This window comes from Neolamprologus brichardi, chromosome 3 (genome assembly GCF_056152115.1).
Source record: "Neolamprologus brichardi isolate AB-2024 chromosome 3, ASM5615211v1, whole genome shotgun sequence".
NCBI lineage: Eukaryota > Metazoa > Chordata > Actinopteri > Cichliformes > Cichlidae > Neolamprologus > Neolamprologus brichardi.
In genome coordinates, this window is record NC_142106.1 from 23,446,375 (window position 1) to 23,558,610 (window position 112,236).

General features: G+C 43.6%; 8 protein-coding genes and 1 long non-coding RNA gene across 10 annotated transcripts; 1 reads left to right on the forward strand and 8 right to left on the reverse strand.

The window, feature by feature from the left end:
- Positions 1–8,738: 8,738 nt before the first annotated feature.
- Positions 8,739–12,647, reverse strand: LOC148103942 (uncharacterized). Of its 2 annotated transcripts, XM_087835042.1 has the most exons (3): positions 12,113–12,647; positions 11,438–11,515; positions 8,739–10,564 (listed from the first exon to the last, which is right to left on the reverse strand). In XM_087835042.1, the coding sequence occupies exon 3, from the start codon at positions 10,443–10,445 to the stop codon at positions 9,138–9,140; it is 1,308 nt and encodes a 435-aa protein (XP_087691168.1). In that variant the 5' UTR covers positions 10,446–10,564; positions 11,438–11,515; positions 12,113–12,647; the 3' UTR covers positions 8,739–9,137. The 2 variants fall into 2 exon arrangements, with proteins under 2 accessions (XP_087691168.1, XP_087691174.1); XM_087835048.1 differs by lacking the exon at positions 11,438–11,515.
- Positions 12,648–14,199: 1,552 nt separating this feature from the next.
- LOC148103943 (uncharacterized) lies at positions 14,200–23,112 on the reverse strand. Its single transcript, XR_015717107.1, has 3 exons — positions 22,898–23,112; positions 14,860–15,041; positions 14,200–14,761 (listed from the first exon to the last, which is right to left on the reverse strand). It is a non-coding gene; the product is annotated as an uncharacterized LOC148103943 (long non-coding RNA).
- Positions 20,787–21,568, reverse strand: LOC148103944 (uncharacterized). The gene has a single exon (XM_087835069.1). The coding sequence runs from the start codon at positions 21,566–21,568 to the stop codon at positions 20,840–20,842; it is 729 nt and encodes a 242-aa protein (XP_087691195.1). The 3' UTR covers positions 20,787–20,839.
- A 16,604-nt stretch (positions 23,113–39,716) lies between the features above and the next one.
- On the reverse strand, positions 39,717–43,598 carry LOC102793507 (uncharacterized). Its single transcript, XM_087835008.1, has 2 exons — positions 43,078–43,598; positions 39,717–41,711 (listed from the first exon to the last, which is right to left on the reverse strand). Exon 2 carries the CDS (start codon positions 41,590–41,592, stop codon positions 39,859–39,861), a length of 1,734 nt encoding a protein of 577 aa, XP_087691134.1. The 5' UTR covers positions 41,593–41,711; positions 43,078–43,598; the 3' UTR covers positions 39,717–39,858.
- Positions 43,599–45,971: 2,373 nt separating this feature from the next.
- On the reverse strand, positions 45,972–52,057 carry LOC148103945 (uncharacterized). Its single transcript, XM_087835005.1, has 3 exons — positions 51,774–52,057; positions 51,115–51,190; positions 45,972–48,507 (listed from the first exon to the last, which is right to left on the reverse strand). The coding sequence occupies exon 3, from the start codon at positions 48,443–48,445 to the stop codon at positions 46,577–46,579; it is 1,869 nt and encodes a 622-aa protein (XP_087691131.1). The 5' UTR covers positions 48,446–48,507; positions 51,115–51,190; positions 51,774–52,057; the 3' UTR covers positions 45,972–46,576.
- A 5,840-nt stretch (positions 52,058–57,897) lies between these two features.
- LOC148103946 (uncharacterized) lies at positions 57,898–60,899 on the forward strand. The gene is made up of 5 exons (XM_087838241.1): positions 57,898–58,165; positions 58,403–59,002; positions 59,114–59,220; positions 59,425–60,588; positions 60,888–60,899. Exons 1-5 carry the CDS (start codon positions 57,898–57,900, stop codon positions 60,897–60,899), a joined length of 2,151 nt encoding a protein of 716 aa, XP_087694367.1.
- Positions 60,900–83,077: 22,178 nt separating this feature from the next.
- Positions 83,078–84,046, reverse strand: LOC148103947 (uncharacterized). The gene has a single exon (XM_087835064.1). It carries the CDS (start codon positions 84,044–84,046, stop codon positions 83,078–83,080), a length of 969 nt encoding a protein of 322 aa, XP_087691190.1.
- Positions 84,047–84,958: 912 nt separating this feature from the next.
- Positions 84,959–88,659, reverse strand: LOC148103948 (uncharacterized). The gene is made up of 2 exons (XM_087835029.1): positions 88,643–88,659; positions 84,959–88,563 (listed from the first exon to the last, which is right to left on the reverse strand). The coding sequence occupies exons 1-2, from the start codon at positions 88,656–88,658 to the stop codon at positions 87,305–87,307; spliced, it is 1,275 nt and encodes a 424-aa protein (XP_087691155.1). The 5' UTR covers position 88,659; the 3' UTR covers positions 84,959–87,304.
- Positions 88,660–89,502: 843 nt separating this feature from the next.
- LOC118455164 (uncharacterized) lies at positions 89,503–107,801 on the reverse strand. Its single transcript, XM_087835040.1, has 3 exons — positions 107,425–107,801; positions 106,486–106,563; positions 89,503–93,289 (listed from the first exon to the last, which is right to left on the reverse strand). Exons 2-3 carry the CDS (start codon positions 106,535–106,537, stop codon positions 92,031–92,033), a joined length of 1,311 nt encoding a protein of 436 aa, XP_087691166.1. The 5' UTR covers positions 106,538–106,563; positions 107,425–107,801; the 3' UTR covers positions 89,503–92,030.
- Positions 107,802–112,236: the final 4,435 nt, after the last annotated feature.

Sequence of the window (112,236 nt, forward strand, 5' to 3'; positions counted from 1 at the left end):
CGCCTGACCTGGCATAACTGGTTCCCCCTTGCCGTAGCATTTATGTTGTACCTCATCAGTCTTTAGCTGTGAGAGCAGTCCCTTCTTTCGAATGTTGGAACACTGAGCTACTAGATGTTTCGCCGTCATTGTGGATGATGGGTGTTACGTTCCTTGGCTAGTCTAAGGGGTTTGAAGGAACAAACATAAGGGTAAATAGTGAAGGAGGAGCCAAGATGGTAACTTTAAAAGGTTTATTTAATGCTAGTGATGAAATTTTGGTTCAGACTGAGGTATAACTTCAGGGAGAGCCAAGGCCAACATAACAAACAAAACATCCCTGATGTGAAAATAAAAGAAACTTACCTAACTCCCAAAGAAAAATATAGGTTATAGGTTGTATATTTTGTATACAACCTATAACCTATATAACCATAACCTACCTATAACCATAACCTACCTAACAACACATAAACAGGAGAAAACGGGGTGTCAAAACAAAAGGCAGCTCTCCCCTACAGGCAGTCTGAACATGAAAACAGAAATGCACATACAAGTCACAAAGGCATGCAAGCCTGCACAGGTATGGCAATCAAAATGACCAGAGGGCCCAGAAACACAGCTTCACAGGCCTTAAGTAGTGCTCTGCTGATTAACAATTTGCTGGAGTCTGAGCTGCATCCAATCAGGACAGAGGAGGTGGAGCCTAGACAACTGCAACCCCCTGCAACTACCGGGCCGGGGGTGGTCTGTTTGCCTCTCCCCACCGGCAGTAATACCTGGACTTGAGAGTATAGAGTGTGTCTGGGGAGTGTGAATGGGTGTATAGGGTTCATTTCTGTTTTTTCTCCATGTTGGGCGAGTGCTGAGTATTTGTATTTGTGTGAATAAGGGTGGGAATGTATGCTTGTGTCTGTGTGTGCCAGTTTGTCTATGTCTACGAATCAGGTTGAGTCCCCACCTCCGCCTAACTTGGAATATCTCAGGCCCCGACAGTTGTGGAGGCCCAGCTTTACCCACCTCACTACCTGCCGGTGGCCAATTCCCCTTAGTCGTCGGTGAGTTGGTGGTTTTCTGCGTTCAGGGCTGAGCACTCCGGCATGTACCCAGCTCACTCCTGATGCTGCTTGGTGGGGCCTGGCACCTGTGGCCAGGTCGGGCCCCTTGCGGTGAGGTGGCATTGCCTCTGTGTCTCGGGTCTCTGTGGCTTGGTCCACTCTGGTGTGATTTGCTACCGGCGGGTCCTATGGGCCCTGGGCCTCCTCTGCGCGCACTTTATGCTCTTGGGGGGAGGGCTATGGCTCCCCAAACCCTCAAGCAGATTGTTACATGGGGAAACTCTTTGAACTCAAGCCTGCTCACGCGCACAGGTGTACACAAGGGTGCTCACATACACTACAGTAGGTACCAAAAGTATTCAGACGCCTTTAAAAATTTCACTCTTTGTTATATTGCAGCCATTTACTAAAATCATTTAAGTTCATTTTTTTCCTCAATGTACACACAGCAACCCATAGTGACCAAAAAACACGCAATTGTTGACATTTTTCTAGATTTGTTAAAAAAGAAAAAACTTAAATATCACATGGCCCTTGGTATTCAGACCCTTTGCTGTGACACTCATATCCCAGGTAGCAAGACAACATTGAATTGATGTTGATTTTTCATCCGATCCGTCGTTATGGTCAGGGTTGAAATGCCACTGTTGTAACAACATTGAAATACTGTGGTAAACCGACGGTCTTACTATAGGGACGTTGAAATTATGTTGATTTACCGTTGTTTTTTTTGTCATTGATATTTGATCTATTTGTAGTCAACCAGGTGACAACAACAACGTCGAGAAAACATCTATTTATAGTTGACCATCATTCGGCGCCAGTCACCATCAAAAAGCCATCGATTTGTAGTTGAGCGTTAAATTGCATTGCAACTAAGCGGGCATAAAGCACCGGAGAAAGTAGATTTATTGTTTTTTTGTTATCAATGACTTTGGTCTAGTTCACCAGCTTTAAAAAATTGTGTCGACGTACAATTTATGTTTAGTTGACCGGGAAATTAAAGCAGCAATCACTTGGACTATTCCGCAGCACCCAAATGGTACATCCCTCCAGGTAGCATTGTCTTGTACAGTAGAGCGGCACATTAGATTTACTCTCAGCGGAATTGACCGGAGAAGGCATCAGTTCATGCACTGCACTGGCCTGCACCACGATTAGTATAAGGTAAGAATGAATGAATTTTCTTCTATTCGTTATTTCCACTGTTGCATTTGAATAACAGTTAAAAACTCGTTAATGTACAGTTTCGGACAAAATGGGAGCCCGAAATTGTGTCTACTTTCATCTTACAATCCGGCAACAAATAAATTGCACTGCGAACAAAGTCTATCAACAAAGAAAACATTTTTTGTTTCATACTTTTCCGTTATATTCCCAAAGCTAGCCTAACGCTTCGAGGGTTCCTTTGTTCTTGCCGTCGCCTCGGCGCTTGACCCAGACTTTCGCTCTGTAGTTGCTTTTTAGCATAGTACTACAAAAAATTGTAAATCTGTGATATATATGATTGATAAACGTAAAGGTAACTGTATAAATGTGTTCAATGACTTTGTTACTTTTAATGATTGGAGAGCACCCGCTTCAATTCGCACTCAATTCAAACTTTACGTTGCACGCTCACCTAACTTTACGTTGCACGCTCACCTACCTTGCGTTTGCACCTTTTGTCCACACGTAAACTGCGTTTTTGTTAACTGAAAACTGAGATTTTTAAAGACGCCTGCCAGGGTGGATATTTTCGAAAACTCAGTTTTAGCATTTACGTGTGGACGAGGAAAACGGAGTTGCCTATATACATTTTAAGCTATTATTTATTATTTAGTTCAGTCAATAGATCAAGTTTTGTAGTGACTATGAAATATATAATATTTATATTATATCTCCCTGTCCTCCACTCTCCCCACCTTCACCCAGTATGTCACCTGCTACACCAGAGACAATAAAACATTGGACTTATTGTATGCCAACACCAAGGAGGCATACAGCTCATCACCTCTTCCTCCCCTGGGGGGGCTCAGATCACAATCTGGTTCATCTCCAGCCTGTGTATAAACCTCTAGTACACAGAGAACCAGTTGTGAAACGCACAGTAAGGAAATGGTCGGCAGAGACTGAAGAGGCCCTGAGGGACTGTTTCCGTTCTACTGTGTGGGACAACCTCTGCAGCCCCCTGGAGGATGACCTCAACAGCATCACAGACTGCATTACGGATTACATGAACTTCTGTGTGGACAACACCGTACCCATCAAAAAGGTACGTTGTTTTTCTAACAACAAGCCATGGGTATATCCTGAAATTAAGGCTCTCCTCAAGGAGAAGAAGAGAGTCTTTAGATCTGGAGACAAACAGCAGCTGAGAGTTGTTCAGAAGAAGCTGAAATGGAAGATAAGGCAGGGGAAGGAAAACTACAGGAGGAAGATGGAAGAGCAGCTGCAACAGGACAACATCAGAGGGGTTTGGAACAGCCTGAAGACAATCTCAGGACAAAAGGAGATCCCAGGCTGCAGGAGACTTTGGGTGGGTGAATGACCTAAATAAATATTTTAATAGGTTTGATAAAACACCCACCCCTCCCCTCCATGAACTGTGTGGCATCCTAGGTTATCTGTTCAACCTGAGCCTGTCACTGGGGAAAGTACCACAGCTGTGGAAGACCTCCTGTGTGGTACCGGTACCAAAGACCTCCCATCCCAAGGACCTCAGCAGCTACAGGCCGGTAGCCCTGACATCGCATCTGATGAAGACCCTCGAGAGGTTTTTTCTAAACCATCTGCGCCCCCTGGTGAGGTCTTCATTGGATCCGCTGCAGTTTGCTTACCAGCCTGGCATTGGGGTGGAGGACGCCATCATCTACCTCCTGCACCGAGCTCTGACTCACCTGGAGAAGCCTGGAAGCACTGTGAGGATCATGTTCTTTGATTTCTCCAGTGCGTTTAACACCATCCAGCCACGACTTCTGAGAGACAAGCTGGGGCTATCGGGAGTGGACCACCACATGTCCCAGTGGATACTGGACTACCTCACAGAACGTCCACAGTATGCGAGGTCACAGGGCTGTGTCTCTGACACGCTGGTCTGCAGTACGGGGGCCCCACAGGGAACTGTGCTGGCACCGTTCCTCTTCACCCTCTACACTGCAGACTTCTCCATCAACTCCCCACGCTGCCACCTACAGAAGTTCTCTGACGACTTTGCCATAGTCGGCCTCATCACAGGTGAGGACGACTCAGAGTACAGGCAGTGGACTCTGGACTTTGTTGACTGGTGTCAGCAGAACCACCTGCTGATCAACGCCGGGAAAACGAAGGAGTTGGTGGTGGACTTCCGGAGATGCAGACCCACCACACTGACACTGGTGAACATCCAGGGAGTGGACATTGAGATAGTGGACTCTTATAGGTACCTGGGTGTTCACCTGAATAATAAACTGGACTGGAGCCACAACACTGATGCTCTTTAAGGGAGGGGTCAGAGCAGACTCTACCTGCTGAGGCAGCTGAGGTCATTTGGAGTCCAGGGAGCGTTTTTAAAGACCTTCTATGACTCTGTGGTGGCATCTGTCATTTTTTACAGTGTTGTATGTTGGAGCAGCGGTTTATTGGCAGCTGAGAGGAAGAGGTTGGATAAACTCATCAGGAAGGCCAGCTCTGTTCTGGGATGCACCCTGGACCCAGTGCAGGTGGTGGGAGACAGAAGGACTTCTTTTCTTCGGTTTCCCCAGGCCCCTCGAGTGACAATACCAGGTAATAAAATACTGTCTAGTGCAGCGGTGGGCAACTTCAGGCCTCGAGGGCCGGTGTCCCTGCAGGTTTTAGATGTGTCCTTGATCCAACACAGCTGATTTAAATGGCTAAATTACCTCCTCAACATGTCCTGTAGTTCTCCAGAGGCCTGGTAACGAACAAATCATTTGATTCAGGTGTGTTGACCCAAGGTGAGATTTAAAACCTGCAGGACACCGGTCCTCGAGGCCTGGAATTGCCCACCCCTGGTCTAGTGTCTGTGTACATATCTGTGTGTGACACAAGGAAACTTTTTTGACAAGTTGTCTGTATTTGTAAATACTTAAAAAAATTATCTTTTTCTAAACAGCCCTCACCACTCTGCAGTCTTCCCCCTAGCCCACTGACAGCAGGCATCATAATGCCCCGCCCAGCTTCCGGCACCTTTCGCCACTCCGGCAGAACACACAAACCGACACAGCTTTGCGATCTCCCCAGCATGCAGAGTCTGATGTCGAGGCCTTCCCTATCCGGTCGTTAAGTCTGACGTCACTAGCCGTGTCTGGGCCTAAACTCCGCTGCAGGTCCATATATCAAACGATCACTATGGCATTACTGAGAGTTGAAAAACTGTCTGAAGTCTTTCATCTTTAATAAAATGATCAGCGTTCTGCTCTACCAGGTGTAACAATTGAGTTTAACATCCAGGCATCCATGAAAACGGAATTTATGACATTTCACGGAGTTAGAAGTTAGCAGGAAGTTAGCTCGCTAGCTTCTATCTAAATACAATATAGCATGTCCTGACTGCGGGGTTTTGGAAACAAATTAAAACGTACAGCTCTGTTATCACTTCCAACATAAATGAAGACAGAAAACTAAACAGCAGTGACGTTTGTAGGGTTACTGAAGTTTGGCTAGCTGGTATATAATGATGTGCTACGTGACCGCTAGCGACACAGCTATGTTAGCATAATATAAACAAGCTAACTTTTTCCCACTCGATAAAAGTTAACGTGAGTGTTCTCGGTGGTCAGGAACAAATGTAATCGCATGGCAGGATGCTGTAAAGGGACCAAACTTCAGCCAGGAGAACAACTGAGATAATCCATCCACAATACGAGGTTAGTCATTCACATACTGCTGCATGGGCTGGGCTGTAGTTACATCCTAAGGTTTTAAAAACTGAGCTTAAATAAATGATTAGCGGTAATAAAAGCCAAGGGAAGTCAATAGTGATCACTGACTGTTTTAGGAGCTTTTTGAGATTAAATAGAAGAAAATACATAACATTAAACATGTTAACAACACAAAAGCCATATTAAACGCTGACTACTTTAGGCCCGGAAGTAGGATTCATCACGTTATCACTTAACGACGGGATAGATGGTATGCTTTTAAATTTTTTTAAAGCTGAATCACAATGTCATTGTACTCTTATCTTCAAAACACCAATTTATACTCCTGAATATCATCTTGTTGTGATTTTTTTTTCTGTAGATTCCAGAGACTCTGTGAGGCCACTATTACAAGGCAAGTTCAAAAATCTTGGAATTTCAGATTTTACATGGTATAAATTGTAAATGACCTATATTTGTACAGCGCTTTAACTAGACCCTAAGAACCCCAAAGCGCTTTACACATTCAGTCATCCACCCATTCACACACAATTCACACACTGGTGATGGCAAGCTACATATACAAATATCAAATATATGTGACAGGCAAAAACTAGCAAACACTTTTAGCAGTTAGAACAACTTATACTTGAATGCAGAATGTTACACCATCACTTATGGATATATTAGTTTTTCGCCTCTCACTGCTTAAGCCATTAATCTTTCTAGAATTGTTCTTTGAAACAGATGCGACCTCACAAAAGATGTTAACTATGCTGTCAGACCTGACCAGAGCAGTTAACGAACTCCGTGAGGAGGTCAGTGCCATCCAGTTATTCCAAGAGAAATTCTAAAAATAGCAACAGTGACAGACTAAACTCCAAACAATACATTTTTTAGAGATTTTACACATTTAGGAAATAGCACTAATATATAAAGATCAATCAATTATAAATATCAAGGATTAACAGAAGGGATAATAAATAAATATCAAGAAAATTGACAAGAATATTACAGAGTAGAAAAGAGCTTATGTAAAAAGGGTGTAACTTTTGCAGTGTTTACAGTGTGTTGGATGGAGGAGTTGTACAGGGAGATGGCCACAGGCAGGAATGACTTCCTGTGTCGTTTATTTTTTCTGTTAATCTCAAGCGGTGTCCCAAAACGTTGGCTGAATCCTTCGGAGGACCCGGCCTTCGCGGTCTACGTGGGCTGGGTCCTTCAAAGACAGAGAAGGCCAGAAGTGCGAGGCTGTGAAATGGGACGGTCTAGCCTTCAGATTTGCGTCACCGCTGTCTTGGTGGAGTTTAATAAACTCGGCCGTCTGCTCCTTGCTATCTAAAATATAACAGGACACTGGCGTAAATTCTTGACTGTCTCACACTTGTGTTTAATCAGTTTTTTGTTTAACGTTTATTCAGCTGAGTGAAAATCCCGGAGGAACCCACTCGATGGATTAATAAAGTTTTATTTAATCTAATAATCTAATAACTCTAATCTAATAACAGCCAAACCGATTTACTCCAGAACAAATAAAACACCCAAAAAAGGCAAAAAATTACATTTTTAAGTTATCTGAGTGACTTATATCATGTTTAACCTGAGTAGCGAAAGAGCGGGGGTCTGAAAACGATAAAGCCGGGAGTCCGCTGCTCTCGCCGGCTGGAGTGACCATTCAACCCCCCGGCTTGCTATCGAGCTGGTGGGTAACAGACATCTCCGAAAACGTCGGCACACTTTTGCAAATATGTAATATCTTGATAAACCAAGCATATATTTGTAAATTACACAGCTACTTTCTCGCCTTAAAATATGTTAAAAGTTTATTTTGTGGCCCAGAAAGATTAATAAGAGTAATTTTAAAACTTAGTAGCGGCCGCCATTGTTGTCAGCTGAAATTTGGCTGGGCCACGCTATGAATTCTGGGATATGGTGGGCCACGAAGGACACACCCGACCCATCCTTCAAATTCGGGGAAATGAAAGACGCATTTGTCAGCCGCATTTGAAGGAGTCGACGAATTGGGACAGCCTTCGTCGCCTGGCTGTGACGTAATCAGCCTTCAAATGCGGCCTCCGGAGGATGCAGCTGACGTTTTGGGACACAGCTTGACTCTCTCACTGAAAGTGCTCCTGTGACTAGCTGGTACGTCACGGAGTGGGTGGGAAGTATTATCCATGACTGTCTTTATCTTGAACAACATCTGCCTCTCAGACACCACCCTAACGGAGTCCAACATTACTGGCCTTGTGGATCAGTTTATTTAGTCTGTTGGCATCTGTGACCCTCAACCTGCTGCCCCAGCTTGCAACAGCATAGAGCAGTGGTCCCCAACCTTTTTTGCCCAACGCACCGGTTTATGCCCGACAATATTTTCATAGACCGGCCTTTAAGGTGTCGCGGATAAATACAACAAAATAAAACTAGTACCGGTATCGAAAAAAAGAAGATTTAATCATAACACACGTGGAAAGACCCAGGAAAACAGAGTTAACAATAAAAACGATAACAAAATAACGCTAAAAACCCTGAAAACCATACATTTCACACCTGAGCCTCAACTCTCGCGACCCGGTACCAAACGACTCATGGATCGGTACCGGTCCGAGGCCTGGGGGTTGGGGACCACTGGCATAGAGGATAGCACTGACCTTATGCAATCTTGGACTGTGTTGTCATTGTCGGTTGTTGATTTGTCCTATTCTCATTGTCTGATGGATTATAATGGCTGTTTGTACAAAATTTGAAAACTATGCATACTCTCTCTCTCTTCATAGAAAGAAGAGAGTTTATGTTTATGTGTTTATGTTTATCTGGCTAAATTCGATATGGTTCCAGCAACAGTTTTTACAGTAAGATGTGTTTTATAAGCATGTACAATCTTTAATATACATATATACACATGAAACATACATATATGTTATCTGTGGGTCTGGGGGCAGAGAGGTGTTCGCCCAGGGCACCAAACAGGCTAGGTCTGCCACTGCTGACAAAACACAGAATGTGAAAAAGAGGGGAGGTATGATAACAGAACCTAAAGACTAGAAATGACAAATATTAGATCAAGCAGAAAAACAATTAAAAGAACATAAATAGAAATAAACATCAAATATTACAATATACAATACAATACGAAAGAATTTCCACAAATTTCACAATTACCAATATTCAATACACGCTACAATTGCAGTGTGAACAATCTGATTTTTTAAAATGTTTACATAGAAGTGGCCGCATTTCAGCACTGACCAATAAAAAATTAATTAACTCCAGTGTGAATTAGTTGATGATTTTTTAAAGTATCCATGCGACGAAAACCCTTTCCACACTGACAACAGACAAATGGTTTAATGCCAGTGTGGATGGCCTGATGTTCTTTCAAGGAACTCGTGCAGCTAAAAGACTTTCCACACTGATCACAGGTGAATGGTTTAACTCCAATGTGGAGGAGATGATGTTTTTTTAAGTTTCTATGCCGAGTAAAAGATTTTCCACACTGATCACAGCTGAATGGTTTAATTCCAGTGTGGATGAGCTGATGTTGTTTTAAATTTTTAATCTGAGTAAAAGCCTTTCCACACTGACCACAGACAAATGATTTAATTCCAGTGTGGATGAGAAGATGATCTTTTAAGCTTTTACTATGAGTAAAAGACTTTCCACACAGATCACAGGTGAATGGTTTATCTGTAGTATGGGTGAGCTGATGTTCTTTTAAACAGTTACTATGAGTAAAAGATTTTCCACACTGATTGCAGCTGAATGCTTTTAATCCACTGTGGATGAGCTGATGTTTTTTTAAGCTGCTATTCTGAGTGAAAGTCCTTCCACACTGATCGCAGCTGAATGGTTTAAATCCAGTGTGGATGAGCTGATGTTGTTTTAAGTTGCCATTTTCAGTAAAAGTCCTTCCACACTGATCACAGCTAAATGGTTTTAATCCAGTGTGGATGAGTTGATGTTTTTTTAAGCTGCTATTCTGAGTGAAAGTCCTTCCACACTGATCGCAGCTGAATGGTTTAATGCCAGTGTGGACGAGCTGATGTTGTTTTAACTTGCCATTCTCAGTGAAACACTTTCCACACTGATCACAGCTAAATGGTTTAAATCCAGTGTGGAGAAGCTGGTGTTTTTTTAACTTGCTATTATGTGTGAAAGCCTGTCCACACTGATCACAGCTGAATGATTTAATGCCAGTGTGGACGAGCTGATGTTGTTTTAACTTGCCATTCTCAGTGAAACACTTTCCACACTGATCACAGCTAAATGGTTTAAATCCAGTGTGGAGAAGCTGGTGTTTTTTTAACTTGCAATTATGTGTGAAAGCCTTTCCACACTGATCACAGCTGAATGGTTTAATGCCAGTATGGACGAGCTGATGTCTTTTTAAGTTGCCATTCTCAGTGAAAGTCTTTCCACACTGATCACAGCTAAATGGTTTTAATCCAGTGTGGGTGAGCTTATGTTGTTTTAAGCTGCTATTACGAGTAAAAGCCTTTCCACACTGATCGCACATGAAGCTTCTGTCTCCAATGTCAATGCGCTCGCGTCTTCTGGTCTTCTTCATAGTGATGAAAGTCTTCTCCACAGGGATCACAACTCATTCATCTGTACTTGCTGGCATTGGTTGTTTTTTGTTGAGGTCAATAATTTGGAGAGGTTTCGGCACACTTCCCCTTCTTTTGCCTATGATGACAAAGAACTAAAACAGTGACATGCACTTCACAACACCTATTTAGTGTACATATACATATATCTATACATACATACACAGACACACTCACACACATAGTGTAAATCTAAAATATGAATATGTTTTGTGTTATTTAACATTTTTTTGTCTCCTAATTCCATATGTGTTCATTTGGAGTTTTGATGGTTTCAATTAGAATCTATAATGTAAAAAGTCATTATAAAATAGAAAAATCATGAGAAGGTGTGTCCAAACATTAGACCAGTGGCTTAGTCAGCCTGGCTACAGAGCTGTTCCTGTTTTCCTCATTTACTAAGATTTCATAACTTTACAGAGGGCTTTTTCTTGTTCAAGTCAAAAGAAGAATAAATAAGTCTTCAGTGTAGGTGTACTTATAAGTTCTTCCAGGGAGTCAAACGTCTCTGGTTTGTTGCCCTCTTTTTCAGAGCAGCCAAAGTGTGCAGAGGATGTAATACTATTTACAAAATACGCTATCAGAGATTATCAGAGGGAATAAAGCACAACTGTGTATCAGCTGTAAAAAATGTATCATGTGCAACACTAGAACATATTATTAGATACTTTATTATACAACATGTAGAGTGTGTAAAGGTTACAAAAAATACAGGACCAAAAACTGATCCTTGAGAAGCTTATTTTCGGGAGTGTTAAAAACGGCTAATTTCATCCATCCATTGATTTAATGTAAGCAGGTGAGAACATTATTTTTCTTCAGCAGTGATTTGTCTCTCATTTGGGATAAACAGGCAAAATGTCACTGTGTACAGAATTAGATGTTATTATTATTATTAAAATAATAACCAATTAATGTCTGTAGAATAATGTTGGCGATTTTTCTTTGTCACCTTTGATGAAGAACCAATGTTTCTGACTACAGGTGCTGAGCTGCTCCTCCTGCAGACTCGTCGCCTGCTGCCAGTCGCCTGTGACAGCAAAAAGATTTTTATATTTAATCCAGTTAAATTTATTGTATTATTATAAGGCACTACTCAAGACCATTGTATTGTGTAGCATTATTGTGCCTCGTACTAACACCACCAACATCAGAATCAGAAAAACCTTATTAATCCCAGAGGGAAACTAAGTTGTCATAGCAACAAACAACATGCACTCACTGAGTGTAGAAACAGAGTTATGATGGATAAATACTAGATAGTAGGAACAAAAAGAAGGGGGGGGGGGGGGGGGGCGCTTACGAAGACAGCTGCTACAACAGCCTGCCGCTAGATCAGCGCCATCTTAAAAGACACATTACTGGTGGTGATTCTGTTATTAATTGTGGAATATGTTGTATTCTATCCACCTCATCAAATCACAATACTCAGTACAACATCTTCATTTGAAGGAAAACAAATAGCTGAACACAGATGATTAAAAAAATAAGGTCCTGCTGGAAGCTCCAAGCAGACAAAATGACAGGGGCTGAACAGAACGTACAGCCGAAAACAAAATTAGCTAAGAGAGAGAAACCCTGTAGACAGTTATCGATTTAGGAAGCTATATAATTATAATGTACTCACTCTGGATCTCCTCTCAGAATAACCCGAACTAAAGATCCCCCAGCGGAGAAGGCCGGCTTTGTAGTTAGACTAGGTGAGAGACCAAGCTGTCCGAGCTACGAGAGGGTATATGTTTCTAATCACGCATGAGAAACATAAACGTGATCTGCCGGAGACCAGAAGGGCAGCAGTAAGAAAGCTCAGCACAGTCACACTATATTTGTCACACCACAAAAGTCTCCGTCGTAGATAACAAGTATGATGACTGTGGCTATAATCGTTACTCGGTAAGTCTACTTTCCGCTGTGTGCACGCGCAGTACTTCGTCTTCTTCGTTGTGGTTTGTCGGCGGTTGGCAACAACGACTCATTACCGCCACCAACTGGTAGTGATGTGTCCTGTGTGTCAAAGCTTCGAAGCGTGTGTCGGCTAATCTTGGGGGAGTTTTTGTAAAGCGCGTATCGAGGCTTTCTTTGATTACGTATGCAGTCAATGAAAGAAAAACTCACAATGGTCACAGAAATAACTTTAATCTGACAAAAGTAATAATAAAAAAAAATTCTATAAATTCTTAACCAATGAAAGTCAGTCATCATGCAGTTTTTAACCATGCTTCAACTGAATTATTTTAAAGATAAATGCCTGAAACAGGCCTGTGACCATTGTAAGTTTTTCTTTCATTGACTAAAGGGTACCAACAATTTTGTCCACGTCTGTATGTAAAAATTGTATGTTTTTCTGTTCTGTGTCCTCGTTCTGTTTATATATATTTTTTGTTTTGTTTTGGGGTTGTTTTTTTTTTTGCTGCTGTTACAACCTAATTTCCCCTTGTTAGACAATTAAAGGATTATTCTATTCTATTCTATTCTATTCTTCACTTGTATGTTCTTCCAGTATTACTGCATGGTGGAAATGTTCTCATTGTTGCCCTGCCACCACTAGGTCTGGGGAGCTAGCTGTACTTCTGAGGCATCCCTTTCTTTATTACATCTTTCTTAGCTCTGATTAGGGATGGGAATTGATAAGGATTTTGAAATTCCAATTCCATCATTGATATTACTTATCAATTTGATTCCATATTAATTTTCTTTGGGTTCTTACTAGCTCCATTTTGAGAGTTTCCACCAACACTGAGCACATACAACAACAGAAAGACTTTACATTTGTGCAAATTATTGCATGTGGTCAAATATTTGTCCATGTTGCATGTATTTTATCTCTTTGTTGCGATAAGTGTTGGGTGATAACTCAAAAAGCTGACTTTCAGCTTGTTGTGTTTGTGGATATATGACTGACTTTAATTATCCATAAAATCATCACATTCTCTGTAAGATTAAGGTCAACTATTGAACGGCATATATTTTAAAGGCTTTAAAACAAAGTTAACGCTGAAAGTACTAACATCACTTTTTTTTTTTTTCGACAATTTCTGGACGATTCTAGCACCAGTTTTTACAGAACGTTGTGTGAAATCAAAGAAAAGGGCAGACTTCGATCAAATATGAATTCTGAAAACATTAATCTCCTGCTAAAACCAAGGAAAAACCCTGTATATCCCTCAAGCTATCGTCCAATATCCCTTATAAATGCAGACCTTAAAATAATCTGCAAAGCTCTCTCAAAGAGACTAGAGAAAATAAACCCCCTCTTAATTCATCCTGACCAAACTGGTTTCATAAAAGGTAGGCACTCATCAACAAATACACGTAGATTATTTAATTTGATAGATTACTCACACAGTAAAAACCTTGAAACTACTATATTTTCTTTAGATGCAGAAAAAGCATTTGACAGAGTTAACTGGAAATTTCTATTTGCAACTTTACACAAATTTGGTTTTGGATCCTCTTTCATTAACTGGTTAAAAATATTATATAATTCCCCAACAGCTTGTGTAAAAACAAATGACCAAACATCCTCCAGCTTCTGTCTCCTGAGGGGCACCAGGCAGTGATGCCCACTCTCCCCTTCACTGTTTGCAATTTTTATTGAACCACTAGCAGCAGCAATTAGACAGAATTCAGTAATTAAGGGCATAAAATGCAAGAACGTGGAACATAAAATCAGCCTTTATGCGAATGATGTGTTACTTTTTCTCCAAACCTCACAAACCAATATCTCTGGGGTGATTGAATTGATAAACTCTTTTGCAAGAATATCAGATTACTCAATTAACTGGCCGAAATCTACAGTCCTTCCGATTAATTGCTCCTTCCATAATTCTTCTTCTACACCACTGCAATCGGGAAATATAAAATATTTAGGTATTAATGTTTCTCCCAAGCTTGCAGATCTGACTAAATTAAACCATATCCCACTTTTAAAGTAAGTAGAAGGTGATCTGGCTACATGGAACTGTCTACCCATATCACTCATGGGAAGGGATTCTGCTATAAAAATGATGGTCTTACCAAAATTAAATTATTTATTCTCAATGATCCCAACTAAACCGCCACAAGATTGGTTCAGATCTGTAGATTCATAGATGTCCAAATTCCTTACTCCTTACTCCTTCCTTACACATTACGGTGTATGAATAATAATGAGGAGGCAAACTTTGAAGATGCAGAGGATGATGTCCCATCATCAGACTGTAAACAAACATCCACCAGGCTTCTTTGTTGGCAGAGGTGATGATTCTCCAATCAGTGATCAGTAGAGTGAATTAACCTGTGGTATAAGCAGCTGTCACTGAAATATTATTGTTTCAGATAAGAAATCTAGCACATAAAAGCCAGGGTGGGAGGGATCTCTACAAACTGACTTACCTCTGCAAGTGTGAAGCTCAACAAAAAACTGACTCTCCAGTCACAGACAAACAAAAAACTCCAGCTGGGAGATAGAAAACGCTGTTTGGGTCTTGCTGGATGTTGCTGGGCAGAGTACACACATTAGCAGAGTGCTTCTTGGTCCCACTGACCCATATGGACAGTGACTGTGGAGTACTGTTCTGGCAAACGGAAACGAGAATTAAAATGACAAAAAGCCAAACAGGATTTCCATAAAGACTCTCTTGGAATCAGCAATCAAAAGATAAATTGTTCATATTTCAATTAAATATGAATATGTTGCTTAACTGTAAGCAGTTAAGATCTGATTTGATTTAAATCCCTCACACAGCACATTTGTCCAGGCTGACAGGTAAACATATAATTAATCTCAGGTAACATGACTCATAGTAGAGATTCAGTATAAAAGATTGCTAGCTCTAATATTATTACCACACAATCCAAGGACACACCAACAGCTCAGATTTCTGGAACTATTTAAACAAATGTCAGTCTATCCATTCATTTTCTTCTGAATATTCAATTCAGGTTCACAGTGGGAGGGTGGGGGGCTAGAGCCTGTCCCAGTAGTCATAGGAAAAGTACAACTGGACAGGTCAGCAGTCTGTCAGAGGACTAACAGAGAGACAGACATCGGAGTAATAAAATTAATGTAAGCTTGCTACAGCTGTATGTATGAACATGTGTTTCTGTGCTCACAGTCCACTTCTCAAGAACATGTAGTTCATTTTTAGTCAACTTTAAACAGACCTCACAAAAGGCTGATGTGGCTGGTTCAGTAGTCTGATTTAAATACGATATCTTTGGCCAGAGATTAATCTGGGATGTTGCTTCACTGCACTCATAGGTATTTTCCCCACACCTGAATAAAAAATACTGATAGTTACATATAACAGATTCAGCTGATACAGTATGACTCAATCTGATTCTAAATGTTCAGCACACAGAGAGACACAGAGGTACCGTTTAAAGTTTAGTGTTAACCTGAGTCACTGATCATTTACAGTATTACAGAGTCTGGCAGTCTTTGCATGATGTCCTCGTCACTGTCAGTTTCTAGTTGACTCTCAGGTGTGCCAGCAGGAAAGAGTAATAATAACCTGCATCCAGAGGTGGGTCGAGTATCCAAAAATTGTACTCAAGTAAGAGTAGCATTACTTTAAAAATATTATTACTCAAGTAAAAGTGAAAAGTAGTTTTCAAAAAAGTTACTCGAGTAAGAGTAAAAAAGTACTTGGTGAAAAGACTACTCAAGTAGCGAGTAATTGTTTGAAATGTCCGATTTATTTTATAAATAAATGCTATCAGACAAACAAAAATAAATAAATATACAAATTTTAGTATTTTCAAAAGGAATATATGTAAAAGATCAACAAAGGCACAACAATTCTAATTTCAAGATTTCAGATTTTCACATTTTTCAAATAAGCTTTTTTCATCAATACCAACAGTAAATAATATAAACATATAAACAGTGCAAACAATTTCCAAAGACTGCAAACTGCAGTCTGCAAACTTTATATTCATTTTTGCTCCAAATGGCACAGCAGCCTCAGAGAAAACATTAGAACGAGGCATCTTCATCATATGTACATACAAGGCAGCTCAGTTTACCATAAATTGTATGGGTGTGCATTTATTTCTGCATATTTAGCAAAAATGTGCCATTTCTTAACTTAGTGAGGTGATGTATGGTTTTCAAAAGAATTAGGTCTGGTCATTATAGTGCTGTATACACTGCAAAGCTGTGGATGTTTGGCAAGAAGATTTGATCACACTGGAGATGTTTTTTACTAACTCTTGTAGAAAAACAAAATCTTGTCATTCATATCCCGCACAAACAGTTTGCAATGAATTCCAGATTAAGTTTAAAATAAGAATGCGTGCAAGGCTAAGCAGTGCTAGCCAATAGATCATCCTGTTTGGCTGTTACTCTAGGAAAAGACGAGAAAGGCGGTGATGGAAGCGTGACTGGAGCTGCGATGTAGCCTATATAATATTTATATTGTACGAACGTGATAATTCTGTGTATTGTAATAACGTGATATTATATTGTTCAAACATGAAAGGTATATTGTTAGAACAATATACTTTTCACTTTTCTATTTTTCTTTTGCCTGGGTGGCAGCTCTACGCTTCCGTACTACACTTCCGTATGCGAGGCTTTTCAATGTGGCCTCACAAAATTATCACGACTACTACAACCATGAAAAGAGTTGGATGGACATGGCTGCTCAATCACAGCTGCCTGTCAATGTTTTTCATTAGTAATTTAGCAAAGTTGATGGTGGTGGTGTGTGTGTTTCTGTAAGACAGAGAAAGGGAAAGCGAGGGACAGATTTTGTATGATAAGCTTCATGTTATGAATGCACAGTTTGAGCACTCAGGTCGCATCAGAGCATCAGGCCGTATAGTGTGAGACCCTGCATCGTGGCCTATGAGCTTCTAACCCCTGAGATTCAATTGTACAGTTTGAGCAGGAGCTGAATAACGTGACTGAAAAAAATCGCACAATGTTTGCCCAGCTTAATGCAGACTGTTTAAACTAAACAAGCTGCTGTTTCACATAATAAACCCTGTCAGCCGCAGTATTGCCTTCTGTTTTAACAGTTAAAGCAATAAAGACGAGCTATTTACATGTGCGTGGAACTCTAGCGTCAATAACCATGCTAGCTGTTAGCTTATAGCTCACGCTAGCTAACCAGCGAGCAGTTAAAAGGACAGCCGAAGCTGCACAAAACTTAAGGTTATGTATATAACCCCGGTTCTCTGAGTAGCATGAGTGAGTGTCTCACTATGGGAACGCCTCCTGCGTGACCTCATCAGAAGCTCAAATACCATTACGCCAGCCCTTACAGGCTGGCTAGGTGACGCCCATGTCAGGAGGGGCCAGTCCCTCCCTATATAATAGGCTGACATAGCGTCAGATGTCATTCAAAACAAGCCCACCTCTTCCTCGCTTCCATAGCAAGGAGGGCGGTCTGGTGAGACACTCACTCATGCTACTCAGAGAACCGGGGTTATATACATAACCTTAAGTTCTCTTTCATAGCATTCGTTTCGTGTCTCACTATGGGAGAAATACTGACTCCCGGATTGCCAGACATGCCTGTTAAGAAGACAACTGTCCCCAACAGCACTTCACAGGGGAGAGGCCCCCACCTGGGAAGAACCTGCACTGAGGACTGAATGTGCTAGGTTAGGCGCTGTCACATCTAACCTGTAAAACCTAGCAAATGTATGAGGTGAGGTCCAGCATGCAGCTGCACACACCTCCTGAATAGAAACTCCCCTAAAGAGAGCCCATGAGGTTGCCAGACCTCTAGTGGAATGCGCACGTAAGCCAGCAGGGGGCTGAAGGCCCCTGCTAGTATAGGCCAGGGCAATTGCTCCTACTATCCAATGGGAGAGGCGCTGTTTAGACACAGGCTTTCCCATATGTGGTTTAGCCCAGGACACGAACAGCTGGTCACTTTGTCTGACACTCAGGGTTCGGTCCATGTAAATGCGCAGAGCACGGACTGGACACAAGGTATGCAGCCGCTGTTGCTCCTCTGAGGAGAAAGGCGGTGGGCAAAAGGCCGGCAGTTCTATAGGGGAACATGCGCCGACAACCTTCGGGACAAAGGCAGGGTTGAGCCGCATACTGACCCTCGTATTATCCGAGGAGAACTGAATGCATGACTGATGCACTGAGAGAGCGTGGATCTCTCCCACACGTTTAGCAGAAGCTAAAGCAATTAATAGAGCTGTCTTCAAGGACAGAAATTTTAACTCAACCTGTTCCAGGGGTTCAAATGGGCAACAGGAGAGCGCGGCCAATACTGTGGGAAGGTCCCACGATGGAGCCAACGGCCTAGACGTAGGCAATTTACGCCGTGCACCCTTCATGAAACGGCATATTAAGGGATGCTGGCCAACAGTCTTTCCCTCAAAACCAATATGGCAGGCTGAAATTGCTGCCAAATACACCTTGATGGTGGAGAAGGCTTTACCCTTATCAATCAGGGCCTGAAGAAATGACAGAATCACAGCCACAGAGCACTGAAAAGGGATGGCCTGTGATTCTAAGCACCAGCTTTCAAACACATGCCACTTGTGCTCATATAGCGTCCTAGTAGACGATGCTCTAGAACACTGAATAGTGTCGATAACACTATGAGGGAGCCCCACCGTGTTCAGGTTAAACCACTCACGGGCCAAGCCCATAGAGCTAGCCTCTCTGGGTGGGGGTGGAATATTTCCCCCTGTGCCTGAGACAGGAGGTTTCTGCATAGTGGTAACAGCCAAGGTGGGCCGCACAGCTGATGAAAAATCTCCGCCAGCCAGTGCTTCCCTGGCCAGTGCGGGGCTATCAGAATCATACAGTGACTTCTCTCCCTCACTCTGGCCAGAGTTGGAGAAATGAGGGCCACTGGGGGAAAAGCATAGAGGAGGGTTCTCGGCCACTCGTGAGCTAGAGCATCCACCCCGAGTGGAGCTCTCTGATCGTGCAGCGAGTAAAACAGGGGACACTGAGCATTCTCCCTGGATGCATAAACGTCCACGGTTGCCTGACCGAATCGCAGCCAGATCTGCTTCACCACCTCTGGGTGAAGCTTCCAGTCCCCATACAGCGGGTTGCCCCTGGAGAGAAGATCTGCTCCAAAGTTCAAGATCCCCGGCACGTGAGTTGCTCTCAGTGACAGCAGGTGGACACTGCTCCAGACTATCAGTCTGCGTGCTAGTGTGTGTAACTTGGGGGACCCCAGACCCCCCTGTCTGTTGATGTAGGCCACAACGGTGGAATTGTCCGACCTCACTAAAACATGATGACCTCTCAGCCAAGGGAGAAAGTGTTTTAGCGACAGGTGAACCGCCAGCAGTTCCGGGGACAGAAACCAATCGTCGATGTATGTGGCCACCCGAATGCCCTTTTTCCTGAGCGGGGCCACTGCTGCCTCGGTGCATTTCACAAACACCCTTGGGCTCAGTGAGAGACCAAAAGGCAGGACTACAAACTCGTATGCTATCCCCTGGAAAGCAAATCTCAGATACTTTCGGTGTGGGGGATATATGGGGATGTGGAAATAAGCATCCCTCAGGTCGATTGATGTGAACCAGTCGCCCGCTCGTACAAACCGTAGCAGCGAGGCGTGTGTCAACATCCTGAGCTTGTATGTCCTCAAATGCCGGTTCAGGGCACGGAGATCCAGAATAGCTCTCATCCCCCTCCCCCCTTTCTTTGGCACAAGGAAATACCTTGAATAAAATCCGCTGTGCATTTCCTCGGGAGGGACAACTCTTATTGCTCCTTTGTCTCTCAAGGTGGAAATTTCCTCCAGGAGAAAACTGGCTGACTCGCCCAGAGCACGAGAGTAAACGATTTCTTTGAAATGTGGTGGAGCGACACTGAATTGCAGCCTGTAGCCCTTTTCCAATGTCCTCAGCACCCATGCTGACTGAGTGCAGGTGGCCCAGCTCTTCATGTGGAGAGACAGAGCGCTCACTGGCCACTCCACCGAATATGGCGTTTTGGCGCCCCCTTGTGGTCGCAGCGCGAAACATACGCCATTTCGGTGTCCCGTTACCTCTGTCACAGGCGAGCGAGGTGACGGGCTCATCTGCATCATCACAGCCGTGGAAACGCGAGTCTCCACGGGCTGCGTTATGGCAGACGGTGCTCTGTTTTTCAGCATGCTTGAGTTTTTCATGCGTTTTGCAACGCTCGACAGTGCCCTCGGCAAACTGCCTGGATGCGCGTGTCGGGGCTTTTTTAATACAGAATGCACGAGAGAAGTGCCTGTGAAACAACACAGCGAACTTTGGCTCTCTTTCCCTCTGGCGGGTCCGGTGACAGGAACGCCGGCCCGAGTTAAGCACTCTGTGTGTTGAACTCGCTCCGGAACGGAGCTGGGAGGCGGCAGGGCGGCCCATGAAGGGGGGAAACTGGGTTCGCTCCCGCCTAGAGGAGAGGCTGTCAGGCCGGCCGCTTCTTCCTCCTCACGATCGCGGCAGCGGGGGGAGGAGGAGGGGCCGCTTGAGGTCTGGCCTGGGGAGACTGCTTCCGAGTCCATGGATTCTTAGGGGCCCCGGCAGCCTGGGGGGCTGCCTGTGTCTTAGGCACTTTGGGAATCCTGAAAGCGGGGACCGGGCAAGACGCTGCCTGCGCGAATGACTGGCGCGGTGCTGCTGGGGTGGCGTACCGGGCCCTCCTCGGCAGGCAGAGTTTCAGAGCCTCATCATCTCTCTTTTTCTCCTCACATCTCTTCTGCATGGATGTAACAGCCGCACCGAAGAGACCGTGAGGGACGACAGGGGTGTCGAGGAGTTCCTCTTTTTCCTTGGTCGTCAGGTTGGTGAGCCCGAGCCAGCGTGCTCGCTCCTGAAGAACCATGAGGCCCATGGCTCTTCCAGTAGCCTGTATGGCTACCTTGTGGAGGCGGAGGACGTGGTCAGTTATAACGCAGATTTCTTCCCACACTGTGGTATCTGGGTTAGCTGTCATGCTCTCTTCTAGCTCAGCTTGGTAAGCCATTAGCATAGAAGAGGCGTTGTGGGCTCTTACTGACAGCGCCGCTGCCTTGTAGCACTTGTCTGTAAGGCTAGACTGGAAGCGGTCTGTTTTGGAGGGGAGAGATGGAGCCGATGTGGACAGAGACGTCTTCGGGTGAAGATGGCTCGCCACCAACGGCTCCACTTGTGGCATCTGGCGGAGGCCGATAGACTCCATCCCCTCACAATCCAGCAGAGAGCTCCCCACGATGGGGTGTTTCTCGCTGTAAGGTTTTGCTTTCCACGTCACCGCTATCTCATCGAGTAGCTCAGGGAAAACAGGCAACACATGCTTCCCCGTCTTTTTCGCCTTCGGCAATTTCTTACCGTCAAAACGAGACTTTACAACCTCTGTTTGTATGGCGGGCCACGGGATGTTGAGCCTAGCGGCTGCGCGCTTGCACATGTCCTGCATGTCGAGATCCAGGGGAGACGGCGGTGTCGGTTTTTCAACCTCGCCGGTAGTCGAGGGCTTTTCAGCCCAGCTGATGCTAGCCAAGGAGGCGAAATCTTCCTCCTCGCCGTCGTCAGACAGCAGGAGCTCCGAGTCAGCAGACTCATCTCCGTCCTTGTTAGCATCTCCTCCCCAGGTGACTCCAGCATCGGGGAAAAACACACGATCTCCGTGTGCCTCCAGCGACGGGAAAGCGGTCGCGATGGGCTGAGGGTCTGCCTCTGCCCAGCTCGGCCCTGGCGTTGCGGCCAAATCATCGGGCATCTCAGCCATGGTTAGCCAGAGGGTTGCGCACGTTAGCGAGACTGACACTGAGTGCGGAGAATATTGCTATTCCTCGCTAACGTGGGGTGAAAAGTGTTGCTACTTTTCTACAGGTATTGCTACCTAATGTGTAAAAACCGCTAGCGTCAAAGGGTATTGCTACCTGATGGTGAAGCTAGGGGTACCTTTATTAGCAAAGTATTGCTACTTCCCTGGGTGAAAGTATTGCTACTTCCCTGGGTGAAAGTATTGCTACTTCCCAGGGTGAAAGTATTGCTACTTGGCACCCGCACTAGCTACAGAACAGTATTGCTACTGCTTGTATGCTAGTGGACAACTGAAAAGCTGGGAACAAAGCGCCCGGCGACCGAGTTGTTCACTCAAATCTGTGGACAGTTTAGCTTTAGCACCCAATAGCACAGTTGTCTACAGGCTTCTGCAAGAAGCGAGAAGAGGTTTTTGAATGACATCTGACGCTATGTCAGCCTATTATATAGGGAGGGACTGGCCCCTCCTGACATGGGCGTCACCTAGCCAGCCTGTAAGGGCTGGCGTAATGGTATTTGAGCTTCTGATGAGGTCACGCAGGAGGCGTTCCCATAGTGAGACACGAAACGAATGCTATGAAAGAGAACACCCACAAACTTATCTCACTACAACGTAGCGCCGAAAATATGACTCGCAGCTCGAGCTGGACACGGCTGCTGTAACATAAGACTGACATCCAGCTAACCACAGCTAAAAAGATATTTAGAGAAAACTTACCATTTCCTCAGGTTACACGAGCTGAGTTTTTTCACGCTGAAAAGTTCTTGTTTTGGCTCTCACTGAAGACACCGACGCTGAAGACATAGCTGTTCTTTTGTACTGCTTTTAAGCGAAACATTCTTTGTATGTGAGGCCAAGGGTGTTCCTCCTCTTCAGCTCTAGCGTAGACAACTGGCTCTGCCATGTTTTCATGGGTTTCTTCTTTCCAGGTGTCCGCTACTTTGAAACGCTTGGGCTGCTCTGCCCGCGACAGTTTCAAACTGGTCATGTGACTGCATGGCCACAACTGATTTGTAAAAAAGTTACCGGAAACTCCACTGGCGGCATGTTATCTAATGTGTTAAACTAATTATTTTTTAAAAAGTAGCAAGTCAAATTTTGCAAATGTAGCGGAGTAAAAGTACCGTTTCTTCTTCACAAATGTACTCAAGTAAAAGTAAAAAGTATCGTGCAAAAAAGGTACTTTAAAAGTACTTTTGTTTTTCAAAAACTTACTCAAGTAAATGTAACAGAGTAAATGTAACTCGTTACTACCCACCTCTGCCTGCATCCTGAGGTTTGTCATGCAGGATTAAAGAAGCCAGGCTTTGTTCACACAGCTAGGATTGTATTTTACACTGACCCTGGGTCAGTATAAGTATCATACAGTTTAAACGAAGCACTGAAACTTGCATATATTTATTAGATGCATTGAAGCTAATCGAGATATTTACTGTCAATCTGTGGCTGCGATTAATCACTTCACTGGAAACTTTATTAACTAGTAACTTCATCAGTCATGACAGAAGCTAATATTTCTGTCCTAACATTGTTTAAATAGTAACAGCTTTACTACTTTACTACTATGTGTAACAGAGTTAGAAAATAGCTTAATGAATTTCCTCAAAATTGATGTGAATAGTTGGAGCCACCTGGTGGACAAATACCGCAACTGCAACTGTTAAAGTTCCAAATTGCTGCACAGCGCATGCCTCAGCAAAGGAAAAAAACTCCCAAGCTGGTGGTAGGTGCTTGTGAGCGATACTGTTGTCAATTTTGGATGTGTATTAATGAAAACATTCTTATAGTGGTAATTGTCAACATATATTTTGATTGTAAGCAGTACTAGCATGTATCCTGAAAGTTACAGGCATTTTGATGCATGGGTAGTAACTTTATTCACGAGTAGCATTTTTAGTTAGCATGCTAAGCTAATACTCGTTAGCTAGTCGGGTGCTTTTTGACTTGCACTCAGCTCTAATGTTTCTCTATGAGATTGTAATTGTTCTAATTCTTTTTAACAGAACTGAAGGTTGCAGTTGCTTTACACACTGTTAATGAAGACTGTGTGCTGTTCTCTTTGTACCAGGTAGGCGCTGTTAAGTATAAGTTTTAATTGATGCTGTTGTATAGGAAAAAAAAAAGATGAACAATGATGATTGTTTTATAATAGAAAAGCTGTTTTTATATGTTATTGTTGTTGTTGTTTAGGGAAAATGAGAAAAATAAATAGATAATACTGCTACTATACGATCACAGGTTTGGTTTCAGCTAGAACTTTTAAAAGAAAGACTTTGTTGATGTTGTGTTGTATAAATATATCTTATGCATTTGTTAAGTGTTATGTTTGGAAAGAAAAAGGAAAAAAACTCCCAAGCTGGTGAACTGAAGGTTGCAGTTGCTTTACACACTGTTAATGAAGACTGTGTGCTGTTTTCTTTGTACCAGTTGCCAGAATAAAGAGGGAGCCCAGAGTAAGGGCAAGTCCAGCGTTGCAGTGCCGTCCTTTCTACATGGGCATATCACACCACTTGCACAATAGACTCACAGAACAGCAACAGCTACATTGGTGCCGTGACTCTGTGATTTGAGATCAACTTGATGCAGATCTCCAACCCAGGTTGCAGTGTATTGTGCTTAAAGATTCATCCTTTGCCCGTTTTGGACTGTGAATTACGTTGAGGTACTGGACTGTTTGTTCTTTGGTTTGATGGGACTCTCTCCAGACTGCTTGTGCTGACACCTGCAACTCTGAATATTTGTTATTGTCTACGTTTTGTTTTGTTTTTTTTTCTTGCTTTTCCTTTTCTCTGTTTATATGCTAATATGGCAAGCAAATTCCAGCTGAGTGATATATGTGACAATGTTCGCTCCTCTGTTGGGCGGGGTAGAGGTGCAGAACGTGCTCACTTACTGTCACATGGGTCAGTTGGGAGGGATGAGGGAGCTTCACCTGTGTTGCCTGGCAGGGTTGGAGCCTTTGGGTCGGGTGTAGATCCAGATGAGTCTCCCGTGGGGCAATTTTTGCGGGGCGAAGCACATCACTCCACTCCCAGTGATGGGAAGGACACATTAAACCAGTTTAGTGACATGATCTTTCAACTTGGTTCACAGATAGGTGAATCTATTGCGGCCAGACTTATGTCTAGTGGAGCTGTTGGTGATGTTGGTGACCGAAATAATGCTCACTCACATAACCAGACTTTCCATTCGAGTGACGATACAAATACACCTAGTGAAAACACTCAATTCAGTGTTATTGTAAAATCCGACAGGGAGCCTGTCATTTTCAGGGGTGATGGTACAGACAAGTACACAGTGACTGAATGGGTTGAGCTGATGAAATCATACATCAGGAAGCAGAGTCTTGATGTGTTGTTGCAGACAGAGGAGGTGATGGGGAGGCTAATGGGGAAGGCCAGGGATGTAGTTAAGATAGGCTTGAGAAGTGATCCTGCGCTTACTACTTCCTGCGCCCCTGATGTCATATTCAACATGCTGATAAGGTACTTCAGCAGCGCTTCCTCTTGCCTACCCCTGCAGGACTTCTACTCAACTCTGCCTTCTCACAGGGAGAATCCTGTTGATTACTGGATACGCCTCAACAAGGCTGCTGATATGGCTGAGGAAGGTTTGAAGCGTCAAGGCAGGCGAATGGAGGACATTGGTGGTGAGATCGCTAAAATGTTTGTGAAACACTGCCCAGATCCTGAGCTCGCATCTGTGTTTAAGTACAAGCAGATACATGAGTGGACGTGCAAGGAGATTCAAGAGAGGATAGATGAGTATCGGTGCGAGAGGGTGTCTTCTGTGAGAGTGCGCGTGGTTGAGGCCCATGCAGCAGCGCTAATTCGTGATGACACGCGTGTTGAGCTCTTGAATAACAATGACAGGAAGTCTTCTGGTGTTGACGTGCTTCCTACCTCACCCCCGTCTCCTGGGGTAGGACCTTTTGTCTCACCCTCTCCTCTCTTGTCCCAGACGCAGCAGATGTTTCTTGCTCCAAGCTGTCCCACAGTTCCTCCTCTATTGTCACAGGATGGGGAACGGAATCCGACGACCTCATCTCAGAATAGATGTCAGACTATTCCCCTGCATTACCAGAAGCAGTCTGCTCTCCCTGCTCCTGAGCAGCAGTTCCCCCACAGTCAGCAGCCCAGCGATAATGCTGTGCTCGGCGAGATGATGTCGATGCTCAGGGAGCTGTTGAATAAAGTGAAGGCTGGGGATGGACATTCCCCCTCACGGTGGGGTAGCAGACGAGTACAGAATCGGGCCCCTTCGTTCAATGGCAGGAGCTGTCAGGTCTGTAATAAGGAGGACCACACTACACAGTCCCATTGCCGCTTTGCCCGACTCTGTTTCATATGCTTTCGACCTGTGCTTTGAGGGAGGCTGTACGGGTCATGAAGAACACTCCCACATACATGATGCAGCAGAGCTGTATGACAATGTAAAGGACTTAGACAAGTCTGAGAGAGTTATTTTTCAGGACACACAGAGAATCAGCAGCAGTGACAGCCTGTTCTACACGTACGAGTGAAGCCTAAATCAGTGGTGGAGCTTGACATGGAAGTGTATGGGTGTCATATCTTGGTTCCAACCTTTGTTGTTGAGAATCAACAAGATGACTTAATTGTTGGCTCGAATGTCATCAGACATTTAATCCGTCAGTTCAAGAAAGATGCAAGCTACTGGGAGGCAGTTTCGACGTCGGGTTCAGGGCATCAGGAACTTGAACAGTTCCTCTCTCTGCTTGCTGGCCTGGAACGCTGGTCTGGTACTGAGATATCAGACAAAGTGGGCACAGTCAGGTGCAACAGGGCTGTCACCCTGCCAGGTAACAGTGAGTTTCTTGTATGGGGGAAACTTCCTAAAGATGTTAAGATATCTCCAGGCTCTACTGTAGTTACTGAGCCAACCACCTCTCGCTCTGCACCCAGGGGCATCATGGTCGCTAGAGTGGTGACTCCTCTCTGGGGAGACAGGTGGGTCCCACTCAAGCTCCTTAACGTCACAGACAACCCTGTTATTCTGCGGAGGAATGCCAAACTTGCTGATGTCTACACCTGCCTTGCATTGGAGGATATGGAGGTTCCAGAGCTCAGTCAACAGTCTACTCGTACAGAGCCCACTGGGACATCTGTACCCACAGTGGATGTTGGTACTGTACAGGAGAGGCTGGACCGTGTTGGCCTGGGTGACCTGGACCTGAAATCCTGTGATGTGTCATCGGACTGGCAAGAAAAGTTGGCTGACCTTGTGGTCAATTATCAAGATGTCTTTTCTTGCCATCATCTGGACTGTGGTGAGGCTAAGGGCTTTGTGCACAGGATTCGACTGACAGATGACAGGCCATTTCGTCTCCCCTACAGGCGTGTGCCTCCTGCCAAATACCACAAGCTCCGCCAGGTTCTTAACGAGATGGAGGAGAGAGACATAATCAGGAAGTCTACTAGCGAGTTTGCCTCACCTCTTGTCCTTGTGTGGAAGAGAAATGGTGACTTGCGAGTGTGCACCGATTTTCGATGGCTCAACAGGCGGACGCTAAAGGACGCTCATCCCCTGCCACATCATGCTGATTGCTTGGCAGCCCTTGGTGGCAATGTGTTTTTTTAGCATGATGGACTTAACTTCTGGCTTCTATAACATGCCGCTACATGAGGAGGATCGCAAATACTCTGCATTCACAACACCCATGGGTTTGTACGAGTATAACCGCCTCCCTCAGGGTTTGTGCAACAGCCCAGCCAGCTTCATGAGAATGATGACCTGCATTTTTGGCGATCAAAATTTCCTCAGCCTGCTGTGCTACCTTGATGACCTGTTGGTCTTTGCACCATCTGAGCAGTTGGCTTTGGAGAGATTGGAAATGGTTTTCAGCCGACTTCGCCAACACAACCTGAAATTGGCCCCAAAGAAGTGCTGGCTTCTCAGGAAGTCGGTGAAATTCCTCGGGCACATCATTAATGAGTCTGGTGTGTCTACAGATCCTGCTAAGGTCGAGGCTGTCAGCAATATGACCATTGCGGACCTAATGGAGCCTGATGGGATCACCCCGTCACAGTCCCGTGTCAGATCATTTCTGGGGATGGTGAACTATTACCAGCATTTTGTGCCCGATTACTCTGCCTTGGCAAGGCCCCTCTTTGACCTTCTGTCTGGCCAGAAGCAGAAGCGCAAGGGGCGGGCACGTGTGGGCCGTGCTATGCAATCTCGGAAGCTGACACCTACTGACTGGACACATGATCATCAACAGTCATTTGAGGATCTGAAGGCTGCTTTGGTGTCCTCGGTAGTTTTGGCCCATCCTGACTTTGCTCGCCCTTTTGTCTTGTCCACCGACGCCTCCTTGGATGGGCTGGGAGCAGTTCTTTCACAAGTTCAGGAAGGTGATTTTGTGGCTAGACCAGTTGCATTTGCCAGTAAATCCCTTTCCGGTGCCCAGCGGAAGTACCCTGCTCATCGCCTTGAATTCCTTGCGTTGAAATGGTCTGTGTGTGACAAGTTTAGCCACTGGCTCAAGGGACATGCCTTCACGGTGTGGACTGATAATAATCCGCTTACACACATTATGACTAAACCTCGTCTGGACACCTGTGAGCAGCGGTGGGTGGCGAAGCTGGCATCTTACGAGTTTGATATCAAATATGTCCCTGGTTCTAAGAACATTGTCGCAGATGCACTAAGCCGTCGACCGTTTGTGAAGTTGGCTGTCGGAGAGAGGTTGCTTTGCTGCCCTTATAGCAACCTAGTTGGAGAAGCTCTTCCCATCTCTGTTGGCTCAGTACAGGAGGCATTTCGACAGTCAAACTCCAGTCGACATCTCTTCGATGTCCAGGTCGAGGAGGAGCCTAATGTGTCGGTGCATGCTAACTTAATGAAAACATTCTTATAGTGGTAATTGTCAACATGTATTTTGATTGTAAGCAGTACTAGCATGTATCCTGAAAGTTACAGGCATTTTGATGCATGGGTAGTAACTTTATTCACGAGTAGCATTTTTAGTTAGCATGCTAAGCTAATACTCGTTAGCTAGTCAGGTGCTTTTTGACTTGCACTCAGCTCTAATGTTTCTCTATGAGATTGTAATTGTTCTAATTCTTTTTAACAGAACTGAAGGTTGCAGTTGCTTTACACACTGTTAATGAAGACTGTGTGCTGTTTTCTTTGTACCAGGTAGGCGCTGTTAAGTATAAGTTTTAATTGATGCTGTTGTATAGGAAAAAAAAAAGATGAACAATGATGATTGTTTTATAATAGAAAAGCTGTTTTTATATGTTATTGTTGTTGTTGTTTAGGGAAAATGAGAAAAATAAATAGATAATACTGCTACTATACGATCACAGGTTGGTTTCAGCTAGAACTTTTAAAAGAAAGACTTTGTTGATGTTGTGTTGTATAAATATATCTTATTCATTTGTTAAGTGTTATGTTTGGAAAGAAAAAGGAAAAAAAACTCCCAAGCTGGTGAACTGAAGGTTGCAGTTGCTTTACACACTGTTAATGAAGACTGTGTGCTGTTTTCTTTGTACCAGTTGCCAGAATAAAGAGGGAGCCCAGAGTAAGGGCAAGTCCAGCGTTGCAGTGCCGTCCTTTCTACATGGGCATATCACACCACTTGCACAATAGACTCACAGAACAGCAACAGCTACATATGCTGTCCGTTTAAATGGCCTTACCTGTACACACTGCTGTATTCACCGAATTTCAGCCAGAGTGGATTCTGGAGTCTTCCCACGTTCCTGTTAGTGATCCTCCATCTGGATGGATGAGAACAACCTTCTGAAAAATCTAGCAGGAGATGGCCCATATCTATGGGACTGATTTCTGATTTCTGCTAATATCGCCTGATGGACTGATAACAGCCGAAGCGGGTGAATAAAGTCACCCAGTCGCTAGCTGTGCCATTACCCAGAATACACCACTCCCCCCATAAATGCAATAAACGATACAAAAGTAACAGCTGTATTTAATGTATCTGCTGTATCTGCTCTTTCTCAGGTAGTTGTTTACATTATATAATTTATTGTGATCAGTATACACTACAATCACTACAATGTGATTTCGGAAATATACGGACAACAGGCTCTTCCGCGGCAATTTCTTGTCGTCAATAAACAACGAGAGGACCCTGCACGTCAATTCTCGACGTGAGGGGGGAACCCTGCGCGTCGATAAGTGAAGCAGAGGGAGCCTGTCACGTTGTCAATGTCTACGCACCCTCAGTTTCCGCTGTGTGTTCTGTTACCTGTTTTTGCCTGCCTGTTAGTTTATATTTTCCAGTTTAGTTAGTTTTCTGTTTGATCAGTAGCCTGCAATAAAGCAGTTTATTCTGAGTTTACTTTCGCCTCCGTGAGTCCTGCATTTTGGGTCCTTTCTCTCTGCCTGCCTGCACACAGCCATGACAGAAGAGTATGTAAATATCTGGTTTCAACTGTATATTTGATGATGTTGGTGTTTGGTAGTAATGGCCAAATGAAGCTTTCTGAAGCACTGAAGCTTGTATTGAAAAATGGTTCATTCTTTGCTTTTGATGTTGGTAAATACATTAAAAATACCACATTACATATAATATACATATGATAATGTACAACACATTATGGAGTATGCTTCTGCTGTGAGGTCCTGCCTCCATGCACTTATGCAATTAACCGCTAGACGGGTATATATATATGAATAATATTATATTAGGGAAATTTTCCCAGGCATATTTTTGACCTGGGGGTAGAATTGATTGTGAAATGGAAATGGAACATGCTTATGAACTTGTAAATGAAAAACATGATGCATTTAAAGTAGCCCTTTTTCATTTTTATTTAAGAAGAGAATTTGTTCCACTGTGCGATGGCCAAACCTGTTCCTTTTCATGGTGATAATTTCTCCTGCCTTAAGGAAAATCCCTTCACATGGAACAGAAGAGGCTGGAGCGCACAGAAACTGGTAGAGATGCAGTTATACAGTCTACCTGGGCCCCACAAACTATCAGCTAAAGAGAATAAATAAATTCAATTGCTGCACATTTGGCAGACTAACATTTTCAGATTAATTAAACAATAAAATATATATTTTTACAACATTACATGTAAAAAGTCAAGTGGAAGTTTTTCTAAAGTTATTTAATGATGTTTATATTATAGAAGCAGATTTTTGACATTTTATCTTTTTCCCATTTTCAGATATAATAAACACGCACAAAACAAAAGCAAACGGCCAGAACACAAAGCTGGAAAACCCACCCGATTGAAAAAATCAACTCAAAATTCTCCCACACAACAGAACCTCCTCTATTTCTTGCTGGCTCCAAATCTCTCAGTGGAATGATCAGTGGTTTGCCAAAACTCATCAGAACATGTATCTAGTACCTAGTGTAACTTTTTAGATACCATTTGTTACTTTTTAAATTCTATATTTATTAAGTTATGCAGGTCTGTTTGTACAACAGGGGTAAATAATTATACAACATTTCTGAATCTAAATAGTGTACTTTGGTAGAAATGTTTTGGTGAAAAATAAGTGTAGTGCAGGTCTATGATGATTTTTAGTGCTACTATCATCTAGTTCTGATTCTGGTTCTGTCTTGGTTAAGTCCTAAGTAGTCCTGATTTTGAACTGTTGTAGTCCTGTTTTAATTCCAGATCAGTTCTGGGTCTGGTTGAATTGGGGTTTAGTCCCTGTGTCTTGATACAGTCCCGACTTTGTTCTGCTTCGCCGCTTAATTAAAAACCTAGTTTAAGGTGTCCTGCATATGTGATATATATTTTTTCCAATATGAAGTCGTTCTTTTTTGAACAAAACTCAAAACACAGCCTGATTAATCTTTCAGTCATTTTTACCCTCACTTAATTTTCTTTCGCTGCTCAGCTCTCACACAGTGGCTCAGTTATGCTCCAATCCCTCCATATTGTGGCCAATCACATGCAAGGGTATAGGATAATATCATTATGTGAAAAACAGAGAGGGTGAGAAACGCGACAGTCAAGTGGAGCGTGCGTCTGTCCTCTCAGTAAGTGAGTGAGACAGTAGACAGTGGTGAAGACATAAACATGCCTGACACCCGTAAATGAAGCAGCATCTGGCTGCAGTTTAAAGATTTTTTTGTCTCGGTCCTGGTCTTGGTCTCGTCTTGGTCTTGATACCCTCTGGTCTTGGTCTTGTCTTGGTCTCAGTTTAGGCGGTCTTGACTACAAGTCTACTGAGAGTACACCTTGGCTGGTTTATTCTCCTGGCTTCTATCTCTCTGGTATACAGTGGGGCAAAAAAGTATTTAGTCAGCCACCGATTGTGCAAGTTCCCCCACTTAAAATGATGACAGAGGTCAGTAATTTGCACCAGAGGTACACTTCAACTGTGAGAGACAGAATGTGAAAAAAAAAAATCCATGAATTCACATGGTAGGATTTGTAAAGAATTTATTTGTAAATCAGGGTGGAAAATAAGTATTTGGTCAATAACAAAAATACAACTCAATACTTTGTAACATAACCTTTGTTGGCAATAACAGAGGTCAAACGTTTACTATAGGTCTTTACCAGGTTTGCACACACAGTAGCTGGTATTTTGGCCCATTTCTCCATGCAGATCTTCTCAAGAGCAGTGGTGTTTTGGGGCTGTCGCCGAGCAACACGGACTTTCAACTCCCGCCACAGATTTTCTATGGGGTTGAGGTCTGGAGACTGGCTAGGCCACTCCAGGACTTTCAAATGCTTCTTACGGAGCCACTCCTTTGTTGCCTGGGCGGTGTGTTTTGGATCATTGTCATGTTGGAAGACCCAGCCTCGTTTCATCTTCAAAGTTCTCACTGATGGAAGGAGGTTTTGGCTCAAAATCTCACGATACTTGGCCCCATTCATTCTGTCCTTAACACGGATCAGTCGTCCTGTCCCCTTGGCAGAAAAACAGCCCCATAGCATGATGTTTCCACCCCCATGCTTCACAGTAGGTATGGTGTTCTTGGGATGCAACTCAGTATTCTTCTTCCTCCAAACACGACGAGTTGAGTTTATACCAAAAAGTTCTACTTTGGTTTCATCTGACCACATGACATTCTCCCAATCCTCTGCTGTATCATCCATGTGCTCTCTGGCAAACTTCAGACGGGCCTGGACATGCACTGGCTTCAGCAGCGGAACACGTCTGGCACTGCGGGATTTGATTCCCTGCCGTTGTAGTGTGTTACTGATGGTGACCTTTGTTACTTTGGTCCCAGCTCTCTGCAGGTCATTCACCAGGTCCCCCCGTGTGGTTCTGGGATCTTTGCTCACCGTTCTCATGATCATTTTGACCCCACGGGATGAGATCTTGCGTGGAGCCCCAGATCGAGGGAGATTATCAGTGGTCTTGTATGTCTTCCATTTTCTGATGATTGCTCCCACAGTTGATTTTTTCACACCAAGCTGCTTGCCTATTGTAGATTCACTCTTCCCAGTCTGGTGCAGGTCTACAATTCTTTTCCTGGTGTCCTTCGAAAGCTCTTTGGTCTTGGCCATGGCGGAGTTTGGAGTCTGACTGGTTGAGGCTGTGGACAGGTGTCTTTTGTACAGATGATGAGGTCAAACAGGTGCCATTCATACAGGTAACGAGTGGGGGACAGAAAAGCTTCTTACAGAAGACGTTACAGGTCTGTGAGAGCCAGGGATTTTCCTTGTTTGAGGTGACCAAACACTTATTTTCCACCCTGATTTACGAATAAATTCTTTACAAATCCTACCATGTGAATTCATGGATTTTTTTTTCACATTCTGTCTCTCACAGTTGAAGTGTACCTCTGGTGCAAATTACTGACCTCTGTCATCATTTTAAGTGGGGGAACTTGCACAATCGGTGGCTGACTAAATACTTTTTTGCCCCACTGTACCTCCTCAAGTCATTTCTTGGCAGTTTCCAATATATATATATATATATATATATATATATATATATATATATATATATATATATATATATATATGTATATATATATATATATATATATATATATATATATATATATATATATATATATATATATATATATATATATATCCGTCACCTCGTCATCACATTTGCTGTGTGTATTGGGTCATTGTCATGCTGACATCTCTACGCTTTGGAAACATTTGTTTGGAATCCTCAATATCAGAAATAGATTGAAGCAAGGGTGTAGATTTGGCATGGATGGAAGTGACATGTCCCCACCAATATCCAGTGATTATTGAATTGTCCCCACCAATAATTTGATCTCTTTGAGTAAAGGCAAATAAACCCCATAGAAAGAAAAAAAACAATCTTAATGTAATAACGTTACAGGCTATGCTAGCCTTTGGCCCATGTCAGTCTAAAATTTGATGTAACCATGAATAACGTGTTTTGGACACTACCTGCACAACAGGCAGCACTATTAGTTATCTCAGTCTCAAAGTAGCATTTCTAATTTTGATTGAAACTGTCAGAGAACACGGCAGCCCCGAGCAAGCCAGGATATTAGTTTACAGAGGCTGTTAAAATTATATGTCTAGCGTTAAAATGTTGGTGACACAATAATTTCATCCTAGTGGTATTGGCATATTCATAGGGTTCATTTTTGAGAAAATATATGATGAGTTAGTCATGGTTTTGTAAATATTCCACATTGTAGTGCAGTTTGCACAAATTGCTTTAAAAATGCACTCTACAAACATTACTGATGAGTCAAGATCTGCACAAATTGACAGAAACTGAAACAGAAATGAAACAAGCTGCCCATTTTATTGTTACTGTCATGTCCTATTTGTCAGGTAACAGAAGAACCAACACAAAGCTCAGAGAGTAATGGTGACACAAGATCACAGGTGAAGTTGGATGATGACTTGGTGGTTCATTACTGTATTTGAAGCACATGTGTGACTGCATGTATTTGGAATGTCTCACTGTTATTTATCAGGTGACAGAGGTGAAGAGGAGAGGTCACAGGTGACTGACTGATAATTTGGTGCTATAGATTAACTAGTATGTATTATCATGACAATTGTTAGGCTGCTGATGTAAACTGATTCATTAGTATATATTTGACAAAGAATCTGAATTGACACATTTTATATGGCACGAATCAATGTGTTATTTTATCAGGTGGCAATATGTCCTAGTGCAGTCAGAGGGGAAGAGCCAGGGCCAAAGGTGAGGCACATCAAGGACATAATAATAATTTTAATCTGAGGATAAAACGCATGTACTGAGGCTGAAAGAAGCTTCAGTGCTCTCAGAAGACTAAAAACATGGCTAAGGTTAACAATGACTCAAATGAGATTAAACAATGCTGCTGTATGCCATGTCCACCAGGAGAGACTGGACAGTATAGCTGCAAAACAAATATGCCAGCAGTTTACCTCAGTTAACGAGAGGAGCAGGCATGTGTTTGGCTCCTTCACATAGTGGACATTGAGTTGTTCTGTGGGTCACCAGTAGTCCATGTCCGTTGCTGTAACAGTAGTTCATGTTTAGAATAAAAGATCCCAGCTCACTGACTTAATAGGGGCAATAGTGTGCCTAAAATGTTGCATAATGTTGCTGAGAGATCTTTTACTTTGTGGTAATTTTAGATGAGTAGCTTTATGGACAAAAACCACCAGGTCATTCAGTGTTCCCTTAGTGCTAATGTATAAGAGATGTTGGTGTACTATAACTGAAGTAATGTTGTTAAGTCCTTAAAGTCATATTCTTTTATTGTCATGAATCTATTTTTATCTTAGTATGATACCTGATATATATGGAATATGGCTTAAGTAAACTAAAGCCTAAAATACTTAAGTAATTTAACATTATATAATTCACATATAAAACTAAGAATTGTAATTTTAAATGGTTTAAAAGCATGTAGAATAGCATATGTAGGCAAGCATATTTCTCCTTTTTTTGTTATTAAGAAGCAAAGACAAGAAGGGGGGAAAAGAAATAGGGCAGGGTTCGGTGGTTGAATCATCTGTCCCCACCAATGCCAAAACCTAATCTATGCCCTTGGATTGCAGAAAGTACTCTCTCTGTTCGTGTATTTAAGGGCTACAGCAGACGCAGCTGTTTTGGTGGGAAAGAAGCAGCCTTTCTGATTGGTGGATTCAAATTTAGCAGCTCCAGGCTGTTTGACTGACCTAGATACACAATGGCCACACTCTTAAAAGCCCCAGTTAACTTCACGGTCTTTGTGTGTGTGTGTGTGTGTGTGTGTTTCGATGACCCAAATTTCGGATGGTAACACCTACTTCTTTCTGGCAGAAATCATCATGCCCCTCCCATGTAATACCTGTAATCGAGAGTATAGAGTATGTCTGGGGAGTGTGAATGTGTGTATAGTGTTCATTTCTGTTTTTTCTCCATGTTGGGCAAGTGCTGAGTATTTGTATTTCTGTTAATAAGGGTGGGAATGTATGCTTTTGCCTGTGTGTGCCAGTTTGTCTATATCTATGAGTCAGGTCGAGTCAGGAGTCAGGTCAGCTTCATGCTCTTGGGGGGTAGGGCTATGGCTCCCCAAACCCTCAAGCAGATCTTTGCATGGAGAAACCTTTTGAACTAAAGAGCGCTCATGTGCACAGGTGTACACAAGGGTGCTCACATACACTACAGTAGGTACCAAAAGTATTCAGATGCCTTTAAAATTTTCACTCTTTGTTATATTGCAGCCATTTGCTAAAATCATTTAAGTTCATTTTTTCCTCAATGTACACACAGCAACCCATAGTGACCGAAAAACACAGAATTGTTGACATTTCTCTAGATTTGTTAAAAAAGGAAAAACTTAAATATCACATGGCCCTAGGTATTCAGACCCTTTGCTGTGACACTCATATATTTGACTAAGGTGCTGTCCATTTCTTCTGATCATCCTTGAGATGGTTCTACACCTTCATTTGAGTCCAGCTGTATTTGATTATAACCAACTGGTGTGGTTTTCCATAATGTTTAGTGAAAGAAGAGATCATGTCAGAATTTGCTTGTCTCATGTTAGCATTGTCATGATGGTACTGAATGTAAAATAGAACACAGGACTCGCAAACAGGGAAATAAACACAAACAGGAAGCTTTATTTTTGTGGCAAAAAATACTTTCAACTGCAGAAAAAATTAGAACCGTTTTTTTAAGGAGGCGTTCATGGGGCCATATCTTGACAAACACACACACACACAGTTGCTCTTTGTTCACATATATGCTTATTTAAGATATCACATGTTAATGAGACTATGCATATTCATGTGTGTAAACAATAAAAGCAGCCTGCAGGGGGAAGCAAGTTGAAGTGAGTTGGAGACAACTGCTTCCCTCTAGTGAGTGAAAACTTGAGCTCTGTGTGACCTCGTTCCTGAGTGAGTTTCTGTTTATCCAGCAGTATCAGGGGTAAAACTCTGACAGGGGCGACATGGGCGGTTGCCCAGAGTGGCGGCAGCATCACGGGCATCTCCCAAAAAAAAGTTGCTCGTACTCATACTGCCCAATCATCAGCCAGTGCATTTTGGAGATGGCATAGGCACCGATCAGTTTTCTGCCGCCCATTTGCTGCGAGTAAGGGTACCCTCCATTTGCGAGGTGCACCTGCTGCTTGCGGCACAGAGAAGAGAGGGCGGGGCTGCGGGGGATTCTCTGGCTGGCTGGAGCGGCATCTAATAACCAACTCGCAAACTAAAACAAAATAAAAACAATCCAACAAACACGAAAACACCAGACATTATGATACAGACTTATAATTTGCACCGATGTTTTTTCGAAATTCTATAAAGTGAGCGTGAGAGCCCTCGGTGTGCCTGCTTGCTGCTATGCTGAAGTCAAATTAAACTTTATTGTCATCTCCGCGATATACAGTACAGTATATAGAGAGACAAGACGACGAGGCTCCAATTACAGCACTGCAAGTAAACAAACAATAAATATAAGAAGAGTAAGAAAATACATATACACTTTAGGACTAGGGGTAAAGGGATTAATGACAATTTAAAATTTTACAGTTTGATGATTTAAAGTCTCACACAACCTGTCGACAGAGGAGGGGGCCCTGCTGCTTCCAAATAGGGCACATTTCAATCATAATGTCGTAAATCCAAGCCCATTATGTATTCATGATTTGAATCCTGGGTTGTGTGAAATCCCAGAAATAAACCCTAGAGAAAGTGAATCTGTGAACTAAGGTGTAGGCCTATTAGGTTATGTTGTGGTGATCCTCAAGTTGGAGGATGGGTGTTCATACTGGAGTACAAAAGTAAAACCAATGGAAGATGGACAAGAAAAGTTCAAAGCCATCAGGTCCTCAGTTTAGGAAAAAAGATTAAAGAAGAGGAGGAGAAATGAGCAAAAGAGACAAGTAAGCAGACTTGTCATTGGAAAATAGCAGGTCATGAATCCTGAAACAATCAGAATACTTTATTAATCCTTAAGGAAATTATATGGATTACAGTTATTCCAAGAGAAATTCTAAAAATAGCAACAGTGACAGACTAAACTCCAAACAATACATTATGTTACAGATTTTACACATTTAGGAAATAGCATTAATATATAAAGATCAATCAATTATAAATATCAAGGATTAAAAGAGTGGATAATAAATAAATATCAAGAAAATTGACAAGAATATTACAGAGTAGAAAAGAGCTTATGTAAAAAGGGTGTAACTATTGCATATATATACATATATACACACACACATACATACATACATATATATATATATATATATATATATATATATATATATATATATATATATATATATATATATACATACATATATATATACACACATTTATATATATATATACACATACATATATATATATACATACACACACACACATATATATATGTATACACACACACACATATATATGTATACACACACACACACACACACATATATATGTATACACACACACACACACACACACACACACACACACACACATATATGTATACACACACACACACACACACATATATATATATATAACAAGTATTTACAGTAGAATGTTTTATATGCATGTACAGTCTTTAATATACATATATACACATAATATTCACATGAAACATACATATATGTTATCTGTGGGTGTGGGACTGAGGGGGTGTTCGCTCAGGGCACCAAACAGGCTAGGACTGCCACTGCTGACAAAACACAGAATGTGAAAAAGAGGGGAGGTATGATAACAGAACCTAAAGACTAGATATTATAAATATTACATCAACAAGAAAAACAATTAAAAGAACATAAATAGAAATAAACATTAAATATTACAATATTCAATAAAATGGAATGCTAATGTCAAAAAGCACAAAACACTGGGTCAAAGACCCAGTACCATGACAGCTATAGGAGTCACAATCAGTAGAGCCTCTTCAAACTTACAATGATTGACCAGGATGTCCAAAAGAACTTTGTCAGAGTAATGTCACATTGGTCTGCCAGTTTTGTCATGAATTTGAAAGAAGTTCCACAAATTTCACAATTACCACAATTCAAACACGCTACAATTGCAGTGTGAACAATCTGATTTTTTTTAAATGTTTAAATAACAGTGGCCGCATTTCAGCACTAACCACTTAAATATTTATTAACTCCAGTGTGGATTAGTTGATGACTTTTTAAAGTATCCATATGACGAAAACCCTTTCCACACTGACAACAGACAAATGGTTTAATGCCAGTGTGGATGGCCTGATGTTCTTTCAAGGATCTCGTGCAGCTAAAAGACTTTCCACACTGATCACAATGGTTTAACTCCAATGTGGAGGAGATGATGTTCTTTTAAGGTTCTACGTCGAGTAAAAGATTTTCCACACTGATCACAGCTGAATGGTTTAACTCCAATGTGGATGAGTAAATGTTTTTTTAAAGTTTTACTCTGAGTAAAAGCTTTTCCACACTGACCACAGATAAATGATTTAATGCCAGTGTGGATGAGAAGATGATCTTTTAAGCTTTTGCTATGAGTAAAAGACTTTCCACACTGATCACAGGTGAATGGTTTAACTCCAATGTGGAGGAGTAAATGTTTTCTTAAGTTTCTATGCCGAGTAAATGATTTTCCACACTGATCACAGCTGAATGGTTTAATTCCAGTGTGGATGAGCTGATGTTCTTTTAAAGTTTTACTCTGAGTAAAAGCCTTTCCACAATGACCACAGACAAATGATTTAATGCCAGTGTGGATGAGAAGATGATCTTTTAAGCTTTTGCTATGAGTAAAAGACTTTCCACACAGATCACAGGTGAATGGTTTATCTGTAGTATGGATGCGCTGATGTTCTTTTAACCAGTTACTATGAGTAAAAAACTTTCCACACAGATCACAGCTAAATGGTTTTAATCCAGTGTGGATGAGCTGATGTTTTTTTAAGTTGCCATTTTCAGTAAAAGCCTTTCCACACTGATCACAGCTAAATGGTTTTAATCCAGTGTGGATGAGTTGATGTTTTTTTAAGCTGCTATTCTGTGTGAAAGTCCTTCCACACTGATCGCAGCTGAATGGTTTAATGCCAGTGTGGACGAGCTGATGTTGTTTTAACTTGCCATTCTCAGTGAAACACTTTCCACACTGAGCACAGACGAATGGTTTATCTGCAGAATGGACGAGGTGATGTTCTTTTAAGCCATTACTCGGAGAAAAAGAGTTTCCACACTGATTGTAGCGAATTGCTTTTAATCCTGTGTGGATGAGCTGATGTTGTTTTAAGTTGCCATTTTCAGTAAAAGTCTTTCCACACTGATCACAGCTAAATGGTTTTAATCCAGTGTGGATGAGCTTATGTCTTTTTAAATGTCCATTTTCAGTAAAAGCCTTTCCACACTGATCACAGCTGAATGCTTTTAATCCAGTGTGAATGAGCTGATGTTTTTTTAAGCTGCCACTCTGAGTGAAAGTCTTTCCACACTGATCACAGCTGAATGGTTTAAATCCAGTGTGAGTGAGCTGATGTTTTTTTAAGCTGCCATTCTGAGTAAAAGCCATTCCACACTGATCACAGCTGAATGCTTTTAATCCAGTGTGAATGAGCTGATGTTTTTTTAAGCTGCCACTCTGAGTGAAAGTCTTTCCACACTGATCACAGCTGAATGGTTTAATGCCAGTGTGGACGAGCTGATGTCTTTTTAAGTTGCTATTCACAGTGAAAGTCTTTCCACACTGATCACAGCTGAATGGTTTTAATCCAGTGTGGAGAAGCTTGTGTTTTTTTAACTTGCTATTATGGTTGAAAGCCTGTCCACACTGATCACAGCTGAATGGTTTAATACCAGTGTGGACGAGCTGATGTCTTTTTAAGTTGCTACTGTCAGAAAAAGACATTCCACACTGATCACAGCTGAATGGTTTAATGCCAGTGTGGATGAGCTTATGTTGTTTTAAGCTGGTAGAATGAGTAAAAGCCTTTCCACACTGATCGCACATGAAGCTTCTGTCTCCACTGTCAATGCGCTGGCGTCTTCTGGTCTTCTTCATAATGATGAAAGTCTTCTCCACAGGGATCACAACTCATTCATCTGTACTTGCTGGCATTGGTTGGTTTTTGTTGAGGTCATAAATTTGGAGAGGTTTCGGCACACTTCCCCTTCTTTTGCCTATGATGACAAAGAACTAAAACAGTGACATGCACTTCACAACACCTATTTAGTGTACATATACATACATATATCTATACATACATACACACACACACACTCACACACATAGTGTGAAAAATAGTAATCAATACAAAGGATGGCTATTTTAAAGAATCTAACATTTTTAAGAATCTAATATATGAATATGTTTTGAGTTATTTAACATTTTTTTGTCTCCTAATTCCATATGTGTTTATTTGGAGTTTTGATGGTTTCAATTAGAATCTATAATGTAAAAAGTCATTATAAAATAGAAAAATCATGAGAAGGTGTGTCCAAACATTAGACCAGTGGCTTAGTCAGCCTGGCTACAGAGCTGTTCCTGTTTTCCTCATTTACTAAGATTTCATAACTTTACAGAGGGCTTTTTCTTGTTCAGATCAAAAGAAGAATAAATAAGTCTTCAGTGTAGGTGTACTTATAAGTTCTTCCAGGGAGTCAAACTTCTCTGGTTTGTTGCCCTCTTTTTCAGAGCAGCCAAAGTGTGCAGAGGATGTAATACTATTTACAAAATACGCTATCAGAGATTATCAGAGGGAATAGAGCACAACTGTGTATCAGCTGTAAAAAATGTATCATGTGCAACACTAGAACATATTATTAGATACTTTATTATACAACATGTAGAGTGTGTAAAGGTTACAAACAATACAGGACCAAAAACTGATCCTTGAGAAGCTTATTTTTGGGAGGGTTAAAAACGGCTAATTTCATCCATCCATTGATTTAATGTAAGCAGGTGAGAACATTATTTTTCTTCAGCAGTGATTTGTCTCTCATTTGGGATAAACAGGCAAAATGTCACTGTGTACAGAATTAGATGTTATTATTATTATTAAAATAATAACCAATTAATGTCTGTAGAATAATGTTGGCGATTTTTCCTTGTAACCTTTGATGAAGAACCAACGTTTCTGACTACAGGTGCTGAGCTGCTCCTGCTGCAGACTCTTCACCTGCTGCCAGTCGCCTGTGACTTTGAAATTGGGGGGGGGCTTACGAAGACAGCTGCTACAACAGCCTGCCGCTAGATCAGCGCCATCTTAAAAGACACATTACTGGTGGTGATTCTGTTATTAATTGTGGAATATGTTGTATTCTATCCGCCTCATCAAATCATAATACTCAGTACAACATCTTCATTTGAAGGACAACAAATAGCTGAACATAAATGATTAAAAAAATAAGGTCCTGCTGGAAGCTCCAAGCAGACAAAATGACAGGGGCTGAACAGAACGTACAGCCGAAAACAAAATTAGCTAAGAGAGAGAAACCCTGTAGACAGTTATCGATTTAGGAAGCTATATAATTATAATGTACTCACTCTGGATCTCCTCTCAGAATAACCCGAACTAAAGATCCCCCAGCGGAGAAGGCCGGCTTTGTAGTTGGACTAGGAGAGAGACCAAGCTGTCCTTGCTACGAGAGCGTATATCTTTCCAATCATGCGTGAGAAACATAAACGTGATCTGCCGGAGACCAGAAGGGCAGCAGTAAGAAAGCTCAGCACAGTCACACTATATTTGTCACACCACAAAAGTCTCCGTCGTAGATAACAAGTATGATGACTGTGGCTATAATCGTTACTCGGTCTACTTTCCGCTGTGTGCACGCGCAGTACTTCGTCTTCTTCTTTGTGGTTTGTCGGCGGTTGGCAACAACGACTCATTACCGCCACCAAGTGGTAGTGTTGTGTCCTGTGTGTCAAAACTTCGAAGCGTGTGTCGGCTTATCTTGGGGTAGTTTTTGTAAAGTGCGTATCGAGGCTTTCTTTGGCTATGTCCCAATTAAGAGACCGCACGCTTGAAGTACGCGCACTACCCGTACTACATATGGTGCGGAAGTGAGAGGCTTGTGAAATGGGACGATCTAGCCTTCGTCGCGCTGTTCAGGTTGCCTAGCAACCATGATACTAACCGCGAGAAACGTTACATACAGCTTTGTGGGACAGAAATGAAGGAGAGAAAAATGTTTTGTTGGTCATTCATTTTTGTCATATACATATATATATATGTATATATACGTATATATGTATATACATATATATATACATATACATATATATACATATACATATATATACATATACATACATATACATATATACGTATACAGATACATATATATACATATACATATATATATACATATATATATATGCATATATACACGTATATATACACATATATATATATGTATTACATATGTATATATACATATGTATATATGTATATATACACGTATATATACATATATACACATATGTATATACACGTATATATACACATATATATATACACGTATATATACACGTATATACACATATATATATACACATATTCATATATATATATACATATACATATATATATATATACATATATATATATGCATATATACACGTATATATACACACATATATATATGTATATATACATATGTATATATATATATATATATATATATATATATATATATATATATATATATATATATATATATATATATACATACACACACACACATACATATATATATATATATATACACACACACATATACATACATATACAGTGGGGTAAAAAAGTATTTAGTCAGCCACCGATTGTGCAAGTTCCCCCACTTAAAATGATGACAGAGGTCAGTAATTTGCACCAGAGGTACACTTCAACTGTGAGAGACAGAATGTGAAAAAAAAAATCCATGAATTCACATGGTAGGATTTGTGAAGAATTTATTCGTAAATCAGGGTGGAAAATAAGTATTTGGTCACCTCAAACAAGGAAAATCCCTGGCTCTCACAGACCTGTAACGTCTTCTTCTGTAAGAAGCTTTTCTGTCCCCCACTCGTTACCTGTATGAATGGCATCTGTTTGACCTCATCATCTGTATAAAAGACACCTGTCCACAGCCTCAACCAGTCAGACTCCAAACTCCGCCATGGCCAAGACCAAAGAGCTTTCGAAGGACACCAGGAAAAGAATTGTAGACCTGCACCAGACTGGGAAGAGTGAATCTACAATAGGCAAGCAGCTTGGTGTGAAAAAATCAACTGTGGGAGCAATCATCAGAAAATGGAAGACATACAAGACCACTGATAATCTCCCTCGATCTGGGGCTCCACGCAAGATCTCATCCCGTGGGGTCAAAATGATCATGAGAACGGTGAGCAAAGATCCCAGAACCACACGGGGGGACCTGGTGAATGACCTGCAGAGAGCTGGGACCAAAGTAACAAAGCTCACCATCAGTAACACACTACAACGGCAGGGAATCAAATCCCGCAGTGCCAGACGTGTTCCGCTGCTGAAGCCAGTGCATGTCCAGGCCCGTCTGAAGTTTGCCAGAGAGCACATGGATGATACAGCAGAGGATTGGGAGAATGTCATGTGGTCAGATGAAACCAAAGTAGAACTTTTTGGTATAAACTCAACTCGTCGTGTTTGGAGGAAGAAGAATACTGAGTTGCATCCCAAGAACACCATACCTACTGTGAAGCATGGGGGTGGAAACATCATGCTATAGGGCTGTTTTTCTGCCAAGGGGACAGGACGACTGATCCGTGTTAAGGACAGAATGAATAGGGCCAAGTATCGTGAGATTTTGAGCCAAAACCTCCTTCCGTCAGTGAGAACTTTAAAGATGAAACGAGGCTGGGTCTTCCAACATGACAATGATCCAAAACACACCGCCCGGGCAACAAAGGAGTGGCTCCGTAAGAAGCATTTGAAAGTCCTGGAGTGGCCTAGCCAGTCTCCAGACCTCAACCCCATAGAAAATCTGTGGCGGGAGTTGAAAGTCCGTGTTGCTCGGCGACAGCCCCAAAACATCACTGCTCTTGAGAAGATCTGCATGGAGGAATGGGCCAAAATACCAGCTACTGTGTGTGCAAACCTGGTAAAGACCTATAGTAAACGTTTGACCTCTGTTATTGCCAACAAAGGTTATGTTACAAAGTATTGAGTTGTATTTTTGTTATTGACCAAATACTTATTTTCCACCCTGATTTACGAATAAATTCTTTACAAATCCTACCATGTGAATTCATGGATTTTTTTTTTTCACATTCTGTCTCTCACAGTTGAAGTGTACCTCTGGTGCAAATTACTGACCTCTGTCATCATTTTAAGTGGGGGAACTTGCACAATTGGTGGCTGACTAAATACTTTTTTGCCCCACTGTATATGTGTTTATCTGACTAAATTCAGTATGGTTCCAACAACAGTTTTTACAGTAAAATATGTTTTATATGCATGTACAATCCTCAACATACATATATTTTATCTGTGGGTGTGGGGCAGAGTGGGTGTTCGCCCAGGGCACCAAACAGGCTAGCATTGCCACTACTGACAAAACACAGAATGTGAAAATGAGGGGAGGTATGATAACAGAACCTAAAGACTAGAAATTACAAATATTACATCAAGCAGAAAAACAATTAAAAGAACATAAATAGAAATAAACATTAAATATTACAATATTCAATCAAATGGAATGCTAATGTCAATAAGCCCAAAACACTGGGTCAAAGACCCAGTACAATGACAGGTATAGAAGTCTGCAATCGGTAGAGCCTCTTCAACCTTAATATGTCCAAAAGAACTTTGTCAGAGTAATGTCACATTGGTCTGCCAGTTTTGTCATAGCACGACATATGTTGTGGATTTGCTGATGCCTCAATAACATTTGTTATAAATGAAAGAGTTTCCACAAATTTCACAATTACCACAATTAAATACACGCTATAATTGCAGTGTGAACAATCTGATTTTTTAAAATGTTTACATAGAAGTGGCCGCATTTCAGCACTGACCAATAAAAAATTAATTAACTCCAGTGTGGATTAGTTGATGATTTTTGAATGCATCCATGCAACCAAAACCCTTTCCACACTGACAACAGGCAAACGGTTTAATGCCAGTGTGGATGGCCTGATGTTCTTTCAAGGAACTCATGCGACAGAAAGACAGTCCACACTGATCACAGGTGAATGGTTTAACACCAATGTGGAGGAGATGATGTTTTTTTAAGTTTCTACGCCGAGTAAAAGATTTTCCACACTGATCACAGCTGAATGGTTTAATTCCAGTGTGGATGAGCTGATGTTCTTTTAAATTTTTAATCTGAGTAAAACCCTTTCCACACTGACCACAGACAAATGGTTTAATGCCAGTGTGGATGGCCTGATGTTCTTTCAAGGAACTCATGCGACAGAAAGACAGTCCACACTGATCACAGGTGAATGGTTTAACCCCAATGTGGAGGAGTAAATGTTTTTTTAAAGCTGTACTCTGAGTAAAAGCTTTTCCACACTGACCACAGATAAATGGTTTAATTCCAGTGTGGATGAGTAAATGTTTTTTTAAAGTTGTACTCTGAGTAAAAGCTTTTCCACACTGACCACAGATAAATGATTTAATGCCAGTGTGGATGAGAAGATGATCTTTTAAGCTTTTACTATAAGTAAAAGACTTTCCACACAGATCACAGGTGAATGGTTTATCTGTAGTATGGATAAGCTGATGTTCTTTTAAGCCGTTACTCTGAGAAAAAGACTTTCCACACTGATCACAGCTAAATGGTTTTAATCCAGTGTGGATGAGCTGATGCTTTTTTAAGTTGCCGTTTTCAGTAAAAGACTTTCCACACTGATCACAGCTAAATGGTTTTAATCCAGTGTGGATGAGCTGATGTTTTTTTAAGGTGCTATTCTGAGTGAAAGTCCTTCCACACTGATCGCAGCTGAATGGTTTAATGCCAGTGTGGACAAGCTGATGTTTTTTTAAGTTGCCATTCTCAGTGAAACACTTTCCACACTGAGCACAGACGAATGGTTTATCTGCAGCATGGACGAGGTGATGTTCTTTTAAGCCATTACTCGGAGAAAAAGGCTTTCCACACTGATTGTAGCTAATTGCTTTTAATCCAGTGTGGATGAGCTGATGTTTTTTTAAGCTGCCACTCTGAGTGAAAGTCTTTCCACACTGATCACAGCTGAATGGTTTTACTCCAGTGTGAGCGAGCTGATGTCTTTTTAAGTTGCCATTCTCAGTGAAAGTCTTTCCACACTGAGCACAGCTGAATGGTTTTAATCCAGTGTGGATAAGCTGGTGTTTTCTTAACTTGCTAATATGTGTGAAAGCCTGTCCACACTGATCACAGCTAAATGGTTTAATGCCAGTGTGAATGAGCTGATGTCTTCTTAAGCTGCCATTGTGATTGAAACACTTTCCACACTGATCACAGCTAAATGCTTTTAATCCAGTGTGGACAAGGCGATGCTTTTTTAAGCTGCTAACATAATTGAAACACTTTCCACACTGATCACAGCTGAATGGTTTAACTCCTGTGTGGATGAGCTGATGTTGTTTTAAGCTGCCTTTTTGATTGAAACACCTTCCACATTGATCACAGCTGAATGGTTTAACTCCAGTGTGGATGAGCTGATGTTGTTTTAAGCTGCCATTGTGATTGAAACGTCTTCCACATTGATCACAGCTGAATGGTTTAACTCCAGTGTGGATGAGCTTATGTTGTTTTAAGCTGCTATTACGAGTAAAAGCCTTTCCACACTGATCACACATGAAGCTTCTGTCTCCACTGTCAATGCCCTGGCGTCTTCTGGCCTTCTTCATAGTGATGAAAGTCTTCTCCACAGGGATTACAACTCGTTCATCTTTACTTGCTGGCATTGGTTGGTTTTTGTTGAGGTCAAAAATTTGGAGAGGTTTCAGCACGCTTCCCCTTCTTTTGCCTATGACAAAGATGACAAAGAACTAAAACAGTGAAATGCACTAATGGAATAATAAAACCTATAAAGTGTACATATTAGAGCTGGGCGATATAAGATTTTTTCATATCACAATATGGGTTTTTTTTCATTTCAGGCGATAACGATATATATCATGATATAAGCCAAAAAACTATATTTGTAAGATTTAAATGTGCCGTTGCTCACAAGTAAAATGTGAAATAATCAGCAGCTTGTTTTGATTTAAATATTTATTTCCCATAATAAGTTCAACAGGGTAGATGTACTTAAGGAACATGAGACCTTTTCAGATAAATAAAGGCAAATATTGCAAACTACACAAAAGGCAGCCGCTAAAGCGTTTAAGTTTCAAAATAGAACAAACAAAACAGACTACTAAATTGTCAATTCCACTTAGAAACAAAATATTAATTTTAAAAATAAATCTTAGTTTGTTTTACAGAAGAACAGACAAAATTGACTAACTTTTGTCAATATCAAATAAACTGAGAACTAAAAGGAAATTCTCAATCTCTCCTTGTTGTATAGCTTAGCTTTTCAAACAGTTTTAACAGTTACTTTAGTCTGACAAAAGCCGAATGACGAATTAGCGCTTTCAGTCAGAGATTGAGCATGCACCGCTTTATTGTATTTCCAGACTTGCTTTCGGCACAATTTACAGTGCACGCTACTCTGTTTTTTGTCAGACTTGAAATAGCCGAAATACCTTCACACTACGGAACTTCTGTGGCTCTTCCGTTCGACAGTCTCTCCGGCATTGGAACCATCATCTGTTTTCTCTTTGGTAACCTTTGGTCACGCTCTCGGTTGATTTTTCTCTAGTCGGCACACTAATTTCCTCCATTACCCGGGCGGCACGGCCACTGGCTGCTTCCCAAACAAATACACATGTGCAGCTTGGCACTTGTGCTGTACGTCAGTGGTACCCAACCTTTTTTGCGCCACGGACCGGTTTATGCCCGACAATATTTTCATAAACCGGCCTTTAAGGTGTCGCGGATAAATACAACAAAATAAAACTAGTACCAGTACCGAAAAAAAGAAAATTTATTCATAATGCGCATGAAAAGACCAAGGAAAACAGAGTAAACGATAAAAACGATAACAAAATAACGCTGAAAACCGATAAAAACCCTGAAAACTATACATTTCACACCTGAGCCTCAACTCTCGTGGCGCGGTACCGGTCCGAGGCCCGGGGGTTGGGGACCGCTGCTGTACGTAACAAGTCACGTGACGCTGTGGCTGTGATTGGTTCCGCTCTGCGCTACTTAATTTAGATTGGCTGTTCTTCTTCTTTTTTTTTTAAGAGGACAAGAGAGATGAGGCCTATCGCAATAGTTTAACTTTTCTATCGAGAAAAAGTTATTTCGCAATACATATCGTTATCGTTCTATCGCCCAGCTCTAGTACATATACATACATATATCTATACACACACACACACACAGTGAGAAAAGTAGTAATCAAAACAACTGACTATTTTAAAGAATCTGAATTTTTTTAAGAATCTAAAATATGAATATGTTTTGAGTTATTTAACAGTTTTTTGTCTCTTAATTCCATGAGTGTTCATTTGGAGATTGATCCTTTAAATTAGTAGCTACAATGTAAAAAGCCATTATAAAATAGAAAAATTATGAGAAGGTAGTAAAGTAAGTAGGGCTGTTCGACATAACAATATGTATCGGATGACGATATGAAAACATCTATTGTTTCATTTTACGCTATCGTTTGTTTTGTGGTGTCGCAAAATAAACTGTTTACGGCAATATTTTTTCATCGTTTTGATGGTCACTGTAGTGGCTATATTACTTTCTGCATCGTTTCATGCATCGGTTAAAACAGTCGAGCTGCCCGAGATTCACAGAATTTACAGAAAATGTTACATTTTTGTGATTTATATCGTTATCAGGATAGATGTCTTATATCGGGATATGAGATTTTGGTCTTATCGCACAGCCCTATGAGAAGGTGTGTCCAAACATTTGAACGGTGGCTTAGTCAGCCTGGCTACAGAGCTGTTCCTGTTTTCCTCATTTACTAAGATTTCATAACTTTACAGAGGGCTTTTTCTTGTCCAGGTCAAAAGGGGTTCTCCTAAATTAGTCTTCAGTGTAGGTGTACTTATAAGTTCTTCCAGGAAGTCAAACTTCTCTGGTTTGTTGCCTTCTTTTACAGAGCAGGCAAAGTGTGCAGAGGATGTAATACTATTAACAAAATACACTATCAGAGATTATCAGAGGGAATAAAGCACAACTGTGTATCAGCTGTGAAAAATGTATCATGTGCAACACTAGAACATATTATCAGATACTTTATGATATCAACATGTAGAGTGTGTAAAGGTTAAAAAAAAATACAGGACCAAAAACTGATCCTTGAGAAGCTTATTTTCAGGAGGGTTAAAAACGGCTAATTTCATCCATCCATTGATTTAATGTAACATTATTTTTCTTCAGCAGTGATTTGTCTCTCATTTGGGATAAACAGGCAAAATGTCACTGTGTACAGAATTAGATGTCATTATTATTAAAATAATAACCAATTAATGTCTGTAGAATAATGTTGGCGATTTTTCTTTGTCACCTTCGATGAAGAACCAATGTTTCTGACTACAGGTGCTGAGATGCTCCTCCTGCACTCTTCGCCTCCTGCCAGTCACCTGTGACAGCAAAAAGATTTTTATTTTTTAATCCAGTTAAAATTATTGTAGGGCACTACTGGAAACCACTGTATTGTGTAGCATTATTGTGCCTCGTAGGTTCAGCACCAATATCAGAATCAGAAAAACCTTATTAATCCCAGAGGAAAACTAAGTTGTCATAGCTGGAAATATACAACAAACAACATGCACTCACTGAGTGCAGAAACAGAGTTATGATGGATAAATATTATATAAAAAGATCAATATTGAGCTAAAGGTATCAAAAACAAAATAATTTAAAAAAATTGTAGGAAAAAAAAGAAAGAAGACAGGGAGCTGCTACAACAGCCTGCGCCATCTTAAAAGACACATTACTGGTCGGTGATTCTGTTATTGTGGAATCTGTTGTATTTTTAGCCACCTCATGAAATCATAATACTCAGTACAACATATGAAGAAAAAGAAATAGCAGAACACAAATGATTAAAACAAAATAAGGCCCTAAATCCCCTCTCAGAATAACCCGAAATAAAGATCCCCCAGCGGAGAAGGCCGGCTTTGTAGTTGAACTAGGACTAGTAAAGACAGCTGGCTCACTCACCTCCCAGTATGTTAATGGCTACCTTGCAGAGAGACCAAGCTGTCCGAGCTACGAAACGTACATCTTTCCAATTACGCATGAGAAACAGAAACGTGATATGCCGGAGACCAGAGGGGCAGTAGTAAGGAAGCTCAGTACAGTCACACTATATTTCCCTTAGACGGATTAAAAATACAAACAAGGAAAAAAACTAAAAGTCCCCGTGGAAGATAAAAAGTATGGATGACTGTGGTTACACTGTTTCTTCTGAAAGCCTACTTTGTGCTCTGGGCGGGCACGCGCACTACGTCTTCTTCGTCTTTGTGGTTTGTCGGCGGTTGGCAACAAACGTTGGCAAACAACGATGTGGTGCAATACCGCCACCAACTGGTTTGGAGTCTGTTCATGATTCGCTCATCAGAATAGAATAGAATAGAGTAGAATTCAGCTTTATTGTCACTTGCACATGTGACAGGTACAAGGCAACGAAATGCAGTTTGCATCCATCCAGAAGTGCTTTAGCCATGATAACGATATATTACAAATATATATTAGCAATAATATAGATATGTAAATATATTACAGAAATGGGTCTATTATGGTATGTTATAATGTACACGGTATGAAGGTATGTTATAGATGTGAAAAACTATACAGACATATGAAATTTAAAAAAACTAATGGAAGCTATTACATTCTCAATACATCTTAAAAAGAGAATTTCTCCTGTTTAGAAACCTAGAGTGCAATGCCTTATCCCCTTTTGAGCCCTGTGATGGATGTTTTCCTTTCTTTCTACACTTGTTCTTTGTTCCCAAAATGTGAAAGGTAAAAGTGGTTTATACTGGGACAAAATGTTATTGACACACTATGTTGTACTCCACTTCTTGAAAATAAAGAATTTTCACACAAAAAAAGAAAATGTTTTGCTACAAAAATGGTGAAAAAATGCAATTAACTACAGAAGAGAGACAGATTAGAGTGTTAGAGCAGTCGTGTGCCAGGAGGGTGAACAATAGAGGAGCTCCTGTGCTCAGCCTGATGGTGCTGGAGATGTTGAGGCCTCTCTGACAGGACATGTAGTATCCAGTTGCAGAGACAGGTGCTCAGTCCCAACTTGCTGAGTTTGTCAAACAGTTTTTGAGGATAATGGTGTTGAATGCTGAGCTAAAGTCTATGATCAGCATTCTTACGTCTGTCTTGTCCAGGTGGAAGAGGGAGAGGTGAAGAGCAGTGGAAGAAGCATCCTCAGTCGACCTGTTCGGCCGGTATGCAAACTGCAGCGGATCCAGTGAGCAGGGGAGGTTGCTCTTTACATGTGCCATGACAAGTCTCATGAAGCACTTCATGATGATGGGGCTCAAGGCAATGGGACAATAGTCATTTAGGCAGGATACTGAGGATTTCTTTGGCACCACGATGATGGTGGTGGACTTGAAGTACACGGGGACGATCATCTGGCTCAGTGAAGAGTTGAAGATATCTGTGAAGACATCAGCCAGCTGATCAGCGCAGTTTCTCAGCACACGACCCGGGATGTTGTCTGGTCCAACAGCTTTCGGTCGGTTGACCTTTTTAAAAGTTCTCATCAGGTCGGCTGCAGGCAGAGAGATGGTCTGGTTGGTGGTGGGGGGCGTGGCTTTCTTCACTCACGTGTTGTTCAGCGCATCAAACCGTGTGTAGAACCTAATCAGCTCCTCAGGGAGTGTGGTATCTCTGTCACAGCTGCTTGGTGCAGGCTTGTACTGTGTGACGGCCTAAATGGCCTGCCATAAACTGTGTGAGTCCTTTGTATTGTGTAAGTGGCTTTGGATCTTCTGGGCATGGATCTTTTGTACACCACTGAATAGGTGAAAGGATGGCTTCACAGTGTGTAGAATCAACTGTCAAACATGGAGGAGGAAGTGTGATAATATGGAGCTGTTTTGCTGGATACATGGTCAGTGACTCGTAAAGAGTGAGAGGCACCCTGAACCACAAAGGCTACCACAGCATTCTGCAGTGCCATGCAATACCCTCTGGTAATTGCCAAATTGTTCTGCTGGAGGCTCCAGGCAGACAAACTGAGACGTTAAACACAAGGAACAAACGAAAAAAAAAAAAAGCTAAGAGAGAGAAACCCTGTAAACAGTTATATAGTTAGGCAACCAATGTAGTTATAATGTACTCACTCTGGATCCCCTCTCAGAATAACCCGACCTAATGATCCACCAGCGGAGAAGGAGACACGTGGGCTTTGTAGTTGGAGTAGGACTAGTAGAGACAGTGGGCTATCTGACCTCCCAGCATGTTACTGGCTACCTTGCAGAGAGAACTAGCTGTGTGAGTTACGAGAGCGTATATCTTTCCAATCACGCATCAGAAACAGGCTGTATCCCAATTCAGGGTCTGCAGCCTTAAAGTACGCAGCCTCAACGGTCCTCAAGGGCCGCATACTCAAAGACCGCTAAGGCCGGAAGTGTGAGGCTTGTGAAATGGGACAGTCTAGCCTCCGTCGCGCTGCCCAGGTTGCCTAGCAACCATGATAGCTGGAAACGTGTGGTTGACAGAAATGAAGGAGAACATATTTTGTTCGCTTGTTTGTTTCTACATGAGCTTTGTGTGATTTAATAAGTATCTGAGGCTGAGACCACAGGACTGTAAAACATGGTTGTTGGCCTTCATATCTGTACTGAACAGTCATATAAGATTAGCTAGTAAATAACAAATAGTTAATGTTGTTCATGAGACTAAAGTCAGTGTAAATATGATATGGCCAATATTATAGTTATTATACTAATCATTATTAGTTATTACAGCAGTGAGTTTGAATTCTCAAATCAAATCACTTCTATTGTCACATCACATGTGCAGGTACACTGGTACAGCACATGTGAGTGAACTCTGTGTCAAATACTGAGCTTCAGTAAAGATTCAAGTTGCAGCTATTTATATGTCCTTTCACCTTAAATCTTCACTCAAAGACATTCAAGTATCTTTAACAGTGTATATATAGATGTATTATATATAAGAGACAAATGTTGTTCCTTCAGTATGTTGGTATTATTACATTTGGTAATGTAAGCATTACATATATGTATAAAAAGAAAATGTACGAGCTGTGATAACTGTGTCTGATAGAATGAAGAGTAGACTGATATATTAAATATTCCTTTATTGGGTGAGAAAATCAGACCATGTCATAACTGCTTTAAGTCATACAGAATAGATATCAGAGCCTTAAACAGGCTGACATCTGCTAAATGGGTCAAACTGGGCAGAACGTATACAAACACATAACATCCTTATAGAATATGATGTAACACTATAGATCAACTTACCTCAGAATATATAAAGCATATAAACAATTACAACAATATGATCCAACAAACACAGCAGTGCTACTAATCCAAAATACTCAAAGCTTCATAGAACTGAAACAAACATTTATTTTTAGCTCCATTCTGCTGCTGATACATACTTTAGGTTTCTGAATATTAAACTTGTTGCTGCCTTTCATAGTGTGTAACTTGAAGGCCCTGAGTACTTACTCCCACACTGAAAACACTGGAATGATAAAATTATTTGAACATTACCTAATAAGACTGATTCAGGACAGACAATTAGTTATTCTGAACTTTTCTAGCAGTCCTTCACAAACAGGGAACAGTCTGTCTATTCTCTCCATCTGTCAGCTGCTGCTGGCTCTTCCTCCTCCTCTTCCTCACACACTGCTGAGTTTGTCCTGGTGGATCATGTCACCGATTCAAATATTGGGGATGGATACAGGAGGAAAACCACAAATAACCACACTGGTTCGGCCGGGTTGAGTCAAAAGAAGATTTAATGAATACACGCGTGGGAGATGGACACCGTGCGCAGACAGCATCAGATCTCAAAATGGTAGAGCATTGATCAAACTCTTATAGCCTCTAGTGGCCCCCACCTAATCATAAAAGCCTAAACATTCACATTCTTTCTCTCACACAGCACCTAAGCTATGACCTTGGCTCCCTGTTTATCTGCTCCTGCTGAGATGGGGCAGTATGCTCTGTTCTCTTCTAACCAGACAAATAAGGCGATGACTATCTGTGAACAGTATTTCTTCTCACTCAGCAGTATAATGCATCATAAAACAATATCATTCATTCACAATAAATCAGCAGTCTAATGTAATGCAAATCAGTTTAACAAATGTAATAGTTATCACCTTCTTCTAATTCAGGAGAATAATGCAAACTAAAACTACATAATAATTCACAATCTTTAATTAGGGGTCTAACATGGCATAAAATAATATTATAATCCAACAATTCCCCGTGTTGAGCTCTGAGGCCCTTTTTCCCCCTGTTGGGTGAACCATATGTGAGATGACCTCTGTGTTTGCGCAGTTCAGATGCAAGAAAAACTATTATTACAACAACAATAGTAGGTACAGATGACACTCCCATCACTCCCCAGTTCTCCCACAGCTTTATTTCGGTGCTACCTTATACCCTTCAAACGTACTCAGACTAGAACCTCTGTCCGAGGAGCTTTTAGCCTTTATTTTATTGCTGTAGGCACCAGTGTCTTCCAGTCGGGTGATCCTCTGCTCTTCTTTCTTCAACCTCAGGGGTTAGACAACCCTTCAGTCGTTGCACAGATCAGGGGATTATTCTGCCCCAATTTCAAACAATGATCTGTGTATTCTGGGGTCACAGCTGTGTTCCCCAGAAAAAGGAACAGGAACGTGTCCCCCTTTTGACCAAGAGCCTCTCGAACCTCGTTGGTCTGGTGTTCCTGGATTTCCGCCAACCCCTTCATGGTTATTGCTGTGTTTATGGGATCCATCCTTTTGAGGTGACTAGCTGGAGCCCAAAATGCCATGACACTTGAACCCACTTGATGTTTCAGCAGTCACCGTGTCTGTCTCTGCTGCGAAGGATCCTCGTATATCTGTAACCTCGTCTGGTGTCTGTTCCTTTCTCTGTAAGAGACAGAAAACCAAAACACCTCTCTTCCCAGCTCTAACAATCTAATGTTGTTGTCTACTGATGTTTTGGTGGTTCAGAATTGATTTAGAATATTCAGAATGTCCCAGGGACTTATCCTAATTATAATGTATGTGTGTGTAAGCGTGTTTGCATTTAGCCCGCTGCACTGGCATTTCCTACACTTTATCAGTCCGGACTATCGCCGAACGAAGCTTATAACCTTCAAAAGACCGAGTGCCAACTCATTATAAGCACATTTGCAAGATATGTATGAAAATGATTAAAACCCCTCATTCTAATAAAAGACATCAAAAACAAATTAGCCATTTCTAATTCTAACATGTGTCCCCCCCTTTTCACAAAAATCATGTGTTTCCTTCCGCCTACCGTCCCACGGTTTCCTCTCCAGTGTGGTACTCAGCTTCTCGTGAACACAGGCATTTTATCTTCTATACGCTATTCAGTTCATTTCAATGATTAATGCTTAAACATGGAAATAATGATTCATGCTTCTCACGGGTTCTCTAAAAAATCTGGAAAACTTTTGGGTCATTATTAGCTTAAGTTTTACCATACCTAAGTTATTAAAACACGAATGAAGTCATAAAAATGTTCATATAACCCTTGTTTGTGTCATGGTCCTGGGTCGGTGACCCAGCGCTTTCAGTTCATTATTGTCACTTTTCTAGTTTGTTCTGATTTTGTATTTGTTCTTAGGGTTTGAGTTGTGTGTTCTATCATCCCTACCTGTGTCTCTCCTCTGCGTTCTGATCGTGTCCCCAGTTGGTTGTGTAAAACAGTCTGTGTGTTTCCTGTTTTACTTTGTAAGTTTGTGTCTCGTTATGTCCATTAGTTCCAGCTGTGTCCCCGCCTGTCTGCCATTTCCTATCACCTGGTGTGTGTATTTATAGTGCGTGTCTGCCTGTGCTCCTCGTCGGCTCGTCTGTGTTTCATGGTGTCTGTTCCTCGTCTGTGTCTCTCTGCCTCCCACCCCATTTGTATGATCCGGTTTGTTATTTAGCTCACCCAGTTTAGGTATGTTCTGTCCTGCCCTCAGTTCTGTTATTTGTACACTGTAAATTAAACCCTCACTCTTATCATCATATCGGCTGTCTGCATTTTGGGTCCTCCGTTTCCTCCACACCACACGGCTCACCCCGCCAGCCGTGACAGTACGAGCCGACCACAAGATGGATCCAGCAGCTTTGTCTGGGGAGAGCGACCTCGCACGCATCCAACGCCTGATGGACTGGGTAACCCACACCACCAACGCAAGTGCGAAAGTGGTGGGGTTAAAAGCCATCGAGGCAATTCTGGAAGGGAATTCCTACCTCTGCCAGTTCGAGGGACTTTCGGACTTAATTCGCAACCTGCGTAAAGCCCGGGAGGTGGTGCAAGCTCGGGAATCCACAGACTTTGTCCAGCAGCAGCGGACTACGGCCGCCCCGGAACAGCCACGTCAGCTTCTCCCGCCGGAGGTTTTGCCCGGCCCGCCGGAGGTTTTGCCCGGCCCGCCGGAGGTTTTGCCCGGCCCGCCGGAGTCGTCCGCAGGGAGGAGGCGACGATCGCGCCGTCGGCGCGTCACCCCACAGCTGGATATTAGGACTATAGCACTGCAGGCTGTGGTGAGTGAGAAGGACCCTTTTTCTGTTTTGGACTGTGGGACGGTTTATTCAGGGGCTGTGTTTTGTGCAGCAGATGACAAGGAGAACTGCTGGTTGCCTGTTCATTCTCCTGCTCAGCTGTCCCAAGCTCGTTTAGCTGCACAGCTGCAAGCTCGTTTAGCTGCACAGCCGCAAGCTCGTTTAGCTGCACAGCCGCAAGCTCGTTTAGCTGCACAGCCGCAAGCTCGTTTAGCTGCACAGCAGCATTCAGCTCGGCCCCCGGTATCCCCACTAGCCCAGTCATCTATGCCATCTTCACCGACTCCCTCTGTACGGGAGGCTGCGTCTGTGCCCCCCGTTTTGGACTCTTTTTCTATTACGTATTTTTTGCAGAGAGACACACCAAACAATCCTGCAAACGTTCCTCAAGAGCTGGCCAGTTCTGAGACTGAGACGCACTCCAGGGCCTCCCCAGAGGCTGGGTTTCAGCCCCCAGCAGACTCTGGACCCCTGGAGGTAAAGAAGCCAGCTGAGGACTGCACCCGGCTGTCGCTGCCTGAGCTGAGTCAATGCTCGGTGCAGCTGCAGTCGGCTTTGTGTTTGCCAGAGGCCACCGTGCCTGCTGGTTCTGATCTGTTCCTGCCAGAGGCCCGTGCGCCTGCTGGTTCTGATCCGTTCCTGCCAGAGGCCCGTGCGCCTGCTGGTTCTGATCCGTTCCTGCCAGAGGCCCGTGCGCCTGCTGGTTCTGTTCTGCGCCCGCCAGAGGTCTCCGCGCCTGCTGGTTCTGTTCTGCGCCCGCCAGAGGTCTCCGCGCCTGCTGGTTCTGTTCTGCGCCTGCCAGGGGCCCCTGTGCCCGCTGGTCCCGAGACTCTTCTCGCTGGAGGGCCCGAGGAGCCCGTCCAGCCTCCTGTCCCGTCCGCTGGAGGGCCCGAGGAGCCCGTCCAGCCTCCTGTCCTGTCCGCTGGAGGGCCCGAGGAGCCCGTCCAGCCGCCTGTCTCGTCAGCTGGAGGGCCCGAGGAGCCCGTCCAGCCCCAAGACTCGTCAGCTGGAGGTTCAGGAGAACCCAGCCAGCTTCCTGCCTCGTCAGCTGGAGGGCCCGAGGAGCCCGTCCAGTCTTCTGCCTCGTCAGCTGGAGGGCCCGAGGAGCCCGTCCAGCCGCCAGCTGCAGCCTTATCATCCTCGCCGCCGGCAGCAGCAGCGGCTTCATCCTCGCTAGCTGCAGCCTCCGTGTCTTCATCCTCGCCAGCTGCAGCCTCCGTGTCTTCATCCTCGCCGCCGGCAGCAGCAGCGGCTTCATCCTTGCCAGCTGCAGCCTCCGTGTCTTCATCCTCGCCAGCTGCAGCCTCCGTGTCTTCATCCTCGCCGCCGGCTGCAGCCTCCGTGTCTTCACCCTCGCCAGCTGCAGCCTCAGCTTCACCCACGCCGTCGCCTGGTCCAGCTGCAGCCTCAGCTTCACCCACGCCGTCGCCTGGTCCAGCTGCAGCCTCAGCTTCACCCACGCCGTCGCCTGGTCCAGCTGCAGCCTCAGCTTCACCCACGCCGTCGCCTGGTCCAGCTCCGGCTTCACCCACGCCGTCGCCTGGTCCAGCTCCGGCTTCATCGTCGCCTGGTCCAGCTCCGGCTTCATCGTCGCCTGGTCCAGCTCCGGCTTCATCGTCGCCTGGTCCAGCCTCTGCATCAGCTTCGCCTGGTCCAGCCTCTGCATCAGCTTCGCCTGGTCCAGCCTCTGCATCAGCCTCGCCTGGTCCAGCCTCTGCATCAGCTTCGTCTGGTCCAGCCTCTGCATCCGCCTCGCCTGGTCCAGCCTCTGCATCCGCCTCGCCTGGTCCAGCCTCTGCATCCGCCTCGTCTGGTCCAGCCTCAGCTTCCGCCTCGTCTGGTCCAGCCTCAGCTTCCGCCTCGTCTGGTCCAGCCTCAGCTTCCGCCTCGTCTGGTCCAGCCTCAGCTTCCGCCTCGTCTGGTCCAGCCTCAGCTTCCGCCTCGTCTGGTGCTGCAGGGGCCACGCCACCTTCAGGTCCCAAACTGCCGCCTCGACATCGGCGGTCATCTGCCAGGCCGCTTGTTGGGCGTCATCATCGATATGGACGACCTCCCACAGGCCGCCGCTACCTTCCGCGCGGCCGGCCTCCGGACTTGTGTCGTCGCCGCCGTTGCCGTCCGCACGGTCGGCCTCCGGACTTGTGTCGTCGCCGCCGCTGCCTTCCGCACGGTCGGCCCCCGGAACTGCACTGTTTTGGCCTCCGGCGCTGTCGGCCTCCGGGTCGGCCCCCTGGACTTGTCCGTCTGGGCCTTTTTGGACTCTGTCCCTCCGTCCTGGACCCCCGCCGCCCGCCCTGGTCGGGTCGTTTTCCGTTTTTTGGTTTTTGGGGGGGGGTTTTGTGTTTCTGTTGGGCTGTCTGGAGCCAGCCCTTGAGGGGGGGGTACTGTCATGGTCCTGGGTCGGTGACCCAGCGCTTTCAGTTCATTATTGTCACTTTTCTAGTTTGTTCTGATTTTGTATTTGTTCTTAGGGTTTGAGTTGTGTGTTCTATCATCCCTACCTGTGTCTCTCCTCTGCGTTCTGATCGTGTCCCCAGTTGGTTGTGTAAAACAGTCTGTGTGTTTCCTGTTTTACTTTGTAGGTTTGTGTCTCGTTATGTCCATTAGTTCCAGCTGTGTCCCCGCCTGTCTGCCATTTCCTATCACCTGGTGTGTGTATTTATAGTGCGTGTCTGCCTGTGCTCCTCGTCGGCTCGTCTGTGTTTCATGGTGTCTGTTCCTCGTCTGTGTCTCTCTGCCTCCCACCCCATTTGTATGATCCGGTTTGTTATTTAGCTCACCCAGTTTAGGTATGTTCTGTCCTGCCCTCAGTTCTGTTATTTGTACACTGTAAATTAAACCCTCACTCTTATCATCATATCGGCTGTCTGCATTTTGGGTCCTCCGTTTCCTCCACACCACACGGCTCACCCCGCCAGCCGTGACAGTTTGATGTTAAAACTCAACTTCCCCCCCCCCTTTTTGACACATTCCCATGTGTCAATTCAACGGAGCTAGAAAATTAAAAGAAAAGGTTAGTGACCTCATATCTTAGGAAGTATCAGACTTTCTCCTATCCAGTGTCGTTGCTCCAGTCTTGTTATCCTGTGTTAGGGAATAAAATCAATTTAATTGTCATGTTAGATCTGTTCAACTCCTGGCTCCGCCCAGAGCCTGCGTCTTCACAATTGTCTACAAACAAAACCTGTATTAATATGAACTTCACTTCCACATGAACTTGTTGACTACTTTTGACACCTGTAAATAAAAGATTAACATGAGGTTATAACAATCACTGTAATACAAATATTAATGTAATGTCAATAGCTTCAATAAATGTTCAATGCAATGCTTGTTATATGATTCTGATGTAACAATAATGCTGATGCTAAAATAACAGTAAAACACCCCCTTTTGGTGGCGAGAAACTGTTGGTGTGGTCAAGTGGGTGCTGTAAAGACAAAAGCTCAGGACAGAACAGTTATCAGTCATGTACTTCATACAAAATTAGCATATATTGAATTCCATATTGATCCTCTGAGTGTAATGGTACATTTTAATTTTAATTTATCAAAGCTAAACACAATAATTTTCTTTATTTTGCTCTTGTTCTTGTGCAGCACCACATCTCAGCACATGCCCCTGTCGGTTCTATCTTGCTTTTCTAAATTATTGACTATTTCAATGGAGAACCTAAATGACATGGACCAGTGTTTGTCATTACATATCTCTATTTTGAATGTGACAAGTCTATCATTCCCCTGTTATTCATAGACATCAATAGAAGTCTTTTTTTTTTTTTGCTTTTTTCCTCTATAAAAGTTAATCGACTCTTTACAGTGGCCTGCTATGGTTAATAATAACATGTTCAATCATGAGTGAAATCAAAGCTTCTCTTCACTTTAGCATTTAACATTCCCAACAATATAATGTGATACATTAATCGAAACACAGCTAATAAAACACAATTTTCTTAATGCAAACATCAGTAACTCAAAATTAGCAACCAAAGGGTTAAGTCTGCAGTTCACACTCATGTGAAGCTACAGCCTCCCCCTTTAGTCTCTGCCATCCTTCTGTTCCTGCAAAAACAAAACAAAGCAAGACAAAACATCCACCCTTATTTTACAGGCTAGGGTAAATTGTTTGTGGGCATTTACTAATCCTAAAGTCGGTACCGTTCTTGTCTCAGTATCAAGTCAGTTAAAACTTTTAGTCGTCAGTCCATCACAGTCCAGTCACATGCCTACATTCACACTCATTCATAGAGTCTCACACGCAACCTATTCGAGGCTCCATCACCAGCAAGATGACGTCATCATTTTAAAGGAAAACAGTTCCTTGTTTTTTTTTGGACTGGATTGACTCGCTGCAATCCTTTTAGGCTCAGGACTTCTAATGTGATCAATGTCCCATATAAGTGAATTTCTCCCAAGCCCATTATAGTCATGGAGAAAAATACTTTGCAGCTGTTTTCAGTAAGAATGTTTTATAGCGCTTTAAGGTTCAATCTCTCAGGCCTGGATTAAAGAGCTGATTTGTTAAATCAGGAACTCACAAAATACCAAAATATCACCACCGGTGGATCACTCCTCTCAGATGTTCTTATTTCAGTGCACTGTAACAAAAGCAAAAACAAACGTAACCAATAAAATACTCATATAATAACAAATACTGGGGCCCATTGCAAACATGTCCAAGCATAAAACCATCTTTCTCTCTCTTAGAGAAAGAAAACAATCCAAACCTCACTGATAAAATCAACCTAGTGTTAAGCAAAACCCAAAATCAACCAAAACTTCACCAGAAAGTTTTTCTCCGTCCCGGGACAATATTGTGTAGGAATACTGGTACCGTAACTTCTTTTCGCACTGACAAAAGAACATGTTGGACTTATTTGATTCAATAGTGGACACTAGTTGCACACAAATGTTTTGCTTTGGTAGAAACTTAAACAACTGAGTTAAATCAACACAACCTTTTCATATTCAGTAAACCTGTGCATTTTGTGTTCATAAACACGATTAAAACATGTTCAGATGGAGTAAGTTGAGCTCCTGGAATATTTTAATCCTTCACAATTCTGTCATTTTATTTCAACACTATTCAATAACTTTTATCCAAATTCTACTTGGTCCCTTAAATGCTACATGTTGTCTTTATATTGCATACGGTTCAACAAAGTCTAGATTCTGGTTACCATAAAAATTGAATGGGTCTACACCAACTACCATCCTCCTATCTTTATCCTGATTGCAGGAGGGCTGGGAAATAACCCTAAAGTGATAGGTTATGAGGCAGGGTGCACCCTGGACAGGTCACCAATCTATCACATAGAAACAAACAACCATTTACACTTACATTCACGGATAATTTAGAATCATCAATTAACCTCTGGAGGAGAAGATGTCCTTTAAGCCTCTTTTTTGGGTGGGGACAAAGTGAGAGGTCAAGCTGTAAAATTTTGAGCCAGAGCTTGGCCTGTCTGTCGTCCCAATTTTGTTAATCTATCCTTTTGCCGCTGTACTCAGGTCTCCAGGTTGAGAGAAATCCACCTGTATTAAGAGACTAAAACATTCAATTACTATTTTTCTTACAACATCCATTTGGTTCATCTGCCTAGATTTTACTCTCTCTCTTGGTGCATAGTTCACACAGTCAGGCAGTTGCCTTTTATGGGCATGCAAATTTTCGGTCACTCACCCCCAGCTGCTGCAAAGCCATCTCTCCTATATCAAAACCCAGCCAAACATTAAACATTCACCGTAGTCATTCAAAAATTTATTTGTAATATTATAATCAGCAAAATCAGCGTTTTAATTACAGGCATGTATCATTGTTTGCAAATCATAATTATAAAACTCAATAACACGCTAAACAGGAAGTCCTCTGTGGGCTTCGCAGCAGCCACCTCATTTGCATGTTCACACACTGTCTAAAAATAGCTCGCAGCGCTGCAGCGCGCTGTCGTCACACACAGCCTCGTTTCACACTCAACTCTCTATCTTATATTTACAAAGACGTCTTATATTTACAATCACTCTCAGGCCTGAAAGTTTTAGCCGCTACACAATTTTGACAAATTTAAGATAACGGGTCCAACCAAAGAAAGTCCAACTTTTTTGTAATCAATTAACCAGTATCAGACTCTAACTGTATCTGGCCTCATCTCTAAAGTCCCTAACTCAATTTAAAGTGTCCAAAAAAGCGCAGATACCGTTCAACACGGTAAGAAGCCTCTAACTCCTAGCTTGTTCCAGGATGCCCTGTACCCCACAGTCAAGCCAACTGAACTAACCTTGTTCGCCGACAGGTCAAGGTCACGCCTCCGCGGCCAGGAGGGAGCGTAACCTCCGGGCTATGCGCCTCTTAACAGTCCACCTGCCGTTCTCAGAAAATTTATAATACTTTTAAACAACAGACAACACTCAAAAAAAAGAGTATGACTGAGGCAGATGCAACGTTATGGACACTGGAGACTCTAACTCGCAAAATGACCAACACAGATGCAATCTTTAGACCAATGGAGACTCTGACTCACAAAATGACCAGTTCCCTATCAAACTATCTGGGACTCGAACCCAGTATTATTTTCCTTTATCTTGGGACTCGAACCCAGTATTATTTTCCTTTATCTTGGGACTCGAACCCAGTATTATTTTTCTTTATCTTGGGACTCGAACCCAGTATTATAACTTATAAGCTTACTTCAAGTTTCAACACTCGTGAGATTTTTCATCAAAATCAAAACAGACACTCACCGGCAACTTTTACTGAATAGACATTTAATTTTATCATCCAATTCAGCACACTTCGGATAAAATCAACAGGCCTGTGCCTGCCTCTTTTATAAAGGCGCCTGTCCACTCAGTTCGATTGCCGGATAATGTCTGCCCGTCTGACCACCTCGGACCGTCCAAGCCTCCAAAACTTCCACCCCACTACCACAGGACGAGCCCCCAAAACTGCTACGGATTCAAATATTGGGGATGGATACAGGAGGAAAACCACAAATAACCACACTGGTCCGGCCGGGTCAAGTCAAACGATGATTTAATGAACACATGCGTGGGAGATGGACACCATACAGCAGACAGCATCAGATCTCAAAATGGTGGAGCCTTGATCAAACTCTTATAGCCTCTAGTGGCCCCCACCTAATCATAAAAGCCTAAACATTCACATTCTTTCTCTCACACAGCGCCTAAGCTACGACCTTGGCTCCCTGTTTATCTGCTCCTGCTGAGATGGGGCAGAATGCTCTGTTCTCTTTTAACCAGACAAATAAGGCGATGACTTTCTGTGAACAGTATTTCTTATAACTGAGCAGTATAATGCATCATAAAACAATATCATTCATTCACAATAAATCAACAGTCTAATATAATGCAAATCAGTTTACCAAATGTAATAGTTATCACCTTCTTCTAATTCAGGAGAATAATGCAAACTAAAACTACATATTAATTCACAATCTTTAATTAGGGGTCTAACATGGCATAAAATAATATTATAATCCGACACCTCCCAGCATGTTACTGGCTACCTTGCAGAGAGAACTAGCTGTGTGAGCTACGAGAGCGTATATCTTTCCAATCACGCATCAGAAACAGGCTGTATCCCAATTCAGGGTCTGCAGCCTTAAAGTACGCAGCCTCAACGGTCCTCAAGGGCCGCATACTCAAAGACCGCTAAGGCCGGAAGTGTGAGGCTTGTGAAATGGGACGGTCTAGCCTCTGTCGCGCTGCCCAGGTTGCCTAGCAACCATGATAGCTGGAAACGTGTGGTTGACAGAAATGAAGGAGAACATATTTTGTTCGCTTGTTTGTTTCTACATGAGCTTTGTGTGATTTAATAAGTATCTGAGGCTGAGACCACAGGACTGTAAAACATGGTTGTTGGCCTTCATATCTGTACTGAACAGTCATATAAGATTAGCTAGTAAATAACAAATAGTTAATGTTGTTCATGAGACTAAAGTCAGTGTAAATATGATATGGCCAATATTATAGTTATTATACTAATCATTATTAGTTATTACAGCAGTGAGTTTGAACTCTCAAATCAAATCACTTCTATTGTCACATCACATGTGCAGGTACACTGGTACAGCACATGTGAGTGAACTCTGTGTCAAATACTGAGCTTCAGTAAAGATTCAAGTTACAGCTATTCATATGTCCTATCACCTTAAATCTTCACTCCAAGACACTCAAGTATCTTTAACAGTGTATATATAGATGTATTATATATAAGAGACAAATGTTGTTCCTTCAGTATGTTGGCATTATTACATTTGGTAATGTAAGCATTACATATATGTATAAAAAGAAAATGGACGAGCTGTGATAACTGTGTCTGATAGAATGAAGAGTAGACTGATATATTAAATATTCCTTTATTGGGTGAGAAAATCAGACCATGTCATAACTGCTTTAAGTCATACAGAATAGATATCAGAGCCTTAAACGGGCTGACATCTGCTAAATGGGTCAAACTGGGCAGAAAGTATAAAGCATATAAACAATTACAACAATATGATGCAACAAACACAGCAGTGCTACTAATCCAAAATACTCAAAGCTTCATAGAACTGAAACAAACATTTATTTTTAGGTCCATTCTGCTGCTGATACATACTTTAGGTTTCTGAACATTAAACATGTTTCTGCCTTTCATAGTGTGTAACTTGAAGGCCCTGAGTACTTTCTCCCACACTGCAAACACTGGAATGATAAAATTATTTGAACATTACCTAATAAGACTGATTCTGTCACGGCTGGGGCGGCAGTCGTGTGGAGGTGAGGAAGGAGGATCCAAAAGCAGACAGTGGCGGAGGTGCAAGTGGGTTTTATTTACAGTGCACAAATAACCAATGTGTGGGCAGAACTGAACATAAACCTAAACTGGAAAAGCTAATACAAAAGGAGGACATGGAGCGAGGGGCAGAGAGACGCGGAGCAGATACACAAATGAACACAGACGACGCGACGAGAAGCACAGGCAGACACCAACTATAAATACACACACCAGGTAATCAGGAAATGGCACACAGGAGGGCAACACAGCTGGGAGGAATCAGGGCTGACGCGACAGGGGAAAAGTAAACTGAACATACTCACATCAGACAGAGACCTTCACAATAAAACAGGAAACTCAGACACGAGGAACCAAACAAGACACAGAACTAAACAGACAGCTTCACAAACAGGCGGGGTGACACGATAGACAGACAGAGACACAGACGCAGACTCAAAGGCAGACCGAATATAACACATAGAACTCAAACAACAGTAATAATCATCATCATCATCATCATCATAATAACTAGAAAACGATAATAAACTAAAAGCGCTGGGTCACCGACCCAGGACCATGACAGTACCCCCCCCCCTCAAGGGCTGGCTCCAGACAGCCCAGCAGAAACACAAAAACAGACCAAAACAAAACAGAAAACGACCCGACCAGGGCGGGCGGTGGGGGTCCAGGACGGAGGGACAGAGACGAAAAAGGCCCAGACGGACAAGTTCAGGGGGCCGACCCGGATGCCAACAGCGCCATAGGCCAAAACAGTTCAGTTCCGGGGGCCGACCGTGTGAAAGGCAGCGGCAGAGGGGCAGGTCCGGAGGCCGGCCACGCAGTAGGCAGTGGCGTGGAAATAGTTCTGGGTGCCGACCGTGCGGACGGCAACGGCGGCGTGGAAATAGTTCTGGGGGCCGACCGTGCGGACGGCAACGGCGGCGTGAAAGCAGTCCTGGGGGCCGACCGTGCGCACGGCAGCGGCGGCGACAAAACAAGTCCGGAGGCCGGCCACGGTGGCGAAGATGCCCAAAATGCGGCCTGGCAGATGACCGACGATGTTGAGGTGGCAGTTGGGGACCTGAAGGCTGCGTGGCCTTCGCAGCACCAGACGAGGCGGAAGCTGAGGCTGGACCAGACGAGGCGGAAGCTGAGGCTGGACCAGACGAAGGCAGAGGCGGAAGCTGAGGCTGGACCAGACGAAGGCAAAGGCGATGCAGAGGCTGGACCAGACGAAGGCAAAGGCGATGCAGAGGCTGGACCAGACGAAGGCAAAGGCGATGCAGAGGCTGGACCAGACGAAGGCAAAGGCGATGCAGAGGCTGGACCAGACGAAGGCAAAGGCGATGCAGAGGCTAGACCAGGCGACGCTGATGCAGAGGCTGGACCAGGCGACGGCGTGGGTGACGCTGATGCAGAGGCTGGACCAGGCGACGGCGTGGGTGAGGCTGATGCAGAGGCTGGACCAGGCGACGGCGTGGGTGAGGCTGATGCAGAGGCTGGACCAGGCGACGGCGTGGGTGAGGCTGATGCAGAGGCTGGACCAGGCGACGGCGTGGGTGAGGCTGATGCAGAGGCTGGACCAGGCGACGGCGTGGGTGAGGCTGAGGCTGGACCAGGCGACGGCGTGGGGGAAGCTGAGGCTGGACCAGGCGACGGCGTGGGGGAAGCTGAAGCTGGACCAGGCGACGGCGTGGGGGAAGCTGAAGCTGGACCAGGCGACGGCGTGGGTGACGCTGATGCAGAGGCTGGACCAGGCGACGGCGTGGGTGGAGACACGGAAGCTGGACCAGGCGACGGCGGCGTGGAAGCCGGAGACGGAGGCGCTCCAGCAGACGGCGGCGTGGACGAAACTGCGGATGCGGCTGCTGCTGCAGGCGTGGATGCGGCCGCTGGTGGAGCAGCTGGTGGCTGGACGGGCTCCTCGGGCCCCCCAGTTGACGAGGACAGTTGCTGGACGGGCTCCTCGGGCCCTCCAGCTGGCGAAGCAGGAGGCTGGACGGGCTCCTCGGGCCCTCCAGCTGGCGATGCAGGAGGCTGGACGGGCTCCTCGGGCCCCCCCGCTGACGAGTCTTGGGGCTGGACGGGCTCCCCGGGCCCTCCAGCTGACGAGGCAGGAGGCTGGACGGGCTCCTCGGGCCCTCCAGCTGACAAGTCTCGGGGCTGGACGGGCTCCCCGGGCCCTCCAGCTGACGAGGCAGGAGGCTGGACGGGCTCCTCGGGCCCTCCAGCTGACGAGGCAGAGGGCTGGACGGGCTCCTCGGGCCCTTCAGCTGACGAGGCAGAGGTCTGGACGGGCTCCTCGGGCCCTCCAGCTGAAACAGTCTCCGAACCAGTGGGCACCGGAGCCCCTGGCACACACAGGACAGAACCAGCAGGTGCGGAGACCTCTGGCAGAGACAGGACAGAACCAGCAGGTGCGGAGACCTCTGGCAGAGACAGAACAGAACCAGCAGGTGCGGAGACCTCTGGCAGAGACAGAACAGAACCAGCAGGCACACAGGCCTCTGGCAGGGACAGAACAGGACCAGCAGGTGCGGGGACCTCTGGCAGAGACGGAACAGAACCAGCAGGTGCGGGGACCTCTGGCGGGCGCAGAACAGAACCAGCAGGCACACGGGCCTCTGGCAGGGACAGAACAGGACCAGCAGGTGCGGAGACCTCTGGCAGTGACAGAACAGAACCAGCAGGTGCGGGGACCTCTGGCAGAGACGGAACAGAACCAGCAGGTGCGGGGACCTCTGGCGGGCGCAGAACAGAACCAGCAGGTGCGGGGACCTCTGGCGGGCGCAGAACAGAACCAGCAGGTGCGGGGACCTCTGGCGGGCGCAGAACAGAACCAGCAGGTGCGGGGACCTCTGGCGGGCGCAGAACAGAACCAGTAGGTGCGGGGACCTCTGGCGGGCACAGAACAGACTGCAGCTGCGCGGAGCACCGACCCTGCTCAGGCAGCGACAGCCGGGTGCAGTCCTCAGCTGGGTTCTTAGCCTCCAGGGGTCCAGAGTCTGCTGGGGGCCGAAACCCAGCCTCTGGGGAGGCCCTGGGGCGAATAACAGTCTCTAAATTAGCCAGTTTCTGAGAAACTAGAGTGGTTTTATTGGGTTTGTCTCTCCGCTTAAAATGGGTGCTAGGAACGGGATTCAAAATGGGTCGCACAGACACAGCCTCCAGTATGGAGGGAGCGAGTGACTGGGCTAATGGAATAGATGCAGGCTGGGCTAATGAACTGGCTAAAGGCTGATGTACTGGTTGAGGTGAGACTGGAGTTGGTAGTGGAGTGGATGAAACCCAGTCAGTTACTGTTTTGGATGTTTTGAAAATGCCAACTTGTGAGAGGTCAGTTACCACGAAGGTAGGTAAGCGCCGTGAACTGTCTCTACTCTCCCCATGAACAGCCCCAGAAAACACAGTCCCAGAAGCACCAGCGTCCTTAAAACTCACCACAGCTGGTCGCACAGGGGTCCCTGAATCCGGCTGTGGGGTGAAGCGCCGGTGGCGCGAATGTTTCCTCCCCACCGCTGACGGCTCCGACAGGCAGGGAAAAACCCCTGGGGGGTCGGGTCGTGAAACCTCCGGTGGGTGAATCTGAGACGGCTGCTTTGTGGCGGTCGTTGTCCGTTGTTGCGGGGCAGAATCTTCCGAAGCTTGCACCGCTTCCCGGGCTTTATGCAGGTCAGCGATTAAGTCAGTAAATCCCCGGACCTGGTGGAGATAGGGATTTCCGGCCAGGATAGCCTCAATGGCATTTATCCCCACAACCTTCGCTCGTGCATTGGAGGTGTGGGTTACCCAGTCCACCAGGCGTAGGGCGCGTGTGAGGTCGCTCTCCCCGGACAAAGCTGCTGGATCCATCTTATGGTCGCGTCGTACTGTCACGGCTGGGGCGGCAGTCGTGTGGAGGTGAGGAAGGAGGATCCAAAAGCAGACAGTGGCGGAGGTGCAAGTGGGTTTTATTTACAGTGCACAAATAACCAATGTGTGGGCAGAACTGAACATAAACCTAAACTGGAAAAGCTAATACAAAAGGAGGACATGGAGCGAGGGGCAGAGAGACGCGGAGCAGATACACAAATGAACACAGACGACGCGACGAGAAGCACAGGCAGACACCAACTATAAATACACACACCAGGTAATCAGGAAATGGCACACAGGAGGGCAACACAGCTGGGAGGAATCAGGGCTGACGCGACAGGGGAAAAGTAAACTGAACATACTCACATCAGACAGAGACCTTCACAATAAAACAGGAAACTCAGACACGAGGAACCAAACAAGACACAGAACTAAACAGACAGCTTCACAAACAGGCGGGGTGACACGATAGACAGACAGAGACACAGACGCAGACTCAAAGGCAGACCGAATATAACACATAGAACTCAAACAACAGTAATAATCATCATCATCATCATCATCATAATAACTAGAAAACGATAATAAACTAAAAGCGCTGGGTCACCGACCCAGGACCATGACAGTACCCCCCCCCTCAAGGGCTGGCTCCAGACAGCCCAGCAGAAACACAAAAACAGACCAAAACAAAACAGAAAACGACCCGACAAGGGCGGGCGGTGGGGGTCCAGGACGGAGGGACAGAGACGAAAAAGGCCCAGACGGACAAGTTCAGGGGGCCGACCCGGATGCCAACAGCGCCATAGGCCAAAACAGTTCAGTTCCGGGGGCCGACCGTGTGAAAGGCAGCGGCAGAGGGGCAGGTCCGGAGGCCGGCCACGCAGTAGGCAGTGGCGTGGAAATAGTTCTGGGTGCCGACCGTGCGGACGGCAACGGCGGCGTGGAAATAGTTCTGGGGGCCGACCGTGCGGACGGCAACGGCGGCGTGAAAGCAGTCCTGGGGGCCGACCGTGCGCACGGCAGCGGCGGCGACAAAACAAGTCCGGAGGCCGGCCACGGTGGCGAAGATGCCCAAAATGCGGCCTGGCAGATGACCGACGATGTTGAGGTGGCAGTTGGGGACCTGAAGGCTGCGTGGCCTTCGCAGCACCAGACGAGGCGGAAGCTGAGGCTGGACCAGACGAGGCGGAAGCTGAGGCTGGACCAGACGAAGGCAGAGGCGGAAGCTGAGGCTGGACCAGACGAAGGCAAAGGCGATGCAGAGGCTGGACCAGACGAAGGCAAAGGCGATGCAGAGGCTGGACCAGACGAAGGCAAAGGCGATGCAGAGGCTGGACCAGACGAAGGCAAAGGCGATGCAGAGGCTGGACCAGACGAAGGCAAAGGCGATGCAGAGGCTAGACCAGGCGACGCTGATGCAGAGGCTGGACCAGGCGACGGCGTGGGTGACGCTGATGCAGAGGCTGGACCAGGCGACGGCGTGGGTGAGGCTGATGCAGAGGCTGGACCAGGCGACGGCGTGGGTGAGGCTGATGCAGAGGCTGGACCAGGCGACGGCGTGGGTGAGGCTGATGCAGAGGCTGGACCAGGCGACGGCGTGGGTGAGGCTGATGCAGAGGCTGGACCAGGCGACGGCGTGGGTGAGGCTGATGCAGAGGCTGGACCAGGCGACGGCGTGGGTGAGGCTGAGGCTGGACCAGGCGACGGCGTGGGGGAAGCTGAGGCTGGACCAGGCGACGGCGTGGGGGAAGCTGAAGCTGGACCAGGCGACGGCGTGGGGGAAGCTGAAGCTGGACCAGGCGACGGCGTGGGTGACGCTGATGCAGAGGCTGGACCAGGCGACGGCGTGGGTGGAGACACGGAAGCTGGACCAGGCGACGGCGGCGTGGAAGCCGGAGACGGAGGCGCTCCAGCAGACGGCGGCGTGTACGAAACTGCGGATGCGGCTGCTGCTGCAGGCGTGGATGCGGCCGCTGGTGGAGCAGCTGGTGGCTGGACGGGCTCCTCGGGCCCCCCAGTTGACAAGGACAGTTGCTGGACGGGCTCCTCGGGCCCTCCAGCTGGCGAAGCAGGAGGCTGGACGGGCTCCTCGGGCCCTCCAGCTGGCGATGCAGGAGGCTGGACGGGCTCCTCGGGCCCCCCCGCTGACGAGTCTTGGGGCTGGACGGGCTCCCCGGGCCCTCCAGCTGACGAGGCAGGAGGCTGGACGGGCTCCTCGGGCCCTCCAGCTGACAAGTCTCGGGGCTGGACGGGCTCCCCGGGCCCTCCAGCTGACGAGGCAGGAGGCTGGACGGGCTCCTCGGGCCCTCCAGCTGAAACAGTCTCCGAACCAGTGGGCACCGGAGCCCCTGGCACACACAGGACAGAACCAGCAGGTGCGGAGACCTCTGGCAGAGACAGGACAGAACCAGCAGGTGCGGAGACCTCTGGCAGAGACAGAACAGAACCAGCAGGTGCGGAGACCTCTGGCAGAGACAGAACAGAACCAGCAGGCACACAGGCCTCTGGCAGGGACAGAACAGGACCAGCAGGTGCGGGGACCTCTGGCAGAGACGGAACAGAACCAGCAGGTGCGGGGACCTCTGGCGGGCGCAGAACAGAACCAGCAGGCACACGGGCCTCTGGCAGGGACAGAACAGGACCAGCAGGTGCGGAGACCTCTGGCAGTGACAGAACAGAACCAGCAGGTGCGGGGACCTCTGGCAGAGACGGAACAGAACCAGCAGGTGCGGGGACCTCTGGCGGGCGCAGAACAGAACCAGCAGGTGCGGGGACCTCTGGCGGGCGCATAACAGAACCAGCAGGTGCGGGGACCTCTGGCGGGCGCAGAACAGAACCAGTAGGTGCGGGGACCTCTGGCGGGCACAGAACAGACTGCAGCTGCGCGGAGCACCGACCCTGCTCAGGCAGCGACAGCCGGGTGCAGTCCTCAGCTGGGTTCTTAGCCTCCAGGGGTCCAGAGTCTGCTGGGGGCCGAAACCCAGCCTCTGGGGAGGCCCTGGGGCGAATAACAGTCTCTAAATTAGCCAGTTTCTGAGAAACTAGAGTGGTTTTATTGGGTTTGTCTCTCCGCTTAAAATGGGTGCTAGGAACGGGATTCAAAATGGGTCGCACAGACACAGCCTCCAGTATGGAGGGAGCGAGTGACTGGGCTAATGGAATAGATGCAGGCTGGGCTAATGAACTGGCTAAAGGCTGATGTACTGGTTGAGGTGAGACTGGAGTTGGTAGTGGAGTGGATGAAACCCAGTCAGTTACTGTTTTGGATGTTTTGAAAATGCCAACTTGTGAGAGGTCAGTTACCACGAAGGTAGGTAAGCGCCGTGAACTGTCTCTACTCTCCCCATGAACAGCCCCAGAAAACACAGTCCCAGAAGCACCAGCGTCCTTAAAACTCACCACAGCTGGTCGCACAGGGGTCCCTGAATCCGGCTGTGGGGTGAAGCGCCGGTGGCGCGAATGTTTCCTCCCCACCGCTGACGGCTCCGACAGGCAGGGAAAAACCCCTGGGGGGTCGGGTCGTGAAACCTCCGGTGGGTGAATCTGAGACGGCTGCTTTGTGGCGGTCGTTGTCCGTTGTTGCGGGGCAGAATCTTCCGAAGCTTGCACCGCTTCCCGGGCTTTATGCAGGTCAGCGATTAAGTCAGTAAATCCCCGGACCTGGTGGAGATAGGGATTTCCGGCCAGGATAGCCTCAATGGCATTTATCCCCACAACCTTCGCTCGTGCATTGGAGGTGTGGGTTACCCAGTCCACCAGGCGTAGGGCGCGTGTGAGGTCGCTCTCCCCGGACAAAGCTGCTGGATCCATCTTATGGTCGCGTCGTACTGTCACGGCTGGGGCGGCAGTCGTGTGGAGGTGAGGAAGGAGGATCCAAAAGCAGACAGTGGCGGAGGTGCAAGTGGGTTTTATTTACAGTGCACAAATAACCAAGGTGTGGGCAGAACTGAACATAAACCTAAACTGGAAAAGCTAATACAAAAGGAGGACATGGAGCGAGGGGCAGAGAGACGCGGAGCAGATACACAAATGAACACAGACGACGCGACGAGAAGCACAGGCAGACACCAACTATAAATACACACACCAGGTAATCAGGAAATGGCACACAGGAGGGCAACACAGCTGGGAGGAATCAGGGCTGACGCGACAGGGGAAAAGTAAACTGAACATACTCACATCAGACAGAGACCTTCACAATAAAACAGGAAACTCAGACACGAGGAACCAAACAAGACACAGAACTAAACAGTCAGCTTCACAAACAGGCGGGGTGACACGATAGACAGACAGAGACACAGACGCAGACTCAAAGGCAGACCGAATATAACACATAGAACTCAAACAACAGTAATAATCATCATCATCATCATCATCATAATAACTAGAAAACGATAATAAACTAAAAGCGCTGGGTCACCGACCCAGGACCATGACAGATTCAGGACAGACAATTAGTTATTCTGAACTTTTCTAGCAGTCCTTCACAAACAGGGAACAGTCTGTCTATTCTCTCCATCTATCAGCTGCTGCTGGCTTTCCTCCTCCTCTTCCTCACACACTGCTGAGTTTGTCCTGGTGGATCATCAGGGGTGCAAAGCCTGACAGATGATGTGCAGCAGTGGGTCCCTCAGTCTGTCCTCACTCTTGACACTTGCAGATGTCACACATGGAAATCAAATGTGTGATAAGCTGCAGGATTCAAACACAAGTGTAACTTAAAAATACAGACAGACAGGTGACAGTCTCAGGTGTATACACTGCTACAAACAGGAGGATTTAGTGTTTGTGTTATTACGAGTGCTAAACAAGAAGAGTTCCCAGATGGTACAGTGGACACATGTGTGACTCCTGTGATTAAAGCATCTTTCTTTCAGCTTAACGAGTGAACCATCAGCTCGTTCAAAAGTCCGTTTGGCTCGACACCACCGAACAAAGGCAGCAATATAACATAGCTAACATTAACAGTGCAGTGAATCCTCCTTGTGCCGTGATATTCAGGACTGCAAACCGAGCAGCATCACTGACTTTCAGTCTGTTGTGTTTGTGGATATATGACTGACTTTAATTATCCACAAAATCATCACATTCTCTGTGAGATTAAGGTCGACTATTGTATTATTATATTTTAAAGGCTTTAAAAGCAAGTAAAAGCTGAACATACAAACATCGCTAATGGCAAATAACTTTGCCGACATGTGGCCAACAGTAATGTTTTAATGTTCCTCATTATTAAACATTTGCACATAAATAAGTGACATAATATTCAGAACTTACTTTTCACAGTTTACTCTTCGGCCACTCCGGTTCTGCCATCTGCGGCAGAATTATCCACACCGACTGCCGCGCTATGAATTGTGGGATATATGGGACCACAAAGTCTACACTACCACAGCCTTAAAATTCAGGGAAATGAAGGATGCATTTGAGGGCCGCATTTCGAGCAGCCTTTGAATTGGGACAGCCTTCGGCGCGCCACTGTGACATAATCGGCCTTAAAATGCAGCCTTTAAGGCTGCAGACCCTGAATTGGGATACAGCCATTGAGTGATTTGTTCGCTCTATGATTCAGCACAGGAGGGAGGGGGTGAGCGAGTCCTGAGTGATTTGCTTACGCTTACGATTCAGCACAGGAAGGAAGGGGTTATTGAGTCCTGAGTGTTTCGCTTACCCTACGATTCAGCACAGGAAGGGAGGGGGTGAGTAGCTCAAATGTGCTGTTAGCATGTTAGCAGAGCGATGCTACTGTGAACCGAGGAGCTATTGTCTTGATGTGAGCTTCTACTCAGGGTTTTTTCTTCCAGTTCAGAGCAGAATTTTTTTTTTTAAGATACTGGATGTTGTGTTTTTCTCCACAATTTTAATTATAAGCTAGATATATTGCTGCTAACAGCAACAGGGATGAGTCAGTGAGTCAGTTGGGCTTGTGAATCATGATTCATGAGTCAGTAAAGTGATTCTCGAGTATTGAACGATTTGTTCATGATTCGTGCATCACTAATAGAGACTGATTGCGTCCAGAGGCGAAGCGGTGGTACTTGCAGAAAATAGCGTGCATTGGAAATGTGGACCCGTATGAAATACGACCGTGGAGTAGAAACCCTGAAGACCTACTGCTATTGATGTAGCCTGACATATCTTCGTACCTTGTCTGTGGAGTCAGCGCGTACAAGTCGTCATTCAAACAAAGGTAAGTCAGCTTGAGTACTGCAAGTGAAATGCGTGTGATTTCCCTCCGAACATTCAAATTAGTGCAGCATAAATTCATTCATGAGGGGAAAATTACAGTGAGAACATGTGGAGGCTCTGTTAGGTGGATAACATAGTGTGTTCAGTGCATTGATGCTACATTGTACTGAAGGATTTAGTTATTCTTTATGGTTAAGTAAATTGCAATTATTTATTCATATTTATTATAAATAATTCTAATTATACACCTTGCTTCCGTGTTTGTGTCCTGTGTCACTAAAATACATTTTATTTTAGTTTTATACATTGATTAATGACCTGCAGAATCTCCTTATCATATTAAGTGATTCATAATTGTCACTTTATGCTTTCTCCATCTTGAAAGTGATTACATCCTTGCATTACATACTTTAGGTTCATTTTCTGCAGGCAGGTTTCTGAAAGAGAACAGGCAGATTTAGAATATAACATGCAGCGTTCTATAGATGGATACACAAAAAATGAAGAATTACATGTATGTGCTAACTTTCTGAACACTTTGTTACATTTATGATAAAGTAGATAAAAAACATTCATGTCGGCCTTGGTTCATTGGTTCTTGTCTTTAAATGAACTTTGTCTGTGTGTGTTTCAGGTACTGCACTCTCAAAGACTGTTAAATTCTCAGTTCTTTTGATCTTTGGGCTGAAGGAAGGACAATACTCGGTGTATAAATGCTCAATCAACAATTATTTTATTCAATACAATTCAACACTTTGAGCATAAACCATCCGGATGGGGAGACATGCATGAAGAGGGTCACAGCAAAATCTGAAAATGGTGGAGAGTTACTCAAACTCTTATAGCCTCTGGTGGCCCCCACCTAGTTGTAAAAACCTAAACATTCACATTCTTTCTCTCTTATGGTGCCTAAGTGACGGCCTTGGCTCCCTGTTTTATCTCCTCATGATGAGATGGGGCAGAAAACCTCTCCGGTATGCTCTGTTCTCTTCTAATCAGACAAATAAGGCCATGACTCTCTAAAAAACAGTATTTCTTATAACTCAGCAGTATAATGCATCATAAAACAATATTTTTCATTCACAATAAATCAGCCATCTAATGTAATACAAATCAGTTTAATAAATCTAATAATTATCACCTCTTCAGGAGAATAATGGAAACTAAAACTACATAATAAAAAAGAAATAATAATAATTTCACAATCTTTAATTAGAGGTACAACATGGCATAAGCTAATATAATAATCTCACAATTCCCCCTTTGATCTTTTTTTAGAGAGGTCACTTACATCTTGCAATCCAACATTACGAGGTCCATATCTTCTTGCCCTTGAGGCCCTCTGTCCCCCTTTAACGGGTGGACCATATGTGAGATGACCTCTGTGTTTGCACAGTTCAGATGCAAGAAAAACTATATTTACAACAACAACAGTAGTTACAGATGATACTCCCATCACTCTCCAGTTCTCCCACAGCTTTATTTTGGTGCTCCCGTTTTCCCCAGCCTCATCTTGGTGTTACCTTGTACCTTTCAAACGTATTCAGACTAGAACCTCTGTGTAAGGAGCTTTAAACTTTATTTTATTGCTGCAGCTACCAGTGTCTTCCAGTCGGGTAATTCTCTGCTCCTCTTCTTTCTTCGACCTCAGGGGTTAGACCACCCTTCAGTCATTGCACAGATCAGATTATTCTGCCCCTATTTTCAAACAATGATCTGTGTATTCTGGTGTCACAACCATGTCCCCCTTTTTACCAAGAGCCTCTTGAACCTCGTTGGTCTGATGTTCCTGGGTTTTCGCCAACCCCCTCATGGTTATTGCTGTATTTATGGGATTCATCCTCTTGAGGTGACTAGCAGGAGCCCAAACTGCATGACACTTGACCCCAGTTGTTGTCTTGGCAGTCTCTGTTTCTGTCTCTGCTACAAAGGATCCTCGTATCTCCGTGACCTCGTCTGGTGTCTGTTCCTTTCTCTGTAAGTCAGAAAATCAAAACACCTCTCTCCCTAGCCTTGATAATCTAATGTTGTTATCCATTGTTCTTCCAGTGATGCAAATTTGGTTTAGAATATCATGTTCAGGACTCTCTGACGCAGAGACTTATTCTAATCATAATCTATGTGTGTAAGTATGTTTGCATTTAGCACTCTGCACTCAAAGCCAATACCTACAATATATCAGTCCGGACAATCACGCCGAACGAAGCTTATGACCTTCAAAAGACTGAGTGCCAACTGATTATGAGCACATTTGCAATGTGTGTATGAAAATGATTATAACCATTTATTTTAGTAAAAGAAATGAAAAACAAATTAACCATTTTCAATTCTAACACATTATAAGCTTAAGTTTTACCATACCTATTGAAAGCAGCATGGTTAAGACCTTGGAGACGCTTACAGCTGCCGTGAATACTCAGAATAACACCTCTGAGCAAAAGTTGGATTACATCGTAGAACAGCTCACTGCAGTCGTGAGATCTCAGAATCGGCTATCTGAGCAAAAGAATGACAACACCAGCAAGTTTGATACCATCATGGGGAAGCTCGCGGTTCTCCAATGGGAGATTGAGAGACCAGTGTCGGAGTGTTAAAGAACAGCTTTGAAATTCTCATGAGTTGTTGCAAAAGAAAAATTACCATCATAATCCGGCTACCCCTTCGGCGCCAGCTGTGGGCTCAAGGCTGGAGCCGAACAAAAACTCCCTGATAACGACTGTGTTGAGTCTGTTCCTTCCCATTCCATGCAAGGCCACCTGGGTTGGCTGGAAGACTGTTTACTTAGCCTGGCAGGGCGAAGGACACTGTTTCAGCTGAACTATGGACACGCACACACATACATATACTGATACTGATAAGCACTCACTGACGCATCACCCTCCCTACCCGGGATCCAACGCCACCTCCAACGCTTACCTCCCCTCTGATGTGGACATCGGGTCAGCTGGAGGCGCAGTTGAAGATTGCAGTGGTCCCAGATCAGATGTACACACTGGAACACTTTCCCATGTTGCTTGTCTGTGTTTATTGTGCTATGGTGTGTTGATATCTGTGCATTCCTGTATTATCCTTTTGTGTTACACATTTCGATGTTTTTTTCCTCGCTACCTAGCCTGACCTGTCTCCCCAATGTGATGTTTGTGTGTTGTATGTACGGTCGGCAAGGTCTGTCATCTCGGTTGTGGGCAAAAGACCTGCAACTGACAAATAAAGTCTATCTCTCATCTAAATTATTAAACACACAAATAAAGTCATAAAATGTTCATAAAACCATTGTTTGATGTTTAAACTCAACTTCCCCCTTTTTTGACACACTCCCATGTGTCAATTCATTGGAGCTAGAAATTAAAAGAAAAGGTTAGTGACATCATATCTTCAGAAAATATCAGAAATTCTCCTCTCCAGTATCATTGCTCCAGCCTTGCCATCCTGTGTTGGGGAATGAAATCAGTTTAGTTATTATGTTAATTTGTTTAACTCCTGGCTCCGCCCAGAGCCTGCATCTGCAGAACTGCCTAGAAACAAAACCTGTATTAATATGAACTTCACATTTGTCACTCAGTTTTTTCCCACTGTCTTTCCCTCACTATTTTTGATCTGTTAATTACAGTACTTAAACATGAAGTAGACTGCATCCACAACAAGTCAATACAGCTGTGAATGTGGCTAATTATCAATCAATTAACATTCAATAACAATGCATAATTGCATGCATGCATGCTTTAGTCAACCACTTACCCCGAGGATCTTCAAACCCAGAAAATTCCTTCTCCTCATTTAACCCTTTAAAACCGGTCAGAGCGGGCACGCTCCGTTTTGCACAACTATTTTTAAATCCCGGTAGCACTGCAACCACGTGAGCTAGCGCAATAATTTTTTTTGCATATGAAACCGGAGGAGTTGTACTTACAACTTATGCCATCAGCTTGTCCTAGGTCACGGTTTCCTTCCACATATAGCTTTGCAAAAACTACATAAAAAGCACTTGCAGCAACAAAAACATAATATTCCAGAAACCCGCTTTGCCGATCCGATCAGCTGTTCATAACACTTCCTACGTCCATCAGCGTGAACTATCGCATGTCCACCATGACCTGCCCGAAACCGGAAGTGATGTCATTTTCGCGGAAATGTAGTTTTTTTACCATCAAGGCCTCATGAGCCTATACTGGTGTTTTTAAAAGTTATGTTTGACTTTATGACTTTCTGTGTCGTTTCTGGGATGCTTAGGACTAATATTGCACTGCTGAAAATAGTTTATTTTGATGGATATGCTGCTTTTTTGCAAATTTGCACTATAATATTTATTTTCATTTTTCCTGCAGTATATAAAAATTGGTGTATTTCAAAAATAAAACTATGAAGACACTCAAAATAAATTTCCTGTGGTGGGAAACTATTTTGTGCAACTTTTTTGTATTTACAGTTTTGAGGGATAAGCCTCTTAAATTTCTCTAACTAGAAATATATGTTAAAAAACAAAAACGATTTTCAATTTTTTTGTAGTTTATTGCACTTTTTTGCAATTTATGTAATTACTATGCACTTAATGCATGCATATTATTCAAATTTAGGCTGTAATGGTTGTATTGATGTATAGCAACTTGAAATGCTCCCAAAAATGGCTCTACAACATGTAAAAATATAATATAAGCTCTGGTGGACTTGGTTCTATGGTAGGTCTTAAAGGGTTAATAATGTCTGTCATTCTTCCATGCCCTGGTAACTGGTCTATCTAGAGCTGTATCACTTTGAAATGTACATACAACAAACCTAACCACACCTTGGTCACACCAACCCTTTCTCCACCCTGAGGATGTCAAAGGCCATCCTAGTCTGGACTGTCAAAGGCGACTTTAACACTAACTGTTCCGACAGTCCTGTTTATTGCATTCCCTGGTCATATTAGCCAACCTTTGCACACTAGTGTAAACATAATCAACATGGTCAACATTTTGCTGCTTGTTATTTCACAATATTATAGATTCCACCCCTCCATCCTTATGTGGTTTGCTACATTATGTTTATCTAGAACTCCACTCTGTCTCTAAATTTTGGAGAATTTTATACTTAGTGTCAAATTTTAGGAATTTGAACTGTGGGGATTATATCATTTTATATCATTTTAATATCATGTTTATTCTTTTATATCCTTTTGATTAAGCTTTGAGTAGTGGCATTTGTTTAAAACATTTATTCAATATATTACACATATTATTATGTTATTACACATATTGCAAAATGTGCTTACAAAAGAGTTGGCCTTCTGTCTGGTAAGAGGTTACCAGCTTTATCTGGTGAGGTGTGAGGTGAGACAGAGTGCAGTGAGGTCAAGACAGTTTGCCTGCACACACAGACAGTATATAGATTCATTTCTACAACAACAACAACAACAAATTTTATTTATAGAGCACATTTAAAAACCAGCGGTATACCAAAGTGCTTAACATAAGAGACAGAGAAGTAACACGAGTATTATAAGGCCTTAGCAAAGTATCAAATATACTCACAGGTCAATGCTACTAATACACAGGGGTAATATAAAAGGCATATCAAAATAAAAACATAATAATAGCACAAGCCATAAAAAAAATATGTATAAGAAAAAATATTTCTAGGTAAGAGTTAAGACATATTTTGCTTGTAACTGCATTTTGTGCCTGCATAAGCAACAGTTTTTTTGTAGGATGTGCTTCTGATGTTCCAGAGATAAGTGAGAGTCAGAAGATCAACAGGAAGCACCTGGCGTGGAGACGGTGAAAATGTCTTTTTGAATGTGTCAAAGGTTGTCAACAGAAGAGTTGTGGTTATTGTAACTTATACATGCTATGTATCCGCTTAAACGCATGAAGGGGCGTGATACCCTGACGTATAAAAACATTTTAAGTATGCTTTCTTGGAGGATTTATGCTGAGGATTGTGACAGTGTTTTTCCTCCACACGTGTTTAATAAAATCATTGTTTTGTCACAATGTGGTCGTTTGTCTCTCACCTCAATCACGAATCGGGACAGGGGTTTAATAAATTTGTCCATATTTCTAGAAATGAGAGCTGCTCCATCCAAAGTGGGATGGATGCCGTCTCTCCTAACAAGACCAGGTTTCCTCCAGAAGGTTTGCCAATTATCTATAAAGCCCACATTGCTTCTGGGACACCACTCAGACAGCCAGCAATTTAAGGAGAACATGCGGCTAAACATGTCACTCCTGGGCTGATTAGGGAGGGGACCACAGAAAACTACAGAGCCTGACATTGTTTTGGCAAAGTTACACACCGATTCAATATTGATTTTAGTGACCTCCGATTGGCGTAACCGGGTATCCTTACTGCCGATGTGAATTATGATTTTACTGAATTTACGTTTACCCTTAGCCAGCCGTTTTAAATTTCCCTCAGTGTTGCCTGCTCTGGCCCCTGGAAGACAATTGACTATGGTTGCCGGTGTCTCTAGCTTCACATGTCTGAGAACAGAATCACCAGTTACCAGAGTTTGATCCCCGGCGGGTGTGTCGCCGAGTGGGGAAAAACTGTTAGACACATAAACAGGTTGGTGGTGTAACTGGGGCTTCTGTTTAAGACTATGCTTCCTCTTCACCGTCACCCAGCCGCCCTCTTTCCCCAGCTGCTTGGAGTCTGCCGGGGAACAGCTAGCGGGGCCTATGCTATCTTCGGCTGCAATAGCTACAGGGGCTGGGCTAGCTATGGGTGAATGAAGGGTGTGAAGCCAAGTCTCCAATTCAGTAATCCTGGCCTCCAGAGCTGCAAATATGCTACATTTGTTACAGATATCATTACTGCTAAAGGAGGCCAAGGAGTAACTAAACATCTGACACAATGAGCAGAAAAGTGCAGGAGGGACAGGTGAAGTAGCCATGGTGCAAACGAGTCGGCTACGAATTAAGCTAAGCTAGCGAAACAGTACAGACACAGTGACTGAATACTTTAAATTCGGTAGTGAGTACTGTAAGATTATTATATTATCTTATGCCAGGTTATACCCCTAATTAAAGATTGTGAAATTATTATGCAGTTTTAGTTTGCATTATTCTCCTGAATTAGAAGAAGGTGATAATTTACATTTATTAAACTGATTTGTATTATATTAGACTGCTGATTTATTGTGAATGGATGATATTGTTTTATGATGCATTAAACTGCTGAGTTATAAGAAATACTGTTTTCAGAGAGTCATCGCCTTATTTGTCTGATTAGAAAAGAACAGAACATACTGCACAGGAAGCCAAGGTCATAACTTAGAAGAGAGAAAGAATGTGAATGTTTAGGTTTTTACGACTAGGTGTGGGCCACTAGAGGCTATAAGAGTTTGAGTAACCCTCCACCAGTTTGAGATTTGCTGTGACCCTCTGCATGCATGTCTCCCGATCCGGATGGTTTATGCTCATAAAGTGTTGAATTGTATTGAATAAAATAATTGTTGACTGAGCATTTATACACCGAGTATTGTCCTTCCTTCATCCCAAAGATCAAAAGAATTGGGAGGTTTTAACAGTACACAGAAAGTGTGCTCAGTGAACTCCGCTACCACACGTACCTGGCATCACACACACTTCTTGTATCCTGTGGTAGTTCAGAAGCAACCTCATTACATGTGACCCTCACAGACATGTCAGAATGTATAAGTATTTCTAAGTAAGTTCACAGGAAAGAAAAGATACATCTTATCTTTTATACATTTTATTTTTTATTGGATAAATGTAATTTTACACATACAACCTGTCTAAGATGACACAAATTTAAAACATACAATAACATCTTTAATGCAACATAAAAATGACAGGTTTCTAGTTTCTCGTCATGCAGCAAAACAGACTCACATCCTATTTTATGACAACAGAGACCATTTAAAACACATTTCACATGGGGAAGTTACAACAGAAACAGCACCACATTGACTTCACTAATTTCTTAATGATATACAGGCAAATAAAGAGGATCAGGTTTTCAGATCGACCCAGAAGGAAATTTGTTTACACGTTCTGCTTCTCTTTGTGATCACATGATCGGAATAATGTTTTGTCTGCATGATCACACAGGTATTTGCACAGAACAGATACAGTCGACATTTTCTTCATGATACTAACATGACAACCATTTCCTCAAGTTGTGTCAAACGAACAGTTACTTTTGTTATGCATGCCTAAATTTCTAACCCATGATGCATCAGTGGCTTTTTAATCATGAATTTTACTTAGAGTTCTAGTAAATAGCCAATAAATTCATGAAACGAGAATCGAGAGTTAATGAAAGGACTCTGCTAATTTTCATTTGACAGTTTGATTAAAATCAGAACATATAAAAAATTAATATCAACAATTCAAAGAAAGTACTGCTACAATCAATATATAAATGCTGCTAAAAGATTTTAAAGAACTCAGAGTACTGTCACAATGGTCTGCCAGTTTTGTTACAGAGGGACACTTTGTCAGTTGAACAAGTTTGTGTTATGGATATAAGACTTTCCACCCCACTCAGGCTTCAGTGTTTTAATTTTAAGATGGTTAATACCTTGATTTTTTTTTTTTTAGATGATGCAACCAGTAAAAAACTTTCCACACTAACCACAAATGGTTTAATTCCAGTGTGAATGACCTGGTGCTTGTTAAATGTGACTATATACACTGAACAAAAAAATAAACACAACACTTTTGTTTTTGCTCCCATTTTTCATGAGCTGAACTTAAAGATCTAAAACATTTTCTACACACTCAAAGGACCCATTACTATCAAATATTGTTCACCAATCTGTCTAAATCTGTGTTAGTGAGAACTTCTCCTTTGCTGAAATAATCCATTCCACCTCACAGGTGTGGCATTGTCAAGGTGCTGATTAGACAGCAGGAATATTGCACAGGTGTGCCTTTGACTGTCCACAATAAAAGGACACTCTAAAATATGCAGTTTGATCACACAGCACAATGCTACAGATGTCGCAAAACCAGTCAGTATCTGGTGTGGCCACCATTTTCCTCACACAGTCCAACACATCTAATGGAGATCTGTTGCACCTTGTGAGGCAAATGGTGTGCAATGGGCATAGAGTTGATCAGGTTGTTGATTGTGGGCTGTGGAATGTTGGTCCACTCCTCTTCAATACTTGCGCAAAGTTGCTGAATATTGGCAGGAAGTGGAACATGCTGTCATATACACTAAGCCGAGCGTCCCAAACTAATGGTGACATGTCTGATGAGTATGCTGGCCATGCGAGAACTGGGATGTTTTCAGCTTCCAAGGAATTGTGTACAGATCCTTGCAATATGGGGTCATGTATTATCATGCTGTAACATGATGGTTATGGTCATGGATAAATGGCACAACAACAGTCCTCAGGATCTCACATTATGCATCATACACATCTCTGTGTATTCAAAATGCCAACAATAAAATGCACTCGTGTTCATTGTCCATAACCCCACATCCACCATGAGCCACTCGATCCACAACGTTTATGTCATCCACACGATGCAACACAAGCTGTCTGCCATCTGCCCTGAACATTAAAAACATCTGTCAACAGAACACCTCTCCAAAGTGCCAGACGCCATTGAATGTGAGCATTTGCCCACTCAAGTTGGTCACAGTGAAGAACTGCAGTCAGGTCCAGACCCCGATGAGGACGACAAGCATGATGATGATGAGCTTCCCTGAGACGGTTTCTGAAAGTTTCTTTAGAAATTCTATGGTTATGTAAACCGATTGTTGCTGCAACTGTCTGGGTGGCTGGTCTCCACCTGGTCGGCCATTCTGGAGGTGAACATTCTGGATGTGGAGGTCCTGGACCGGTGCGGTCACATGTGGTCTGTGATTGTGAGGCTGGTTGGATGTACTGCCAAATTCTCTGAAATGCCTTTGAACATGGCTTATGGCAGAGAAATGAACATTCATTTCACAGGCAACAGTTCTGGTAGACATTCCTGCAGTCAGCATGCCAGTTGCACTTGCCCTCAAAAGCTGCGACATCTGTAGCATCGTGCTGTGTGATCAAACTGCATATTTCAGAGTGGCATTTTTTTGTGGGCAGTCTAAGGCACACCTGTGCAACATTCATGCTGTCTAATCAGCACCTTGACATGCCACACCTGTGAGGTGGGATGGATGGTGATAACAAAAAAAATTATATAACTCCAGTGTGGATCAGTTGATGATTTTTTAAGGTACCGATTTGAGTAAATCCCTTTCCACACTGGCCACAGCCAAAACTTTTAACTCCAGCGTGTACGAGTTGATGTTTATTTAAACTACTAATATGAGTAAAAGCCTTTCCGCACTGATCGCAGCTGAAAGGTTTAATTCCAGCATGGATGAGCTGATGTTGTTTCAACGTGCTATTCCGAGTAAAATCCTTTCCACACTGAGCACACTTGAATGGTTTAACTCCAGAATGGGTACGCTGGTGTTTTTTTAAGGTGCTATTCTGAGTAAAACACTTTCCACACTGATCACAGCTGAATGGTTTAGATCCAGTGTGGATCAGTTGATGATTTTTTAAGGTACCGATTTGAGTAAATCCCTTTCCACACTGGCCACAGCCAAAACTTTTAACTCCAGCGTGTACAAGTTGATGTTTATTTAAATTACTAATATGAGTAAAAGATTTTCCACACTGATCGCAGCTGAAAGGTTTAATTCCAGCATGGATGAGCTGATGTTGTTTCAACGTGCTATTCCGAGTAAAATCCTTTCCACACTGAGCACACTTGAATGGTTTAACTCCAGAATGGGTACGCTGGTGTTTTTTTAAGGTGCTATTCTGAGTAAAACACTTTCCACACTGATCACAGCTGAATGGTTTAGATCCAGTGTGGATGAGCTGATGATCTTTTAAGTTACGTTTGGAAGTGAAAGACTTTCCACACTGATCACAGCTGAATGGTTTAAATCCAGTGTGGATGAGCTGATGTTGTTTTAAGTTACGTTTGGAAGTGAAAGACTTTCCACACTGATCACAGCTGAATAGTTTAAATCTAGTGTGGATGAGCTGATGTCTTTTTAGGCTGCCACTCTGAGTAAAAGCCATTCCACACTGATCACAGCTGAATGGTTTAGATCCAGTGTGGATGCGCTGATGTTGTTTTAAGTGACATTTCTGAGTAAAAGACCTTCCACACTGATCACAGCTGAATGGTTTAGATCCAGTGTGGATGCGCTGATGTTGTTTTAAGTGACTTTTCTGAGTAAAAGACCTTCCACAACGATCACATCTAAAGCTTCTGTCCCCTCTATCAGTGCGCTGGTGTCTTCTGGCTTGCTTCATAGTATTAAAAGTCTTTTCCACAGGAATCACAACTGGCTTGTCTGTACTCGCTGCCGTTGTGTGGTTTTTGTTCATGTCATCAGTGTGCAGAGTTTTCAGCATGATTTTCCTTCTTTTCCCTATGATAACAAAGAACAAAAAATGGTGACATGCAGTTATGGAACAACAAAACCTAAGTGTAGATGTAACGACACACACATAGACACGTGTGCATTTTGGCAAATCCAACACTGAACCAGTTTCACGAAACTTGGCAAGCAGTTTGCTAACTGTAGCATGGGAGATGGGTGGTCTCGCAGGGTGTCTTGCATTGAAATCTGCTGCAATGACCCGGTTACTGAGTTCACCAGTTAACCTCTTCGACATGTCAATGGCTGTGAACAAAGAGAAACTTGTAAATAACTCATGAGAACTCACCTGTTAATAGAATAATGGATTTGCCTGTGACAGCTGTGTTTAAGACTGCCAGTTGTCATTAGATGCAGTGAATTGTTTATGAGTTGTATGGTAGGTAAATAAACACCCCCTGTTCAACTATACTTGTCTTTGTCTACCTCACTGTAAATCCAGCCTCAAAAGGCCATCCTGTTACACTGCACATGGCACATGACAACACAGTTACAGGGAGATTTGGATTGTAAGTCTGGTCCTGTGTTAAATGCTGCAGTTCCACTGTAATTATTTTACTTTTATAGATAAAATAAAAAATGATAAATGATTATACTGACATGACTTTTAAGTAATGTTTAAGTTCACAAAAAATATACATTGTAACTGTTATATATCTTAATAATTATAGGATACATTTAATTTTACACATATAGCCCAGTTAAAATGACACAAACTGATGAAATACAATAAAAACATTTTTGATGCAACATAAAAATGACAGGGTTCTTTTTCTCGTCATGCAGCAAAACAGACCCACATCATGTTTTAAGCAACAGAAATCATTTAACACACATTTCAAATAGGTACCTTAGAGAAACAGCGCTGCATTGACTTCACTAATTATCTCATGATGAACACCCAGATAAGTAGCAACAGGTCTTTCAGATCAACCCAGAAGGTAATCTGTTTAGACACTCTGCTTCTCTTTGTGATCACATGGTAATAATGTTTGGTCTGCAAGATCACATAGATGTTTCCACAGAACAGAAAGTCAACAGTTTTTGCATGATTTTAACATAAGACAAACGTTTCTTCATTTCGATCTTCACTAAACAGTTTTGTTATACATGCATAGATTTCTAGTCCTTGGTGCATCAGTGGCCTTTTAATCATTATTTTAATTTAGGTTTCTAATAAATAGACATTAAAAATTAATAAACATTTATGAAAACAACAATCACAAGCTTCCGAAAAGACTGCTGGTTTTTATTGAACAGTTTGATTAAAAATCAGAACATTTAAGACGTTAATATCAACAATTCAGAGAAAGTCTTTCTACACGCTGGCTGCCAGCTTAAGATAGGCATGTTATTTCTAGCGCAATATTGAAATATCTATTCTTCCGATACCAGTAATTTATGTTCTAGAATCGATTCTCATATTAAAATATCAATATTTTAGTACTTTGGGTATCATTCGGATCTAAATTGGAAGGAACTACTTCCTATTACAGACATACTTCCTATTACGCCTTGTTGTGGAAGTTTTCCATTAAATAAAGCCTGCAGACGAGCGGTGAGCGGTAGCTAACATTCTTTAATCCAAACACACAAAGAACAGAAAACCAAGCTTGTGGAGAGCCTACATGACCGCGGGGCAGATGGTCAGCAGAGTCTCCCTGAGCCTAGCATGGCTCTCAGTTAAATACCTTCTTCAGGAACAAAAGGCAGTACACAGCTGTTTCACACCTTAAGGTTCACACTCCCTTGCTACCTCCCAGAGTCCTCGAAGAGACAAAAAACTCTTCCTGTGGAGTGGTCTGCTTCCCCCAACTTCCTTACTACACCCCCACCATTTGTCTTAATGTATGAGTGTGGAACATGTTTAAATCCAGTGGCACCAAGGCATTATACAATAAAATAATGTGATTAATGCATAAATAAAAGAAATTCCTATACAGCCTTTCACAATCATATGCGAAATACAGCTGTATAAATGTGTCGCAGCCCCTGGCATGCGCACTCACAACAATGGCTGAGCGTAAACAGTCATGTGTGGACACATTTTATCTCCACGAACAGCCAACACGCGGTTTGCGATACATGGGGAAAGAGAGTGAGGTGTTGTGGCAACACCTCTAACCTCGTCAAACACCTTAGGGTCAATCATATCACAGAATATGATGAGGCGAACTGAAGAGGAGGAGAGGGACAGGTGCTGCTAGGGCAAGATAGGCGTCTCTCGCAGAGTCCTTTAGTGCTGTAGGCAGGCAACATACTCAAATAGCGCACAATTTCAAGTTTTTTATTTCTATATGATAATTCTACATTATTAAGCAATATGAACAAGTAGTCTGATGTCCTGTAATCATTATTAATCTATATTATTACAATTACATAATACAATTATATATTTTTTCTTCATGCATTAATCATCCAGGAAAGTAAATCTCCAAAAGTTGATGTCGGACGTAGCGTTTTGTGGGAGAAACGTTTCATCACTCATCCAAGTGACTTCTTCAGTCTCAGCTAACTGCAGTTTTCTCCAATCTTATAAACAGTACATTTGCACAATGACTGAAACCAGCCCACTGAAGGAACAATGGGTTGGGAGGTCAGTTTCTTAATCTTAATTATGCAAATTCTCATGACCATTGACCAACAACCACTGACCAAAACCTTGATCAGTGGGTTATTGATAACAATGTCATCTGCAAACATTATAATCCAAAGAGACTGTTAACTTATCTTGCATGTCAGCCTGTCCATCACAACTGGAAGCAAGAAGGGGCTCAGAATTGATGTAATCCCACCCCCACCTTCAATCAATCTGTTACCACACATTTCACCATTCTGTCTTCATGTCCTGGACCACCAGATCCACAAAGACATAGTGAAGATCTGACAGTCTCCATCAAACCCTCAAAGCAAACATCACATCTGTAAATCTCTTTCCATTTACTTGCTCATTTTACCTGGTCCTAAGTCTTTCTAATACTTAGCTTGCTCAATGCTGTCAAAGTTTATCCACACTCGCTTTCACCAGAGACCATGTAGGTCTTAACTGATATAACGGACTTTCTCGCAGTAGCATTGAACAGGAGATTAAAGCTGAATTCTGTCAGGCCTGATCAAGTTTTTAAATTTGACCAGGCATACAGAAGATTTGTTCAGATCAGCTGTGTTTCTCACTCTGTCCAAAAGAACTCTGTCAGAGTACTGTCACGACAGTCTGCCAGTTTTGTTACAGAGCGACACTTTGTCAGTTGAACAAGTTTGCATTATGGATATAAGACTTTCCACCCCACTCAGGTTTCAGTGTTTTAATTTTAATATGGTTGATATCTTTATTTTTTTTAGATGATTAAACTAGACTTTCCACACTGACCACAAATGCTTTAATTCCAGTGTGAATGATCTGGTGCTTTTTAAATGTGTCTATATAAGTAAAAGCCTCCACAGTGATCACAAAACAATTATTTGACTCCAGTGTGGATGAGTTGATGTTTTCTTAAATTACTAATATGAGTAAAAGATTTTCCACACTGGCCACAGACAAATGATTTAACTCCAGTGTGGATGAGTTGATGTTTTCTTAAATTACTAATATGAGTAAAAGACTTTCCACACTGGCCACAGACAAATGATTTAACTCCAGCATGGATTAGCTGATGATCTTTTAAGTGACTTCTATGAGTAAAAGACTTTCCACACTGATCACAGGTGAATGCTTTAACTCCAGCATGGATGAGCAGATGTTGTTTTAAGTGACTGTTGCGATTAAAAGCCTTTCCACACTGATCACAAGTGAATGCTTTAACTCCAGCATGGATGAGCTGATGTTGTTTCAAGTGACTTTTGTGAGTAAAACAGTTTCCACACTGATCACACCTAAAAGGCTTTACTCCAGCATGGATGAGCTGATGTTCTTTTAAGTGACTTTTGTGAGTAAAGGAGTTTCCACACTGATCACACCTAAAAGGTTTAACTCCAGCATGGATGAGCTGATGTCCTTTTAAGTGACTTTTGCGAGTAAAAGACTTTCCACACTGATCACAGCTGAATGGTTTAACCCCAGCATGGATAAACTGATGTTCTTTAAAGTTCCTTTTGTGAGTAAAAGCCTTTCCACACTGATTACAGCTAAATGGTTTAACACCAGCGTGGATAAGCTGATGTTTTTTTAAGCTTCCATCCTGAGTAAAAGCCTTTCCACACTGTTCACAGCTGAATGGTTTAAATCCAGTGTGGATGAGCTGATGTGCTGTTAAGTTACTTTTGGAAGTGAAAGACTTTCCACACTGGTCACAACTGAATGGTTTAACTCCAGTGTGGATGAGCTGATGTCCTTTTAAGTTACTTTTGGAAGTGAAAGCCTTTCCACACTGTTCACAGCTGAATGGTTTAAATCCAGTGTGGATGAGCTGATGTTTTTTTAAACTGTGATGCTGAGAAAAAGACTTTCCACAATGATCACAGCTAAAGGGTTTGACTTCAGCATGGATGAGATGATGTCTTTTTAAGCTGCTATTATGAGTAAAAGACTTTCCACAACAATTACATCTAAAGCTTCTGTCCCCACTATCGGTGCGCTGGTGTCTTCTGGCTTGCTTCATAGTGGTAAAAGTCTTTTCCAGAGGGATCACAACTGGTTTATCTGTACTTGTTGGCGTTGGGTGGGTTATTTTTAGGTCATCAGTGTGCCGAGGTTTTGGCTTGCTTTTCCTTCTTTTGCCTATGATGACAAAGAATCAAAATAGTGACATGCAGTTATGGAACAACAAAACCTACAAAAAAAAGAATATAGTTGTTTTTTTTTTTGTTTTTTTTTTACAGTGTAAGAATATTCAACACTGCTATCAATACATTTTTCAAAAATTGTCTTTGTGCAAAATGGGTTTAAAAACACAAACAACTGTGGGATACTGTTTGTCCATGATTTGCACCGGGTTAACAAATTGTCACAGGATCAGTGCTGTGCCAAGGTAGGTATCACCAACTAAATTTGTGTCCCCTGCATTGTGAGCATTCGCTGGGCACAGTTAGATTTGTATTGTTGATTGTCATTTATGCTTATGTGACCAAGTGGTCAGCGGGGTTAGATAAAAGGAAATAATAAAATGACAACGCCACCTAGGGGAATTTCACCCCCAGGAAATATATTTAAGAAAAATAGATTATAGGAATAAAAGGAGGCCGCACAACAACGGCTGGGAAGGCGTTTCACTCTTCCGATTTAGGTTGGGCAATTTGCCACGGAGAGGTGAATACAGCAATCAAACCCTAAAACAACAGATAAATGTAACCTTAGACTCTTATAGCTATGAATGCTAATAAAAGTAGTTTTAACGGCTTACCCCAGGACTGGAGGCACTATACTCTCACTGGTGGGGATAACACGAGCACCTCTCTCCGCAACGTCGGGATAAAACAAACTGCCATGCTACAGCGGGCCGCAAAAACTATATTAAGGAGGGAATCTGAGGTTAAGCGAGAGCATACCTGTAGCTGTCATACGATCTGCTCTTGCTGATCAGTCCGTCGCAGTGTGCCAGCATTTACTGCTGCTTTGCGCTGAATGCACGGGAGGAATGATCCAGAAAAACACCGGCTTAGCTTTATACGGGCTAACGCCACCCTGCAATCAATATGCAGGTGGGTTCCCAATTAACCTAGTTGCGCAGCGAAGAGAACGAGCGCAGGAGAGAGAGTGAGAGAGAAAAAGAAAGGCGAGTAGCCCATCTGGCTACATCTACCCCCCCTTTATGTATTGGCGCCCCGACAATAACTCAAGGAACCTAACACCATGGCCTGAATACGGCAAGCTGAGCATTAGCGACTGGTGCAGATTCAACAGGACATGGCAAGTGATGAACATTTGAGTGCTGACCAGCTGTCGAACGTGCTGTTCTCTGCAAGTGTGGCCCACTCACCTCAGACTGTTCAACAGAGCCTGAGGAAGAATCTGGGGGAGCAGAGGTCGAGGGTGCTACAATCACACTGGGAGTAGACCTGAGCTCCACCGATGGAACTCTAGAGGCATCGAAAAGTGACACCACAGGTGCTACAGGGTGTGAGGGTACCTCAGGGACAAGGAGCCACAACTCGTCGTCACTCAGAGAGGTCTGCTCTGAGTCAGCAGGCACAGGTGGGGGTGGAACCTGTGGACCAGGTGTAGGAGGCCCTAGGCTGACCTGTGCCTTCAACATGTTGCGATGGACATGTCGAACCTTCTCCAAGTCTCCCACGGGGGCAATGGTATAAACAGCCCGATTCTCTTGGGGTGCCCTCAACACCTGATAGACCACAGAGCTCCACAGGTCCTGGATCTTGTGCCGGCCCTGGGCGCTGTGATCTTGAAGATACACCAGCTGACCGACCTTTAAAGGAACAGGGTGGACTCTCTGGTCATGCCGCTCCTTGCGACGGTCAGCGGCCAGCGAAAACCGTGCCCGAGCTCCCTCAAAAGCCACCATTAACCTGGCTTGGTGCTCGGCCACCCAGTCCTGTACCTCTCCAGGCACTGGGTCCTGAACGCGGCCTAGAAGGAAATCAATAGGCAGCCTAGGATTCCTGCCAAACATCAGGAAAAACGGCGACTCTCCAGTGCCCTGATGTGGCGTGCTATTATAGCAAAAGAGCACATGCGGTAAGCATGCAGCCCAGTCGCGTTTCCGAGATGATGGCAGGGTCCGGAGGAGGTTATGGAGGGTTCGGTTAAACCGTTCGCACTGCCCATTACCCGCTGGGTGGTAAGGGGTTGTACGGGACTTGGCTACCCGATACAACTCGCATAGCTGTTGCATCACCAAACTTTCAAAGTTTCTACCCTGGTCAGAGTGGAGGCGGCTAGGAACGCCAAACTTAAAAAAACACTCTGTTAACAGGGCCTGGGCCACAGTAGAGGCCCGCTTGTCCGGGGTAGAGACTGCAACAGTGTATTTGCTAAAAACATCAGTCATAACCAAGACGTTTTCAACTTCACTATGGGAAGGTTCCAACACCGTGAAGTCTATGGCCAGGATTTCATTTGGCCTAGACGCCAACAGGTGACCCATATAGCTATGAGACCCCAACTCTGAGTCCTTTGCGACCTGACAGCGTTCACAACGCTGAACCCATTGCTTGATGTCAGAGGACATCCCGGGCCAATAGCAACGCTGCCTGACCAGTTCAGTGGTACGCTCAATACCTTGGTGCCCATGGTCCTGGTGCAGCTGCCTCAAGGTCTCAGGCTTCAGAGCCTCTGGAAGAACAAGTTGGAGGGCTTCCTCACCTCCACCCGGACGCAAAATACGGCGATAAAGGATGCCATCCTTCTCCACCAGACGATCCCACTGACGCAGCAGAACCATGACTGGTTTGGGGACCTGACTCCTTTCCTCCGAAGAGGGCGGGGTGTGCCTCCTCCAGTATACCAAGAAATCCTTGAGGAGGGGGTCAGCCTCCTGCAAAGCACGAATATCCCCCAGAGAGTGAGATGGAAAGGCCCCAATCTCCAACTGAGTAACGGAGCGCAAAACTGCTGGACACTGAGCCTGCTGAAGTGAAGTTGGGACAGGAGTCCCAGGCAACACACCCTCAGCCAAGCTGGAGCTCGTCTCATACTGTCGAGAGAGAGCATCAGCGTTCCTATTACTGCGGCCTGAGCGATACTTAATCTCAAAATCGAATGCCGCCAGCTGGGAGGCCCACCTCTGCTCGGTGGCACCCAGCTTAGCTGAAGAGAGATAACTGAGTGGATTATTATCAGTGTAAACCACACACTTCTGCCCCAGCAGGTACTCCCGGAACTTCTCGGCCATGGCCCACTTGAGTGCAAGAAACTCCAGCTTCATGGAGCTGTAATTGTCCATGTTGCGCTCATGTGGCCGAAGACCTCGACTAGCATAAACCACTGGCCTAACAACACCTTCTACATCTTGGGAGAGAACTGCACCCAAACCACTGTGGCTGGCATCAATCTCCAAGATAAATGGGCGCGTAAAGTCAGCATATGCCAGCACAGGTGCAGACACAAGCTTTGCTTTCAGGTCCTCAAAGCTCTCCTTACACTGAGGGGTCCAAATAGCACTCAAACTCTGTCCCGAGCCCTTCTTTGTCTTGGTGCCAGCCAATTTAGTCACCACTTGATGCAGGGGAGCCGCCAACGTGGCAAACCCCTCCACAAAGCGCCGGTAATAGCTGGCGAAACCCAAAAAGGATCTCAACTCTGACACGGAGCGAGGACACTGCCATTTGGCTACTGCATCGACCTTGGCTGGATCGGTGGAGACACCCTCGCAAGAGATTACATGGCCCAAGTAGTTAACCTTCTGCTGGAAAAAAGGCACACTTTTCTAGCTTAGCCTTGAGCCCCTCTTGCTGCAGCCTTGCCATCACCATCTCTAGCCGTTGCAGGTGCTGAGAGACAGACGAGGAGAACACAATGATGTCGTCTAGGTACAGCAGTAGCGACTGGCACTGCTGATCCCCGAACATCCTCTGCATTAGGCGCTGGAAGGTACCAGGAGCATTGCACAGCCCGAACGGCATACGATTCCACTCGAACAGGCCAAACGGCGTGCAAAAAGCGGTCTTGGGCCTATCCTTGTGGGGTGGCTGTAGCTCAGGCGGTAGAGCAGGTCATCTACTGATCGGAAGGTTGGTGGTTCGATCCCTGGCTTCCCCAGTCTGCATGCCAAATATCCTTGGGCAAGATACTAACCCCAAATTGCTCTCCGATGCATCCATCGGAGTATGAATGTGTGTGTGAATGTTACTTAGAAAGCACTTAGGAAAAATGTGCTTGTGCGAATGGGTGTGAATGGGTGAATGTACAAGTTGTGTACAGCACTTTGAGTGCTCAGAAGAGTAGAAAAGCGCTATATAAGAACCAGTCCATTTACCATTTACCATCCTGCTCAGAAACTGGCACCTGGTTGTACCCGCTGGCCAGGTCGATGGTAGAAAACCAGCGTACGCCAGCAAGGGCATCCAGACTTTCCTTAATGCGAGGTAAAGGGAAGGCGTCCTTCCTCGTTTTGCTATTCAGCAAACGGTAGTCAACGCACAGACGGAGACTTCCAACCTTCTTGCGGACCAACACAATGGGAGAGGCATAAGGACTGCTACTCTCCCTAATTACCTGGGCCTCCAGTAGCTGGTTGATATGGGCCCTGACAGCCTCATAATCAGAAGGAGGAATTCGCCTGTACCTCTGCCGGACGGGTGCGTCATCGAGCAGCGGTATGTCGTGCGAAATGAGGTTTGTGCAACCCAAGTCTCCCTCATAAGTGGAGAAAACAGAGCGGTACTTCTGCAAAAGTAACCGTACCTCATGTTGCTCTGACTCAGCGAGAGCAGACAGGTCAATCGCATCCACCATCTCTTAAGCAGGGCTGCTGGTTGTATGGGAGGAAACGGTAACGGGAAAAGAGTGTTCCTCGCTAACACCAGCAGGGAGGCTAACAACAGTAGCTTTGCTTATCACTCCCAAACGGGTCCACGGGTGGAGAACAGCTTCAGCTGTCCCCACATTGGTGACTGGGACATAGGCAACGCCCTTATCCACCTGGACCAAACATGGAGAGGCCAGCAACCCAACTGGCAACCCAGACTCAAAAGGCTCAAAAAGCACAGCCTGACCTGACAACTGCTGAACACAGGTGGTAGCCACCAGCTGCATGACACCACCAGGTATCCGCACAGCCCGCGGGCCGTGTACCTTAACGGTACCGACAGGGTCCTCTGGGGCTTGGGCTGCAGACTGGTGTCACTGATGTAAGGCCTCCAAAACTGGTCTCGGTGCCTGTGACACAGAAGGAGAATTAAACAAGGAGCCACCGAAAGCCCCAAACAGCTCTTGATAACAGCGGCGGATTACATTCATTCCTAAAATACCAGGAACAGAGGGCGTGGCACTAGAAGGGTCCTTCATTATAAGGATCCCACAAGAGGGCATTTCCTTGGCACACAGGAGTACACTGAGCTCCAAATAGCCAATGTAAGGAATGGCAAGCCCATTGGCAGCCCGAAGCTGTAACCAATGGCATGACTGAAGGCGTTCTTGTCCCCAAGGGGCAAAATGTGCCAAAAAGAAAGTTTCTGTGATGGTGGAAACCATGGACCAAGTATCCACCAAACAAGGGACAGTCACCCCACTACTCAGCACATCTATCTTTGGACACGATGAAATTAGCCTGCCAATCCTATCTTTCTGTGAGCCAGTGAACTCCCCACCTGAACTGTGACTCTGCAGCTCAGAGGGCTTTAGTTTTCCGACTGGGTAGCGGGAAGATGATTGCCAACTGCGGTATAAGGAGGGCCTGAATCAGAACCTGCTCTGGGGTGGCGTGAAGCCCGCTCCCCAGTGCACTCCCTAGCAAAGTGCCCTGGCTGCTGACACCGGCGACAAATCACCGAGCCAGCCCGTGAAGGCCGAACACCTCTTCGGGGGTTCTGTAAAGAAACCACTGTCTCAGTGAGCTGATTTAACTGCTCTTGTTGGCGCTTTAGGAGTTCCTTTAGCTCACGCCACTCGGACTCGGGTGTACCAACAGGAGCGAACCTAGGGCTAGTGTGCACCCCACACTGGAAACCATACGCTGATGGGTGGGAATAGCCACGGTCACGAACACCGCCTGAAAACCCTTCTCTTTCCCATCTAATTGCTTCCCCGCGCACCTCTAACAAGGTGGCAGTAGGCACACGGCAAACGTATTGTTTAAGCTCTCTGCGGAGAGCACTGTCAACAACATGTTCTACAAACTGGTCTCGGAACAACACCTCTGCATTACGTATGCCATCAGGTGCACTTTGTTTTACTTGCTCCATCAGAGCCATTAGCGCTAAGGTATACTCCTGCAAAGTCTCTCCCTCCCGCTGTCTCCTCGAAAAGAAAGCCTGCTGCAGAGTGACATAGGACTGCGCATTACCATACAGTTCCTTTCAAATGGTCAACACCCGAGCAGGATCCCCTCGCTCTAAATTAGGGCGAAATTTGATCTCCTCCCTTGCTTCTCCCTCTAAATGGTCAAAAATAAAGAACGCTTGATCAGCAACAGACAGGTGCCGGGCACGCATGCACGCTTGAACCTCTTTGACCCATTCAGCTATATTGATGCCCGTTCTGCCATTGAACATGGGACATTTACGGTCCCTAGGCACCACCACCAAACGCTCGGTAACGGCGGCCTGGCTACCAACGTTTGGTATGCAACCAGCTGGTGCGAAGGAGGCCGACGCGGCACCACCACCAGACTCTAGCACAGCACCCCTATCCCGGCGCAATTGCTCATTATCTGCCTTTAACTGCGCTACCAAGTCTCTAAGTTGCTGCAATTCTTCCTCCATAATAAATTTTGACCAAAAAAAGGAAAATTAAATCAGCAAGGTGCTAAAATCCTATTACTCTTCCTCCTAAACCTGGATACTGCTGTCTTGTCTATAATCACACTCTAAAACAAATAGAGCCTTCAAACAGGTGAACTGTGATCTTTGCAAAAATAAAACAATTTACAAGACCAAACGTCTACCTCAAATGTGCATCCTGTCGACCAACGCCAAGTATGTGACCAAGTGGTCGGCGGGGTTAGATAAAAGGAAATAATAAAATGGCAACGCCACCTAGGGGAATTTCACACCCAGGAAATATATTTAAGAAAAATAGGTAAAAGGAATAAAAGGAGGCCGCACAACAGCGGCTGGGAAGGCATTTCACTCTTCCGATTTAGGTTGGGCGATTTGCCACGGAGAGGTGAATACAGCAATCAAACCTTAAAACAACAGATAAATGTAACCTTAGACTCTTATAGCTATGAATGCTAATAAAAGTAGTTTTAACGGCTTACCCCAGGACCGGAGGCGCTATACTCTCACTGGTGGGGATAACACGAGCACCTCTCTCCGCAACGTCGGGATAAAACAAACTGCCGCGCTACAACGGGCCGCAAAAACTATATTAACACAAATTCCAGTACTCGGAGGGAATCTGAGGTTAAGCAAGAGCATACCTGTAGCTGTCATATGATCTGCTCTTGCTGATCAGTCCGTCGCGGTGTGCCAGCATTTACTGCTGCTTTGCGCCGAATGCACGGGAGGAATGATCGGGAGGAATGATCCAGAAAAACACTGGCTTAGCTTTATACGGGCTAACGCCACCCTGCAATCAATATGCAGGTGGGTTCCCAATTAACCTAGTTGCGCAGCGAAGAGAACGAGCGCAGAAGAGAGCGAGCGCAGGAGAGAGAGTGAGAGAGAAAAAGAAAGGCGAGTAGCCCATCTGGCTACACTTAGAAGTATCTACTCATATATACTTAGAGTTTTATAATCAATGTCATGTTGGTAGAGGTTTGATCCTTCTGTGTGCCTCCCAGAGCGCTCTGGCATACACATACAACTTAAGGTCAGGAGAGAGGTCATATCTGCTCTTACTGATTTATGGTATAGAAGGACACCAACTCTGTATCTGGTTAAGTATAAGAGCCTTTTGTTTAGATGGACCGCTAGACTCCTGGCACCAGCTTTGGGGAGTCTTCACGGGGTCACATCTTGACCCCCCCCACACACACACACACACACACACAAGGTATTCTTTGTCCACATTTATACCTATGTGAAACGTCATATGTTAATGAACCTATGCATATTCATGTAACCACAATAAAAGGAGTGCTATGGGGAACCTGGCTGAGAGTCTGATGGAGGTCAAGTGGGTGGAACGACACTTGGCTCCAGGCAGGTCTCCCTCATGCATGAGTAACACAAAGAACTTTGCCTACTCGTGTCTTGCTTTTGCTGTGTAGTATATTCTCTTGAACGTTCCAGCGGTTTAAGCTACAAACCTATCAGGCATGGACTGCGGATCCAGTTTACTCTGCCTCCATTACAAACAATTAGACGTGGAAGTAGTGATGTTTGAGTTTTGTGATGAAGCAAAAAATGAGTGGATTACATTACCATTCAGTTTGAGGGTTACAACAGAAAATTATATATTTATTGTTCTCACGAGGTACCGGACGGGATTATTTTAACAAAGGACATTTTGTCTGATAATTTTTTTTTTCTCCTGTAACTTTACTGTATGAAGAGCTAAAACCTCCAACATTTCAGGAGTAGTTAGTCGTTATTTTCTAGTCATTGGCTTGGAAGGAAGTTGGTTTGGAAGCATATTTGGCAATGCATCAACGTCTGCTTTGCGTTTGTGTGCAACCCTGTTAAAAAAAACCTTCTATTATTCTAGCAGTGTGTGACAAAGTGGCTAGAACTGAATTCATTTACCATTTGTCACTTGTATATATTGTTATTTTGAGGTCTGTTATCTTATAGTCAAGATCCATCAGGTGCTCCATCAGTTGCAAAACCAATAGACTAAAAACCACCTTCTTCCCGTGGGCTGTCAGAACTTGCAATGCAAACTAAGAACGTGAACAAACTTCTTCCATACAATAACTCTCTTGCTGCTGTTCATTGACTATGTTGCTGCCATCCCATGTGCAATATCTTAGTCTTTCCTCGTTCTGTGCAATATTTTGGTCATCTCTTTTTTTGGTGCTATGTTTTACCCCCTGTGCTATATTTAGGTCTCTGTAAAAAAAAAGTCCTGGCTTTTATAGCAGATAACCCCCTGAAAATATTCTCCAGTAAATCCAAAAAGGAAGAAAACCACGAATCGACATATGAACATTACCTGATGCTGCTGAACTGAAGTAGAGCAATGTTGAAGAGGTTTTATTAGAGAAATGGCTACGCATTTTGCAATTTGGCATCGTTTGTAAAAGTTTAAATTTCTTTAGTAGAAATGAGCAGAAATTAAGCTTTCTGGTCAGATGGCACTTTTAAAAACAAACAAACAAAAACGATAGGCAGCAACACTGTACACATCGGTAGACTGATGCATGATAAGCAAGCAAATAATGCAAAAAACTGTTTTTTTTTATAATGACAAACTAGTCTTGAACTACACTGAGAGAGCTGTAGAGCAAGTGTGATTAGTGGTGGAAGCAAGACAACAAATGCAAGAGGAAATTCATGACAATATTTATCAAACATGAAGCATAGTTTTGATGCTCTTTTGCTTCTGGTTCAGTGAATTTAGTCAGACAGTGATACAACCCGTAGTTTCAGAATCTGTGAGATGTCGGCTTTCAGCACCAGACGGCAGGTCGGCGCGTTATATTTAAATATTTTGACGGAATCTGTTTGCCTGCTCTTTAATCATTATTGTGTTATTCAAACTACAATACATTTCAATCAGGGAAATTTATTTTTTCAAACCACCCATCATCAAGCCTTGAAACCTGGTGCGACTAACTCCTACAGGTGTTCCAACCTTTCTGAATTACTTACAAACTGCTCTGTCTGCATAAAAGCAGTGTTGGAACACACTGTAGTAAGATATCCTTATGAGCATCAGTTGAACATTATTGTACTGCAGAAAGTGATGTTTTGCCACAAAAAAAATGTGAGGAACAAGGCAGTTAACTCTAGAAGAGAGAAATTGCAAAGAAAGTCAAGGGGTCAATGAATACAGTTTCCTTCACCATTCAAAAGCCCTCAGAAACTGGGACAACTCTGACAGAAAGAGGTCTGGCAGACCCAAAGCCACAACTGAATACCAGGACAGGTTTCTGAGAGTTGACAGGTTGTGTGATAGCTGAGTCACAGGACAAAAGCTTCATGCACAGCTAAATAGTGGTCATAGTAATCAAGTGTCAGTTTCAACAGTGAAGAGAAGACTTCGAGCTGCAGGTTTGATAGGATGAGTTGCAGCAAGAAAGCCAATGCTGAGACATCAGAATAAGAAGAATCAGTATAAGAGGTCTTGATGCATTCTCAATCATCCAGGAAAATAAATCTCCAAAAGTTGATTCTGTTCATGTGGACGTAGCGTTTTCTGGGAGAAACATTTCGTCACTCATCCAAGTGACTTCTTCAGTCTCAGCTGACTGCAGGTTTCAATCTTATAAACAGTACATTTGCATAATGACTGAAACCATCCCACTGAAGGAACAATAGGCTGGGAGGTCAGTTCCTTAATCATAATTATGCAAATTCTCATGACCATTGATCAACAACCACTGACCAAAACCCACTGATCAAAGACCACTGATCAATGGCCATGAGTCCCATTCACAGAGAGTTGGGGAATGGCTGCAATCACAGCATTGTAAGATGGCGAAAGATGTACCCTTAGGCCCCCTCCTCGATTCAGATTGTTTTTCCCTTTTGACGTAAATGGCCTCCTTGAATCCGCGCTCAAACCAGCGTTCTTCCCTGTCCAGGATGTGTACATCCTCATCTTTGAAAGAGTGTCCACTAGCCTGTAGGTGTAAATAGACTGCAGAGTCCTGACCTGATGAGGTAGCTCTTCTGTGTTGTGCCATCCGCTTCGCCAGAGGTTGTTTGGTTTCCCCGATGTATAAATCCTGGCAATCCTCCTGGCACTTAACAGCGTACACTATGTTACTCTGTTTGTGTCGGGGGACCCGATCCTTGGGATGGACCAATTTTTGGCGCAGCATGTTTTGGGGTTTAAAAGCCACAGAGACCCGGTGTTTCGAAAAAATGCGTCTCAATTGTTCCGATACTCCTGACACATACGGGATCACTACAGGTTTTTTGTCTGGGCAGCGGTTGTCTTTCTCTCCTGGATCGGCTGGAGCTTTCTTTAGGTGCCTTTCCAGCTTTGACAAAAGTCCAGCTGGGATAACCACATTTACTCAGGGCCTTTTTGATGTGCTGTTCTTCTGCCTCCCTGGCCGCTGTGTCTGTGGGGATGGTGTTCGCTCTGTGTTGTACGTTCTGATGACACCCATTTTGTGTTCCAGTGGATGATGAGAGTCAAACCTTAGATACTGATCCGTATGTGTAGGTTTACGGTACACGTCAACTTTTAGATGTCCCCCATTACTGATGGAAATCTCACAGTCTACGAAGGCTAACCTGCCACTTTTCGTATCCTCCCTGGTGAATTTGATGTGTCAGTCCACCGAGTTAATGTGATCCATGAAATGTAGTACGTCCTGAGATTTGATTTTCACCCAGGTGTCATCCACATATCTGAACCAATGGCTTGGTGGTGTTCCAGGGTAGGATAGCAAAGCCCTCTTTTCCACTTCTTCCATGTACAAATTGGCCACGATGGGTGAAACTGGGGAACCCATGGCACATCCATGTTTCTGCCTGTAGAACTGACCCTTGTATGTGAAGTAGGTGGAATGAAGACACAGTTCCAAAAGCAAACACACTTGGTCGATGCTGAGAGTGGTCCTGTTGCTGAGGTTGAGGTCATCTTGTAATCTCTTACGGACTACCTCCAACGCTTCCGTGACTTGGATGCAAGTGAAGAGAGATGTAATGTCGTACGAGACCATGGTTTCATCTCCCTGCATAATGACATCTCTCACCTTCTCAACAAAATCCAGGGTGTTCTGGATGTGGTGTTCAGAGCTGCCCACCAGCGGGTTGAGGATCAAAGCCAGAAACTTGGAGATGTTATAGGTGACAGAGTTGATCATGCAGACAATCGGTCTTAAAGGTGCACCCTGTTTATGTATTTTTGGTAAACCATACAGACTTGGTGTAGATTCCCCTGGGTACAGCCTGTGGTATGAGGTCCGGTCAATAGCCTTGTCTTGTTCTAACTGCTTCAGACAGTCTATCACCCTCTTCTTGTAGCCACTTCCTGGGTCTCGTTTCAGGGGCTCATAAGTATTTTCATCACTGAGTAGTGACAAAATCTTCTCATGATAGTCTTTCTGGTTTAGCAATACTGTGCACCTACCCTTGTCTGCCGGAAGGATGATAATGTTGTTGTCATCACTAAGTGATGTGAGTGCCTTCCTCTCCTCCATGGTGATGTTGGATGCTGGGAATTTGCATAATTATGATTAAGGAACTGACCTCACAGCCCATTGTTCCTTCAGTGGGCTGGTTTCAGTCATTATGCAAATGTACTGTTTATAAGATTGAAACCTGCAGTCAGCTGAGACTGAAGAAGTCACTTGGATGAGTGACAAAACGTTTCTCCCAGAAAACGCTACGTCCAGATGAACAGAATCAACTTTTGGAGATTTATTTTCCTGGATGATTGAGAATGCATCAAGACCTCTTATACTGAGTCTTGTTATTCTGATGTCTCAGTATAAGAGGTTTCCCTGAGCCATGAAACACTGCCATTGAACTACGGAAGACTGGAAGGTATAATAAATCAAAATTTGAAATCTTTGGTTCATCACACAGAACTTATGCAGCAAATGGAAAGAACATTTTGAAGAATATAGAGAATAAAACAGGTGTGTTCAGCTGTTTTATCTGCCAGGCCTATAAATTGATTCCATGATTTCTTTGTTTAACTCCAACTCATTATTTATACTATGGTTTCATTTCAGAGTGCAATGAAACACTAAGCTACATAATTTTCAATTGAAAAAAAATTCAAAAATTAGGGTGTTCTACCACTTTTGACCGGTAGGGTACGCTTCCACTCAAAGGTTGGACACACACGCTCATTTAATGGTTTTGCTTTATTTTACTAATTTCTACTTTATAGCTATATTTGTCAAATATATGAAGCGAGATAAAAGGAATTATGTGGCAAAGAAAACAATAATGAACAACTGTAAAATATATTATGTCTTATATTTTAGACTCAAAGTGACATCAAATAGATATTCATTTTTCCATTCAGTGTGGGTATGTACCACAAATATATATTTTTTAAACAGAAGCAATGTTTTTGAAGTATTTCGGTGACAAAAGAAAGATTAGAAAGATTAAGGAATACTAGTTGCTTTACATTATTTTTCTTCAGCAATGATTTGTCCCACATTTGGTATAAACTGGCAAAATTCCAGTGTGTGCAGAATAAATGTTATTATTACTAACAATAATCATAATAACAACAGCTTAATGTCTGTAGAATAATGGTGGTGATTTTATTTTTGTCACCTTTTATGAAGACCGGATGTTTCTCACTGCAGTGGCTGAGCTGCTCCTCCATCAGACTCTCCTCCTCCCGTCAGTCGCCTGTATCATCAAACAGATCTTTATTTTTCTATTCAGTGATTTATTGTACGGCACTACCTAAGAGCATTGTATTGTATAGAATTATTCTTCCTCATACATTCAGTACCAACATTAGAATCAGATTCAGAGAAACTCTATTAATCCCAGAGTGAAATTGAGTTGTCATAGAAGCAAATATGCAACAAAGAACAAGCATTCATACAAATGAGCCTAGAAACAGTTATGATGGATCAATATTAAGACAAATACAGAGATATATAAATAAAAAGCAAAATTATTGAAAGCAAAATAATTAAAACAAAATAGTAAGATTAAACAGAAAGAAAATAAAAAAGACAGAACCGCAAAAGAAACTAAAGAACATTACGTAGACAGGGAGCTGCTACAACAGGCTGCCACTAGGACAGTGCTAATTTAAAGACACATTACTGGTTGGTCCCTGAAAGTTTATTCTGGACGTTTTCAGCGGGAGAAACGTTTCATCACTCATCCAAGTTGACGAAACGTTTCGCCCACTGAAAACGTCCAGATGAACACAATCAAATTTGGGGGATTTACTTACCTGGATAATTGAGCATGCATCAAGGCCTATTACTGGTTGGTGATTCTGTTATTAATTGTGGATTATGCCGTATTTTATCCACCTCATATAATCGTAGTTTTCAGTACACCACATTCATAAGAAGTAAAACAAATAGCTGAACTCAAATGATTAAACATTTAAGTCCCGAACTGCTGGAAGCTCCAGGCAGACAAACCGAGACGTTAAACACAAGGAACAAACGACAAAAATAGCTAACAGAGAGAAACCCTGTAAACAGTTATAGAGTTAGGCAACCAATGTAGTTATAATGTACTCACTCTGGATCCCCTCTCAGAATAGCCCGACCTAAAGATCCACCAGCGGAGAAGGAGACACGTGGTCTTTGTAGTTGGAGTAGGACTAGTAGAGACAGTGGGCTATCTGACCTCCCAGCATGTTACTGGCTACCTTGCAGAGAGAACAAGCTGTGTGAGGTACGAAAGCGTATATCTTTCCAATCACGCATCAGAAACAGAAACGCGGTCTGCCGGAGAACAGAGGAAAAGCAGAAAGGAAGCTCAGCACAGCCACACGATCTTTGCCGTAGCCGGCTTGAAAATAAAACCTAAAGTTCCCCTTGGAAGACAACACGTATGACGACTGTGGTTATACTCTTTATTCCTTAAGCCAACTTTCTGCTGTTTAAACGCGCCGGGAGATACTCCTTCTTCTTCTTCTTGTTTGATGGCGGTTGGCGACCAAGGTTTCTGGAGCATTACCGCCACCAACTGGAACAGAAAAATAAAACATGTTCTATTGTCTCTTATTGAAAACAAAAGTCTTATTTCCATCTACCATGTTTCCCCAATTTACAGAATGTATTGTTAGTCAGATGTTTATTTCATCCTTCCTTTCATTGAATGTTATGAAGCCACTGGTCAGTTCTTTCTTCTTCGTACTGTTTCTGGCACTGACCTTTTTTTAGTTACTGATTTCATTTCTTTGCTCAGCTCCCCACTCACTGCATAACATTTAAAACTGTTTAACATTTATCAATTATCAATTAAAAATGTACTGTCGACTGTCAATAGAGTTATTAGATGGAGAAGTATGACTCTCTTCAGTCAATGAGTAACACAGCTGATGTTAAAATCTTTTGAAATCACACAAAGCAATTTTGCAAACTCTCCAGAGGAAAAAAAAAAAGTCCTGACCAGCTGCTCTGCAACTGCTTTACTGGCCCGAATCAGTTTGTCTTAGCAGTGCTCTTTGGTACGGTCCTCTTCTGTGGCCACCACACTCACGTGAGCTTCTTCTCTTTTTTTTTTTGAAACATCGCTCTTGGTTAAAAAAAATTTTATGAACTCACAAAGAGCCTCTTTTACCAGCACAGAAGACTCTGCATTTGAATCTAATCCAGCACACCTGGGGAGAGCAGTGGCTGAATGAAATGTTTGATGGAAAAACGAATTGAAGTGTTGTGCTGCTAAATTCTGAGGTTCAAAATCAAAAATATTTATATAAGAAAATGCCAAGAGGAGACCAGCAGTCCTGAGTCTGTATGCAAAACAAGAAATCTCCATAGCAGTGATACTTGCTCTTTCATATGTGCATTTATTCTTTGCTGTGGTACTTTGATGTTCCTTGATCCTGTCATCTCATTTGGCATATTCAGTTGATATCTTAGAGCTATTTCCAGGACCAAGATTCTGTCTTGAATCAGGTTGTGATCTTAAAGTCACTCTCATAGCACTGATCTCAGACTAATGTACAAAAGTGTCATTTACATATCCAAACTGATCTCCAGTAAGGCTTATGGTGACATTGAAGTTGTTCTTTTGTGTCATTGCACACTGTCCATGAGAGGACTCCTTAGTGAGCTGTACAGCAGAAGTTTCAATTCAGTTTTATCTATACATCGCCAAATTACACAAACAGTCACCCGGAAGTGAAAATGTTGTTCACAAAAAGAAGGCAGCAAATAATTTTCCATGTAAGAATAAATCAAATTACTCAATTAACATATTTGGTTTTACTTACTATTACACCTTTTTTCAGTCCTCTTACATCAGTGACAAAGTATTTACAGGTATCTGCAGAAACATAACTTCACTGTTAAGCTCAGTGTTTATAGAGAGGAGTTTATAACTGTTTTTCTTTTCCCAAAGAAAAGATAGAAAAAAATCACAGGGAAACAGCACTCCTCGCAATATGTGGTTACGGCACAATTTCCCTAAATTTGCACTTCTCTTTTTCAGTCACAGTGCTTTTACAACATTCACATGTTTTTGTAATGCGAAGGTCGCACAACATGTGCGACAGGTAGCATCAAAAGGGTGGCCCTGCCACTCATAGCTGGTCCAACTGGTGGCACCACATGCACTGGCTCCATTGGGGTAATAAGATGTGGACAATAGTAGAAAATCAGGACCACAAGCTAAAACTGACTGAATGCTATCAGAGGCAACTCTTTCAGCTATTCATATATTTTCACAGGGTATCAGGTATCTGGAAAATCCATGATCCAATATCGCATGTTGACAAAAGTTGTCTCACTGCGTCACATAGTGCTCAGAGTTGGAGCAGTAAGGACAATACACTTGTAGCTCCTTTGGTTGCTGCTTGATGGTGAAGGGAACTCCAGTGTGGTGACACCTACTGGCAGATCAGCACCGTGGAGAATGATTGTGGAGATATTTGGCCTTTGATCCTTGCGTCAGTCTTTCTGTGGGTCCCTATCTGCTTTAACAGCATCTCCAAGGATTTCAAACACAGATTTCTGTATCCCCAGCTCATAGTCTAACAACTGTGGGGATGTGGATATGTTGATGGTATTGCTGGGATTTATTTTTACCTTGTTAAATTCTCAGTTCTTTTGATCTTTGGGCTGAAGGAAGGACAATACTCGGTGTATAAATGCTCAATCAACAATTATTTTATTCAATACAATTCAACACTTTGAGCATAAGCCATCCGGATGGGGAGACATGCATGAAGAGGGTCACAGCAAAATCTGAAAATGGTGGAGAGTTACTCAAACTCTTATAGCCTCTGGTGGCCCCCACCTAGTTGTAAAAACCTAAACATTCACATTCTTTCTCTCTTATGGTGCCTAAGTGACGGCCTTGGCTCCCTGTTTTATCTCCTCCTGATGAGATGGGGCAGAAAACCTCTCCGGTATGCTCTGTTCTCTTCTAATCAGACAAATAAGGCCATGACTCTCTAAAAACAGTATTTCTTATAACTCAGCAGTATAATGCATCATAAAACAATATCATTCATTCACAATAAATCAGCAGTCTAATGTAATACAAATCAGTTTAATAAATCTAATAGTTATCACCTCTTCAGGAGAATAATGCAAACTAAAACTACAAAATAATTTCACAATCTTTAATTAGGGGTATAACATGGCATAAGATAATATAATAATCTCACAGCTTTTAAATGGTAAATGGCCTGTATTTGTATAGCGCTTTACTACTGCCTAAGGACCCCAAAGCGCTTTACACATCCAGTCATCCACCCATTCACACACACATTCACACACTGCTGTCCATCTACACCAAGCGGTGCAAGTCCAAAGCCAGGAAGATTATGATGGACCTCTCCCATCCCAACAATGGACTCTTCTCACTGTTGAGGTCTGGGAAGCGCTTCCGCTCCCTTAAGGCCAAAACAGAGAGAATGAGGAGGAGCTTCTTTCCCCAGGCTATTCGGGCCCTGAACCAGGTGTAGGACTGTAGGACTGTACTCTCCCACACACATCACTATAAGACTGGACTCTCACACACATCACATCACCACACGCACCACCACACATTTCCTATAATTTCCTATAATTTCCTATAATTTATAATCTTTATAATCTCTCTCTGCTGTTTGCACATTTTTATTTATTTTTATTTTTATTTTTACTGTAAATTCCTAAGTTAATTTGTAAATTTTGTAGTAATTGTAAATACTGTAAATCTTTTTTCTGTCATTTAATGGTCGGGCATTGCGCAGCTACAAGCATTTCACCCCCATGTCATACTGTGTATGGTTGTGTGTGTGTGTGACAAATAAAATTTGAATTTGAATTTGAATTTGAAACTGGTGATGGCAAGCTACATTTTAGCCACAACCACCCTGGGGCGCACTGACAGACGCTTATATCTCATAATTACCATCACATATTTCTATTTTGTATTTTACTCTAAACAGTGTATAATTGAATAGTCTTGGATTCACTGGCAATCATAAACATTGAGAGGACGCCCTCACATGTGGCCTCAGCCATAAATCTGCTCTTATTTAATGCACTCTTCCCCTGTCTTTAAATCTACAGGCTAGACTGGAGCACAAGAGGCATTTTTCATGGTAATGGCAGCGTTGCTTGCAAAAGGGTCATCTCCAAATAAGGAGATGCTTGGAAAATTATAGAAGAAGAAACAATCTTTTCACCTTAGTAGACGCTTTGTCACACATAATAAAAAAGTGTTTACTGCCTGTTTGTGACAGCCTATTGTCCCTCTGCCAGTAAAAGGAGGTCCATGGCACCATGTAAAACTAATTTAAAATTCTAACCGTTTCGATAATAAATTGTGAAAAAGTATAATTGGAGCACATTTTTTCTTCTCTCGTTAAAAGAACCTACAGTACAGTTATCTTTTGAACTCAGTTCTTATATCTTATGATAGCTTTAGCAGCAACCCACACTGAAGCTCAACATGGCCACTGTTTCCAGGCTGCTCAAAGCATTACCAGTAGTGCCTGCACACACATGCATGCAAGCCCCTTAAAAACTCGTGCTATTCATGTGGATGTTCGGAGCTTCCATCACTTCTGCTGTACATCTCACAGCAAACTGGTGTGGTTTTCCATAATGTTTATTAAGAGACGACATCACATCAGAATACAGTTGTCTTGAGTTAGTATTGTCATGATGGTAGTGGAGTGGGAGGCAGGACACAGGAGTCACAGACAGGGTAATAAACTCAAAGAGCTACCTTTATTGCTGTAGAAAAAAAATACTCAAACAAAATACAACAATACTACAAAAACCCCAACAACAATAAAACACTAGAACCGGAAGTATAAAGGTGAAACGCAGGGAAACAGTGCTAACAGACGTTACACAAGAATGAGCAGAGGAGGACACAGGACTT

Coding starts and splice junctions, on each gene's coding strand:
- LOC148103942 (XM_087835048.1), bottom strand. CDS start 10,445: ATGAAGAAGACCAGAAGACGCGAGCGCATTGACATTGGAGACAGAAGC.
- LOC148103944 (XM_087835069.1), bottom strand. CDS start 21,568: ATGCCACAAGTGGAGCCGTTGGTGGCGAGCCATCTTCACCCGAAGACG.
- LOC102793507 (XM_087835008.1), bottom strand. CDS start 41,592: ATGAAGAAGACCAGAAGACGCCAGCGCATTGACAGTGGAGACAGAAGC.
- LOC148103945 (XM_087835005.1), bottom strand. CDS start 48,445: ATGCCAGCAAGTAAAGATGAACGAGTTGTAATCCCTGTGGAGAAGACT.
- LOC148103946 (XM_087838241.1), top strand. CDS start 57,898: ATGGATCCAGCAGCTTTGTCTGGGGAGAGCGACCTCGCACGCATCCAA. Junction 59,003..59,113: donor TCCGTTCCTGCCAGAGGCCC/GTGCGCCTGCTG, acceptor TGCGCCCGCCAG/AGGTCTCCGCGCCTGCTGGT. Junction 59,221..59,424: donor AGGAGCCCGTCCAGCCTCCT/GTCCCGTCCGCT, acceptor GAGCCCGTCCAG/TCTTCTGCCTCGTCAGCTGG.
- LOC148103947 (XM_087835064.1), bottom strand. CDS start 84,046: ATGGCTACTTCACCTGTCCCTCCTGCACTTTTCTGCTCATTGTGTCAG.
- LOC118455164 (XM_087835040.1), bottom strand. CDS start 106,537: ATGGAGGAGCAGCTCAGCCACTGCAGTGAGAAACATCCGGTCTTCATA. Junction 93,290..106,485: donor ACATCCGGTCTTCATAAAAG/GTGACAAAAATA, acceptor TTGTCATCATAG/GCAAAAGAAGGAAAAGCAAG.